Here is a 144,179-nt window from a genome sequence, read left to right on the forward strand (position 1 = left end):
ATTAATCAATAAATATTAGTAATTATTTAAATTTAATTATTATAAAAATTATAGTGAATACGATAAGTTTAAATTGAAGAAACCCATAAGAAAATACCATTTTTTTAAGTAAAATTGTAGTAAGTAAAGGACAATTATAAGACATTTTGGCTATTTATTATATTTTAATCTTTTTTTTATTCACCTAAGATGTTCGAGATTCATCTAATTAATTTTTAGAGACGTATAACATTTCCCTTGATGTATTTTTTGGATAAATTCAAATGCAGACACAATCTAAATACACTCAGAGTTAGATATTCGAAATAATTCATATAAGACTTCACTTCCAATCTTATTGCTATTTTCTAACTAAATAATGTCTTATCACAATAATTTTATCTTTTAAATTGTCATTATGATACTCTCGATATTTTATATAAAACTTCAAATAATGTCAGAGCCTCTCCTGTGATGTTACCAGTGCAACTCTTTACATTATTTTGTCAGTCCCCAATTGCAACATATACATATCCATAGAGATAGAGATGGAGAAAGGGCCCAATAAGCCGGCCCCATTGGAAAATATTTGTTTTTTTTTTTTCATTTTATCTCTATTTTTATTTTCTTACAAAAAAATTTATAATAAAAATGCATTCAATTGTTAAATATAAACAATTATTTTATTTTTTTCATCTTAAAAACTAAAAAATGTCATATTACTTTTAATAATGATAATAATTTATGGGTTAACTATAAAAAATTGAAAGACTTTATCCGTATTTTTAATTTATGATTTCCATTTGTTAGTAAAATAATTTTTTGAAAAAATTAAACTCTTTTTCGTAAGGCTAAAATCTACTTAATCCCGTCAACATTCATAACTTGGGGGACTTAATTTTCTTATAATTTTATTTTGGACCGAGAGTCCCTTTTTACATTATATTCCAGTCAAAAAACCTAAATTTACATATTAAGAAAATGACTATAATACCCTAATTAATTTTAAATAATTACACACAATTCTACCATTACAAATGGATTTAGCCTTGCATGAAAGAGAGGGAGTTGTCAACTATAAATTATAAGTAATTTAGTTTTTTTAGTCAAAAAATTATATAAAAAAAACATTTTCAATAAAAAATAAAACTAAAAAAAAATTAAGTGCCGTAAATTATAAGTTTTGAGAAAGATTTAATAAATTTTATCATTTTCATAACTAATCAACTCTTGTCGTCCACATATAAATATTACTTACATTTTTAATAAATCTTAAAAGTGCACATTACATTGTGCCCTTCATGATATTAGACAATAATTTTAGTCATAGCAACGAAAACAATGAAAAAGAATGAGAATGAAATATTAAAATATTAACGATAATTAATTGCATAATTGAATTAGTTTATCCCCGCAATCATAATAAAAGACATATGCAAGATATGCCAATTAATTACCATTTATTAATTTTTATTAAAGAATCTATGTATTAGGTTATAGATTTGAGATTATTATACTTATACAGTTAATTAAGCAATTAAAGATCAGATTATATGTAATCATTTAATTTAAGAACTAAAAAAATAAAAAAAAATCTGATTTCTGTCCCTGTGTACTGGAGCACCGGCGGGTGAAGATACTGCATCCACATTACACATTGACAAAAATATCCTCCCAACACTCTAGAGACAAGAGAGTAGAATTTAATTGTTTAATCATAAGGCCGAGGAATAAAAAAAAAAGAGATTTTTTTGCTATTTTTGTATCCTCAATAATAAAATTCCTCTTCTCAACGGTATTTTTCCTCTCCAATAATGCTCCACAACATCACGAGAAAAAAAAAAAAAGAAAGAAAAAAGATTTCAAGGGCAAAAGAGTAAAATACAAAAGAAAGGGGAAAAAAAATAAAAAGGAGGCTATTGTTGTTGGGAGCATGTCTGCTTTACATGTTTAGAATTTGGACTCCTCACAAAGCGACCCTGCAACGTCACAAGCATTGGCTGATAAGGAGAAGGCTGAAAGGCTAAATAGATGTGTGTAAGTATGTATGTATGAGTGAGAAGAAGAAGAGAAGTTGAGGAGGCTAAGTGAGCGAGTGAGTGAGTGACTTACTTTCATTCTGGGGCGTCGATCAGCATTGACTTTGCGAACCTGGTACCTGATCTTCTTAGAGAAGAGACGGGTACGCCGCTTCTCCTTGTAGCGCAACACGCTCGCCTCTCTCACCCCGCCGTTGTCCGGAAACAACTCTACTTGAGCCAGCCTCGCCTGCCCAAAACCAAAACCCACGCTCACTCACTCAGTCAGTCATTCCAAAAACAAAAAACAAAAAACAAAAGAAGAGAAAAAAAATACTGCGAGGGGCCCACTAAAGAAGCAGCGAAAGCTGGGTCCTGACACGTGGGATGATAAAAATTAAAAATTCACAATTGACTTTTATAAATGCTAGATTTGGTAAATTCCAACAGGCAGGGGAGGGGGTTTAAGTTTAATTTTCCTAGTTAATTTTCATTAGATTCGCCGTGGAGTTGAGCAACGTACGTGGAGATCGTTCCCGGAAGCCGTCTCCTGGCCGGGGAACTCCTCGGAAAACGGCGACCCTCGGTCGGACCAAGCATTCACAACTTCCTCCACGTTCAGCTTCAGGAGCAACCCAGGATTCGATTTCGGAACCGAATTCTCCGGGACGGCCGGAGTGAATTCTTTTGCCGATTCCACGCTCTTGATTTCCTCAATCTTCTTCTTCTTCTTCTCAGCAGGCGGCGGCGGTTTCCTCAGCCTGGGCGAGATGTCGCCGACATTCACGGTCGAAAACCGCCACCAATCTCCGTCCTCAACCTGCCGCAATGCCCTAACGCCGTTTCTCATCCCGAACCGCCCCACTTCGAACTTCCCGGGGAATACCGACCCGTACCAATAAGTCCGCTCGTCGACTGAGTCATTGTTCACGCTCAGGTTCCCCATTATACTGTCGATACAATTGCCGCCCTCCTCCATTTCCTCATCGAGTATGGATCCTGCGTCGAAGTCGTCTTGGTAGCCATTGCACAAGCTCAGCGGGTTCACCGCCATCTGGCCGTGGCAGAATTTCTCACATGAATTGACAATTCTTGGCTCCATTGTCGAATTGGGTTTTTCTGGGATTGGATGATGGAGCAAGAAACCAGAATTCTCGAACACTCGAAATGGAAGAAGCAAGTCCGACGGCTCATCCAAGAAAGATTCGTGCGGCTTGGCGAGCTTGAAAGGCTTTGTGAGATGCTTGGCGGAGAAGAGCTTGGGGTAGGCCGTGGACAGAATTGCGGCGGCCTCATTGTAGGTCTGGTTCGGCCGTTTTCGAGGAGTCCGAGGTTTTCGCGTCGAGATTGCAAGCGGGGAGTTGCTGGACTCGGAGAGAGTCGAAGATGGAGAAGACGAATGCGAAGTTATGGTAGAAGTAGACGGAGACTTCACTATTTCAAGGTCGAATCCGTACGCACGGCCGCCTCCGCTCAAGCACGAAGACATTTGGATTCCTTAGGTAATCAGCAATCAGCTCTGATACCACTAGGTACGCTGAAAGGTTCAATCCAAGAACAGAAACTGAGAGCTTAATTCAAGACAGGGCACGAAGAAGCTCATCATAAATTCAGGCGAAATTGATAGGAAATTGGAAATTGTTACGCCCAATTCCGAGGTAGCGAATTGGTGATGAAGATTACGAGAAAAAAAAAAAACGCAGACCCAGTTCAGGATTTTACCAAAAAACAAAAAAGTGCTGGAAGCTGTTGCTGGGATTGGAGTTGAACGGGTAAAAGGTTTTGTTTCAAAAAGGAAAAATACAAAACCCTAAACCCTATAACCAACCAATACTGCTGCGGAAAGAGAGGAAAAAGGCCAGAGACTTTATTATCGGCGAACCCTTTGAAAAGCCCTGAAATAAACTACAAGAAACGGAAGGAGTTATGAGCAAAAAAAAGCCTGAAACTCAGAACCCAAAACAGAGTTGGGTAAGGGAGGAGGTACAGGCGTACATGTAATTGCAGCCTGTGATGAAGTGCGAGCAACACAGAGGAGTTAGAAAAAGACCCCCCGAAGATTAAATTCAAATGCACAGAACTCAAAATTCAGAGCCAAAATTGGAGGTTTTGCCCCAATGGGAACAAGAAGTATCTCAGCAAGAGAATTCAAGAGAGAGAGAGATAGAAGATGGGTTGGCGTAGAAATAGGAGAGAGAGAGAGCTCTTGTTGGTTGAATTAGAATGGAGATGGAGAGGGAGGGAGGAATAGGGTTTTGTTTCAACGATGGAGATGACAACAGAGGAAGCGACAATCCAAGCCTTCAGCCATTTTCATTCTTCTGCCTGCACCCTGCTGGTTGGACCACCTCTCCCTCTCACTCTGTGCTCGCTAGTTTACGGAAATGACCCTGTTCTTCCCACTAGGAAGGGATTGGGGGGGGGGGCAGATTGGTAACTTAGGGTGGGATCTAATCCTAATTGTGGGCAAGCATGGAAACCCAGATTGGATTGGCTCAAAATAGGCCAGCCATGCACCTGCAAAATTTGCATGGCCAACTCCTTATCTGATGACATGGCGAAGAGTTATTGGGTGCCCTGGATTTTTAGGGCTGACGTGGAGGGCTCTTTATTGGTTGGCGGAAAAATGTGGAGGGGGGATCTGTGTGATAAGTGCAATGATTTGAGGCTTTTTGGTGCCTTGTGGGGCTTTGTATGGCAGATAATAATCATACGTTACCTCTTTTAGTTCAATGGCTTCCGATTACACTAACCACTTTGTCTTTCCTTTTTCTTTTATTTTTTTTAATAAAAAAATGGTAAGCCTCAATTTCAACATACAGATATTTATGTATATAACATGAGCAAGTTTAATAATCTCTTTGAAGTCATCAGGTTAATAAGTTAAATAGAGTTTTGTTTACATTAAATTTCTCTTCTTGCATGATTATTAACTTATTCATTAGTAAGATAACAACGTTTGCATGATTTATGACCTAAGTTACACGAAAACGAAAACAAAAAATATTTTTGATAAGAAACAGAAACGCAAAAATGAATATATTTTTTTTAAAAAAAAAGACATAAACAGAGTCCAAAACAAGAATGAAAAATATTTCGAAAATAAGAAAATGGTATCTCTTAACTGTTTCGTGCACATAACTTATGACACGATACCCAATTGAGGGGGATAAATGTATTTTTGCCTAATTAGGGGCCAATTTCAGAAATACCCAAAAAATGTGAATACTAAATTTAATAAAAGTTTCTCCCATGTTGATTCTCTAGGACCTTCGATTCTTTTCTAGGGTTTTAATGTTCTTTTCCTGAGATATTTTCACTCAAAGTATCCCAATATTATGCACTACATTATATCTATTTCATAGTTCTATAAATATCTAACTTGATTTTTTAGATGCTCTTCTCCCCCTTTTCTCTTTTCACAAAATTAAATAGTAATACCCAATTCCATTTTAATTTACGTCTCGCTCGTAAATTTCATTCATTTTTTTTTCTTTTTTACTTAAAAGGGTTGAAGTCAGTCAGAAATTCATTATTTTTCTCCTGGAAAACATTTTTGTCAAAAAAAAAAAGAGGGATTCTGGGCATTTTAATGTCACTGATTAAAATTAAATATGTTATGATCTGTTATTTTTTTAATTTTTATATTAATCTCTGATCATATTCTGAATTTTGACAAGAGGAAATAGAAGAAAAGACAGAAAGAGATTATGAGGGTGGCAGGGCTGGGGCATCAGGTCAGTGGCAACACCTTATCTTTGAAGGATGAGTTGGGCATTTGATGGCCTTTCAACATGGATAGATCTCCCCACCATCATTTTTCAAGTTTCATCACCATCCCACTCCTCTCCCCATTTTCAATGACAATCATTTGTTTTTTTTTTTTTAAGTTAGGTTGAATCCGGTCGGGTCGAGTTAGAATCGATAAAAATTTAAATATATTTATTTGAAATTTTATTAAGTTTCGATTTAGTTTTAGTTTAAAAATAAGGTTTGAATTTTCATTCAACTTATTTATATATTTAAACAAGTTCTAAATGAGTTGCATATAAAACTTTTCATAAGTTTTAGTTATGAGGTTAATATAAATTTGGACTTAGATTTGTTTTAATATAATATATAAAATTAGTGTATCTTAGTATACGTTTAAATCTTGAATAATATAAATAATATAACAAACAAATCACTTATAAGAAACGTATATTATTTAAGCAAAATAAACTATAAATAAGTCGTAAATAAGCCTAGAAAATAGATTTATAAACAAGTTTACAGACGACTTACAAATGCATTTGTTCATGACCCCAAATAAATAAGTCCGGCGCTTCAAAATTAAAACTTAACTTGTTTACTAAATAAGTTTAAAAATCAAACTTAAACTTATTTATTTGAGCTAATAGATGATTTGTTTGGTTTCCATCAAATTTAAGTGTCCATTTAGATCTTTCATTCATGTTGAGTTAATTTTAGGGTTATGGTTATATTTTAGGATAGTGATAAGTTTGTCAAGCAAACAATGGATTAAAATGCTCTTTTGCCCACCTAACTAGTTTGATTCCCCAGCAATTATGATCCAAATTAAGAGGCTCATAATGTGTAATTCTATCATTTTTGTTAACTTATCAATACTATTTTGGGTTAATTAAACTAATTAAAAAATTATTTGTATACTGTACGTGTAAATAATTTTTTTTTAAAATAACATAATAATGATATAATAATAAAAATATAATAAATGAAATATTTCACTCATTGAACACTGTATTTATATAAATCCAAATAGAGTTGCCCTGTCGGTTAAAATAAAATATGCTAGATGACTCCAAAGGGCCAATTATGAGCCCCACATGGACCTTGGTTCAGAGGTTGACAGGCTTTTAAGAGTTCAAGCCCTTTTTGGACCCTTTTTGTTGTTTTGCTCTTGTTTTGATTTTGATGATAAAAATTAATATAATTTTAATAACAACAAATTTTATTTTAGTAATTTTTATTTAATGCACTTAAATCATTTATAAGCACCGAAACAAAATTTAATTTCATATTATGAAAATTAATTTTGTCCAATGTCAAAATATCATTAACAAAATTATTGATGACATTCGAAAAATCAAGTTTTTATGTCAAATAAATTATTTAAATTTGAATCATCAAAATTAGTTTTGAAGTACTTGAAAAATGAAGCAAAATTTTTAAACAAAGGCCAAACTATCAACCGCTCATAAGGAATGGTCGATTGCTTGAGGCTTTGCTATTGACAAATTTCCCAAAGCCTATCAACAAGTCAAATGATAGCTTTCGACCAAATGCAATCGATAGCTACTACATGAAATCAATTGACCATTTTTATCTTTGTCAATTATTTTTGCTTCTTCTATTGATTGTTTCCTTAGGGTTTGCCCTAACCGATCAATCGACCCTTAACCTTGTAGACCATTTTCGTTGCAGATGTCTTTAATAACTAGTTTTACAAATTATTTATGGCAATCAATAGTTCAAGCAACAACTATTAAATTCAAAGGGTCAATGAAGCCTATAAATACCAATCTGATGATGTATTTAATGGGTTAGAGAATTTATTACAACGTTCAAGTGTTGAAATCATTTTCAAGTGCTCAAGTGTTTTCAAATTTTTATCTCAAAAGACTTTGTTCTTCATTTGTATTATTTATTCCAAAACTTGTATTCAATTTTTGAAAGACTTTATAACTGAAAGATTCATCTCTAAAATCCTCTCTATTATAATCTCATTGTACATTGCCTAACAAAGTTCCTAGAGAGCTTACTTTGCAAAGTAATAAGTTGTAAATCCTAGACTTAGGAACTAGAAGGCCTATTTGGAATAAGTAAGAAATATCATGATTATTTTAAAATTCTTAATGAGGATTTAATATAGTGGATTAAGCTATTTAAACTGAACCACTCTAAATTACTTGTATCTCTTTTGCATTTTTTATTCATTTATTTGATCATTTTAAGTTTATAAGTCACCATTAATTTGCACTAAAATCTCATCATTTGGCAACAAATTTTTAAAATCAATCAAAATTTTAAAATACCCAATTCACCTCCCTTGAGTGTGTGGTGTCATGGCTTACACAATTCTAATACTTTTTTTTTTTTATCTCAAGATCGAACTCTTTGGGTTTGGGCCATTCTAGGATTTGTTAGCAATATTCATCAATCATCACTACTATTAATGCGAGGGATGATGTAAAATATTATTAATAATACATAGATATGTTGCTCTTAAACCATTAATGTCGATGGCCTTTTGCACTTGCAATTGGTATTTTGATGCTGTGATCACAATAGAGTGTAGTTATTAAAATTGGACTAATCTAAATAGTTGAGATATTGGTTCACTAATTCGATTGGTGGTTTAACAGTCCAAATGCCACAATATAAGTTGTATGCCTTATTGCTATGTGTTATGCAATCCAATGCAAAAGAAGATTTTAGTCCCATAAATATAATCGAGTCAAAGCCAACTATTTACTTTTAAGTTATAATACCTGGCATCTTATTGGGTTGGAAATCCATATCTTAATTTAACGTAAATTTGTCTCAAAACAATTTCCTAGTTTATGCCCACTTATAAATAATCTTAGGTTAATTTTGATATCACTTCTAATATCACAAATTCTCATCCAAAGTGTTGGTTGAAAGAGAATATTAAGTTATTAAGCAAAATGATATCCAAGACTTTTTCAATAAACTATTGATATGAGATTAAATCTAACAACCCAACTCTTAACTTTGTTCATCATTTTATAATGAAAGGTGAGTTGAAATAATTCAAAAGGGGTGAGTTAGGTTTTTGAAAACTTTAAGTTTATTTAAAAGTTTTTCGTGATCTAAGATTTAGTGTGGTTGCAAGGTAGATAAAATAATGAAATTTGAGCTAAAAACAAGTACAAGTAACGCTTAGTACTTATAAAGATTCGATTTTATATAGATGTTTTAATCATAAGGATTAGTGTCTAAGAAAAATCTCGCTTTTCTCTTATTAACCAATTGAGGAAGTCTTAATTTAAATTTAACAATTTTATAGAAGCACAAAGAGATATATAATTGACACTTTTTCGATGATAAAAACAGATGACATGTTATATGAGTCTTAAAATTGATTATTCAACAGAAGATAAAATTTGAAGAAGAATAAAACATTTGAAGTGTCCCAACAAACTTAGGTCAACTTCAACCTTAAATCAATTGAAAATAATGATTATATTAATTAGATATTATTAAAGAGATTCAATGATCAATTGAAAACTCATATGTCGATAGACCGAAGCAATCCAATAAGTTTGTAAAATTTGTTATCTCACTTGGGTCAATTGAAGTGACGTTTTGGATCAACTTAACTTGATCATAGAGGAAATTTGAATTATGTTTAACCTAGGTTGACTCAAGAGTTGCCAAACTTCCTTAGAATCACAAAATATATATATATTTATATTGAAGTTTTTATTATTATCAAAATAAATATTTATATAGATTGTAGCCTTAAGTTTTAACATATCAATTCTACTGTAAACTTTAGTACTTAACAATTTTCCATCTGGACTTGTAAAAATTATAAGTTCCTTTACTTTAAAAATGAAGAATTTAATCGTCACTATCCTACTAATTAATATGTCACCTGTTACCCAAGAATAAGAAACAAGAAATAGATCTTATTCTGTTACTTTGATGCCATGACAAGAAGAAAGACCCACAAAAGTGTGACTCTTGACTTCAATTAATATCACCATCATCGTTAGGCTGTCTAATGATTGGAGCTAACATCGGACAACTGCTAAACGGCCAAATCCCCTCAAATAATAATGATATCCCCCTTCTCTTCTCATTGCCATTTTTTTTCCTTCTTTTTACTCTTTTTGTGGAGAGACCACCGCCAGCCCCAGCCACCACCACCACCCTTTTCTTTCTCCTTTTTCTCTGTATAACCAAAGGAAGAAGAAAGTACCCATTTTCTGAGGCCAAATGGGTACCTTCACAAGCTTCAGAAAAGCCTATGGCGCCCTCAAGGACTCCACCAAGGTTGGCCTTGCCAAGGTCAATAGCGAATACAAGGTTTTCTTCCTATTTCTTTCCACACACACACAATTATATGTAAATTTTATCATTTTAATTATCATCCCTGAAAAAAAATTTCATTCTTGTGCTGATCTTGAATTGAATTCTCACAATGTTGGGTTTTTGATTTGGGATTGATCGTAAGGATTTGGACATTGCGATCGTCAAAGCCACCAACCATGTTGACATTCCTCCTAAGGAACGCCATATCAGAAGTAAGGATTTGGGTGTTCCATTTTGTTCTTAATTTTGTTTTCTTGGTTCGAGTTTGAGTACCCCAACATTCGGAACAACAAAATGGTTAAGATTGCTGATCGGTCTTTGATTTGTTCTTGTCACACAAATGTAATTGTGTTTCGATTGGGGAGTGCATTTTCCATTGGCTTTCTATCCATTTCTTCTTCTTTTTCTCCTTCTGGATTGGCAACACATTTTCTTTAATCGCAACATCTTCTTTTTCTTAGGCCGTGAGATGAATATGCAATTTTCTTCTCATATCCTTGTTGTTTTCTTCCTCTGTTAGAAATATATTCTGCCACATCGGCAGCAAGCCCACGAGCAGATGTTGCCTACTGCATTCATGCACTTTCTAGGAGGCTGGCAAAGACGCGTAGCTGGATTGTAAAGCGTTTCCCCTCATTTCCTCAATCTTCTGCATATCTGTTTGCGTATATCGGTCGTCAATTATGATTTCTTTGCCATCGTCTTAGTAGTGTGTACTGTATTTTTCAATGTAGTCAAGTTGAGGACTAGTTCTCTGGGTTATCTCCTCTTGACGTAATGATTGCTCACAGGTCGCGATAAAGACATTGATAGTTCTCCATAGGACATTGAGAGAAGGTGATCCTACCTTCAGAGAGGAACTACTGAACTACTCATGGAGAGCTCACGTTCTCCAAATTTCCAATTTCAAGGATGACTCGAGCCCTCTTGGTAAATTGTTCCTGCCAAATGCTGAATGATTAGAGTTTCTCCTTTCTTTTTAGTTTTCTGATAAAAATTTAATGGTCCACACAATACTTGAATTCTGAAGTAGAGTAATATTTCCAAGTCAGACTGACATTTGGTCATACAGCTTGGGATTGTTCTGCGTGGGTCCGAACATATGCACTCTTTCTAGAAGAAAGGCTTGAATGCTTTAGGATTCTTAAATATGACATTGAGGCAGAACGTTTGTCTAAAACCTCACCAGGAGTGAGCAAGGTGCGCACCTCTAGTATCCTTTAGGATGTTCTTTAGAATTACATGCTTCTTTTACAATTTTTAGGGTATGCTGAACTATATCATGTTTTATACAGGCACATAGTAGGACACGGCTATTGAATAGTGAAGAGCTGTTGGAGCAGCTACCTGCATTGCAGCAGCTTTTGTACCGGCTAGTAGCTTGTAAGGTAACTTTAAATATAGATTCCATGTGATTTACAGAAAAAAAAATATACATTCCATATTAAATCAGTTCCTTAGGGAGGAACTTTGTAACTTGTCTTGAAAATATGCGCTTTACTAAATTAGTTACATCTTGTCCAATAGCCTATCTAATTTACTCCCCTTTTGCAGCCGGAAGGAGCAGCTTACCATACTTTTCTTGTACAGTATGCCCTGGCTCTGGTATGCACAATATACATCAGTTTTCTTGTGGTAGAAATGGATTTGCTTAGCCTTAACTCTATAGCGGAAATTCCTCAAATTTTTTGAACCAGCATAAGAAAACATGAATCATTTTATTTACATCTACATCAAGGAAATTCAATTAGCTTCAATATTTGGATTCTAAATTTTTTTGTATCCACGGGGTCTCAATGATAGGTATGCCAGCAATGGATTTACAAAAAAATTTCTACCATATTGGCAATAGACTCATGGTAATAGAATGTGTAAGCACGTGCATTTTTCTGTAAAATATGCTTGCAAAATGGGATGGCAGATTCGTCACATTGACATCTTTTTGCATGCATATTATGCTACAATGAAATCGAAGGCTATAATTTTTGCATATTATGTATGGTGTGTGATTCATCGTTTGAAGGCAGTATGCTGACGCTTTTGATTGTCTGAAGTCTGTAACAATTTCTTTTTTGCTTATGAATACAAACCAAATTGTTTCCTGGAGTTTTGACACCATAAGAATGTATTTCACCATTTATCTGTAGAATCTCAGAAGCTTTTTAAGACAAACTGTTTTTAATTACTCTGAATATATATATAAGTGCAGGTGCTGAAAGAAAGCTTCAAAATATATTGTGCTATCAATGATGGGATCATCAATCTTGTGGATATGGTATAATAGTATTTTCAGTCTCTCTGGCTTATCTTCTCTGCATTAAATATCTTCCTCGTGACAAATTTAACTTCTTTTACCATCTTGCAGTTTTTCGATATGACTAGGCATGATGCAGTTAAAGCTCTTAATATCTATAAAAGAGCAGGCCAGCAGGTTTGCAACTATTCATTCTTTGTCAGTTAAAAATGCTGCATCCTATTATTTCATCCTATTACCTCTCTTCCCCTTTTTTGTTCTCCCCCTTCTGTAGGCTGAAAATCTTGCTGAGTTTTATGAATATTGCAAAGGTCTGGAGCTAGCTAGGAACTTTCAGTTTCCAACACTAAGACAGGTTTCCTTATCATACTTCAAACTTAAAAAGGTTTTTCTGATGCTGGTACATGGCAGTTCATAGCTAACAGTCTATTGCACTTAACAGCCACCTCCGTCATTTCTTGCAACAATGGAAGAATACATAAAAGAGGCACCTCAATTTGGTTCTGTCTCTAATAGGAGAATGGTAAGAACATAATCCACTTCATCTTCTGTTTTCTTCTCATCATTCGATGGATAAATACATGCAAAAACTTGAATGTGTATCACTTCTCAAGAAAATGATAAATGCCTGCCTATTGATGTGCATCACAATCTATCTGCATTATATATGTAAACTTATTGAAGTGTCTACTGCTCTGAGATGTTTCTTTTAAATTTTCTAAAATGGAGATTCATATGCCCTACCCATATAAAGGGACAAAGGCTTGGTATGTTGTTGGATATTTAGTTTCATAGCCGAAACCACCTAGTGGGATTTAAGGCTTGATATGTTGTTGGATATCTCGTTTCACAAAATCAAGTTTGACATTGTTCTGGAAACTTTGATTCATTTCAAGAGGACAATCGTTTGAATTTTCTATGTAGCTTTCAGTCAACATTTTGAGAATTTTATGCTTTTTTATTTCATATCTGAACTTATTTAATATAATTCTTTTCCCTATACCACATATCAATCACTATTTCAATTTGACAAATTGGTGCATTTGGTGTCACTGGAATGCAGAAGAATATAAGTAGACACTTTTAACTTTAAAATGCACGTGTTGACCATCTTTTCTCTCTAAGCTTTTCCATTATCCTGCACATGGTGGAATTTACGTGTTGACCATCTTTTCTCTCTAAGTTGTTCCATTATCCTGCACATGGTGGAATTAACTAGGTCTCCAGTCTCTAAAAATTTGTTGCTGAGGTCAGGAACATGAGAAATCCAACTTTTTGGTTTCCAAGTTCAATAACTTTCCCTGCTTTTAGTATTCTACTTGTCTCTTAGAACTTTGACACATATTTCCACCGTTGCTCCAAACTTGGCCCATGGCAACTATGAAATCTATTAGTGCACCCCCAGTGCACGAGGCTCTCTACTTTGTGAGGGTGGCAGGGTCATTTTTGTACACAATCTTACTCTTGCTTTTATGAAGAGTTGGTTTCCATAACTCGAATCCATGATATTCCAGTCACAAAATATCAACCTTCCTACCAAGGCTCACTCCTCAAACTATAGAACCTGTGTAAGGCCCAAGAGGGGGGGGGGAGCCAAGCCCATAAGGTCATATAAAAGCCCTAGGGTTCTAGCTCATTTTCCCCCTCTCTTCTTCTCATTCTGCCATCTCTCTCTCTCCCTCCCTCCCTCCTAAGAGCACCAATTTTTGCAAAATCCAGCCGTTGGATCTTGAATCCGACCACATTATCACAGTGAAATCAACCCCGATCTACAACAAGATAAGCTTTTTATTTTAATTTGCTTTTCTTTTAGCACAGATTCGTGAGAGGGGTATGTATACGCGCGTGGGTGTGTTAGCCAAAAGTTTAGCTCAGATCTAGAAAGATCTAGCCGTTAGATCTTGATGGTTTTAGGGTATGTTGGTCTATGAGGATAAGAGAGTTGAGTGGTGGTATTGGATAGTCGGAAAATGCTGGTCGGTGGCGACAAATAGTTTACTTTTCAAATATGGCTGAAAATTAAAAACTAGATCTACAGAAAGCTAGCCGTTAGATCCAGGCTCATTTTTGTATATATTGACCTCCATTGCTAGGCATTTCTAATGGTAGGTTATGATCGTCGGAATATTAGGTCAGCAGTGGTCAGAGGTGGGCATCGACAATGGCCGGCGATGGACGCCGACGCCGGCAGTAGTGTGGCTGGTTAGGCTATTTTATTTTTGGGGTTTTGGGCCGTTGTGGCAACATTTGGGTCGGTCCAAATCCTAAGAGATTTAAATTTTGTATTTATTTAATTCTTATGAAGTTTGCTAATTTTGTTATGTTATTTTGACACGCCCTAGCCGAGAGGCGTTTGAGGGAATCCCACATCTTCTATAATACTATGAGTAGGTAAATTGTATTATGGTGGTATTTGTTGCATTCATACCTTTCGTTATTCTAGTATTCTATATATACTATTCTATTCATGATTTCGTTTGTGAATTGCATATGGGAAAATTAGAATTCATATTATTTGTTTTGCACATATTGACACCTGTGATTTATTGCATTTTTGTTAATGTGGATGGTGATACCTACATGTGATATATTACATGTGGAATTGATAATACTAAATATTGATATGAAATTTAGTATTATATCACATTTAATATTATACCATATGTAATATATCACATGCAAATATCACCCACCCACAATCCACATTTACAAAAATACAATCAATCACAAGTGTCAATATGAGCAAAACAAATAATATGAATTCTAATTTTCTCGTATGCAATTCACAAACGAAATCATAAATAGTATATAGAATACTAGAATAACAAAAGATATGAATGCAACAAATACCACCATAATACGATTTACCCACTCACAGTGTTATAGAAGATGCGGGATTCCCTCAAACACCTCTCGATTGGGGCGCATCAAAATTACCTAGCAAAATTCATAAGAATTAAATAAATACAAAATTTAAATCTCCTAGAATTTAGATCGACCCAAATGTTTCCACAACGACCCAAAACCCCAAAAATAAAATAGCCTAACCAGCCACATTGCCACCGTAGTCGGCGTCCACCACCAGCCATTGCCGACGCCCACCTCTGGCCGCTACCGGCCAACCATTAGAAACGCCTAGCAATGGAGGTTAATATATACAAAAAGGAGCCAGATCTAACAGTTAGATTTTCATAGATCTGATTTTTAATTTTCAGCCATATTTGAAAAGTAAACTGTTTGTCTTCGCCGGCCAGCATTTTTTAGCGATCCGAGACCACCACTCAACTCCCTTATTCTCATAGACCAACATACCCAAAAACCATCAAGATTTAATGGCTAGATCTTTCTAGATCTGAGCTCAAATTTTCAGCTAACACACCCACACGCATATACATACACCTCTCATGAATCTGTGCTAAAAGTAAAGCTAATTAAAATAAAAAGCTTATCTTGTTGTAGATCAGGGTTGATTTCACGATGATAATGTGGTCGGATTCAAGATCCAACGGCTAAATTTTGTAAAAATTGGTGCTCTCAAGGGAGAGAGAGCGAGCATAATGAGAAGAAGAGAGGGGAAAATGAGCTGGAACCCTAGGGCTTTTATATGGCCTGCCTCTCCCCCTTTGGGCCTTCTCAATATAAGGTTGGGGCTAACAACCTGTTACTTCATGGTAAATTTGTTCAGAGATTTTGCAATCAGATCCATTTTTGTAAATAATTCTCGTACTTGTGGAGGCCTTAGTGATTGGTTACCCACTGTTCACCAAAAATTGAGATTTCCCCAACCAAGAACAGTTAAGAACCTGGTTTATTTATCATAATAAGATGCTTTTAGTAAATCTTTTTCTGTTAGATTTTTGGGGCATATGGTTGGTGCAGATAAACTACAAAGAAGCGTCCTTGTAGAGTACAATATTAGTGAGAGAGCATTTCCCTTTTTCTTTCTTCTTTAAATCTTATTTCCAAGCGGCAGAGTAATGAGTGTCCTCCGCTAAGATAAATATTAAAATTTATGGCACTATAGAATGTTATTTCTATGATTTACAACCTCTCTTCTGCAGAGAAAGTCTGCCACATCATTTATGATTTTCTAGTATTTGGTCTTTTCTTAGCCCACCGTGCACCTTTCTAAATTGTAAAACTAATGCACCTTTTTTCTTTTTCTTTTAACAATTTATTTAATAAGTTAGAAACAGACCCGATGCTTGCTTTTATTGCTTAATGAATTTCATTCAAGTATTCAAATTCTGTGTCAAAATGAAACAGAAGTTCCATACTTTGCAAATTACTACCCATTCTTCTTTTTTTTTTTTTCTGGAAATTTGTTATGTATTTTTCATCTAATATGTCCTGAAGAAAAGTCGGGTAATTTCAAATCTGAATCAAGTGGACTACTGCAGAGTTTACTGCTAAAGAAGAAAAAAGAAAGGGAAAATGTGATGCTGAAATTGTGTAGTTCTGGAATTTGTGCTGATTGTTTATATTAGCAACAGGAATATGATGAGGAAAGCTCAGAATCTGAGCAGCCTGAGGAACCTGCCTCTCAAGAAAATGAAGAACAAATAGAAGAAGTTGAAGAAAAAGAAACACCGGAGGAAACACAGGAGGAGCCTGAACCTGAGAAGGAGGAGGAAGTTCCACCACTAATATCACCTGAAGAAACTGGGGATCTGCTGGTAAGTTTGAAGTTTTCATTTAACTTCTTCTTTAAGAATGAATAAGTCGTTCAGATTTATGATCTCTACTGCACGCATGGGGTGCAGGGCTTGAATGAAATAAATCCACAGGCTGCGGAACTAGAAGAAAATAATGCAATGGCCCTAGCCATAATTCCACCTGGTAAGTTCATGAACATTTCATTATTGGGAAAAGTCATGTCTAGGTGATTCGGCTGAGTTATGAGTGGAATTCTTATACTAGGGGCCATGGTCCTCTGCTCAAAGTGTTTTTTTTAAGGGGTTGGACCAGGCACCATCTTCCATTTTGATTGAATATGGCCGTCTGGATCTTCCTTCAGACATATGGGAGACTTTTACACAGTCTTCTTATGAAACATTTCACTTCCTGCTGTCCATAAACTTATATCTTCTCATTCTCGTGCGTCATTAAATGAAATCAACTCTTTAAAGGGTAACCCGTGTTCCTTTTTCTTTTTTGGGGGGGCAAAGAGATTGTTTTTATAACTCGAATTTTTGTCCTTTTCCAGTCACAATGTTGCAACCTTACGCTACCAAGGCTCGCCCTTAAATGAAATCAACTCTTTTATGAATACAACTGCCCAAATTGCAATCTACCTTCTTACTGTCTGATTAACTTCGTCTCTTTTATGGTATAATTTGAAATGATTTGGGTAAGTACAATCTTTTCAGGTAATGATCCTCTATCAAGCAGTCATGATTTGAGTGAAATTGTAAAGACTTCAGGATGGGAGCTAGCACTGGTTACCACACCGAGCAACAATAATGCCCCTACAACAGAAAGCAAAATGGTTCGTTCTATGTGCTCCATTTATATATTACTACATGTTTATTACATTTTCTCAAACAGGGACCATAAAGATCAAGTTCGTTCTAATACCAGTGGTAATGTTGGGTTTTCTCTTCTCCCCCCTTTTTTCAGGCTGGTGGATTTGACAAGCTGTTACTCGATAGTTTGTATGAAGATGATTCTGCGAGGAAACAGCTACAGCTCCAGAATGCCGGCTACAATGCAGGCTATGGATATGAAATGACCGCACCAAATCCATTTGATCAAAGGGATCCATTTATGATGTCCAACAGTGTAGCACCCCCAGCCAACGTGCAGATGGCCGTGATGAATCAGCAGCAAATGCTGTTGCAGCAGCAACAACAGTATCCGCAAAATATGATAACAGCAGCACCTCATCAATATTTACCTCAATATCCTCAGCAGCAGCTGCCATATACAGGTTCTAATCCATTTGGAGATCCGTTTAGCTACCCACAAACTGCCACACCACCACAGGGAAACCATGCTTTACTTTAGAGTCTTTTCTTTTTCTCCTAAAGAGAGAGAGAGAGAGAGAAAAAAAAAAAAAAGTGAATTCTTTAATTCTTTCAAGTGGGGGGAATTGTCTTTCCTTGGAGTTTCGAATGCTCATTCTTTGTTCACCGAGTAAATAATCAACATATGCATTCTCTTGTACTCGAAGAATTCTGACAGTGAATGTAGACTAATGATCATGTATTATTACTGAATACTTGAAAATCTATTGATATTCATTTATTTAGTTTTCCTCTTTATTTCTTCTTTATTGAGTGGTTGAAAATTTAAATTTTGATGATTATACATGTGTTTTATAAGTTTATATAATATCGAGAGTGCTACCTCTTTTTTCGTAATTGAATATTCATATATGAATGAACAATATAAAAAAAATGATACTTATTCCAACTTTTATATGAAATTTCAAAAAAAATTAATTTATAGTGACATCTTTACAATTATTAGTCACTTGAATAGATCTTTTCTTTACAATCACACCAATTCATTTAAAAATTCTATTTGTGTAATATTATCCAAAGCTGAAAACTGAGACGCCGAAATCAAAACCAATGCTACGTCCAAAGCGTTTTAGTTATTTTAACTGAAGCTATTGGTAATTTGTTTGATTATTTTTCCTTTTCACAAGCAGCAACTTCACTTAGCTAAAAATGTCCCACTTCTCTATAATGGGTTTCATTTGGAAGCCGCTGGTCTCGTGAAATCTTTGTTTTACGAATCATTTATGTAAAAACACGCTTTTCCAGGAAGGTTTCAATCTGAGACAACGGAGCAAATTCATCTTAATAGAAGCATTACGCTTCTCAAATCGGGTCCCCTATCTTGGCTCCAGAAGCAGCTCAAAAATGTCCATTTTGCTTTATAGAATAGAAGCATTACTTTTCTCAAAGTTGTGCTTCTGCTCCTCCCAAAGCATCATCTGGTTCACCACTATGGAACTCAAGGACTATTGGAGGGATGCCTATCCCAGTCCACTGCTCCAATTTGCATGTAATAAACACAAAACTTGACAAAATATTACAGCCAGATAACACAAATTTACACATTTGGAAGAGAAATTTCTTTTTCACAGATATGCTATTACGAGAGGCGAAGAACTTCATTTATTTGGCACTTACAGAGAAGATGGTAATTACAACATGAATATACAGGTTGCAACAGTTACTGTTATCCTCACATCTCTCGCAGAAGGTTGCCAATTTTCCGCAGCTCCCTGATGGCTGCCACTGGTGTAACTTGTCCTTCACCCCCAAGAAAATGTTTTGATGAGTTTTCTGGAAACCCCACTTGACTTTGCTCTTGATGGAAAACTGACTCTATGACCTGCAAAGTAGAAAGCACGCGACTCACACAAACAGATTTTGAACTCGTTTCAGACACTGGCAATCTATTTCAATGCCACAGACTCTAACTTGGCTAAGATGTGCAGTTGATTATGGCAATCTATTTCAATAAGCAAGAGGCCATAAAAATTAAACATAGAACTTCAGCAAGGACTAGGGAGTGCAAATGCACGAGCTCAAAATAACAATATATCATCTCAGATTGTATACAAAACCATGCTTCCTCCTAACCTTTGTATCAAACCAGCAATGAAGCACTGATGGAAAAGTTAAAAAGGTCCTGTTGTCAATAATTTCTCAGTAAATTGCTGCTGTGTAACATGGACATGGGTTTTGGGAAGAAAGTAAACAGTTAAAAGTTGTAGGATGATATTCAAAAGATGGATTTTAACTGGCACAAAAAGAACCAACAAATAAATGAAATGGACCTATCCCACCAGCCATTAATCCCCTTGTCTCACTCTGCTCCCACTGACCATCTAAACAATAAAATAGTTAGTCACATAACTACCTGAATATTCTCGAGCATAGAATGACCAAGATTTCTCAATGTAGTTGCCATATTCCGGTCCACAGCATCACCTTTGCCATTCATGGAAGAGTTATTAGATCCATTCACCATGGAACAGGTTGTTGTATTATTCTGGTCGGTTCCAACATTAGAAGATTTTGTGGCTTCAGGTAGGAGCCTTCCAGATGTGCCCTCACCATTATTCCGTCCCAACCTCCATAACCACTGAAATTTACCAGAAAAGAGCTTCCTCTCCTTCATAGGTGTCACTGATTTTCCAATAACATCATTATCCTGTCCAGGTCTTAAAGAGATCTCCTCAGCAGAACTGGATCTAGCTATTGTCATTTTCCCTCTGGAATCTTCCTCCAATCCATCCTTCAAAGAGACAGTCCCTGGAGAATCTGAGACAGGAAGAGGTGAGTCTTTTGGCTCTATCCTACATGACTTACCACTATTTGGTTCATCATCATTTTCATCAATGGGTAAGTTGGATGCCACACTACTCCTTCTAGATTGATTTTCAGGATCATTAAGACTTGGTGCATTTGAGCATGAGTTCTCCGCACTGGCAGCAATCCCACTCAAACATTGGTCCTCTGGTGTGCAACAGAAGTTGTTGTTGATGCCACCTTGCCTATTCACCTCACTGTCCAGAATAGCATCTGTCTGGCCAAAATTTCCACTGCTTCTCATTTTGTCCACAAGTTCCCCTGGACCAAGCTGCTGGGACAAATCCTCCAGCAAACTTCTCCTCACAGACAACTTGGAGTCTATTTTGCCACTTCCCTCCTTTGATGAGGATGGGGCAGATCCAGTTCCAGATAGAGTCAATCTCACTTTTTCTGACCAACCTTTTTTGCAGTCAGATTTTTCTGAACTACTTTGCTGAAGTTGTTCTGCCTTGTGCAGATCTCTCCATTTCTCTTCCCAATAGCTCTCGGGAACAAAGCTCAGGGGAGTTCTTGGTGAAATAGAATCTGATGAAAGACTGTGACCTCTCACTACTGCTGATTTACTTCGGCTAAGGCTTCCAGTATGCATTGGTAATCGGATTGAGCTATTAGCATCTAGTGCTAGAGGCTGCAAAGATCTTGCCTTTGCTATTAGTTTTTTCAGATTTATGTTGGCTGGAAAGTTCAGCAATCTCTGAAGACACGAAGTAGCATTCTCAGCAGCAAGCAGAGAAGGCCTCAAGTATAGTATCATCGAAACAGCAAAAGCTGAGATGAATGCTCCTCTGTGTGAACTGAGGACCCTGGAGCTGGACCCAACATCTTCTTTGAATTTATTGGATTTACTATTATCAAATGCAAATATTTCATCCCAGATTATTAAAAGGTATTCAAGCGAGAATTCACGCCCAAATAGAACACGTAGCCAGCGGAGGGCAAAGAATTGTGGTTCCACACCAAGCTCAACAAGGTGACTGTGGAGAGATGCATCAACAACAGAGAGCAAATGGTATAATGCAGAAGAAGCTTCAATAACAGGAGGCAACCCTGCCTGAGAGCCACCTAAAGGAGAAGGTGAAAAAAAATCAACCATGCGAACTGCACCACTTGTCCCACTCATCACAGCATCAAACATACAATAAGCATCATGCTCCATAAATTTCTCAGACAAGACAACACCCAATTCACCTTCCGCCCCATAAGCATCACTTAGCAATACAATATCTTGTATCTTGGGATCCAGTTCATCAAGACTGTTAATCTTCAATCCACATTTTTGTGAGCCAGTCTCATCTTCTGTAGATTCAGAAAATTTCCTAAAATCAAAGTTAAAAGTTAAATCACTTTCATTAAATGCAAAGCCGTCAATGTCAATGAAGTGGTCTCCATAAAGCTTCCGCACTTCAGAGAGGTGTGCTATATCAGCATGCAGAACGTATAACAGAGGAGCCAAGAGTTCATGCATTCCTGTTGATGAAAGCAGAAAGAAAGGTACAATGGAACTTCCATAAGAACAAATCCCATAGCATATATGAGCAGAATGATGCATGTAGTGGTTTAACAAATATTATGCCTCTTGAAAGAGCAAAAGTGTAGGAATAATCAGTATAGCCAACCCCCGAGTACTTGGGAAAATGGCTTAGCAGAGTTGTCAAGTATATGAGCAGATCTATATCAAAGTGGACCTCATAACTGCTTTTTTTCTTTTTCATAAAAAGCACCCAGAAAGAAACTGTAACAGCCCAAGCGGCAAACCTTGCACAAGAATAGGCAAGAAAACAGAGATACCAGTTCTCTAGAACCAAGAAAAAGAATGTCCCCCGAAAAACTGTAAGATGGAACAAACAAAAGAGAGTGCATGTCCTCAACCAAAAAAGGTAAAGAGGGGATAATATGGCATTTGAAACAAACATCAAACTCAACAAAAACAAAAACATGATGTTCAAACTTACCTAGGCAGAGCTCTGACAACACAACTCCACCTCAACAAGTGCTTCCCTACTGAAGTAAGCATAACCCATTGAATGCCCATAATCAAATAAACAAGGGCCCAAACTTTATAAGCCACCATACAGTGCAAAAGAAATTATCTATAAATTTTCCATTGCTCCCACACATATAACAGAAATCAAAGGCTGCCTACCACCAAAGCTTTGTCACATTATCAAAAGACTAACACCTACTATAGTTGACCAACACAGAAGGCAAATCTGATATTTCCAAACTGCCTTCCAAGGAAGGCCAAATTCCTTTATCACAAAAAGCAACATAAAATATTCAACAATCCATTCCCTTTTGACTTTTGTGATGGGCATCATACCCATCTGTCTCCCCCATTCTCAATCATCGTGGAATCATGAAGTTTTGTACATTGCTGACAAAGAGTTCAATCCTCAAAATTGGAAATTGGGTACAGAGCAAAGGAATTACAATTTATACAACTCCAAAAGAGGAGAGTGAGAAGCACTTACCTACATTGCTATTAGTTCCATTCCATACTGGCCAGTACTTCCCATTTTGGATTGTTTCCAGTAAACAAAAATCTACTTTCCATTTCGTTTTTTCTTCTAGAAAATACCAGTACGTATTGGTGCGTACCAGCCAGAATTCACTAATTTGGAAGTTCCAGTCATTGCCAAAAAGAGAAAACTTTGCAATGGGAAGGAAGGAATCCTTCCCAACCTCTACCCAGGCAAGGCCTAGCTTGGGCTTTGCATCCAAAACTTTATTATAATCATACATATTTTATAAATTATAACTTATTAATCTATTATAGTGATATATATGAAACAATACCTTGTACCGTCCAGTACCAGTACCATAACAGTGACAAATTCAGTACTTGTCTGGTACGGTCAACCACGCTCAGACACACCTCCTTCACAACCAACCTAAACAGATTAGGAAGGAACTCAAACAGAGGTCTATGCATACTAGCTGTCTAACCAAAATATACCCCTAAAAGTCATTCCCTCTTTGACCCAAACTAAGTTTAAAAAGTCCTCCAACCCCTCATGATGTCCTTCCAGAATCAAAATAAATAAGGAGATGAAGTCCAACATTTAGACTGATCTCCAATTACCATATTTACAAACAATAACCTTCCTCCACAAACTATATGGCTCACAAGTGAACCTCCAAAGCCACTTACCAAGTAAAGCTTTCTTAAAAAGAACCAATCTTCTAATACCTAATCCATCCCCACTCTATGCAAACATGCTCCCAGTTGACCATTTGATACTTAATTCACTACTCTCTGAGATTATTTTCCAAATAAAGAAGAGCTTTGCCTGGATGTTTTTAATTAATTAAAGCACAACAGTAAATAATCCATGCAATGTTTACAGTAGCAAAACATGAATTTCAAATTCTAAAATAACTCTCTTATATCTAACTCAAACTGGCTAGAACCAGACATGCTGCAAGTCATGTTTCTTGGTAGAGGTAATGAAACATGAATTCAATTTCCAGTACTGTCTCTATTATGACATTCATGCTAGAAAGCAACAAAAATTTTGAATTCATTGGAGGATATTAGACGAACTAATCATAAGTCAAGGAGACTAAGAGCTTAAAATTCTCCCTTTTGGCTATAACTTTTTGAGAAAGAGATTAAAATCCCTGCAAGTTCAATGGACATAATTGTTTTCTATGGTTCTTCATAAACATATTATTCTCATGATCTAATATTACTTTCTCGTCCAGGTGACCACCCTTGTGTATCTCATTATCACTAGACCATAGAATATATACAAGCACATATTAACTCTCATTTTACTTCCTTCTTTTCCTTTTAGCACTTGAAAATAACTCCAGTATAGAGAATCAGAAAATCATAATACATCTAGTGCATATGGGTTTTTACTAGAAAATATGAAGACTTCATTTTGGTATTGTATTTGTGTCTAACATCTATCAGAAACAAATATTAATCAGATAAGCTAGTATAGGTGTTTGATGTACTAAATGGCATGTCTTGATTTTCTACTATTATTTTCATTTTCAGGCACATCTAGGAAATGCAATGGGAATGAGTTGGACAGGGCAGAATTCTTAATAGAATTTTTAGAACTTCAGTTGAGAAAAAAGTCTATAAATCTAGTAAGTTTTTGTACAACAGAAACAATAATCACAAGCCTTGATCCCACAAGGCAGGGCTGGCAAGTTTTCCTTCAATCACAAATTTCCTTATTCTGGTTTGCATTGAATTCGTGGAGTCTAAGCAAGGCAGCTACAGCTAGAGATTTATTGTTAACATCTTCTCTGCTGAGGAACTCACTAGTGGGTTCAAGCTTGAAGCCCAAAGATAACAGCTATGATTTATCTGACCATGGGACAGTGCAAAAGCTTCAAACATATACAGAAAACCTTTGCACCTTTTTTTATTCATTTTGGCTGCAACACTCTGTGATTTCTCATTTAGCCACCCAAAAAAAAAAAAAAAAGTTTCCAGAAGAGAGAATACAAAAGCCATTCTGACATGTATAAGCCATGTAGAGATGGAAACAAGTGCCACAGGTGTCACTTGTCAAATAAGGAAAAGTTTAGGCCCACTTCATGGCATATCATATAATTTGAGGAGTGTGTGTCTCTGATATGTGTTGAACACAGACAATTTTCACCAGGAATAATCTGTTCATACTAGTTGACAAATGATCCACCAATTCAGGGGGGAGGTAGGGGAGAGGGTGGTTATATACTTGTGCAATTTACATTATTTCAGTTTCCTATTGAGAAAAGCAAAACTAAAAGTTAAAAAATAGACAATTTACATTATTTCAGTTTCCTATTCAGAAAATCAAAAGTAAAAGTTAAAAAATAGACAACAAAACTGGCCAGAAATAACAGTAAAATGATCGTGTCTGTTTTATATAGAGACTTGTTAGGCATTGAACATATTTCCATTCTCCTATGAGTACCAGAAACAAATTGATGTGCTGCTAAGAAAGAATGTGTTATGGGTTCCACGATTTTCGAGGAAAAACTAAAACCCACCTTGTTTGTAACCATACTCTGGATGCATAAGGCACCATAACAACAAAATTCGCCTGAACATGCTTTGCAGCTCAGGTGACTGGAAGTAGCTTCCATGCTCAGGATATAAACGAGACAAATCTTGGTCAACCATTCTTTCCAATTCAGCATTCCGGAAGAAACGACCCCACATGCTATCTGCACAATTTTAATCAACAATGTTGCTACAACGATTGTTACTCTTCATAAACTTGCTTTCATCTTCCATTATTTGCAAGGTGAACTTTTCCATTCATTTTCTTTGCTTCAGATGGGGGAGTAAATATAGGTTTTAGGATGCAATGCAATTTAAATAGTTAGCAAATGCACGGAAAGCATATTTGAATCGGAAAGTCTTAAAAATTAGCCACTGGCAAGGCAAAAGTTATACCTAAAACTATTTTGAAATAATTTTACCCAGGCCAAAGCTCAATGGACACAAAGTTGGTAGACACTTGAAAGGTAAAAGTATTCCACCTGGGTTTTGTGATAGTGGGTTGTCCATAACAAGATTTGGAGAAGTGACTCCATCTCTGGTAACGTGTGGATCAACAAGGAGGTGTCTCCTTGAACCAGCATACCTGGGATGCAAAGCCATATAACATATCAGATAAGGTGCATATCTAGAATGTATTAAATTAGTATTTAGTTTAATCTTTCACATTACAACTCTAAAATTCACAAGTAAATCTCAATTGCAGACAGACACGGCAGGTTCCCTGTATGGACTATTGTTTTTCAGTCTTGAGACTACTTACCAGCAAACCTCCCAGATTTGGGATTGGAATCAGCAAAAGAAGTCATTTAAGTCAAAGCTAAATTAACACATGATCCTTAAAATATCACAGCAAGGTGGCCAAAGGCAATTATTTCGTTTAAGGTGCTAGGTTCCCCCAAAAGCGCTCACCTAAGAGAAGCAAGGCACTAAATTAATAAAAAATAATAAGCTAGTGTATATATTCTGAACTAATCTCTCCTTCTCTCTCTCTTGAAACCATGTTCAAACAAATAACTTTGGAATATATGTCATAGTGATCTTTTTAGCTACAAAAGAAGAGAGAAGAAATTGCAAAAGCAATTTATGATGATAGCTTGAACAAAGAACAATAGCAATAACTCGACGGCCATGTTTCTCCTTCTTTCCCATTTTTGCCTCTATTTGACTCTTTCTTTTATGCTTGTAAGTGTCTTTCATGTGCCTATTTTGATTTTTAGTGTTGATTCTTTTGTTATGCCTAGGTGAGCGCCTTTGGACCTATCACCTCATCCAAGGCACTTGCCCAAGCGCCACTTAATTGAAGTCACCTTGCCTAGAGGTTGATGAGGTATTCACATGGGGCTTTGAGGGCGCCTCAAGCACCTAGAAGAGTGAGGCGCTCGCCTTTGACTACATTGTGTCATACATATTTAGAAAGTCAGGGCAGAAAATACATTCAAATTCACAATTTAATTTCCAAATGGCTATAAATGTGAATAAGTTGACAACTCCTTTGGAGTTTGAGAATTATTCAAATGCCATATTGCAGATATAAAGCGTAAGTAAAAGAAAATATCTCAAATGCTAAAAGGATATATGGATCCACAAAAATTATGTAATAAGACAAGAGAAGATGATAATGTTCTTATATCTAATTAACCAGAAAGACTGTTAGGTTAGCTCTTGAAGGAAGGTAAAAATTGAAGCACAAAAAAGCAACTAATCGCATAGCATACTTCTAACGGTTATGAGCTTAGAAGATTCTGAAACCCAAATAAATAGTCATTAATACACAACCTAAGGAACTGTCCGAAGAAAAATGGAAACCAGAATTTCCTGACAATGAAGAACTCTCCAAGATTAACAAACTCAATCCATTTACCAACAAGTAAAAAAATAAAGAACATCAATGAGCCTAAGTTCAATAATCTACATCAACTAATTTGTTTGAACTCTCTGGCTAGGTGAGGAAAGGAGAAGAAATTAATAGGAATTCGTCAAAAATTATAAAGCATATGTAGTTTTATATCATTCGTCTATTTTTCCCTTCCAAAACTTGAAAATAGCTTTGTTGCTTTAGATTTGAAAAGAAGAAACCGAACGGTAAGCTATTGTATAAAAACAAAAATTTCGCCATTCATTTGCGAATGGCAGACATCAAATGATATATCAGGAAATTTACTTTTTGACAACAAGATTATGAACAAACTTCTCGTCTTTTACCCAAAAAAAAAAAAAATTAAGACTTGAGGTAGCTGGTTCAGGTGGACGTTTGAACTGGGTAACAAAACGGACATTTCCGAAAAAGTAATCCCGAGCAAAACTTAATTCGACGCCTCCAATTTGCAAACCCACAAATCGGAACGCAAAAATATGTAGCACCTCCGACGAGAATTTGCAGTGACGCGGCGAAGATCATCGATGGAAGAGGAGGAAGAAGGCGGCAATATTCCGAATTGTATACGCCATTGCACCCCTCTGAGATCGCTGAAACGACCATTAAAGATGAGGGATCCCTCGACAGCCGGCGATGGCCCCGCCGTTGAAGTTTCCGGCAATCTCGGTTCGATCGGTGCTGCGGGAGACATAGCTTTCTGTATTATGCCTCCCTAGGCTTCTCTCCGGAGGTTCGACCCACCCGCTTTCATTTTCTTTCTGATCTTCCTTTCCTTCTACGTTGAAACAGAACGTTGAGGGAAAAACATTCAAGGGCCCGTCTTGATCCGGATCAGAACCGGGTTCTGGTTCCGGGTCCATCAAACCATGTTTATCGAGCTGGGTCGGAAGAATTGGACCGAAAGAAGCCCAACAAACTTTTTTCTTTTTTAAAACCATTTGGCACAAGGTTTTCTTTATTTTTTTATAATATATTTTGTTTAAAAAATTAAATACATTTTGATGGAAAACATTTTTTTAACAAAATGTTTTTTTCCAAAATGTTTTACATCAAAATATTTTCTAAATATCACTTGACAAACTAGATATATAAATTTATAAGTCTGTAAGTCTAAATTTAATATTCATCTATATCACCTAAAAATAATTTTATATTTAATTTTTTTATTAAAAAGAATTAAGATTCAAATAAAAAACTAAGAAAACTTTATATACAGAATACTTGCAAGATACAAATCTTTACTTGCTTTCATTTTATCGATCTTTTGTTACAATTATCATTAAAAATTTCTATTTTTCACAAATTAAATGTCTTAACCCTTAAGAGAAAATTAAAAGTGGAAAAATAACCCAACTTATTTTTCTTATATTATTATATGGGATCCTATCGTCTTTTTTATAAGGAATAGTCTAGTAGTCACTTATGATTCTATGTCAAAATAAAAGTTTGTTTTGATTTTTAAATTAAAATTCATCTAGTTAAACAATAATAATTTACGTGTATAGTAATCTTAATTCAATTAAAATTATAACTAAAATTCTTAATTTAATTGGATTTTAGGATAACACATCATTTCATGTGGATTAGTGCCACATGGGTAGAACCCATAGACCTAAGTTGGGTGACCTCGCATGGGTGTTCCATGAGTGTAATCCAATCAACTTTATTTAATGAGTTGCTTAAATAAATTTAAAAAAAATATTTAAGTATGCAAAAAATATGACACTCAGTTATTAAAATTTAATTATGATAATTCAATATGTCTTGATTTAATCTTTAGGACCAAAAAGTGAAATCCCTCATCTCAAGAGGCCTTTGCAACTCAACTCTAAGATTTCTACAAGAGAGATAAATCACGGAACCCAGCAGTAAAATTCGAACATGGGACTTGTGACTGACTATATAACAGTTAGAATCTAAAAATTTTTAGAACCAATACATATATGATCTTAATCACTGGACTATATCCGTGGGGGCCTCTTGATTTAATCTTAGAGTATATCAAGTCACCCATACATAACTACTCCCTAATTTTGGTGTAAAGTCATTTTCGAATTGAAAGTAATGCAGTAGTATTGGTAGCTTGCAATGCTTTTGATGAGAATATATTTTGACTTCTAAACAAATGACTTAAATACTCTTTTTCTCACAAGATACGCGCGTGCGTGTGTAAGTTCAAGTTTAAGTATAAATCTGACCTTAAGTAAGCCAATTTTATTGGATCCTTCTTGGTTTAAGGCCATTTTAAGAATATTTATAATCTTATACATGACTTAATTTATTGATTATTTAATAATATAAATAACTATTAAAAAATATTTAATTATTACTTTGTTTGCTGATTGATATGCAAAATGGACCCTTCAGGCTCAATTTTAACCTTATTCTTGGGCTCAATCTCGACTCAATCTTGGTCTTCCATCTTGACCCAATATTGGCCCAGCACTAGTCTACCACGACATCATTGCAATTCTCACTGGATATATGTACGACTGCCTCAGATATTGCCCTCATTTATGGTGAATTTCATCCACATTAACGAGGGTCTCGTTGCCACTATGCTACCACCTGAGAATCTCTACCGGCACCGAATAGTCAATCTCATCACCTGCAAACGCGACGACGCATACATGCAAAATGACACATCATCCTCTTATATCAACCAGCTCTCTTTAGAGGTAAAATATGTCCTGACATCTGACTTATTGATATACTGTCTCTCCTTACTCTCTTACTTACTTGAGTGTCGGATTGCTTGTAGGTGCCAGCCATCCCCTAGACGGACCCGTCACTAGAGCCCATGCCTTGCCATTGCGACTCGCCTCCGATCATCCTTCTTTGGTTAGGAAGAAACACAAAGTTACTATTTAAATTTTTGTATTCAAGTATAGAAAATAAATATTTTTCAATTGACAATATAGACATGAGAAAAATATCTAAAAATATAAAAATTAAATAAATAAAAAATATGAAAAATTTATAGCTAGATTTTTGCAAATTAGAAATTAACTGATTTATTTTTTTTAATACCCAAGTCAGTGCAGATTTCTCAGATGAAAATTTTATCGCCCAACAAATTATTTTATCAAATTATTCTCCTAAAATAATCACTTTTTGTCCTTTTTTTATTACATAAGTAGTTTACATCTCATTATTTGTTACTAATATTAAATTTTTTTTTGTAAACTTAAGAAGTTGAGATTTTTTTTGTTTAAATGACATTTTACTATACATTATCTAATATTGAAAAATGATATGTGGACTTGGAGGGCCTTTTCGTTCAAATGAAATAACAAAATAAATAGAGTATAAATTAAAAAAATGTAAAATATAATTAGTAATTTTGTATCTAAAAACATTTAAAAAAATTAATTACTTATTAATTTTGGGGTCCCTCCTAACTAGGCATAGGCTTGTCTTGATTGAGTTCATCTTTGAGTATCATGATTAACTTGAGCATTGGAGATTATACCAAGAGACCTTTCATCCTTACCAATTGAGCATAATTTAGAAGCACCATGTCAAGAAAGATGGAGTGGTAGTTGACTCCAACTACCTTTGGCTTTGTAAATATATATATATATATATCTTCAAAGTTTTATAGGTATGCATCGATAGACCGTGCTACATGTACATATATGTTTATATAAATGTGTAAAATAATAAAAATACTCCATCCATTTGTTGTCTCTTCTATGGTCCCTCTCCTCTATTCGCGGCGGATAAAGCTCAATTGGGCTTCATCGACGATGAAGCCATCATTAGGCTTCATTCACATCCAGGATGAAGTAATCGGGCTTCATTTGGGATGAAGTCTGATCGACGTAAGGCGACAACAACAAGAAAATAATGGTAATAAGGATATATCGGTGATGCGATAGTAGGGACAAAGATGCATCAACAAAGCGTGCAAGACAACAACGAGACAAGGTAAGGGGCTAGATGGTGTGGGGCGACGACGAGATAAGGTGAGACAACGGTTGTTAGAGGCAACTATAGGAAAGGGGAGAGAGATGATGAGAGAGGCAACTAAGGGCATGAATAATGAATTTACAATTGGACTAGATATGTGTTTTCTAATGTGTTATTGTCAATCATTTTGTACTAGTAACATTTTTCATGGTATAATTGTCCTTGAAAAAGTTAGGGTACAATATTATGATAGTTCTTATTAAGATCACATCACATCAAGATTATGATAGTTCTTATTAACTCTAGACACTTGGATTATAAAAAAAAAAGAAAAGGGAACGAGTTCGAATTCACTTAAGCTCATTTAAATTTTCAGAAATCGACGATTACAACCCTTTTCATTACAATTCCAGAAATCAAGGATTGCAATCAGCAGGTAACATTCGGAAAACCCAACTTCAACCATCTCTCCCCTCCCCGGCGCGAGCCTACTCAAAATCCAAATCCGATAACCCTGCTCTGCAAGAGTTCTGTGCAACCGCCGAGTTCAAATTATCCATCAAAGCCCTCCCTTCTCGGCTCGGTAAATCTGAACTCTCAGACCCTTCTTTCTGATATCTGCAGTGTATGCTTTGTTCTTCCTTTCAATTATGTCGTTGCATGTATGTCGGATTCATTTCCCCTTAGGGCCGGCACGTCTTCTTTCGTCGATAACCTGCGTCTTTTTTGGTCTTGGTAACGCTTGCTGCTGCTGCTTCACAGGCAGCTTTGCGAAGTTTGCATAAATAAATTCCTCCGAACACACTCTAGTCTGTTCTTGGACAAGTGGGATTTTCTTTTATTACACCAAATTGAGTTTGTTCTCCATGAGTGACCTCAGCTACGTCTGTAGTTGACATGAACTGTAAGTATACAGTGTCTGGAGCCCTTTGCGTTGATAATAGAAAGCAGGAAAAAGAAGAAAGATCATGTCAGACGGGGCGGAGCCAGCATAGGCCCAGTGCAGGCCATGGCCCTCACTGGGCCTTGGCCCGCCATTAATTTTGGCCCGCACTGAGGCCTGCCCAAAATCTGCAAACCCTCCCAAGTCCCACCTTCATTTCCTCTTTCGCTCAAGCGCCCGCCCTCAGCCGCCGCCCACCCTCCTGCCCTTAGCTCTTGCCTCTGTCTGTCTCGGTGGCTCCGTCGCTCACCGGCGCCGCCTCGGCCTCGCTCTCACCGCCTCGATCGTCTCGTCGCTCGCCCTCGCCGGTCTCCGGCTCTCCCTCGAACCTCGGTCTCTCGCAGTCTCGCTCTCGCTTGCTGCTGCCTCTCTGAGCTCTCTCGTAGCCTCGCTCCGTCGCTCTCCGGCGTCGCGGGCTCGCCCCTCCTCCGGGTTCCGACCCTCCATCGCTCGCTGCCGCCTGCCTGACTGCCTCTCCGCCTCCGGCTCTCCGTCTCGGCCCTGCTTCACGTAAATCAATGAGCAGCACAGCAGTAAGCTTCTGCTTCACTAATTTTTGTTGTAAAATATTTTTTTTTTTAATTTTAAAATTAATTAAGTGAACTTGAATTTTGTTAACTGATGTTGGGTTAATTGATGTTAGATTTCTCAAAAATAAGTTTGTTAATGTGATGTTAAAATTGATAAATAAGTTTATTAATTGCACAGGCGCCATATTTTGATTATTGGAGCAATTGCACAGGTACACATAATTTGATATTTGATTGTTGGATCAATTACACATAATTTGATATTTTGATTGTTGGATCAATCACATAATTTGTGATGAATTTGTGCATTCTCTAATTATCATTTGTTATATTAAATTTGAAATAGTCATGGAGAGATTTTTAAATCGAAAATCTCTCTCGATTATAAAAGATGTTAATAGGGAGAAATTAAATAAATTATATTAATTTTTAATATATTTATATTATTTATTATTTTTTTCTTTAATAAATTTTGCCCTCACTGAAAAAATTTTCTGGCTCCGCCCCTAAATTATAAATACATGGAAAAAGTTTATGTGGTTTCTTAGGGCTTCTTTGGATGCGCAAAGACTTATTGTTCGTGGGTATTCTTTTTATAACTCATTTTTTAGTTTCTAACTCATTTTTTTTTTTTAATTTGTTTGGAATTTAGCGACTGTGTTAGAGTTGGATTTCCTCACTTGGTTGCAAGTTTACGATTGGACTTTAGCGCTAAAGGTAATTTCTTGCTCTTAATATTTTTTTTTGTTATTCCTCAGATTTCAGCATAAAGTTGTGAGGTACTGTTAGCCATTAATTGGAGACATTTTGTAGATCCTATATTATTTTTGGTGGCAGTGAATGATAGTGAATTTGTTCCACGTTTTTCCTTTTATTGGAGGGTTTGCTACATAAATTTAATATTCTGTGTTTGTTATTCTCATTTTTTTTATTTGGTTGGTTGATTAGGTTAAATGGGTATCTCTGATATCATTATCTTCATCCTGCTTGTGCCTGACTTAAAAAGATTTGAATATTTTGTCCACAATTATTTACTTGTGATATCCCAACGACAGCGGTGCCATAAATTTTAACTTGAAAAACAATTGTCATGTAACTCTGTGGTTTTGAATTTAATATGGTTCTTTATATAGATACATATTTTTGACAAAGTAAAGGGAACTTTTAGATTGAAGTTCAATAAAATAACGTGTGCTGATTTTCAAAGAAAGAACAGAATTCAACTCTTACACTCTGGATTTAGCACATTCAAATTTCAAATTCATTATAAGGAAAAATGACGAAAAGACTTTGGTAAAAAGCCTTTGTAGGATGGTAATTATAAATGCTCATTTTGATGATGAACTGTTTATTTTATGAAGCTCTCTGCTGTGGGAATTGGGATTTCTTTTGGCATGTGGGATGAATTTCTGGTCCTGCAATTTTTAGCAATTTGAATGTATTTGAGGATGTTTACTAGCATTAGTTATCAGCAATCCTTAGAGGTTGGAGAATAACATCACTTTTTTTTTTTTTCATCTATTATATGCTGAAGGGCTGCAGAGAAACAGTTGCCGCATCTTTTTTGACTGCATCTAATGACGGATTCAACATTTTTTGACAGAATGATGGCTCATCTTCGAGCAACATGCAAGTATGTTCATGGTATCTCTTATGCCTTCACACACACATATACTGTTTTGGTCATGTCCGTGAGCAAGTCTTAGAGACACTTGTACCTTTCTTCAGATAGGTTTCTTGTAATCAATTCCCTTTTATTTTTGTTTCTGTTATCTATTTTTTTCTATATCACCTCTGTTTTCTGTTTGTGCTTTTGCCTTTTGAATTCATAATTTGTAAAATACATGTATCGATCCTAAGTGTGTGACATTAGTATAACTGTCCAAGAAAGGTGCACCATGGGCGGGATCCTTTGAATGATTGTTTGTTACTTGTCTGATAAAAGATCATTAAAAAAAGTCAGAAAATTACTTGCATGATGAAGTCAATTGTTATGACCTTGCAAACTTGCTGAATCCAGAGAGAGTGCCAAATGTTTGAGGAGAGTCTCTTAATAAGTGTCAATGGAACACATCAACTCTTATTTGTTGAATTACTTAAGAAATAATGTGCCTCTTTTATCAAATTTCCTCCTCTTCATTGATGAAAAACATCCATCCTGACTTGCTTTAATGTGATTCTGTCAAAATTTTGGAGGTATTATACTGGCCATCCAAAGGATCTAGGGCCATCACAGGTTATTCATTTTACATCTGAGCGTGAGTTTGTCCAGCTTCTACATGAAGGATATCCTGTGGTTGTTGCCTTTACAATCAGGTGATTAGAGATCAATGTCTTCGCCCCACCCCCCAACACACACACACACACACACACACACACACACCAACCAAATAAATTGATTATTTCTCTAATAATGAACTTATTTGGGGTGATGCAGGGGTAATTACACAAAGCATCTTGACAAAGTACTGGAGGAAGCAGCTGTTGAATTTTATCCACATGTTAAATTTATGCGGGTAGGATAAAGGAAATAATTCAGTTCAAAAGTGATTTTTTTTTCAAAATTACATGGATCCATCTTTGCCACTTAGCACTTTGAATATCCATACTTCTTGTTGTTAGAATGATTATCTCAATTAAATCCAGCATTTTTAGCAGTTAAAATGTATCAGTTTAGTGGGTATAGATAGGCGGTCTTACAGCTTGTAATTAGAATTAAGTTTGGGGGTAAAACCAGCAATGTCTATACCGGTTATAAGTTCCTAGTAGTTGAATGCCTATTATTCTATAAATAGGATAGGGGTCTAGGCTTATGATACATTGTTCATTCTCAAGAGGAAGGAGAAAAGGCTGTGTGCAAGGAATAGTCTTTGTAATCTTGGAAAGACTTGTAATTGTGAGGGTGAGGTTGTATTGCTATCATTCTGAATTAAAGAAGGCTGCTATCGGGAGGCTTTAGAGGCTGAATGTAGGGTTGTCCTAAGGGGCAATCCGACCAAGATAACTGCTTGTGTTTCTTCTGTGGTTTGATTTCATTTTCTGTCATTTACATTCTGTTTTCATTATCATTCTATTTGTTTTTGTTATCGTTGGAATCTGAGAGTGTTTGCAAGGGTGAGGTAGTGAAATCTGATCAAGAAATCTAATTCTAAGTGCTCCTAAGTTAACAATTGTCTAAACCAAGGTAGTTATTCTTTTCTCCCACTCTCAACCCATGTTCTTGCTGCGCTTCTTATTCTAGTACCTTCATGTAGATCAAAATGCTCTCCCTTACTGTGCAGTATATGGTCTAAGGTGAAAATGGAGAAATCATTTCAGATGACGTTCCTGCATCTTCTATTCCTCAAAACATGACTTTTAAGTTTGTTTATCTCTTTCTTTTTTCTTTCTCTTCTCTTCTCACGAAAGGAAACAGTTCATCTCAAATTCACAGATTTTGATGTGATTTGCTTAGTCACACATTTCAGAAGATCTTGTATTTAAAGTGAAACTCATTTTAAAAGCATTCTTACCTATTTATATAATTTGAATGAAGTATACTAAAATGGGATAAGAATGAGTTGCATAATATGACACTGGTCTTTTTTTATTGGATAGTGTGTTAAAAGTGCATCCTTGTTCCCGCCGCCGGGGGGGGGGGGGGGGGGTTGTTGGTTCCGTTTCCTATACTCTTTACTCTTTTAAGATCTTCATTCACTGAAGGCATAGAATTCCATTACTTAGTCATCATGCAATTTCTTGCTTCCTTCAACCCTTCTCTCTCCCTTTTAAAAATTCTTTTCACCATATGCATGTAGGTGAAGCCTTTTACATTGTTACATTTTTTCTTTTAAATTTTAGGAATGTTCTCATTACTCTTGTTTGGATGGTGCTTTTTAGGTTGAGTGTCCAAAGTATCCTGGGTTCTGTATAACACGGCAGAAGAAGGAATATCCATTTGTGGAAATATTTCATGGCCCAGAACAAGTAGGTGCCACTTCCTGTTAAGTTTATGCTTGCCCCTTGCTACTATACCATATGAGATTCCCATGATTTCTGACTTTGCTTCAAACAATTGATTAGTGGAAAAAAATATTCTTCTCTATGATATGGAGTTCTAAATCCTGGCTGCATTATGAAATATTATGATCCTCAACTTAAACAGTAATTTTATTTAGGCTATTTAAAGATTCACTTGTTGTTGGTCAACAATTATTGGAAGTCAATACCTACATAATTTGGAGACAAACTTTGTGCAAGGATCAAATTTCATTTTCAGTCCGTTTCAGTAACCTTTGAATATTACAAACATCAACAAGCATAGAAGAATAAAAAACTGAAAACATAATGTGAAGTTGGATAAAAAATCTAAAACCTAGACTTGTGCATACAAGCTTATTGAATAAATCATCTGAACATATTTGAGATCTATCTGACTCTCCACATAAAGAGTACTAGGGCATAATTTAGAGCATAACGGAGGTAAACCAATAATTATAAACACATATTAGAAATTATGTTATTCGTCCAAAACAATCCTAAAAATGGGTAAGATTCTAAAGAATTACAAACAAAAATTGACTTGTCCACAATTTTTTTAGGCAATTAATTTTTTACATCTTAATGTAAAATGTATTTTCTTAAAAATATTTTTCTTACTTTTTTGCTATCCAAACACTAAAAAATAGGTAATATTTACACCAAAACAAACGGAACCTTAGTATAAAACATTTGTTTAAGATGCTTATTTCATATATGATTCCCTTTTTAGTCATTCTGTACATTTGCAACACAGTAGTAAAATATTAAAAATACACTTATCTCTTGCTTTAACATCAATAAATGTAGTACCACACTCAATTGCTAGACATCACTTTTATAAACACTGCTTTCACAGCACAACAAAGCAACCACAACACAACAATGCTAAACAGGCCAATAATGTCTTCAATTCCACTTGGAGATGAAGCTTAGGAATATTCTATTTCTTTTTGTTTTCTGTTTTGGACTTCCACAGTAAAAAGATGATGCCAACAAACCTCCCCTCCCCCCCCCCCCCCCCCCAAAAAAAAAAAAAAAAGAAAAAAAAGAAAAAGAAAAAAAAAACACTTCTGTGTCAATTTCAATACTGTTTTCTTCTGCACTTTTTAGCAGCCAATCAGTGACTTCTATTCTTTGGTGCAGGCACTTAATCAAGGAAGGGTTGCTGATCCAAATATTACAAAATACTCTGTGAAAGTTCTACCCGTGAGTTGTTTTTATCATTTTGAAGCTTGGATTACCGTATCACTGTTACTTATTGTGCTTTCTATCCTCTATAATTTACTAAAAATTGTTTTCAGCATCACTTTTTTACTTAAAAAATGCTGTCCATTGATTCATCAAGGCCTTTGTTTCTTCTGTTGGTTGGGTCTTGGGGCTGTTGGAATTTAGTAAACAGAGCCATGGTATCTAGTCTTGGTCATAGTTAGCCTTTATTCATTACCACCATTACATCTTATCTAAAGACCTATCTTCACCAAATTTTTCTGTTCTATTGAATATGTTAGAGGTGCAAACCTTCATGTTTGAAATTGGCAACAGCCCTGATCCCTAGGTTAAATTGAAAAAGATCTTAACCACATGATATAATTAAAGTTCTATTATATATTTTAGAAATTTCAACTTTTATGCATGTGCAGGTCTGAAGATAAAAGAGTTGCTTTTTATCCCTTTCTTTTATTTTAGTGTCATTGCTTTATATGTCTTATCTTCTTTTCTTTTCAACGCCTTGACAAGAAAGTAGAACATATGGGCAATGGGATAATAGCAGGATGGCTAGAAATACATCTAATAGCAAACACACAATCAAGTTATCAGATCTTCCAATCTGTGTATTCCCCCCTCTCCCCCCTAACTAGCATGGCTCTATTCCTGTATTTATGACAGCCAGTAACTAAGGGCTTAGAAAAATGAGGCCAAAAATGACTTTGACTTCTAAGTTTTTTTTTTCATTATAATCCTAGATTCCTTACCCTACACTTTGATTATACACTCAAAGAAAAGCTCTTTCTTTTTCTTCTAGGAAACAAATTATGTTCTTCATTTTTTTTTTTTTCCTCTTTGCTCTAGATACGCTAAAAGTGAGGTGAGCTTTGGTAGTAACAATAAGGTTGCTCCTTAAGGCTGGAAAGCAAGGGTAAGGCTACCTAACAAAACAACCTGATCGTAACCCTTGCAAAGCAGGGATCTCATGCATTGGGGACAATCCTTTTAGATAAGCTAAAATTATAGCCTTAATACAGGCATCCAAAGCTACTTTATTCTACTGCAAATGTTCCCTAACATGACAGCTTTTCAAGTTGAAGATTGTAGTGACCTTGGGATTTAATTGTTTGTGTACATAGGCCTAAGCCAAAAGCACTGCTCTTGATGTGGAGCTGGTAGGGTGCAAGAAGATAGAGTAGAAGACAGATAGGAGAAGATTCATAAATAGAGAAGGGAAGTACAGAAGGAGAAGAACCTAACAGGAAGAGAGAGAAGGGTTATAGAAGGTAGAAAAAGAGAATAGAATAACAAGAAATAGGGTAGAGAGAAACCGGGAGGGAATAACCATTGTTCTTAATCCAGAATTTAATATGCTAAATATGAATCATCCTGTGGAAAAATATGGTAATAATTTTCATTGAACTGGTAGACACATATATACACATAGGATGCATACCTAACTATAGAAACAAATCTCCTAATTGAGTAATCTTCTATTTACAGTAACATAGATATAATCACATCCTAATTACAGCATTTAATTTATAGAATATTGACCAATTAATCAAAGTCTTGATTCACGACACTCCCTCTCAAGTTGATGAATAGACATTGTCCATTCCCTACTTGACTGTAAGCTTGTGAAAGACCTGACTATTGAGTCATTTGGTTAGAATATCAGCTAGTTGTGATTCACTTAGTATATAAGGTGTGTAGATAAGACCACTGTCCAATTTCTCTTTAATAAAATGTTGATCCGCTTCAATGTGTTTTGTTCGGTCATGCTGCACAAGATTGTGTGCAATGTTGATAGCCGACTTATTGTTACAATAGAGTTTCATAGGGCCATCCCACTTGAGTCTTAGATCTTCTAGGATAATCTTTAACCATAACAATTCACATATCCCTTGTGCCATTGCCTGGAATTTTGATTCTGCACTTGACCTTGCCACGACGGGTTGCTTCTTACTCCTCTAAGTAACCAGGTTTCCACCTAAGAAAGTACAATTTCTTGTGGTAGACCTTCTATAAACCACTAAGTTTGCACCCCTTTTTGAATAAAATTCCCTATCCTAAAGTACCCTTGAGGTAATACAAAATTCTATAGACTGTTTGCAAGTGAAGTTCCTTGGGTTTGTGCATGAATTGATTTACTATACTAACGGCATAGGCTATATCGGGCCGTGTGTGAGATAGGTAAATTAGTCTTCCGACTAACCTTTGATATGCCTCTTTGTCTATGTCTCTATCTCCCTTAGCTTCACCAAGTTTGTGATTAGGGTCAATTGGAATGCTGGATGGTTTGCAAGCCATTTTCCTTGTGTCTCGCAAAAGATCAATGACATACTAGTGTTGGGATATAAATGTCCCTTGTCTGGACCGTGCCACTTCAATACCTAGGAAGTATTTCAAATTCCCTAATTCCTTGATCTCAAACTACTTAGCCAAACATCTACCCAAGTTCTGCCTCTCTTTTTCATCATTTCCTATCATTCTAATGTCATCAGCAACATAAACAATAAGTGTTGTGATAGAACCTTTGAGTGTTTTATGAATAGGGTGTGGTGCCCTTGGCTCAGTTTGTAACCCATGGCTTGTATTACTTTGGAAAATCTCTCGAACCAATCTCTAAGTGACTGTTTTAGGGCATATAGTACCTTCTTGAGTCTACAAACCTTAGTCTCAGTCTGTTTCTGTTGAATCTTAGGGTTATGTCCATGTAAATTTCCTCCTCAAGGTCTTTGTGAAAGAAATCATTCTTTACATCAAACTATAGTAAAGGCCAGTCAAACTTAGTTGCTAGGGATAAGAGAATTCTCACTGTGTTCATCTTGATTACTGGGGCAAAGGTTTCTTGATAGTTTATTCCATATGTTTGGGTGTAACCTTTAGCTACCAACCTAGCGTTGTATCTTTTAAGTGTCTCATCTGCTTTATACTTGATTGTGAAGCCCCATTTGCACCCAATAATTTTCTTCCCTTTTGGTAAATCCACAATATCCCATGTATTATTTTTCTCCAGGGCCTGCATTTAAACATTCATGGCATTCCTCAAATTTTCACAGTTTAAAGCCTCTGATAATGTGGTAGGAATGGATGCTGTATGTATGTTGGTAAGAAAGCTTTTATGAGATGGAGAGCATCTTTTAAAGGATTCAAAGTGAGAGAGTGGATATAAGGGATATTTCGTGCACTCTCTAATTCTTTTCCTTCGTGCTATAGGTAGGTCAATATCAGTCATGGAATCATTAGAAGATGAGCCGAGAGATGTTACCTCATTTCTAGATGTTGGATCTAATGATAACCTTGGTTCGGGTTCTAAATTAATCCTTCTTGAGTAAATCTAGAAAAATCGTTTGTCGGTGGTGGCTTCTCCACCTGCAATTGGGAAACTAGGTTGTAGGGAGGATTCAGGTTCATGAGTTTGTGGAGTAGAGTCAAGTGCAGGGTCGGGCAGTAGGTTAGGAGGAGGTTCAAATGCAGGTTTGAGTAGAGGTTTAGGAGCTGACAAAGGTTTAGGGGCTATTGATAAGTTAGGAAGGAACAACTCATCCCTATCTTCCATACTCGAGGTCTCCCTCTGAAGAGAAGGGCAAGTAAAATGTGGTTCAGTCTCAACAAAGGTAATATTCACAAAAATAAAAAAAAAATTAGTTGAAGGATGATAACATTTGTACCCTTTTTGTGTAGAAGGATAGAAGTGGGATAAAATTGTCATTGGAGTCTGAAAATGTAACATTCTGGAGGGTAATCGGTTAATGACATGAGTGGTTGTGACGATATCTTCCCCCCAAAATTGTTTAGGCACATTTTTGTGAAACAACAATGCCCTAGTAGTGTCTAGGAGATGGCTGTTCTTTCGTTTTGCAATCTTATTCTGTTGAGGGGTAGAAACACATGAGGATTCATGAATAACTCCTTGTTGAAGGAAATAGGTGGAAAGGGTTTGGTTGAAATAATCCCTTGCATTGTCTGACCTAAAGCGTTTGATTTGTACCCCAAATTGATTGTGGATCATAGAAAAGAAATTGGGGAGAATATCACTCACATCAGATTTAGATTTAAGAAGAAAGATCCATTTAACCCTTGTGTAATTATCAATAAATGAAACAAACCAACGTGCCCATAAAACATTTGGAATGGTTGATCGACCTTAGATATCACTATGAATTAATTCAAATGAAAGATGACATCTGTTATTACTAGCAGGAAAAACATGTCTATGTTTGGCAAACTCATAGATATCACAATGAAACTATTTAATATCTAGGTCTTTAAACAAAAAAGGAAATAGGATTTTAAGAGTGAAAAAAGTAGGATGTCCCAGCCTGTAATGATGCAGTCAAATAGTGTCATTATATGTGGTTTCAAAAGGCTTTTTTAAGGTCTGGTTCCACCTACTAATTGGGAATTTTTCAAATTTCTCAAGATAGTACAAGCCACCCCATTCCTGAGCATGTCCAATCATTAGTTTCGAGTCCTTGTCCTGAAACAAATAGCAAGAAGGGAGAAAAATCACTTTGCAATTGACATCATAGGATAGTTTGGATATGAAGAGAAGGTTGGTGGACAGTTTAAGCATATGAAGGACATTTTTGAGGGTCAGGGTAGGATTAATTTTAATCTCTCCTGTTCTACCTATTGTGATCAAAGAACTATCAGCTGTAGCAATTTTTCGATTGCTAGAACAGGGTGAGTATGAATGAAAAAACTAGAAGGAAGGAATCATATGGTCAGTGGTTTCGGAGTCAATAATGCGTAAGTCTTTAAAGGATGTATCAAAGGCATTTAAAGCATGAGAAATTAAAGGTTTACCTGAGTGTAGCAATGAGCAGGTACCTAAAGAGGATTGTTTGTCAAGAGTACTTAGGAAGTACCGTAACCTTTCAATCTCCTCATCGTTGAATTCCTTTGGTTCGTGAGACTATTCTTCCCCTAGTGCGGTTGCCATATTGGCTTGCCCCTAGAGCTGATGTTGTTGTCCATCTCTATTTCCCCATTCCTTGCTTGGTGGTTTTCGATTCAGCTTCCAGCACATCTCCCTAGTATGCCTTGGTTTATTGCAGAAAGTGTACCACATTCTCACGGTTGTCACTGCCCATGGATTTGTGACCTGTTTTGCCATTCTCTCCAATCAGTTGGTCCTTCTTAAACCCATGACTTCCTCCATTTGCCACCATTGCTAAGGCGTCAACTCGTTTTGGGTCCAACATGACACCCCACTTGCTTTCCTCGGCTAGAATAATCGAAATCACTTCATTTAGTGAAAGTAAGTCATCTTTGTCTAGGATTTGAACCCTCACCTGATCATACTCCACGTTGAGACTTGCAAGGAAATCGTAGGTGTGATCTTTGTCTATGAAAGCTTTCAAGGTGGCTACATCATCATTGTTGTTCTTTTTTTTTTTTTTTTTCATTAAATGAAATTAACATTAAACAAGAAAAAGCACAAAAGAGTCTACAAAAAACAACCTGAGGAAAAACCTGCGAAAAGACATAAGGAATTCATCTCAATGACCCAGTAGTGATCCATCTCTTGCCAGAGTCTCTTTGAGAAATTGGCATACTCGATGACAGTTTTGTTCCTTTGCTTCGCTGAAGCTATTTTGGTCTTCAATTTGTAGATTTAGGCTACATCTTTAACCTTCAAGTAGGTTTGTTGGATGGACTCCCAAACCTCCTTTGTTGTTGATAAAAACATGTAGGTGTCATTGTTTTCGGGTGCCATGGAACTCCACAGCCATTCAATTATCATGAAATCTTCTTCATCCCATGCTACATAGGTTGGATTTCCTTCTTTGGTCCGGTCTGTATAATATGACTAATTTCCCTTTCCATTTCAAAATGGTTTGAATCAATTGGGACCATTTAAGATAATTCTTCCCATCCAACTGATAGGCAGTATTGATTTGTTGCAATTCTCCCGACGGCTGAAGCAACAAGGGTGCTGGTGTTTCTCTTGTGTCATGGGAACTAACTTCACCAGTGGTGGCCGACATCTCTAGTTAATGGGAAGGGTTGAGAGAAGAATGTAAATAAGGTACTATTGCAACAATGAAGACTGCTAGTGATGGCTGTAGTAGCAGGTAAGGCTAGGCAGCATTGAAGGCTGGTGTTGGTAGGCTGTCGGTAGTAACAGAAGGGCAGTTGGTGATGAAGGCTCAAAAAAAGTCCTAGGATTTTTTAGGCTCTAATACCATGTTGAAAAATATGACAATAATTTTCACTGAACTGGCAGAATACATATTCACACATAGGATGCTTACCTAACTATGAAAACAAATCTCCTAATTGAGTAATCTTCTATTTACAGTAACATAGATATAATCACATCTTAATTATAGCTTTTAAATCTACAGAATATTGACCAATCACATGTATAATCAAAGCCTTAATTCACGACACGTCCTCTTATAATATGCCCACATAAAGTTTTCCACTAGGAAAATAAATTTGAAATAGAGTTAAGTTCTAATCTTACATATAGGAATGGCATATCCTGCGTATCCTTTGGGGCTTGACCTGATCCCACCCCATGGCAAAAACCTCCCTTACCCCCCATCTGCATATCCCCTTTCTGACATGCATATCACCCATAAATATGATAAATTTGTGTATTAAGGACTTATATGTGTGTATTGCGTACATAAAATAGAGTATATCTGTATAAAAGGTTTTGTGTATATATATAAAACAGGGGATCGGAATCTAATAGAGGATAAAAGTCATAGATGCAATACACCTTGAACCTAATATTGTGTTTTGGGGGTCAGTTGACTGTGATATGAATGTATGGACTGCTGCAGTGTGAAGCCACTGCCATAGAAAACAATTGCAGCCAGATGTTGTAGCACAAACCAGCTCATGATTTATCTGGTTGAAATTTGAGATGATATCATGATAATAACTACATTGGGACCTTCATGTGTCAACTTGGTTTGCTTCTGTGATGTTATCATGGATAGAGAGGTAGGAGGCTGGGTGCCACGTCTCATGATGGCCTTGGAGTTAGAGGTGTAGAGTATGAGGCATTTCTGCTGAAGTGTAGAAAGAAAAGGAAGATGTTATAGGGAGTGAGGCTGAGAACTGCTTTTGACAAAGTGCAGAGAATAAATGGAATGGGCATATAAAAAAATTTGCAAGTATAAAGAGATGAGGTGTTTATTCTTTTAAGGTTTTAACATGTTGCGGCAGACTGAGGGCAGAATGCTTCTCATGAACCCTGCATACAAATTTCATGCCAAAATTAGACTGCAAAATTGATGTTTCAATTGGATTTTGCTTACTTCAAATACTAAGGGTGCGATCTTGACAGTAATTTTTAAATAATGAAATCATCATTTGATTATGGTAGTCAATAGCATTGACTAGAGAGCTTTGCAGCTCGTCTATGATTTGCATGATGAGTTCTCTTTTGATTTTTGACAAAAGACACTTGGATGAGAAAAATCCTGATTCAATGGGTAGAATCTCTTGGTTGATCTATGAACTTGCAAGATAGTTCTTCATCCAAAAAAATTCTGTGAGGGATCATCCCCCTTTATAGAGGTGGATGGAGAACATCACGATTGTTTAAGCCTTCATAATAATCATTTGATTATGCTATGCAATAGCAGTGACTTGAGAGCTTTGCTGCTTGTCTATGAATTGCATGCTGAGAAAAATCCTTTATATTTGAAAAAGCTTCAATTTCTGGAATCTCTTAAATGTATGAACCTGTGAGATAGTTCTTCAGAGGTTTCCAGGGAGCAGGTTTCTAAAACTTTCTTGCTTGTTGAAAAAAAGAAACTCTTGTTTCTCATGAGGGATCACCCCCAACTTATAGAGGTGGATGGCAAATGTCTTGATTGTTTAAGCCTTCTTCATAATAATTGATAGAGTATTTGTTTCAAGAGGTAATAATTAATATTGGTGTTAACTGATAATCTCTGTTTATTCCCGAGGTAAGAATTATCTCAAATCTTTTTAGAACAATGAATAAAAACACATAGAAATATCTTCTGGGCCATGCTAATAGCTGGCTCGACTTAATTAGCTAACCAATCCCTAGTGCACAAGACTCCGTGCAGGGGAGTTGTTTTTGTACATAACCTTACTCTTACTTTTAAGAATTTGTTTCTATAACTTAAACCCACGACCTTTCAGCCACATTGAAATGTGGCACCATTTTGATTTATCCACTCGTGTAGCTTTGGCAATATCTTGCAAGACATGATGATTTCATTTCGTGCAAATATTATTGGCTATTTCTGTATGAGACATACAATAATTTATGCATGGTGAAAACTTTTCATGTCATACATTCTTAATGTAGACTAGGTCAAGTTTCTGTATTCCTTCCTCAAACTTGTCCAACTCTACTGAACTGCACCCCTAATTCATCCCAATTTGAGGGGAGGAGGCATGGTTGGGAGCTCAGAAATCATTTTCTTTATTATTATTTGTTGGATGATTCTTCTACTGTCTTAAGGTCTTCAAAAGTCTTTTTTAAAAGAAGGATAATCTAGAATCACACGAACAACTTAAGATGATCCTCACATCATAGATGATTTGATAGGGAAAAGACTGTGTGGTTGAACACCATTAATGGATACACTTGTATATAAATTCTCAAACAAAAATAAGAGGCTCAACATTGCCTTTGTAATGAAACAGTTTCTAGATAACAGAAATAAGATTAATGATCATATCCAGAAGCAACTAATATGTGTTCAGAATGAATATGAAATAGTTCAGCAGGTCAAGCTAGAAGCACCCTGGAATACTTTATATGATCTCTGCACTTTTATTTTTATGTTGTGAAGCATCTTTGAAATTTAACTATTTGACTCATAATATATTGTCCAAATAAGATATCCTGGCATGTTCTATTTCTAAAGCTGCTCAAATGACAAATCTATGGAAATATTTAGTCACTGTTGAGAAAGATTGTTCTTAAATCCTTCTGTTCAGTCCATCACAATATTGGTTTTTTCTCATGGTTATGGAGAATGTTGACAGGTGGATATTAGAATGGACAAAATTTGTAGCAGAAGAGGTAAAGGAAGACCAAAAAGAACTTGGTGGGAAACTCTTGCAAAAGATATAGCCATGGATAGAAATAATTGGAAGTCTAGAATTCATATAGCCAACCCCATTTACTGGAACTAAGGCTTGTGATTGTTGTTGTTACTTATTAGGGAAAAAATAGACAAGAACATTTCCAAATATTTTTTTCCTTCTTGGCCCCAATTAATACATTTGCGGCTGAGTTGTGTTTGATATGCTTGTTAATTTGAGAGGAGATTAAACAAGATTAATGGAAATCAACTTGCTCAAACGGCTACGAACTCTTGCTTTATTGATTTTTGGAGATTGGAAATATTTAGTGAACAATTAGTAACATATCATTGTCTGGTTCCTCTTAACCATTGGAGAAAACAATCTGCACAGTTTAATGTCAAGATTTCCTGGCCTTGCAAAAAAATATTTTAGAGTTAATTTGGGATAAATGAATCTTTAGATGGAATTAAAAGTGAATCTTCCAGCTGTTTCACTATAGCAATTTTTCTTCCTTCTCCCTGTTTCTGCCATTACTTTTTATGAGAGCCCAGATGATTGGAGCTGCAATGTCAGTACTCTAGTAGTCACAAACTAAAATTCTAATTAGAGAAACTTGTTGATCTGTAATAAAGGAAACCTTATTCTTTCTGCAATGGAGAAACCTGTGTAAAATTTAAACTAGATTGTTCAGATTCTTTCTCACTGATGATTACCAGAAAGAGTATTAATTCTGCACCTCCACCTCTAATAGTTGTGTTGTCTGTTGAGATATATATATATATATTATATATATATATTACATATACAATTTGTGTATGTATTCATATTAATGAATGGACGAAGTGACCTAAGAATCTTTTGACAAGTCTTGAAATGGTGAAACAGAATAACTGTCTTACAGATTTGTAGCCTTCTCTATTTCTGAAAAGTAGGAGATGTTACCTTAGAAAATGTAAATGTTCCATTGCTTTTTTATGATGGTGTCTGATATGTACTTCCTCTACAAATTTGTAGTTCAACTATGATCTCAGTGCATACGGATTTCGAGAATTCTTCAAGCGTCATGGTATACGTCCATTTGATGCGGAGTGAGCGTCTTTTGAGAATTCTTCAAGTGTCGAGGCATAAGTCCATTTGATGCAAGGTGAAAGTTGGTGAGTAGTCTGGGATTGATTGTGTTCTCCCGTTGACTCCCCACAAGAGAGAGAAAAAGAACAAGCATTACAAAAACTTGTTTCAGGTATCTGGATGTAAGAAATAACACTATTACTTAGATTTGGTGCCTTTAGAATGGTGCCGTATACATATGGGCTTCCCTCATGGTTGTAGCATGAGTTGATGTTTAAAATGTTGATCTTGTTAGTTCTTTCTGCATTAGGACATTGTGCACCTTGCTCTTTCTGCGTTAATGCACACCAATTATATTATTGTCGCCTTCGGTTCTTTGCGTTGCCGTTTATGCGACAATGTTATAGTAGTGGATTTCTTCATTTGTTTCAATTGGCAATTGTTTAGGAATAACCAGCAATGCTTTGAGCCCAATTCATTGCTTTCCTTGAAGTGCCGTGCGCGCGAATACATATTTATATGCTTTGAATAAGCTCTTAAAAAACTCCTCTGCGCTGCGTCGTTGCTTTGTTTAGTAACACTCCAGTCCAGAGATAAAAAGAGGCCAAATCCACAACACTCACCCAACGATGGACAACAGTTTGTTCCCACTGTAATGTATGCGTTACGTATTATTCCAAGAGAAGGGATGGGCCAATGCAGAAACAAATGACAATCGCTGCAGCATAACAAACACAAATATATCCGTTCGTGTTAGAAGAAGACATCTTATCAAGAGAAGAGACAAAGTCTTGCTCTTGCTTTTGCCCCCTAAAACAAAAGAGCCTTTTAAAGAATCATTCGTTCAAATACAACAATCTTTTAAAATAGAAATAGAGATTTCAAAAACATGGTTGTCTTAAATTTAATTGAACTTAAAAAATTATTAAAATGAGCTTTTCTCAATAAATTCTTCACAATTTTTTCTCTTTTGAGAAAAGAAAAATCTCTCTCTCTTTCTTTAAAGATAATATTTAATAACTAACATATAGACCGAAAAAAATGAATATGAAAAGTATTTTAGATAAAAGTATTTTTCATTACACTTGTTAAATTTATTTGATAATTTTTTTAAAAAAAGTTTCATGCATTCTAAAAAATTTAACAAATATATTAATAAAAATCTTAGAATATTTTTAATTATTTTATATTTTAATTTAAAAAATATTTTAATTTTATTTTAATATAATTTTTATTTATTTATTTTAACAAACATTATCTAAGCGTATAATATATGCCTCAATTTTTTAGATTGATTTTTTTTCTCTTTTATTTTCTTTATGGGATACTTAGAACATTTGAATGCAAACTGGAAATTGGAACCTAATAAAGAAGGGCGGATGCTTGGGCTAAGGGGCAGAAATTGACGAAGAACTGCCGACAGAAATGAACCACTCGGAGCCATCGATGAGCACCAAACGGTTTTCTTCTCTCTCTTCTTCTTCTTCTTCTTCTTCTCATGAGCAGAAATTGACGAAGAACTGCTGACAGAAATGAACCACTCGGAGCCATCGATGAACACCAAACGATTTTCTTCTCTCTCTTCTTCTTCTCATCAGCCTCAGCCCAAAGCTCCAACCTTGCAATCTCTCCTAAAAAGTGGTTTCAGTCCAACCCTCAAGCACTTCAATCACTTCCTCCACTTTCTTTCCCGAACGCGCAAATTCGAAGCGATCATCTGCTTCTTCTCTCAAATGAACTCAAACCACATCAAAGGTAACGCTTCCACTCACACATTCTTTTTTTGGGCTCTCCTCCATGAGCACAGATATGAAGAAGCCCATCAGTTCATCAAGACCCAGATGGAGAATCCTTCTTCGCTACCGCGGCGTAATCGCATTTGGGACGCCCTAATTCGGGGGCTTTGCGTCAACCGCAACGAACCAGAAAAGGCGCTTTCCATCATGCGGGATTGCTTTAGAATTGAGGGTGTTTTGCCTTCTTCTTTTACTTTTTGTTCCCTGATTCATAGTTTTTGCTCCCAAGGCATGATGGACAAAGCAATTGAAGTGTTGGAGATGATGACCGACGAGAAAATCAATTATCCGTTTGATAATTTCGTCTGCAGTGCAGTAATTTCTGGGTTTTGTAGGATTGGGAAGCCTGAGCTTGCGGTTGGGTTTTATGAGAGCGCTGAAAGTTCAGGTGGTTTACGGCCTAATGTTGTGACGTATACGGCTCTTGTGGCTGCTTATTGTAGATTGGGTAGATTCGAAGAGGTCTGCAATTTGATTGCTAGGATAGAAAAGGAAGGATTAGCTGTTGATGTGGTATTTTATAGTAGTTGGATGCATGAATATTTTAGGGAAGGGGTTAGTTGGGAGGCATTAAGAAAGCATAGAGAGATGTTGGAGAAGAAAATAAACCCGGATACAATTAGCTATTGTATACTTGTAGATGGGTTCTCGAAGGATGGAAATGTGGAAAAGGCAGTAGGCTTTTTAAACAGCATGAGGAAGGATGGAGTGGAGCCCAATTTAGTTACGTACACTGCTATTATGTTGGGGTTTTGCAAGAAAGGAAAACTGGAGGAGGCCTTTGCTGTACTCAAGATGGTTGAGGACCTAGAGATTGAAGTTGACGAATTTACATATGCCATTTTAATTGATGGGATCTGCAGGAGAGGTGATCTTGATCGTGCTTTTGATCTGCTTAATGACATGGAGAAGAAGGGAACTTATCCTAGTGTTCTTACATACAACACTGTGATAAATGGGCTGTGCAAAGCTGGGAGAACATCTGAAGCAGATGAAATCTCCAAAGGCATAGTTGGAGATGTTGTCACTTATAGTACATTGATACAGGGATACGTTGAAGAAGAGAATGTCATGGGAGTGTTGGAAATGAAAAGGAGATTGGATGAAGCTGGAGTTCGTATGGATCTTGTTATGTGTAATATTCTTATTAAAGCACTATTCTTGGTGGGATCATTTCAGGATGCTCTTGCAATTTACAAGGGGATGCCAGAAATGGACTTGGCTGCAGATTCCATTACTTATTGTACATTAATTGATGGATACTGCAAGGTTGGTATGATAGATGAGGCTCTTGAGATATTTGATGAATTTAGGGCAACATCAATTTCTTCAGTTTCATGTTACAACTGTATTATTCATGGGCTCTGCAGAAAGGGCATGGCAAGTGTGGCTACAGAAGTATTTGTAGAACTCCATGACAGAGGTTTTGTTTCAGATGTAGGTACTAGAATGATGTTAATCAAGGCAGTTTTTGCTGAGAGAAGTGAAGGGGTACTAAATTTAGTATACAAAATTGAGGATATGAAGAGTGAAATATTTGGTACTTTATGTAATGATGCAATTTGTTTCCTATGCAAGAAAGGGTCTTTTAGGTCTGCCTGCATTGTGTTTTTGTTAATGGAGAGTAAAGGATCAGTTGTTAAAAATAAGTCTTATTATGCAATCATGAAGGCGCTTACTGGTGAACACAACAAGTGTTTCACTCAGCCTCTTTTGAATTCCTTGTTGAAAAGGTATGGAATTCTTGAACCAAGAGTAAGCAAGATACTAGTGCATTACTTAAGTGCGACGAATGTGAACAATGCCCTTAGGTTTCTCAATGCGATGAAAGAGATCAAGTTCACTGTTTTCATCCCTGTTACCGTTCTTAGAACACTTACAAGTGATGGTAGAGCTTTGGATGCTTATAAACTTATCACTGGAGCAGAATACTCTCTTCCTGTTATGGATGTGGTTGATTATTCAATGGTGGTTGACGGCCTTTGCAAGGCAGGACATATGGGTAAGGCGTTAGATCTCTGTATTTTTGCTAAAAGGAAGGGAATTATGCTTAGCATCATTACTTATAATTCAGTTATTAATGGTTTGTGCCAGCAAGGATGTTTTATTGACGCATTTAGGCTATTTGATTCATTAGAGAAAATTGATATGGTTCCTTCAGAGATTACATATGCTACATTAATTGACACTCTATGCAAGGAAGGGTATCTGCTAGATGCCCGGAAATTATTTGAGAGAATGGTAGTTAAGGGTTTTGAGCCAAATACACATGTTTACAACTCATTGATTGACGGATATTGCAAGGTAGGTCAAATGCAGGAAGCCTTGAAGCTTCTGCTTGACCTCAAGACAAGGTGCCTTGAGCCTGATGAATTTACAGTTAGCTCTGTCATCAATGGCTATTGCCAGAAGGGTGACATGGAAGGAGCTCTTGAATTCTTCTTTGAGTTCAAAAGGAAAGGTTGTTTTCCTGATTTCTTGGGTTTCTTGTTTTTGATAAGAGGCTTATTTGCTAAGGGAAGGATGGAAGAGTGCCGTGATATCCTAAGACAAATGGTTCAGACACAATCTATTGTGGATCTGCTTAAACGAGCTGAAACTGATGTTGGAGCAGAGTCTATAGGAAGTTTTCTTGTCTCTCTGTGTGATCAAGGAAATATCCAAGAAGCCATCATGATCCTTAATGAAGTTGGATCGATGTTCTTCTCTGTTGCAAGGAGGCATGATGTTTATGTTGGGCCTGAAAAACTAAAGGAGCTTTTTGATGGGGGAGCTCCTGGTACAGTTGAATGTAAGTCTTTAATGTCCACCAACGGAAATGATGAGGAATTTGAACTAAGCAATGTGCAGCCACTAGGGAAAATAGTGAAAGCTGATGGTAGCACTGATAGAAGTTATTTTTTGCCTGATTTTGATTTTTACTATGCCCTACTTGCTTCACTCTGTTCAAGAGGGGAGTTGGGGAAGGCTAATAAATTGGCAAGAAAGCTCTGCAATTCAGAGAGAGCTTGTTGATGAGCCTACAATACGATGGCCTCAATAGATACATTTGCTGCTCCTTTTCATGGACCATCCAAGTACCACCTTCAGGTATGTGCTATCTTTTATTTCATTTTCTCATTGATTAGTTCTTTTTATAACTTTTAAGTAGGTGCTAGATAGACTGTTGTAAAGATATTATACCCAGAATAGGTGCTCGTTAGACTTTTGTACCCAGATTTCTTGTGTGTGCCTGCTTTTTTATATTGATTTACAATTATCTTATTTTATTGCCCTGGGGAAAGTACCTCTCTCTCTCTCTCTCTCTCTCTCTCATACTTTGAACTTTAAAAATGAAGAACTCCTAATAGCAATTAAATTAGCTTAGGATGTCCGCTGTGATGTGCCTCTTTAACTACTGATTAACAAAAAAAAAAAAAAAAATTGTGGTATTTTGCGATATTAGTAGGAACTAGGAAGACGTGTGTTTTATAGAATTCCAGTTGCATACTAATAAGAGGACATAGCCCTAGAAAGAACACTTAGGCCTAGGCTGGAATGTCAAAAAAAGAGGATTGTCATTCTGTTGTTGCTAGCGCTAGATGCAATGAAAATTAGCTATGCAGATGCATCACCGTCAACCACACTTCTGCTCTTCTCTCATCTTCAGTGAACTGCCTCTGGCCTATTTGTGGAGGGGCTTGATTGTATTTGCATCAGATAAGTGTCCACAATGCCAATCATTGTGGTTTGGCTTGTCAGAGCAACCTCACCTGGTTCTCTCGTTGGTTTTGAGCCTTCCAATATCTTTATATATATATGTGTGCGTTCTGTTCTCTAACTATATATGCATACTTGTGTCTTTATTTTGAACCAGGGGCATGCTCTACAAGTAGTCAAGAAAATAAATTCTAATTGGTCATCAAGTAGTTCGTGGTCAATCCTCTGGAAATACGGGCTGCTTCGCATCAAGGTCATAGCCTAGTTATTAAATCCATAACAAACTAGACACTTCCTAGTACACCAAACCGAGCCTTTTGTTTTGCCTAGGATTCTGCCCGGTATAGGCTGTAAGTATAGCCAAATACTGTCGTGCCAGCAATGTGCCCTCGCTCATTCTCTTAACTCCTATTCCCCGTCAGTCTCTTGCACCCACTCCCCAACTCTCTCGCAGTCTCACTCACCTCTGCCTATCCCCTCCTAGTAAGTTTATATATACATACATATACATATATATATCATCACCAAATATCTGTGCAAAGAACCGGGCCACATCCTCTATCTGTTCAGAGATCAGGCCTATCTTTTTCTTCTTTTTACTCCTAGCGTGATTTGCTTCTGTACAGAGAGGCCTCCTCAGCGCTATATATACGGTACGTTTTTTCATTGAGAATCATTTGTTAATTTGGAGATATTGTTATATTTTTATGTTATGTTCATTTTTTTGTTTGTTTACACGACATGCCCTTGACAATAATGGTGGTTTTTACGCTGTCATTTCTTATGGAAAAAAAAAAATATCATGTTTCTACTTATATTGTATTTATTTGTATTACCAATATATCCAAAATGGCGGTTTCACTAGTACCATAAGGTAGCAATGAAAATTTTGGTTTATTGTCTGTCTTGGTATGCCACTCGCAGCTGCTGAAATGTTGCAGCGTGGACCAATCAAAGCTTTCCACTTCTGCACCAAGCAGCTCATACACCTCTTTCAACAATAACCAACCAATCTTTAAATCCCGGATAGCTAGATGTCGCTCCAGCGTCAGTCGATACGCCCACACCCCTATCAGACGGATCTTCGTAATGCCACCGGGTTGATGTCAACAAGTTTATCCCACACTTATGCCTACTGGGTTTAGATCAAATAGGTTACTAAGCACTTGTAATGGCGTCAATAACCAACTGGTTATGCATTTACAGAGCGTTCACAAGCCAAACGAGATACCAAATTAGTGGGTAACATTTGACTCAATGGAGGCACCAAATCCACAGTGACCTGCTTCCACTTCCAGCGTCCATTTCCAAAAGCGACTGAGAACAGTTCCGATCTCCCATCGGTTTCAGTAAATAAATTCGCAAACTGCTCCCGACCACTTCGACAAAACACCTCGGTAAATGGGTGGTTCTGACGAGTAACTACAGGAACTCAGCACCATGAAACCACAAAAAAATTCAGAACCTTACCAGCAGCCAACCTATATATATGATTTGGCAAAATTTGTACCAAAACTCGCATTTTTCAACTTTTACAGAAGGAAAAGGTCACAATTAATCGCACTATAATAAAGTACCCAAAATTTTGGTCAAAAACGGCTACAATTGCAACACAAGGAGCAGAAAAATGGAACGCTGAATCACCCATCCCCAAGGCTAGCAAGAACCTGTCAACCAATTTTCGGCTAACCCTTGAGCTAAAAAAAGAGCCAGGTGGTGTGGGAGGACGCGCATTCGTTCCTTCTACAGCAAGAGCAAGGTGCTTTACAACATTGTAAGCTACACAGAGAAATGAAGATGAAGAAGGGGGTCGCGGACAACCAGTGGTCCGACCAAAGAATTATAGTTCAGATATCATCAGCCATTCAAGCTTTTGTGTAATTGGAGAAAAGTAGCAACAAGTTATCCAGAGTTTCTGGCAAGAACTTTCTCGCAAATAAATAACACGGCCGTTGCATTCCATTCCACAAGCATGGTCTAACTTGGACTTCCTTCTGCAGGAGCATAGGATAATAAGGTATTTAGATAAGAACTTATAACGGCCTGGAAAACCAAACTTGAAACTGAAGGCTGTAACTTCAGAAAGCACAACATACCCTTTCATCGCTTGTAACATGCACACTTTCATCAATAGACTGCAATATAACAAAATGCATGTAGTTAACTCTTTTTGAGTCCTAAAATTATTACAGAATGTCATAGATACTGTAGACTACATAACTAGAAACACTCAGCATATTGCAAGTATCCACCATCCCGGCCCTAATTCTCACGTCCTGATACCAACGTTCCCCTCCATACTAGTGTTACTCTCTTCAAATTTAAAATTAGATACGCAAAATCAGTTCGCTAAGTAGTCTTGCTTTTCAATGAAACAACAATTACTCCTAGAATAGAAAAATACAACAGGCAATCAATCCATCACCATCTCTAAAATACCATCAGCAGGAATCATGGATGGGGGTGGGGATAATCTAGGGGTGGTAATGTAATGTAATGGAAAAAAAAAATGTAAAATATGTAAAATACTTTTTCCTTATTAGTGAAATGAATGGAATTGGAAAATGTTAAACAAGAAATAATAATTAGTACCCTTATAACAAAAATATAAAGTTTTAATATGTCAAAGGTACATTTAAACTTTTACAAAATTATTAAGGTTATTGTTTTCAAGACAAACAAATAAATAAATAGAGCTTCTAGTCCATCCATTCTTCCCCACTTCAGAGGAAACAAAAATTAAGGATTTAGAGGAAAATAAAACATAACGGTGTTTTCATTATTCCCATTCTATTCCACTATTATTATTTTTCCCAAACAGGAAAACCCTCTTTCAAGTTCCAACCAATTTCCATTCCATTCCCCTCTCCCAAACACACTGTTAAATATCATAAAATCCTAGTAGTTAGAATTTCTAATTGCGTGATTCGCGATTCAAATTGTGCGATACAATACAAATCTGAACTATTAGGGAATTGAAATTTGGGAAGAATCAGAAGTAAATCAGTGAATCGAAAGCGAATCATGAATTGGTCGATTTTTATCCAATCCATATTTAGAAATAAAACCAGAAAAAATGGAGCACCCATCCATCTTCTAACAATATTTATATTCTCTGTAGGTCCAAGGCACTTAAGATTGATAGAACAAGAAACGGTAAAATTGTTGAAGGTGAAGTTAAATTAATTGATGCTGAGAAGAAAGAAGATAAAAGAGGATAAAAAATATGAACAAGAGCATATGCTTGTACTCAATAATAATGGTGAAGAAGAAGATATTGATGATGGCTTTGGCCTTGAGGATGATTAGTTAGAACTCACAAGATGGTGATCTTAACAATTGATACGCTTTTATTTATTTATTTAGTACTTTCAAGATGTTAGATATTTTATATGAATATTTAATAATTTTTCTTTTAGCAATATGAGATTTGTGCTTGAATTTTAAATATTTGTGAGTTTAAAAAATATATGTTGAATCTTACAATTTGATTCGATTCCCGACTCTCGATTAGCAGAACGAATACATCTATTTATAATTTGAATCTCAATTTAACAACTATGCATGCGATAGCAAACGAAAATCTAGGCGCAAGATGGAGGGAAGAACCATACAGTGATATTTCTGAAGAGCTCAGAAGTAATATCACGAGCCCTGTATGATTTTGGATGCCACTTCCCTTCAGACCAGTCAACATGTGTCACTGACCAGTTTGCAATGCCGGCTGGATCAATCATCTGAAAACACGAAGGAAGTCACTTTTCCACTTTCCAATGGTATTAAGAAAACGAAAGCTGAAGACCAAAAATTAACCATAAAGAGAATTAGTGATATCCTCACGTGGAAAAAGGTGGGCAGGTAGTGTTCATCTGAGTAACAATTGCGCGAGCCCTCCATACCTGGCTGTAAATACCAAAAACATTATCAGTAAATTGTTGCTAAAAAAACAATGTCCACAAATTCCATATTTCCCAAAAATTCAGCTTATATAAATACAGAATTCACTTTTTAGGTAAAATATTGTAAACTACAAACAATCATGGGGTAACTGCAGGCCAATATCCGCTGGTTTAAAAATTATGAACAAGGGCCCAAATTGAAGAAAGATTTATTCATCTAAAAACTAACATTTGAGTAAATATGGTACATGCAGACAACCAAAAAAGAGATAAAAGCAACACCTCACACTGTAATAGAACTACAATTATTTTCTACTAGTATTCTGCATCTTAACTGCGAAGAATCTCTTTTTGTCTCCTAATATTTGCAGACGTTGCCAATTAGGCTTTGTGAATAATTAACAAATTAACTTTGGCAACATTAAGACACTACCTAGCTAATACAGTTCAATACTAGCTCAATGTTTTACCAATGCCAACTATGCCACTTGAAAATTTCTACTTCCAACTCAACCAGATAAAAGTGACTACGAGGTTGGTCAAGCACTAAATTTCAAGGGATACCAAAGTAAGCCTTGATAACCAAATAACAAGAAGGCAAATAGAATGAAGCAAAAACAAATACATAAATACACCTGGAGAAAGGATCAAATAAGCAAAATGGAAGGGCCGATACAGAACCCCTTTACACAGGCATAAAAAAGAACCATTCCGCTCTAGTACTAAAATTCTTCCCTTTGGTAGAATAGACCAATTTCAATACCTAGACTCAGATCATACATGAGTGAGTTTAGCAAATATTTTCGCCATATTCCAACCGGAGGAACTAGTCGAGGAATAGTTCGTCTTTTGTCTGGAACTATAAGCTAAAAAGCTACATGATGTTTGGATTGGATGAGATGACGATGCAAAGATGGATCCATAGCAAAACTCGGACATAATAAGGGTAGAAATGGATGGATTTTGGAGAAAATAAAGGTAAGCAGTGACAATGAGGGAAACTGATTAAGACCATATGGGCGCTTACATGAAGAGCGATAAGCCCTTATTAAGAAGAGTGACACAAGTAAAGACATCAAGTGGCGGAGTCAGGACCATGGGTCGGGGGGCATTACTTAATTGCCCCCCATCTTTTTTATTTCAGGGAGACTAAGTATTAGAAGGCATAATAATTTATATGCACAACATAAAAGGGTCAAAGGGCAATTTTAGAAGTTGAGAGGGGGCAATTGCACACCCTCAATTGTATGTAGTTCCACCCCTGACGTCAACTATTTAAATAGTTAATTCATCTACCCACAGAGAACAATATAGTGTCCAAGGCCACCCCAAAACCCATTAGTCCCACTATAGCATCTTCATTTACTCCAGCCGGTATTTAATATAGGCATCTACTTCAACTGATATATAAAGATAAATTAGATGACCACTGCAGTATCAAGATAAAACCACCACTACAGTTTTGAAGCTCCATGTATTTGCTTCCCACACTCGTTTGACTCTTAACAAATGAAAGCATCATACTGCCCTTAAATTAAGGACTTCAGATGTCAATTGTATCACGCTAGTAGTAAGATTCGATCCATTTGTAATACGTCTGTTTGTGGAAGGTATCATAAGGGTGGCACAACCATACACCAAATGAATCAAGGAAAAACAAAATCTTTCACCAAAACTGCACTCCTATAAAATCAATAAAAAAGACCCCGATCCACAAATTTTACAAAAGCCAAAAAAGAAACAAACAGACATATACGAAATGCCATGTTTGAGTCAAAAGAGTACTAGTCGCACAAATTTGGGTCAGGTACTTGCCCCAAGTAAAAACGAACAAGATTGTAGTATATTTTACTTTCATATGGGAGGGATATTTGGCAAATAAAAAGTTGGGATTATGTTATACACAAACATTAAACTGGGTCAGGTTCAGAGAAAAACGGCATATGCATTACCCGGCTCCATGTTGGGTTTATTAAAGCCCCTATAACCGCCATATACCCATTCCATCACGATCAGGTTGGGATATATGTCCAGATCAAAATAATCATGCCTATCCAGTAAAAGAGGAAGGCAAAAGACCAGTAAGCATGGTGCATCCAACCAAACAGGTAAAAGAAGAAAATACTGCCTCTATTGTTCTTCATCAGCAGACAAGAACAAGAGCCATGCCTTTTATTGTCTTTGTGCCTCAGTACAAACTTGTATAGCCTTTTGCTTGTGCAATCCTAATTTCTTCTTGCCTTCAGTTGAAGAACAGTTTAGAGGAGGCTGCTTTCCCAATTTATTGTCTTGTGCTTTTTGCTAGCTTCCTCTAATTCACAATTAATTCGATCATTTGAATAATTTAGTTTCATATGCCACCCGTGTATAAATGTAATAGTAAGTTTCATGGTAATTTCAAAATCAACTTTAGGGCTTTTATTGCCATTTATTTTCCAATATAGGGACTTTATTTTACTAGTATTTATCTGGCATTTTTTTAATCTTTGAATGAAATGACATATATATATGTATGACCAATAAAATACATACTGACGCAGCGTGTAACGCGTGTATAAAGAAAACACACAAAGAAATCCTTGAAACAATAAGTTTCAAGTACCCTTGAGAGAACAAACTTCAACGACCAAAGTTGGACTTTCAACTAGGCACAAGAATCGAATCTGCTTGCAAGAAAAAAATGGAACTGGTTTGCTAGAATTTATTGAATAATAAAACTTATTACAACCCCTATCTTCTAGGTATATTTATAGAGTTTAGTTAATCTATCTAATATTTGTAAACAAAATCCAACTAGAATAAAACCATCCAACTAGAATCCTAATAAAAATAAAACCCTAATCAAACATAAAGTAGAATTAACATCTTAAAATATATGAAGTATTACAATACTGTTCCGACGTTATTGTTTGGGGCTGCCTGATTTGGGTCGGGTCTTGATCGGTGACCGCATCATTTACCTCCACTTGAGAAGAATTCGTTCTCAAATTATAATCTGGGTATGACAACTCAACATCGAACAAATACAAAGAAAGATCAGTAATATTGAATGTTTTGGAAATACCCATATGATTAGGCAAATCCACAACATAAGCATTATCATTGACCTTCTTTGTAATCTTGTAAAGATCATACTTCTTTGGCTTAAGTTTGTTTTATTTTACTGCTGGAATCCGTTCTTTCTTCAAGAATATCATGACTTCATCTCCAACCTCAAATACCTTGTGTTTCCTATGCTTGTCAGCTGCCGCCTTGTACTTCTCATTCGCCTTGTGCAACTTTTGCTTGACATCCTCTTGAACTGCTTGAACTTGCTCGGCTAAGTCACTAGCTACAACATTGAAACCTAGTACCTTTGGCAACTTTACCAAATCCAATGCATAATTAGGAACTTTCATATATACGATGGGAAATGGTGATCTTCTTGTTGAGTTATGGCTAGGTCCCATTGTCTTGGCTTGTCTTTACAAACACTGTGAATCAGATTTTCCAATGTACGATTCACCACCATTGTCTGTCCATCAGTCTAGGGATGCGCTGTGCTGCTGAAATTCAAAGATGAATCGAACATCCTCCACAAGATAATCCAGAAGTGACTCAAAAACCTTGTATCACGATCCAAAATAATAGTTTTAGGGATGCCATGTAGTCTAACAACCTCCCTTAAAAATAGTTTGCCTGTAACTTCTACATCTATTGTCTTCTTGCATGGAAGAAAGTGCGTCATCTTGGAGAACTTGTCAACCACTACAAAAACAGAATCCATACCTCGTTGGGTTCATGGTAGACCCAACATGAAATCCATAGACAAATCTTCCCAAATAGCATTGGGAACAGACAATGGCACGTAAAGACTGGCATTAGAAGATTACCCCTTACCTGTTTGACATACAACTTCTCACTGAAAAATGCAATTGGTCTCTTCTCTTGGGACAACTCAGCACCTATACCCACTCCACTCGCATCACACTCAACCTCAAACAATTTGTCAAAGCTTGGCAAAGCTAAGACAAGAGGGTATGTAACTTTTCTTTTATCAAGGCAAAACTCTGGTCTTGTTCTTCACTCCAATGGAACTTCACTTTATTTAAACACTCAGTAATTGGAAGCACAATACTACTAAAGTGTTTGATTAACCACCTGTAGAAAGTTGTTAACCCATGGAAACTCCTCACATCATTGACATTTTTAGGGGTTAGCCACTCTTTAATAACTCGCACTTTTTCCTTATCTACCTTTATGCACTCTTTGCTTACAACAAAGCCCAAGAACAACAAGCTCTCACTCATAAAAGTACACTTCTTCAAATTAACATAAAGTTTGTTTTCCTTCAACACCTCTCGAATATGCCCCCACATACTCATCAATAGATTTACTGTATATTAAAATATCATCAAGATACACCACAACAAATTTACCAATGAAATGACGTAGTACCTGATTCATTAGTCTCATAAAAGTGCTCGGTGCATTGGTTAGTTCAAAGGGCATGACTAACCACTCAAACAAGCCATCTCTCGTCTTGAAAGTTGTCTTCCACTCATCTCTAAGTCGAATTCTGATTTGATGATAACTACTTTTGAGGTCAATTTTGGTAAAAACCACAACCCCATCAAGTTGATCAAGCATGTCATTGAGCCTAGGAATTGGAAACTTGTACCCAATAGTAATCTTGATGATGGCTCTGCTGTCAATACACATCCTCCAACTCCCATCTTTCTTTGGTGTCAATAATGCTGGCACTGCACATGGACTCATGCTAGTCTAAATGTGTCTTTTTCTCAACAATTTCTCTACTTGCTCACGCAAAATATCATTCTATCTAGGACTTATCCTATAGTGTGATAGGTTAGGCAAGCTAGCACTAGGAATCAAATCAATGTGGTGTTGAATATCCCTCATAGGAGAGAGTTCATTAGGCAACTCCTCAGGAACCACATCATGAAATTCCTCCAACAATCCCTACACCTCCACTGGAATTTGATTCACTTTCAGTGGCTCACTCACGCTCTCCGCCTTGACAACTAACAAGTGAACCTCTCAAGTATCCCTACACTCCCTCACAAACTCAATGTGTTGATGTGTAATAGTAAGAAAATTTCGCCCCTCCACTTTAGAAGCTTTGGTTTGGTTCTTTTCCACTATGGGTAACAAAGTATAACACACACCCTTTTTCTCAAGCTGATATGTGTTCTTCTTACCCAAGTGCTTAGCATCCAGATCAAATTGTTAAGGCCTCTCGAATAAAATATGGCAAGCATCCATATGAACAATATCACAATAGACTTTGTCAAAGCACTTACCAATAGAGAAAGACACCCTACAGCGTTCATCTACAAGTATGTCACCAACTTCTTTAATCCATCCAATCATGTAAGGGCTTGGATGTTTTTCAGGAGTTAGCTGCATCTTCGCCACCACGTCTCTTCCTATGATGTTCTCCTAACTTCCACTATCAATAATCAACTCAAAGATTTTTCCTTTCACTGTACACCTCGTGCAGAAAAGCTTATGCCGCTGAGTAATATCTTCATTCTTTTGAGATAGCATTAACTTCCTCACTACATAGGTATACTCTCCATGTTCATACTCTTCTTCGTCATCCTCCCCATCAAGCCTGCAATATACTTCCTCTTCAGTAACATCTTCCTCCTCCCTTTCTATAATATTAATTGATTTTCTCCTTGGGCAATCACTAAACCGGTGTCCGACCTCATTACACTTGAAACACTTTAAAAGAATAGGTTTTGCATAAGGCTTCTTGGATTTTGGAAGATTAGAAATAGTATCTCGAGTGTTTCCCCCCGTTGTAGCCTTATTAGGGTTGATTGTATTAGGTGGATTGAAAGGTTGCATTCCCTAAATCGACTTGCCTCTATCAAAAGCTATTTGTTTATTGTCGCTTTTTAACAATTGGTTTCTCTCCGCCAATCTCAGAAACTCAGAGGTATATTCATTTACACTCTTCATTCCCTATGCACATCTTTGATAGGCTTCAAACATGTATTGTTCATAATCATGGGGTAAAAACATACCTCTTAACAGCTGCTTCATTCGTCTCCATATCTGAACTGGGTGTCGGCCTTCCCTTAATCTCGTCTCTCTCAATCGCTCCCACTAAACAGATGCACCACCCTTCAATCTGTAAGGCACTAACTTGACTTATCGTTCATCTGGGATCTTCATGTATTCGAAAAATCGATCAATCTCAATGATCCAATCCAGGAACCCCTCAATATCAAGATCTCCACTAAAGGTAAGAATATGAACCTTTAGTTTATACTCATCATTATCCCAATGGTTGTGTTGATGCGCATTCCTCCTAACCCCTCTACCACCAAAGTTAGCTATTGCTCGACCAAGATTATCCTCATCATCACTATCTTCAATCATTGGTCTTCTAGGATTAACAAGGACATGATTAATGGGTGGTCTTCCCACTCTGGCTTGATTCACCCCATTATTCAGATTTCTGTCATCATCAACTCGTAGTAAGGCGCCCAATTGGTTGTTGATTTGCTCCAATTGTTGCTGAATGGTACGAGTTACTTCCCGTTGTTCTTTAATTGCTCTCCAAATTGCGAACAACCCCTGATCATCGTCACGAGACTGGTTGCTACCGTTACCTTCAAGATTGGCCATTTGATTGGTTGATTAACCGCTCTGATACCACTTAACGCAGCATGTAAAGAAAACACATAAAGAAACCATTGAAACAATAAGTTTTACCCTTGAGAGAACAAACTTCAACGACCAAAGATAGACTCTCAACTAGGCGTAAGAACCAAAGCTGCTTACTGGAAAAAAAAACAAACTAATTTGTTGGAATTTATTGAATAATAAAACTGATTACAACCCCTAGCTTATAAGTATAATATAGAGTTTGGCTAATCCATCTAATACTTGTAAACAAAATCCAACAACTAGAATCCTAATAGAAATAAAACCCTAATCAAACATGAAGTAGAATTAACATCCTAAAACATATGAATACTATTCCGCTACTGTTTCGGCCTGCCCAGTTTGGGTTGGGTCGGCCCTGAGTCGGGTCTTGATCGGTGACAGCATCACATACTCTTTATTGAGCCAGTTCATCATTGAAAAATTGTCCATGCTACCGACATAGTCATGCTTGTAGTTAACACAACCTTAGTTGGTGATGCTTTGATGGGAGGCTTCTGGTTATTTCCAAAGAGAAACACCCAATAAGGCATTCGGTTAAGGATGCTTCCACTTGAATTTAAGCATAAACTTAAATTTCCCATTTTTCTTGTTCTTCCCCAATGATCATTTCATGGACAACTCAAGATGCTTCTCAACTTATCAATAATGAAACCCACTCAAACTTTCATGATTTCAAACTTCATCTCAAGCAAAAGTTATAATCCACATGTTAACAATTTCTAGAAACATCCACCAACATTTCCGCCCACACCCAGAGTTGCTTGAGCACATTCAGATAAGTTCAGCAACCTCAAGTAAGGCTTGGTTACACTTGAAAGAAATGATTGTTTGATAAAACCAGATGAAATACTAATGGCATATAATCTTTTAAAGAGTTAGAAAAGGAAACGAGGCATAACAATAATCCAATTATAGTATTAATTCAAAGGAAAAGATAAAAGTACCCCATAGTACAACACTATCTAGCAAAGCGTCTAACTACTGGACAATCAAGTAACATATGTCTAAAACACAGTAACAATCAAGGAATTAGAAGGCAAAAACAAAATGATACAACCATTAAAATGCACACCATAATGATATGACAATGGCCAACAGTAAAGAGATAGTGGGAAGCTTCAAACATTTTCACATTAGCTGAATTCAGATCCCTTGTGCATTGTCATCAAAATCCTATAAATGAATTAATTACTACCAGAAGTCATCATCTACCATAACTCCAGATGATCAATCACACGAAAGAGAAGATCCAGTTTTACATTAACACCCTATATCAGGAGTACCAATATCAATAGGTAGGTAAAGATAAATTATGGATAATCAGATCAACCAATTCAAAAGTACAGAAAATAAACTGGTTTTTTTCAGTTGGAATGCAAATGATAAAGAGAGATGTACAACACAAACAAGTTGGAAAAAACCTCATGCAAAATGAAAGCAGTCTAAAAAAGGTGGAAAACTATACACACATAGATAAGCACAACAAAGGCAAAACTAAAAGCAAAAAGTTTTTGTTGCGTGTCAAAATTCATATCACAGCCAAGGCAAACATGTCATAAAGAATTAAAAAAAAAGAAAAAAAAAGAAGAGAATAAACCCTTTTTCTCATCTGGAATGATAATACAAACAAGTTAAAACAAGACCACATGCAAAATGAAGCAGTCCAATAAAGGGTGGAACACTATGCACGCATAGATAAGCACAATTACAATAAAACTCAAAGCAAAAGTTTTTGTTACATGTCAAAATGCATATTTTACAGCCAAGGCAAACATGTCAAAAAGCAATCATGTTTGAGAACCAAACCACCTTGCAGTAATCATGGAATTTCGTATAGTAGAGACTGTCGGCCATCACTATCAATGCATGTTGGCGCTTCATTGTGAACCACTGCATAAATCAAAATGAAATCAATCTATTTAAGGCTTAACACAGAAAAAGAACTTCAAATTAAGTGTGCTGCAACATTAAACATAAAAATGAAATCAATCTATTTAAGGATTAACCTAATGACAACAGCATCACTGATTTAAAAGTTAAAACCTAACTTCCACAATTCAATATCATTAAAATATGGAATTTGAAATTAATTTAAATTATGTGCATGTGGTCATACTACCAGAGTTTGTTTATGTAACCACGCTATGAAGAAAGAGAATAAATTCACAAATCCCAGCACAGAACAGAAAGGTCTGTAGCTACTACCAAAGTGACAACTCATTCAGTTCAACTAATTCCTGTTAGTGATTCATTTGAATTACAGTTTTTTCTAAAGACCATGGCTGGCATCCACATCAATGTGTAGAACTAATACCTGTGCACCCTTCCGAAAGTCACTCTTCTCCACTTCAGGTAACATATGATCTGAATACCTGCCAGTTCCATGTGGACCAGGATCGATGAAGCTGGAATAAATAACAAACAAGCATAAGTACTGACAAAAAATCAAACTGACAAGACAAGAGCCAGTTTACATATATAAGGCATTATTTGAGTATGATTTTGTTAACAAGTGTTGTAAAAAAGAAATAACAGAAATTTTTAAAAGCAATGTCCGCACCAGTCAATGAAGCTGATATTGGTATACATTAGATAGTTGTACACGAAGTTAAAATTACGCAAAGGTATACAACTGCAATGCAAGAGAGAATTATTAAGAAAAATGTTAGCATCAAAATTCAGCAAGAAAATTTATTTTTTACAGGGATTATAATCCATTCACCTGTCAGAAAGTAATACAAACTGTTGATTGTCAGGGTCTTTCAGTGCATTAGCCAAGAGGCGTTTTTCAGCATCAACCATCGAGATCTTTCCCCACACTACCTGCAAAGGAAAGCAAGACATCCACTCAGAATTTTGAACACACAATGATGACAATAATGATGACAACTGCCAGAACAACAATACTATTAACAAATGTTTTATTAAGTTTATACTAATTCAAACTCCACCTGTGGATTCCTATATACAGCAGGTCCCAAGCCTGGAGAAAGGTTGCACTAGGTAGCCAACAGCTAGTGTAAAACTCGTCTAATCAAATAACATGAATCCTAGACAAATGATAAATCACTGAGGCATAACCCTTCAAAGTGGCACATTAACTGCTTACGTGTAATGAAAAATGGGAGGCACATTGTATCAGCACCCAAAAGTAGTGTTAAATCCACACAAGGGTTCTCACATCTTTATGAACCAATGCAAGTAAAGAGGTTCGTCCATAATCATAGGCTAAGCATTGGATCATGGACTATTGGGGCTGTGAAAAGAAAATCTATGGAAGTGGTGGACATAATGATTAGGAGAAAATTTTATATTATGAAGTATGAACCTCCAAGCAATGATATGGGTTGGAAAGAAGGCTGCAATGTTGACAGCATCTGGAAATGAACTTTGTTACTCAGAGAAGGATTGGGCAGAGACCGGAGTGGAGATTATTTTGGATAAGACTTTAAAGGATGGGGCAGTGAATGCGAACAGAATAAGAGATTAATATTATTGCAACTAAAGTTGTTCTAGGTAAGAGAGAATGAATATTGTTAGTACATATGCACCATACGTAGGGCAGGTAAAGGACAAAAAAACAAATTTTTTTGGAAGGTTTAGAGAGGTTTGTACAAGAAATACCTAAAGGAGAGAAGATCATTATAGGCAATCATTCAAATTGCCATATGGGTAGAGAATGGATGATTATAGATGTACAAGGAAGTTATGGACTTGGAGAAATACACGAGTAAAACTGTTTTGGATTTTGTCACCGACATATGTGCTCATAACAAGACAAACTCTACTTATGAAAAACATAAACATGAAATTAACAAATATCTACCTCCATTAACTCTTAAAAATAAGAATCTCACTAACCAAAATCTATCAGAGCACCAGGGAATGGGGACAAAGAAATATTAAATTTGTTTACGCCATTAAGTTCACAAACCTTGTCACTGCGAATTTCCCGATTGATAAAGTAACGGCTAAAGTGTACAGGTTTATCCTTTGATGCATGCACATAGACAGAGAATTTGCCTTCATGGCCCTGACAGAATAAAACCCTTTTGTTAGTGCAAGTGACACTCAGAAGGAAAAGAATTAATTTCCATCAAATCGGCATAAATGTGTACGTGACAAGAGGGCTACATTTTAACCAACAATCATGCGCTTGAAAAATTAAATTAATCTAAAGAAACAACAATTTTGCCCTCTCCAAACCAACTTCCAACAAGAAAATACATTGGAATATCAGCTTGTGTGGATTTTTAAAAAAAAAGGGCAAAGTGCAGGGTGGCCTGTTACTTGGCTTGGGGAACAGATTGGCCCTCCTACTTCCAAAGTGGCCAATGAAGCCCTCCTACTTTCAAACTAAGAGCCACGCTATCTCTTCTGTCTGCTTGCCAACAGACGGCGTTTAAACACCTTCCAATGCCATTTGGGTCTGTTAACAGAGCTTCTTCTTTTTTTTTTCTGTAAGTCTGTTAACAGAGCTTCATTCATTCACTTCATTAACAGAAAGCACATCTTTTTTTAACTCCTTCAAGGATCAAAATCTCTTCTTATGAACACAATAGAAACTAAGATTTGAGAGTAAAGCACAGTGACAGCAAAAGACACATGGCAAACAAAGGCCAGGCACAGCAAATTCAGACTGAACCAAGCCTTTTTATGGTTCAGAATTATTTTTTACCATTTCCCTTCTCCATGTTGGTCTGTTTAACCAGTAAGAAAGAGGTAGATTGTAGATATTTGAACTGTTTGTGAAATAAGAGAATTATATGCATAATTGGGAGTGGAGCATGGGAATAGTTGAGTTGCAATTGTGAAATAGTGATGGTTGTGTTGTAGTTTAATTGTTGGTAGGTAATTGTAAAGAGAGGTGAATTTTGAAATCTGTGTAGTGTAATTGTTTGCTGAGTAATTCTAAAGAGATTATTGTAAAATTAGTTTGAAATCCAGTGTAGTGTAATTCTTGTGTTAATTTTCTTCTTGGAACAAATTGTGTGCTTGTCTTACTTTGTGAATTGGGTGCCTACTGGTTGTACAAATAAGCTACATTGATTGCTCTTTATTGTAACAGAAGTTAGGGTCACTAGATTCTGAAATTATGGCATCACAATCCAGCACTACACAAAGTCAACCAGTATTTCCTTGTCGCATCCCATCGCATATGCTGTGTGACTGTGGATTAAGGGTCACAAGGTTAACCTCATGGAGTGACAACAACTGTAACACCCAAATTTTTAGAAGGAGATAAATCCAAGAGAAAATAAGATTTCTAAAACCATTGTAAATTGGGATAACTAAATCATAGTTTCAAAGAAAAGAGGATTGAGTTCAGATTCTAAATGCAGATTGAGATAAGAGGTATTATCAAAGTTCTGGAGAAATTTAGATTAGGCTGGAAGTTTGAATTGACAATAAATTTGATTTCAGAAATTAAGTCTTATATAAATTAGGAAGAATCATAAGGAGATATATATATATATATATTATTGGAAGAAAATTTGAGAAGGATAAGGATTAGGTTTAATTTAAGAATTGGAAACAAATCAATTCCTTGTAGAAGAAAAAATTATTCATCTAAAAGTTTGGAGGCAAAGCAAACCAGTTCCTTGTTGAAGAGGGATTAGAATTAAAGATGCAAATTTTAAGGATAAATTAGAAGAAAGACCAATGTATTATCTTATTAAGATTTGATAAAGATTATCATTAATTGGGGAATTAGAAATAAAAGGGGAAATTGAATAAAAAACCAAAGAGGAATTGGATGAACCCTAAGAATCGTATAATACAAGCTTAGTGGAGGATTAAATCACCAACCTTTGAGCTATGAGAATCAATGAGAAGAAAAGTGGCTGGATATTTGTGGATTTCTCTACAAAGAGGTTAGGTGAGTGGCTATTCCTGTACTTGTATGCTTTGATAATTATTCCCATGCGTGATTGACAAAAATTATTTTGACATGATATAAATTCTCAATTCTATTGCTCTATGTATATATAGACATGAATTGTTGATTTGAAAAGAAATAGAGAATGTGGAATTGTGAAATTATTTTGAAAAGTATGAAAAGAATTTTGTGAAGGTGCCAGCATATGGTTATACAATGCTGTAGACTTGCACATTGGTAGACTCTAAAAACTAGGTGTACTAGCTAGATCCAGGAAGAGTACTATATTACCCTATGTGTGGGTGAATCCTTGAAGTAGGGATACTTGGTAGATTAGGGAAGAGTATTGGGTCACCTTGTACAAATGTTGAACTTCAAGAACTAGGTGTATGACTAGTTATTGGCTAAAACTAGGGAAAGTACTCGGTCCCTTCTTGCAATGATAAATATAGACTATATCGCTACTGAAATATTTGTTGAGATGATAATTTATCTATATGGTGGAAAAATTGATAGCTACATCATGTGTTGTGGTATATTTATTATTGGTGATACTTGCTATTGCATGGGGAATATGGGTGAAACTTTGAAATCAAATTTTGTTTTATTATATGTATGAAATCTCTATTTCAGATATTGATTTTTTATAAGGGATAACCTTCACTGGGCTTTAAGCTCACCGTTCTCCCTAGCATACTTTCTAGACAAGCAAGATTAACAAGGCTAAGCATGGATTTGGATTCAAGAATTATCAATGGACTCAATTTGGGATAGTTTAATTTTTAGTTATTTTTGGGATAATATAAAAGGATCTTTCGGTTCCGAAACTTTAACTCTCGACTTAGGGTTCACGGCAGGTCACAAAACCCATAGGGGGGTGTGATAACAACCCAGGAAGGAGGTTAAGTGTTTGAAGTGTAGTTAATTTTATCTCTGTTAACAAACCTAAATGGGCATTGGAAGGCATTCAAGCGTCATCTGTGCCAAACAAACAAAAAGGCTAAGATGGCCCTTTGACTGAAAGTAGAAAGGCTTCATTAGCCCTTTTGAAAGTAGCAAGTCTAATCTATGCCAAACACAATTCATCTTTCTCCATTCTGCTCAACCAAGGGCCACAATTTTAGGATCATAAACCACAATATGTTATGAGTTCTTTTATCATCAAGACTCAACTTAATTGCGGCCTCCCGCATTCCTAATCATTACCCATAATAGGGATATGTCTCTTCTCCAAACCAGTGCATCTCATCATGGTCTATGTTGTACATGCATAAACCATATCAACTATTTTTTTTTTTCAATTTGTCTTCAATAGGTGCTACACCCATTATCTCATAGAATAGTCCCCCCCCCCCCCCCCCCCCAAAAAAAAAAAAAAAAAAAAAAAAAAATTCTCTTTCTAGTTTTTCGCATGTCAAACTTGCATTCTCTCCTTGTCAAAATCACTTTGCAAACATTTTGTCTCTTAGGTTCCCAACCAGTACTGGAACTGCCCCCTCTCAGGTACTTCTTAACCTCCAATACTAACTAATCCATTGTTCCAAGTTTGATTTGTACTAAAATTGAATTCTCTATATTCAATTTTACTTCTATTTATCCTAAAAAATCTTGATTGTAAAACTACCATCAGTGACCTAATTTAGCATCCACTCTAATCTTTTGTTTCAGACACTAAAACAATATTGTGCAAATAAATAAGCATGTTTATCAAGTTTCATTTAATAGCTAGAAATACATTTAGTGGATGTGCATACTAAGTGTAGAAAATATTTGAGAGAAAAGAATAACTTGATTTCATTCACTCGGCAAAGGGTGTATAAATACATGAATACAAGATACCTACTCTCTATAGAAGTCTACTCTATTTACAAGATACTTAAACTATTTAAAATACAAACTAACTATCTCTTATTTTTAGGAATACAATTTAAACTTAATCATATTCAAATTGACTTATCTTCTCCTTTTTATCTCTTTATCCTTTCTATAATTTCGCCTGCCTTATCTTCAGCAAATCGACAGCTCCTATATTTCCATACTCCCCCTCAAGCTGGGCTGAATATGTTATTCAGGCCAAGCTTGCAGCTTAATTTATCAAATAATCTTCTTGGTAGGGCTTTAGTGAGAATGTCAGCTACTTGATTTTTTGTAGGAGTGTAGAATAGCTTGAATACTCCTTCTATCTTCTCTTTGATAAAGTGCCTATCGATCTCCACATGTTTTGTCTAATGATGATGGACCAGGGTTTTTGCAATACTAATGGTTGATTGGTTATCACATAATACTTGAACTAGCTCTACCACATTTACTTGTAATTCCTGGAGTGGCCTTCTTAGCCATATTTCTTCACAAAATCCTTGAGCCATGGCTCTGAACTCAGCCTCTGCATTGCTTCTAGAGACAACTGATTGTTTATTGCTGCGCCCAGTGACTAGATTTCCCCACACAAACGAGCAATATCCAAAGGTTGATCTTCTATCTAGGATTGATCCAGTCCAATCAGCATCACTATAGACTTTGATCCCTTGGTTTGTTGTTTTCCTGAACATTAATCCCTTGCCTGAAGTTAATTTTAAGTACCTGAGGATGTAATAAACTGTTTCTAAGTGCTCTTCTTTAGGATCATTCATGAATTGACTTACAATACTCACATAAAAGCCTATATCTGGCCTAGTATGTGATATGTATATAAGTTTTCCCACCAACCTTTGATATCTCCCTTTGTTAACTAGTGTGCTTTCTTTGCCAATATCTAATTTTGTTGTAGATTCCATAGGAGTATCTGTTGGTTTGCAACCAAGTATCCTTGTTTAATTTAGGAGATCAAGAACATATTTTCTTTGGGAGACTAAAATCCCTTCTTTTGACCTTGCAACTTCCATACCTAAGAAATATCGTAGACTGCCTAGATCCTTAATTTCAAATTCCCTTGCAAGGACTTCCTTAAGGCTTTTGATTTCAATAATGTCATTTCCTGTAACAATGATATCGTCCACATAAACAATACGAATGGAAATTTTACCTTCCTTGGAGTGCTTGATAAATAAGGTGTGGTCTGTTTGGCATTGATTATATCCATATTTCTTGACTGTCTAGTAAATCTCTCAAACCAGGCTCTCAGGGACTGTTTAAGTCCATAAAGTGATCTCCTTAGCTTGCATACTTTATTTCTTGTAAGCTTCATTTCAAATCCATGTGGAATTTCCATGTAGACTTCCTCTTCTAGATCACCATTTAGAAACGCATTTTTTACATCTAATTGATGTAAGGGTCAATCCAAGTTTGCTGCTAGGGACAATAAAACTCTAATGGTATTTAGTTTTGCCACAAGGGCAAATGTTTCTTGATAGTCAATACCATAAGATTGGGTGAATCCCTTTGCTACTAGTCAGGTCTTGTACCTGTCAATCCTTCCATCCTCCTTGTATTTTACTGTAAAAACTCATTTGCAGCCACAGGGTTCTTTCCGAGAGGTAAATCAGTGATATCCCATGTCTTATTCGTCTCCAATGCCTTGATTTCCTCAACATTCCTCCACTTAGGGTGTTGAAAAGCCTCTTGAACAATGTGTGGAACCTGCACTTTACCCATATTTGAAACAAATGCACTGAATTTGGGTGAGAGACCCTTGTATGAAATATAATTTTGTATAGGATGTTGTGTGCATGATCTTACTCCATTTCTCAAAGCAATAGGCTAATGTAAATCCTCATCATCAAGAGAAGTAGTGTTCGAATTCTCACCAGTTGCAGGATCTAAATTTAGGTCAGCCTTGATAAAGTCTAGGGCATGTTTGGTCCTTACTCTCCTTCCAGTTAGACTGTCTCCGAGAATAAACTTGAATTTCCTTGGTGGGAGAGGAATTAAGGGCTTATTGGACTGGTTCTTGGGCTGCTAGTTACTGGTAGGTTGCTGATTTTTAGTAGGTGAGGATGGGATATCCCAAAACTGATATTCCAAGGAGTTATTTTGGGTGTTCTCCCCCTGAATATCAGGTTAGGGATAATAGGACTGATTTTCAGCAAATGTTACATCCATAGAAGTGAAGAATTTCTAAAGTTCAGGAGAGTAGCATTTGTAACCTTTTTTATGAGGAGAGTAGCCTAGGAAGATGCATTTGATAGACCTAGGATCAAGCTTGCTCCGAAGGTGGTTGTGAACATGGACAAATGCACAACAACCAAAGATTTTTAATGGGAGTTGGGAAAGAACATGAGTGTAAGGAAAGGTAGTTAGGAGAAGTTGGCTAGGAGTTTGATGCTTGAGGATGCGTAAGGGCATTCTATTAATAAGGTAGGTGGCTATAAGAATGGATTCACCCAAAAAATGTTTAGGAACAATGGTAGAGAACAATAGGGATCTTGCCACTTCTAAAAGGTGTCGGTTCTTCCGTTTAGCGACCCCATTTTGTTGGGGGATATCAACACATGAGCTTTGATATATAATGCCTTGTTGGGAGAGATAATGACCAAGAATCGAGTTAAAATATTCTTTGCCATTATCAGTTCTTAGGATCTGAATTTTGGCATTAACTTGTCTTTGCACCATTGAATGAAACATTTGGAAGATAGAACCAGCTTCAGATTTATCTTTCATGAGAAATACCCAAGTAAGACAAGTATGATCATCAACAAAGGGGATGAACCATCGAGCTCTAGTAATGTTTTTAATCCTAGAAGGCCCCCACACATCACTATGAATAAAGGAAAAAGGGTAAGATGGAGTATAAGATTGTCTAGGATAAGTATTTCAAATATGTTTAGAGAATTGACAAACTTCACATTACAACATAGTGGATCTTGATTCTCAAATAATGAGGGAAATAACATTCGAAGATAAACAAAATTTGGATTTCCAAGTCTATAGTGGCATAACATAGTTGCACTATTATTGCTAGAATGAAAATTAGAGAGATAACCAGAGGGTCTAGAGGAGGAACACTTGCTGATCGGAGCAAGTTTATTGCTAGAAATAGTCTCTTGATGGATATATAGTCACGAACATGCCTTAGCACTACCAATCGTCCTCCCCGAAATCCGAACCTGAAATACACTGATTTTGTGAGAATTTAACCACACAATTATGATCAGCTGACAGTTTACTAACTGATAATAGGTTGCAATCTAAATTTGGCACCAAAAGTACTGAATGTAAGGTTAGATATGTAGAAACAGTCACTGAACCTACTCCAGCAACCTGTGATAATGATCCATCAGCAATTTTCACCACCCAATCTTGTTGGCATGGTTGAAATCCAATTAGGAGATTGTTATTTCCAATCATATGATTCAAAGCCCCTGAAACAATAAAAAAATTACCCTTAGCAGTCAAGGCATCGAGGGAGTTACCTTTATGAGCTATAGAACCGAATGCCAAAGTAGGAGACTGAGTAATCTGAGATCTGCCAAAACATATTTTGAAGCCACTCCATTTGTTCTTTGCTGAAAACATTGGTTGATGAAGTTGTTGTGGTTTCTTCGGTGGAAGCTAAGGATCCTTTACTCCTTTCATGTGTCGGCTTCCAATCAGGTGGCTTCCCATGAATTTTCCAGCAAGTTTCTTTGGTGTGTCCTGTCTTGTGACAATGATCACACCAAGACGCCCTATTTGTTTTTGTTTAGATGAAGTTTGATGGCTCCCCCAGGTGATTAAGGCCGATTGCCCAAGGCTAGGTTGGTAGGTTTCAACATGACCTTCATCTGGCTTTCCTCCGTTCGTACTTCTGCAAACGCCTCTCTAAGACTAGGCAAGGGCTTTGTACTAAGGATTCTTCCTCTCACTCCATCTAGGTTTTTATTCAAACCTATAAGAAACTTGTATAGTCTCTTCTCTTCCACAATTTGCTTGTATCTTATTGAATCATCTGTACACTTCCATTGGATAGTATCACACTTATCCAATTGAAGCCAAAACTTGTTTAAGGAGTTAAAGTACTGTGTAACATGAGAATCTCCTTGTTTTAGATAATCAAGCATGCTCTCTATCTCAAATAATTCAAAAGTATTCTCAATATGAGAGTATGCTTCCTTAGCAGCCTCCCAAATTTCTTGTGCAGAGTTATAAAGGAGGAAATTCTCACCTATTTCGGTTGTCATAGAGTTGATGAGCCAAGACATCATCATGTTATTTTCGAACTTCCAAGCCTTGAACCTTGGTTCTATTTCTCCTGGTTTTGTTATACTTCCAGCCAAGTAGTCATCCTTTCCCTTGCCGCATATAAACATCAACACTGATTGTGACCATTGGAGATAGTTCTAACCATTAAGTTTTAGTCCTGTAATGGCGAACATGTTGTTGTTGTCCATGGTTATAGGATTGTTGTTCGGTAGGGGTATAATCTCGAAGGTTTGGCTGCTGCTGCTGCTGGCCATTGTGAGTACTAGCGAGTTTGCAGTTCCAAGTAAAGGGTGGTTGGGTCATGGCTGATCGGCTGTTACTTCTTTAGGGTTTGGTAATCAGAAGGAAAATAATCCTGCTCTAATACCATGTAGAAAATATTTGAGAGAAAATAAGAACTTGACTTCATTCACTCGGCAAAGGGTGTATAAATACATGAATACAAGATACCTACTCTCTATAGAAGTCTACTCTATTTACAAGATACTTAAACTATTTAAAATACAAACTAACTATCTCTTATTTTTAGGAATACAATTTAAACTTAATCATATTCAAATTGACTTATCTTCTTCTCCTTTTTATCTCTTTATCCTTCCTATAATTTCGCCTTCCTTATCTTCAGCAAATTGGCAGCTCTTATATTTTCACAAGGAATTTAAAAGGCTAGAAATTACTTATGGAGCAAAAGGGAAACAAATGCCTGCTGATTTGATAAAACTGTACAGAAAGAGACTCCTAGCTGCATTACAATTCACATGAAAATGCAGAAATTTTAGCCAGTGTCTGAATGGTTTCCCATCCCTGCTTTTATTAACTTTGTGTTAAACAAATTCATGGTCAACTTCTTGATAAATTGATTTAGGTGCCAGATAACAAACGAATGAGTCTTAATGAGATTGGTTAACATAAGGACTTGGGCATGGACTAGGGCAACATGCCAAAAATGTGCGGTCTTGGCTCAGGCAGCATGTTGAAATGTGAGGCTTGGCCTTTAATTAGGAATAGCAAGATGTGGGCTTGTTTTGATACATTAAGCTTATAGCAACTTCAAATGCATGAGAAAATTAGACACATCTAAAAATGCTATTATACAGTTTTCAGAAGTCTGGACTCTCAAGATTCAAGCTAGTTTTCACCTTGGATAGGCTTTTCAACACAGTTCAATTTTCCTACAATTTTAAAACGTTTTTGGCATATATGACTGAAAAGGATTTAAAGCACAAAACAAATGTGACAAGTCAATATATAAGAGTAGATAAGTGATCCCTATATAATCTATAACTTTTCACCCACAACTCGGTTGACTGATTACTTATGCTTCATATCTCAAAATGAAACCAAATGTAGTTGGTACTTCACCATTTTCAGCTTGGCATAATCGCATACATGGTTGAATCAAAGATTTATGTTCCAATCATTCTGTCCATGTAAATGCAAGAAATGACCCATGGAGGATTTTTTTTTTTTTTTTTGGTTGCCTAATGAACCATGCTTCTAATGCCAAGTTTCATTAATCCATCAAACCTTTAACTACAAACTCTGCCACCTACTGGCACACCTAGTTCCTGCAACACTCGTAAAGGTTAAATTAAAGCAATGCTCAAATGAATTACTGATCATTTTCAAATAGGCTCAGCATCATAAGCTATATTGTAAGGGCAGTTCAAGCATATTTTTCAGATAGATATTGCCAACATCAACCAAATTATTCTAAACAAGAAAGCTACATTCATCAAAAGAAGTTACCCCTCTTTAACAGAAATGGCTTTCAGAAAATTGTGAATGCAATTTTTTAGAAGAAAAAATAATATCTAATGAGGATGCAAGATTAGCATATAAATATGGAAGTCATGTTAGGACAGAAATATCTTACATGAAAAAACATATCCCATAGCCTCTCGAAAGGTAATGGACCTGGGGTCAAGAAAAGGAAAGCAATTTTAGGGTTCTTTGTTTGAAGAGCCGGTGCGCTAAGAATATCCCTAATCACAACTCGGGAAGCAATCTCTTCATCGCTAAACTCCCTTGCAGGAGGAGGTGGGCGCCAATGGGAATGGCCATTGCAACCATTAGAAGAGAACATGTAACATGCAACAGAGTTGTTGGGTGGATAAATATAAGCGCAGATCAAGAACACGCTGACCAAGGTAACCAAGACAATTATCCATTTTGGCTTCCTTAAGTGGGGACGACTGCGAGGACCAGGCAAGATCTGCATGTCCTTCATGCTTAGACGCCAGGCTTGAGCTGCCTTCATCTAAAATTAATTCATAGCAGCTTGATCTTGAAGTGACCTGCACAATTTCCAGTCTCTATCCAGGATCTCTTTAATAAGTGACAACACCTAAGAGCCTACCCATGACCAGCCTTCAGTAAACTGATTTACGCAGAATGCAGGATCTGCAGGTAGAGAAATTTATTAGCAGGTCTCAACAATGTTCCAACAGTTTCATGCACAATATCACTAGGAACAGTGGTAGAATTTAGCTACTTGGCAATTCAGATGGTGAGGGAGATTATATAGTCTGCATTAACATTCCTCAATATGCTACATTACTGAAAAATTAGTCGAATGTTTTTTACAAAGTCAATGACAAAACTGATCCAAGAAGTCAGTTTAAAAGGAGTTCAAAATCTGCAAGAGGTTACGGACAGCTGAATCACCAATAATTGCCTAATTAATGAGTATGATCAACAAATGCCAAGTCTTCATACTCATAATATAACTCTTTAACCAAAAACGCCAACTAAATGATAAGTACTTTGATTAGAATTTGCTTTTAAATTAGCTAATGAACCTATGACATAAACAACTTGTCGAAAGCTTATGGTAATTGAAGCCCAAACAATGACTTGGAAAAATTAAGGTTGGGGATGAAAATTATCGAATAGTAGGTAAAAAAGCACTGGTAGGATTTTAGATTGCCCAGTTGGCCACCCAACAAAACCAACAGATATCCCCTGTAATTAGGGGTTATCATAATAGTCAAACCCACCAAACCCATTTCCGTCAGGATCAAGCAACCCTAATTCAAACCAACTCCGATTCACAACATTCCCGCGGACAGGTATACATATACGTACATGGATGTGGATGGTCAAACCCTGAGATTATTATAGTTTGATGAATGTTCGACCTGGCAGGTACAGCATTTACCATCAATTCACGTCTATAGACATTTAATTTTGACTTAAGAAACCAAAAACATTAACAATGACTAGTATATTTCAAATTCCGACGATTAAGGAACCAACTCTCCACACGCATATGCATAAGACATATCATCTACAGCCCTTTCTCTCCCTCAAGCGAAACGCGGGCAAGAGATGGGAATGAGACGCAATACCTGATTGACCGAAACGTGAAATCAACGGAGAGATCTCTACATACGATGAAATCCGCAAGAGAAAGATTAAGGAGGACGACGTTTTGGATCAAAGAAGATCTAGAGCCAGACCTCGCTGTTATAGTTGATTGAGATGAGATCTAGGGCTCCCAGAGAGAGAGAGAGAGAGAGAGAAGGGGTCGGGGGGGGGAGGGAGAGAGCCACACACACATAGAAACAAACACAAAGACCAGATCGTATATGTACGCTTTTGCATCGAAATACAAAGACTGATATATATAGACGGATGGATATATGTATCCATATATATACCTGATGTGCATACAATAAACAATTGGGTAAATGGCTTGCTTTAGAGACGTTTCGTCCGCCCGTCTGTCTGGCTGCCTGTCTGTTGTTTCCTCGTTCTTCTCTCTCTCTCTCTCAGAATTTTCTCTCAAATTTTCTCGCTCGCCGTTCGCCTGGAATTGGACAGAAAATTAAAGCAGCGGCTGGCTGGCTATTTATATTTTCTGCTTTAAAATATTAAGAACAAAATAAAAAAAATCATTTTTCGTCTTTTCTTTGTTTTTTTGATTGTATATTATTAATTGATTGAAGGTGACTGAAGGCGATGGGGCTGGCTGGTGGTGGCTATTGGGCGAAGAGTCTTCCAATTCTGTTTGGGCAAAGTGTCTTGATGGCTTTGGCTGGCCCCACGTGGACTTCCTTTCCTTTTCTCCTCCAATTTTTGAGTTTTAAATTTTTTTTATTTAATTTAGAATACTTTATTAATTAATAAATTATTATTATTAATCTGAGATGCTAATGTCATGCATGCAATCTTAACGGATGAAGCAATTAAATTGACGTAAAACAAGACTTTGGATCTATTCAAATTGGATATATTATTATTAATATTATTATAAATGAGGCCATGCGTAAGAAGAGCAGAACTAATTCCCATCCCATGTAACGTCAGGAATTGGAATGCTATTGCTGCCGCTGCCAGTGTGAACTTACACTTATTAGGCACTTTTAACTTAATAATAATTTGGACGGAAGGACTAGTAAAAATGTCTGTAATCTTTCGTATTGAATGCATTTGCAACAATTCGTGCACATAATCTTGATTATGTCGAGACTAATAACATCAAGAAGGATCATCCAATATATAATTTAAACTTTTAGTTCTTTAATTCACTTTCTCCGTTGCATATTTTTCCGTTCTCTATTTCATTACGATTTAGATTTCATAAGATTACCTCTCAATAGGACCGGCTCAAGGGCTTAGGGGCCCTAAGCCATCACTAATTTAGGAGCCCCAACCCCTTAATAAAAAATTAAAAATTTATTAATTTTATTTTAATAATAAAATTAAAATAATTATTTATTAAACTAAAAGAATTGAGTTTAAGCAATTACCTCACCGATCTATCCCTTTCAGGCGGCAGTGCCTCCCAACAACCACTAGTAGCACATTATCAGCATCCATCCCTATTTCAGCTAGTCTTCCACCTTCAACCAGAGTATACAATTCACTTGAAAATAGACCGTTCATATCCTTATCCATTAAAGGGCAAAAACGGTTCGTCATCATCGAACCCATCTCCGCAGCCTCAATTTGAGTGGGGCTTAGATGCCCTAAACGTCAAAATCTGTGTATATATAAAGTTACTGCTGTTAAATTGTATATATATTGAGTATATTTATTATATACACCCAAATTATTTATATTATTATATAAGAATAATACTAACCACAAGCATCTAAAAGATATATTTAATTTGTTTTCACACATGTTGTATTTATACATATTATTTTTAATATTTAAATAATTTTATTAGCCGATGATAAATACATCATATTTTAAACTATTTAATTAATTAATAAAATTATTTGAATGTTAAAAATATTATAATATAATAAATACACATAAATAAGATGTATTTATTGATACTTGGGATTACTGCCTTAAGCATTACCTATTATATAAATACAAGTTATGTTAATTATTACCTTTAGAATCTATATATCTATATATATATTATAACAAAACAGCCGTCAAATTTTTTCCCGCCCATTTTCAGTTACTATTTTGATATTTTATTATATTTTTTTAATTTTTTTTACTTACCTAAAATAGAATTTTTATAGGTCATTAATTAAATCTTGGAAATGTAGTTCTTGGAACATGTAAATGGTTTTTTTATAATTAAATAGTGTTTGGAGAATGTGTAATCATGCTGTATATGAAGAGCCAAAATAAATATTATTAATTTATCCATATTATTAATTTTTAAATATTAGCATCAAATTTTAATTGAAATAAATTACAGAAAAATGAGACTTTTTTAAATCGGGAGAAATCTTGAAATATTAGGTAATACTGTTGAATACCGACTGTCAAGTAAATTTTTTACTTTATTTTTATTTATATATAGTTTAATTAATTTAGATTTATTTTTTTATAATTTTAAATGTTATAATTTTATATATAAATTAAATGTTATAATTTTATTTTTTAACTTTATTTTTTTTGTTGCTTTTTAAAAAATGTGACATGTCTTAAATGTAATAATTGATTGTTAGGATCTAGGTAGCACGGAAACGCGTTCGGAGCGCCGTTTCGGCGTTTCCGAACCGTTTCTCGTTTCGAAAACGGCCAAAACGCCCAGAAACGAATTTTGGGCGTTTCTGTAAATTGCGAAACGTATGGGGGCCGTTTCGCAATTTATTTAAACATATTGGAAACGCGTTTCACACAGAAACGCGTTTCCATTTCCAGCAACTAGCAGCCTTGCATTTTGGAGGCAAAAAATCAGCTGTTCAGCGCCCGCCCACGTTGCACACATCTCCAAAGGAACACTGCCCAATGCCATTTAATGCTCATTCTTCTTCTTCTTCTTCTTCTTCTTCTTCTTCTTCATTTTTCTGGTTTTCTTCTTCTGGTTTTCTGGTTAAGTTGTTGCTCCTAGTGTTAGCTTTGCCGCCGTCCGTCGTTCCTTCAGTTGCCATCGCTTCTTCTTTCGGTGTCGACCTCGAAGTCTCGCCATCACTTGCTCCTTCTCAGGTCGCTGCTGCCTACTGGTATCTCTCTCTCTCTCTATATATATATATATATTCATTTCTATTTGTGTTTGGATTTATATTTGTATGTATTCTATGTATTCATTATTATTTGAATTTGTATGTGTTCTGTGTGCAGGTATCTCTCTCTCTCTCTATATATATATTCATTTTTGTTTGTGTTTGGATTTATATTTGTATGTATTCTGTGTATTCATTATTATTTGAATTTGTATGTGTTCTGTGTGTGTTTGGATTTGGATTTGTATGTGTTCATTATTATTTGAATTTGTATGTGTTCTGTGTGTTTGGATTTGGATTTTAATGGCTGATTTATGTTATGGAATTAAGAACTTGGACGGATGTATCTGTGTTTGGCGTTTTTATGTATTAGAGGATTGACTTTTGTTATTATATGAACTAATAGGAAACAGAATTTAGAAACTAGTATTGAATTCTTTTTACAATTTTTCTACTTGTTATTAATTTGCTATATATGTTGATCTTGCCCTCATGAATAGTAAAACTCAAACGAGAGCTTTTCTGGAGGCTTGAATTCAATGCATTTCAAATGGTAATCAAAATAAAAATTCTGTTTTATAATGACATAAATGGTATTTGGCATAAATGATATTTGGCAATTTTAACTAATCTTTAATGTAAGGCATGGAGGCTTTAAATAATCTTTAAAATTTAAGTGTTATTAATTAAATCCTCATTCAATCCTCTTTTAAGTCTTATTAACTTCAATCCTCTTTCAATTCTCTTTTAGTATTTTAGTCAATTGTTTTCAAAAATTTTAAATAAATCTTTAAAATTTTCTTTTATTTAGTCTACCAATATCAAAACTAGTGGTTGAAAATGATAAATTATGAACACTAGTTATTGACAATTCACTATTCTTTCATTTACTTACAGATTTATTAATTTAATTCATAGATTTGTTCTTTCATTTATTTATTGATTTATTAATTTAATTTCTAGGTCATATGGCGCAAGCTCATTCAACTTCAAGTTCAGGATCTAACAGTTGTGTTGCATCAAAAAATAAGGATGAGGAAAATAGTCCGTTATGGAAATATGTGACTAGAATTGAGAAAATAGGAGAAGGAGGGGGTAGTTGGAAATGGACTTGTAACTTTTGCGGTTTACAAAAATTTGGGACATACACAAGAGTTAGGGCTCATCTATTAAATATCAGTGGGAAAGGAATTGCTTGTTGTAAACTAAGTAGCACAGAAACGGAAAACGATACGTTTCCGAAACGAAACAGAAACGCTGAAACGGTATTTTTTTAAAAAAGTAAGAAACGGAAACGCGGGGTAAACTGTAAATTTAAAAAATATAGGAGATTTTTTGTAAATATAATTTTTAATATAAAAATTATACAAAATAATTATAATATAATACAAATAAACGTAAATAATAAACATAAATTCAATAATACATTCAAACAAATATAAACATAAATTTCACAATGCATTCAAACATTCATCAACAATATTTTTAAAGTTCTATAATTCTTACACAACTTAATAATTAAAAACAAATAGTAAATTTAAATAACAAAATCAAACCTAATACAATTTATAAAAGTTCATTCAGTTCATCATTCCTTGTCTCCATTAACATCTTCATCAAAAAATATAGACTCCAACTCTGGTTCATCTAGGGAGAGATTAGCAAACTCGAGAACACCCACATCTTCCATACTCCCAAATTCATCTCCACCAACATCCCACATCTTTGTTTTTTCGTCGTAATATTGGGAGGTGTTCCTTGATAAAAGACGAAGATTGTTATGAATAAAGACTAAATCCTCTGCACGTTTTGGAGAAAGTTTATTTCTTCTAAATGAATGAAGAAATGAATAAGTACTCCAATTCCTTTCACAACAAGAGGAAGAAGTAGGTTGGCCAAGCACTTTAAAAGCTAACTTTTGAAGCAAAGGAGCATGTGAACCATAACATGCCCACCATTTTCTAGGTTCCCTGTCATACTTGTTCTGGATAGAATCTAGATCTCCAAATGGCCCACTTTCAAGAGAAAAATTAGCAAACTCATCATCAATAATAGCATGCTCATCTGGATTAGGAAAAAGTCTCCTAAAACACTTCATTCTTTGTGTGGAGACTTCAGCATTCATATGTGGAGCCATTCTACCTTCTTTTTCTTCAAGCCATTTATAACTATAATACCTTCAAAAGACAAAATCAACAAAAATAAATTAAAAAAATAAGTAATACATAAAGTATTGAATTAATAAGAAATGGAGATTAAATTTGAAAATTACCTCGGGTTCAATGAATGAGCTAGGCAATGTAATGGAGTGCTATGTTTTGTCCAACGAGCAAGAAGAATACAATGAATGACATGATAAAATGATGAAAATTCACTTGTGTTTTCATGATTGTAACACGGTTATTTTATTTATTTTTTACTTTTTTATTGTGATTTTCATTTATTGTAATTATTAAATTATATAATTTTTACTTTAACAATTTTTTTTTTTTTTACGATATCCATTCATCCATGCATCGCATGGGTGATCTGCTAGTAATAGTTAAGAAATATTAAATACGTTTATTTTTCAATACATATTTATTATATCCCATTTTATTTTATTTTTCTTGATTTACCTGAGGATGAGATTCCCAAACCATAAATATGAGACAACATATTTATCCTAGTTTAAGTTAATTGAATTGGCTCAATATTCAGCCTCTGAAACCTTCCGAGAGCAGTTTTCTTTAATTCAAAATGATTATAGTATAATCTCTTACCCTCGCAATTACAAGATTTCAAGATTACAAAGACTATTTTGTTCACACAGTCTTTCCTCTATCGACTTTCTCGTGATAATGAAATACTATATCTCTATGCCTAGATTGTTGTCCTATTTGTTTTAGACCTAAGAGAGAATAGAGGAAAATAGTATTGTCGGTGCTATATCTTTCTTTTGTATCCATTCCAATATCTCAGCTTTACTTCCAATGGAACATTTGGACATTTTCTTGAATTTTTTCCTAAATCTGTATGTGACAAATGAAATCAATATATACATATATAGACAAATCAAATATTAATAACAAAATACCAAAAATTTCAAGACCTCACATGAAATCAATAAACAAAAATTCTCTGAATGAAATACATTTGTAAGGCCTCACATGAATACATTTGTAAATCATACATCTAAATGAAATACATAAAATTTTGTTTTCTTTTATTCTTTAAATAGTACATAATTAACATTAGTTGACATGAAAATTTCATATACATACAACTTATCTTTAAATTATGGGTATAGATATTGTCACCCATCAAAGTGATTTATACACCCAAATTTTATTTTAATTTTATATTACTTAAATATCCCTACATATTATTACTAATAAGACCATTTATTCTTAAATATATCTTTCTTTCTCTTAGAGAAAAAAAAAAGAAAAAAGAAAAAAGAAAAAGATTGAGCAGTATTTAGCATCCTTCATTACAAATTTTAAAGCTAAGGAAATCTGAACTCAATGATCTAAGAAAGTGCCTAAAGTTAATTTCAGAATACAAAATCGAAATATCCCACCTAATAACACTAAATGATAATTCAATTAGTTCATCTACTGATCCCAACATCATTGCAAATCTGTCGCATAAAATAATAGGTTTACTTGTTTATATAAGTAGACAAAGATAATGAAGTAGAAGATGAAATCAAACATAAAATTTTGTATTTTGCTTGTAACTTGTAAATAAGTTTTTCAAATTAGCTTATAATTTGAATGAGGAAATGACAAGAATAACACTTCAAAATGAAAAACAAAAACATAGCAAGGATTTTTTGTTTTTAAATAGAGGTTCAAGACTTAAAGTGACATGAAAATATTCAATCATGAGATGCTTGACTATTAAAATAGAATATGAATAATGAGATGCTCGATTATTAAAATAGAATACGAATAATGAGATTCTTAACGAGAATGAGATTCATCGTGTGTTGAAAATTTATTTTATTTATTTGATAAAAGTTTAACAAATTCTTAAATAAAAACCTTAAATTTCACTTTTCATTTATAAAAATTTAACCGATATTTCTCGAATATTTCACGAATAATTTCGAATATTTCCTTGATATTTTGTAAAATTTATACTACAAGTTCACGGAAATAATATTTTACGAAAATATTGCGGATATTTTGATGAATAGAAAATTACACCCCTTATCTATATCGGTACTTTTGATTTACGAAAATTTCGATGAAAATATCGTAAAAATTATGAATATTTTAAATTATGGCTCTGCTTAATAAAAAAGAAAAGTTAACTTTTGAACTAGAAAATGAAAAATAGAGAGAAGGGGAGACAGAGGGAGAAGTTTATCTTGGAATTAATCATCATCTCATCATAATCAAATTGGGGCCAATGGCACGGTATTTATAATGTAAATTGACTCTTAAAAATCACATTAATAATACAAATTTATACAAAAAAAAAATTAATGTAACAAATTGTTATGTGGTATACTGTCCTGCAATTGTGGCAACTTATTTTCCACGCCCAATGAATGCAACCTGTTGGTATTATCTCCTAAGGCCATGGTGATTCTAAAAACATAAATGAGGCATTGCAGGCTTCAATTTGACTTTCGTACCATTATTTGTGTGGAAAATGTTCAAACACTAGAGCAAGTATCAGAGAAATAAAGAAATCTTTGCCCCGAAGGCATGATATAATCAATAAAGTTCTCAAGTTTTTTTTAAGAATAATAGGGAATCGATTCTTAGTGGAGACAAAAATATCTTATTTGGTAGATATTGATCGTGTATCCACTAAAGAATATATAAGTTTACGATTGTATTCGGTTTACTTGAAAGACAAATCAAGAGAAAATTTCGGTCTCTTTTAAGCTTAGGCGGACGAAATCTAAACACTTGATCATAAAAAAAAATAAAAAATTATCAATGCACGTATTTACCTTTTCATAAAAAAAAAAAATCTTTTTAACAATGATGGATGGACAAGAAGCCAGAGGTTTAACAAATGTACTACGGATGTATTTAATAACACATATTTTTCATAAAAAATATCTAATCATATATAATTATTAGATATATTTTTTATGAAAATAATCAAATATCCTTAATTTTTTTATAAAAAAGTTATGTATGATACAAATATTTAAAGTTTATTTTCATGAAATTTATTTTTTAAAGGAGTGAGATGGTTTTTATTTTTTAAGTAATTATTATTTAAAATCAATCAAATTATAATATAAATTTCAACAACAGTCCCAAGCTTTGAGGAAGGCATGCAAATGGCCAATCAATAATGCACCCTAAGTGCCCGCATAGGCAGCTCAATTGGTCAAGAAGAGGGCACAAAGTATATTTTGTGATGAATTTTGGACCAAGACCGAGGATCGAATCTCGTAAATGACAGTACGGAGGTACCTCTCTCCAAAGTGAGGGGGGATTTCTTGTGTGTGATGAGCTCGGGTCTAGCCATTGCGTTCGGTTGGATCACTATAATTAATCTTCTCTCACGTCCTGTTGGGCCAAGTGTGAGGGGGCATCCAAGACAAGCGATTTCACCTTTTTGGACCAATAATGCACCCTAAGCATGTGCTTGATAGCCTATCTTGCTGCTACCTAATAGCTGCTCGCCGAAAAATCCACCAAAGCTATGTTGGGGCAGGAAGGGGTTACGATTCCAAAAAGAACTCATGATGAGTGAAATAGGCCCCAATCACTTTGAGGCCTCCCCGCCGTTTTGTTTGCGTTTTTAATTTTAAATTTATTTTAATAATTTATTTTTTAAAATAAAAAAATAAAAAATATGTTTACTTTAAAATTTAAAAAAATTATTTTATAATATTTTATTTAATAAATTTGATTATTAAATAATAAAATCAACTCTTTTTAATAAAATTCTACAATTAAAATAAAATAATAAATTTGATTAATGAATTGTTACATAAGTGATAATTTATATTAAATATTATTGTAATATACTTAATAATATATTATATGTCATTATAAATTTTTAATTATAATATAAATATTTATATTTTTAAATTTTTAAATAAATATATAATTTTATTTTCATCTGTGATCAGAGATAACCACCCGACACTCTTACCCCATCGACCAACATAAACAGTGCATACATACGTATTTATCATAGATTGAGGGGAGAAGGAAGAGAAAGATGGTTGCAATGGTGATGGCGATGGTGGTGATAACAGTCGACGATAGTCGCGACGGTGATAGTCTTGAAAAAAAGAAGAAAAATGGGGTAATGAATCTAAGAGATTGTTTGCTGGTTGTTGGTTGGAGGCGATAGATCTAGGAGATGGTGGTCGAGAATGGTTGTGGGGGTGGTGGCAATGATGACCTTGAAAAGAGAGGAGAAGGGAGAAGAAAGAGGGAGAGCCATAGCATAGAAAATAGATTATGTTTTTTGTGTTTTGGATTTAGAGATTGATTTGATTGAAAATAACTAGTTTTGAGTTTCTTTTATAATTTTTTTTATTTTTGAAAATGTGTTTTTAAAAATAACAAATATATATTTATTATTTTAAAAAACTAAAAATTAAAAATAAACTGAAAATAATAAAAAAAGACAGTCTTAGTATTTGTTGCCGGTGTTTTAAGTGAATATTGGAATCTGGGATTTGCTTTGCTGTTTATTACTTATTCTGAATGCACGTTGTGCTGTAATAAAACTGCAAACTTATGTACTGATCATTCTTATTTATCCTGTCAGAAGACCACCTAGCTAGGATAAAGGCTTGTTTCTCGATTCTGTTCTGTATACCCGTACAAGCTGCCACAAAGTAGGTTTATTTTTGGTTCAAAAGATGAAATCGTTCATCTCGGATGCCTCACATCCAGTTTGATAGGATGTGGAGAGATTAATTATGGTGATCCAACCGGACGTAGTGGCTAAATTCAAGCTCACCGCGCACAAGGAACCCCTCACTTTGGAGAGAGGAACCCACACAAAGTAGGTCTGTTTTTAATTGTGGCTGAATGAATATTGGAGTTTGCTCAGTTTTGCTTCAATAATGTTATATATGGCATCCTTCTAATACTCTTTCTCTCTCTGCTCTGCTTCTTCCTCTCGATTGTTCCACATCACTTCTGTCTTTATCTTCTTGAAGAGTGAATTTCTTTGAAAATAATCTTCTTTGCTATGGCATTTATGTAACAGAGTGAAAATACTTTTTGAGATTTGGATTTGATAAACAGTAGATTTGCAACGCTGACAAGTCCTCGCATGAGCCTCGATCGGTTGAGATTGAAGCGTGCGTTGTTAGAATGTGTCTTCTTTCCCCAGTTCTATAAATTTAGTGCATTTAAGTTGTAATATATATAGAAATTGACGCTTCTATCTATTCGCATATATAAACCATGCTAGCTGCTATATGTCCCTTTTTCTTCCATTTTTATTTTTATTCTTGGGGCCGGGCCGTTGTTGTGCTTGCTTGCAGTTGCAGGGCTTTCTTCGATCGGGTGGCTATTAATTATAGATGTTTAGTGTTGCAGAAAAATTACAAAATAAAGGGTTGGTGCAAAATCAATACCGAACCATATTTAACAAAAATAAGAAAACAAAGAGCAATAAAGGAAAAACTCCTTGTTTTGATAACAATGACAGTCACAAAAACTACTCCAAGACTCAGATCTGGACTCGTCCAATCACCACTTAAGTAACAACCAAGAATAAGGACACCACGCTAAACATGGCCACGGTTCATGAACCGCCGGTTCCGGTTCAAGAAATCTTTGAACCTGAACCGAACCGCCCAAGAGCGGTTTGGGACGGTTCGGTTCCGGTTCCGGTTCGTGCCGGTTCGGTCAACGGTTTGGACCGGTTCGGTCAACGGTTTGAGCCGGTTCGGTCAACGGTTCCGGTTCCGATTCAAACCGAATTTTTTTAATTTTTTTTAAATATTGTTGTATTCAATTTTGGTCCTTGTTCCGTTGTTCGGTTCGGTTTGGTTTCGATTTTTAATTGTTAAATGTAATTGTAAATATAAATATTCTCAATCATATTTTTAATAAAAAAACACTACTAAAAATTGAAGAAATATAAGTAATAATTTCATTAAAAATAATTAAAACAACTAAACAAGTATGTAATACAAGTAATTAATTTTTACAAATGTGAAAAATAAAAAATAAAAAATAGAATTAGACTTAATTTCATTAAAAAATAATTACAACAAAAATGTAATACAAGTAATTAATTTTTACAAATGTGAAAAAAAATAAAATATGGACTTGGATCCTACGCATCTTCATTGGAGTCGGAAGTCGCCGTTGTTGAACCATCATTAACCCATTCGTCAGATGATGATGAATGGATAAGTTCTTCTTGACGTCGCATGTTAGCTCTTTCCCAATCATCGAGGCAAACTTGAGCTTCCAATGATTCTGGAGCTAATCTTGATCTTCTTTCGTCCAAAATGTTGCCTCCACTACTGAATGTTTGTTCAACGGCTACAGTTGAAGCTCGAACTGCAAAAAGTTGACTTGCAATAATTGCAAGAGTTGGAAATGTCTTCTTGTGCCTTTTCCACCACTCCAAAATTTCAAAATTTAAACCTGTATCATCACCAAACTCAAAAACTGTGGTTAGATAAGTTTCGAGCTCCGAATGTGAGCTCGATCTAGGTTTTTTCCTCATTTGATCTAAAAATTTATGACCCCATTTCATTGGTTGGGAGGAAGAGGAATGCGAAGCCATGGATGGAAATGATTCTTCACTACTAAGAGCAATAACATATGCTTCATATAATTGATTGCATAAAGTTCTAACCTTAGAAATTATAATATTCACATCAATTTCTTCATTATTTTCTAATCCTAACAACGAATAATAGTTAGACAAACACTCAATTAAACCATCAAATTTACACCTAGGATCAAATACCATAGTAACAAGAAAAATTTCAGGAATAAATTGATAATAACGTAACCATTTTTCTCTTATTTCTAAAACAGCATGACAAATTTCTTCAACATTAATTCCTTCCATTAATACACCGGCCACATTCATTGCTTCTATTAAAAATTGATGTGAAGTTGGTTTATAAACACTACTAAGTGTATGAGTAGCATCATTAAAAATTCGTAAAATATTCAAATTTGAACTACAAACATTCCACATAGTTGGAAAAATAGGATATTGTGGAATATAATTTGCTGCAAAAGAACACAATAAATCTTTATATTCAAAAGATTGATTAAGTAATTTAAAAGTTGAGTTCCAACGAGTAGGGACATCTTTTGAAAAACGTTTTGGGGTTTGACCATTGGAGGTGCAAAAATGTGCCCATGCTTTTGCAGTTCGAGGGTGTACCCAAATATAAGAAATAACATTTCTAATTGGATCTAAATAAGAATTAAGTGACTTAATACCATCTTGAACACATAAATTTAAAACATGGCATGCACATCTAACATGAAAAAATCTTCCACCAAAATTTGGTTGACAAATTCTTTTCAATTCATTAATAGAAGCAGTATTAGCCGATGCATTATCAAAAGAAATTGAAAAAATTCTATTAACTAATCTATATTCTTGTAAAATTTGTTGAATTAATCTACAAATATTTTCAGCATTATGACTTTCATCAAAACATCGATACGCAAGAATTCTTTTTTGTAAAACATAATTTTCATCAACCCAATGACAAGTAATACCCATATATGAATGAGTTTGCCAATGATCACTCCAAATATCACTACAAATAGAAACATTAATATTATTGTTTTGAAAATATGTTATCAATTCAATTTTTGAGTTTTTAAACAATTTTAACAAATTTCTTTTCAAAGTATTTCTAGGAATTGATTTAAAACTAGGATTAACAAAGTTTTGACGAAATCGAGTAAAACCTAATTTTTCACCAAAACTAAAAGATAAATGATCAATTGCTACCATTTTAGCTAAACCAGACCTACAATTAGCTTCATTATAATGAAATAATTGAGGAGAGTTTGAAGAGGTAGCAAACCCGGATATTTGTGTTTGATCGCGGCTCAATCCAACCTTGAGCGGGTGCTTTGTTTGCAAATGTCGGGCGAAAGTACCATATCCACCTCCTTGCTTGAATTTGTATACCTGATTACAATAATTACAAGATACATCAAATTTACCGTCTCCTTTTGGTGTTTTCTTGAAATGAATATTAAAAATATCATAAGTACAAATTTTTCCACCTCCCTTTTGTTGAGTTTCACTCTCTTGTGTTTGAAAATTTTGAGTTTCAAACTCAACATTTTCAACATTTTCAAAATTTCTACCTTCACTTGCCATTTTTTTGAAAAAAGTATGATAATAAAAAAATATAATAATGATAAAATAATATAGTAACAAGTAATAAATAATTAACAATATAATTGAATAAATTGATAAATAACAAAATGAGAAGATTGATGAAATTGAAATTGAAATATTAAATGAGAGACAAAATTGAGAGAATAATAGCTTGAGACTTGAGAGAGAGAGAGAGAAAGTGCGAAAAATGAGTGGGGGAGGGAGGGGTATATATAGATAGGAATTATAAAATTAAAAAAAAAATTAATAAAATTGGAATTGGATTGGACCGTTGGCTGCCAACGGTCCAATTTTGGACCGTTGGCTGCCAACGGTCCAATTTTGGACCGTTGGGGGGAGGAGGGGTGGTGGGGGGGGAGGGGTGCTGCACGGGGGGGGGGGGGGGGGGGGTTGTTCCGGTTCCGCGGAACCGGCGGTTCCGGTTCCCCGGAACCTTGAACCGGAACCGGACCGAATTTCGCCGGTTCAGTCCGGTTCCGGTTCCTGTTCCGGTTCGGCCGGTTCCGGGTCCGGTTCCGGCCGGTCCGGTTCCGGTTCGAACCGCCGGTCCGGTTCAATTTTGGCCATGTCTACACCACGCCACAAAATAGTCCAAACCCCCCCAAGAACCGAAACCCTCAAACCCCTAAGTCTCTCGGCCGATCAACACCTCTCACCGAAGTCACACAAGCTTCCACACACAGTAGGATCCACTAAGAAACGTAGAGCAATCACAAAGATATGGGTTCAACAAAGGGCCAAAAAACTTAACAAAGAGAAGACATCAACTCAGAATAAATAGGCGTCCCAAACGTCATTGACGGACAATCACGACACACAAGGAAGATGCGGCACTCAACAAGGAAATGAGCATCAATTCAAGAAGGAAAGGCACCCATGGAGAATCAGCCAAGCATGGAAAAAGAAGCAAACAATGGTCGGTTAGAGATAGGGGTAGGAGAGAACACAATCGGCCGCCATACACACATGACACAAAATAAGGGAACAAATCTCTTATATATGATAACTCTAGGGCAAAGGATAATGGGCTTCAGGAACTTGGGCTTCTTGGGCTTTCTTCCTCTTTTGAGCAAATGAGACGAGGCTCATTTTTCCTCTACATAGAGGGTTAAGGACTTATGGCCCAATTTCAATTTGTGTTGTCAATAAGGATGTTAAACTATCACTTCAATCTCGGACCAAAACCTATGAAGTTAATTCGAATCATCACCATTGCATTAGGCCTATTACTTTAGGAAACACAAAACCAATATTTAGCTAGGGAAGCAAGAGCTGTATGTATTTCAAGTATATCCAGAAAACGTTGGCCACCGCGAGTTGATACGTACTAACATCTGCTACGCGATCGAGCTGGATTTGCTAGTGGCGTTGGCCAAAACCTATGAGAATGTCCAGTCCATGTAACATTGATTGTAGGAAATATATATCATGAAGGGGTAGCGGAATCAATTTTTCAAGTGTAGAATTTTGTTCTTTCATATAGAGGGCCAAATAAATCAAAAAATATGTGCTCTTGACCCAATTTCAAAATTAATCTGTGGAGACTTGACTAAGTAGTCGTACAAATATAGATGGCAGAGGTTATGGCTCTCTTATATATACCATGCATCGGGGTAGCTTTCCTTCACTCCTTGCTGCATATCATTTCCATTTGATTTTTTTTTTCTTATATGTAGTGATTAGGTACTTCCCTCTCTTTATGGTAGCCTTTTTGCATTTGTTTAGAAGGTGTTTCGCTAAGCATTTTGATCGTTTATAAGCTATGTAGTGTTTTTGCCTTAAGTATTTGCAACACCAATTAGCTTAAAAGCTATATAGCTTAAATACTACTATAATAGCGTTTTCCAAAAGGCTATCCAGTTTATTGCGTTGACCAACTAGTTTACTATTTTGCCCTCAAACATTTTTAATATTTACGCCCCTTGTCTGTGCTACCTTTTTTCCCCCATTGCTCTATTCGCCCATCTTCCCTTTGCTTTTGCCATTGTCGTCGTCGCCTCTCCTGCAAATCCGTTGTCATTGTCGTCCAACTACATCACCGCTAGTCACCGTTGGGTTGGTCGCGCCATCTCTGCAAGTCGTCGTTAGGTTCCATTTCAACCTACCTCCCGCAGTCTGTCGCCCCAACTTTTTCCGATCGCCATTGTTGGCCATCATCGTTGCCCCTACTAGTCGCTTCTTGTCAACCATCGCTCTCATCAGTTGTTGCTACCTTTGTGTTTCTCCTCGTTGCATATATATATATATATATATAACAACAATAAACATAATATATATACATATAACAACACATAATATATACATTATTGTTATATATAACTTATATAATATATATAGTAATAATGTATTAATATATTTTTAATAATTATGTATAATTTATCAACATATAAAATTTTACATCATTCAACACTATGTTTATTTTGGTTTTTTTTGCCAAGTTTTGATAACTTATTAGATTTTTCAAATCAAACACATAACTATTAATTAATAGTTTAAAATCACATTTATCCAAATACATTATTAGCTTAAACGCTACTTAACTTTTAGCTTAAAATTATAAAAAAAATTATAAGCCAAACACCCCCCTTACTCTTATTATGTGTAGCAATATAATTTTGTTGAAAATATATTATTGAGACGATTGAACACTTAATTAATTACTAGTAAATCCATTGGGAATATAAATCAAAACATCACTGCAGCTCAATCGCGGTTGATGCCATTTTTGGCGATCAGCAATTTTCCTTTGCAAGTGTGGCTACCACTTTGACAACAGAATAAAACCCCTGAAATCCCTCCAGGGGCCATGTTGGATTTTGCATTAAGACTAACTTTGATATTATTCCTCTTGTAAGTTGTTCCAGTACTAATTAAAAGAAGAGAAAGGAGTACCCGCCCTGTGCTCACTTGAGGGCCGCCACCCCCCAAGCACAGCCACTCCAAAATCAATAGGAGAAGATGAATAGAGCTGCTGCTCGGATGATGATGAGAGTAATGGGGATGAAGAAAATCACACGGAGTTTATGCCATTAAACCAGTACTAATTAATGCTTTCTCTCTTACGAAGGATGATTTTAGTTGAATGAAAGAGTTCGCATGGTTGTCCCGCCGGGTGCCCTTGCACATGCATGCAGGTTGGCATCTCAGACCGACATATATATATATAGACCAAGGGAAAAGATAAAAAAGGAAAAAAAAAAAAAAAAAGCATGAAAGGAAAGGGAAGAGAAATATTGGGTTTTGAAGAAGAAGGAACAGATATAGAGAAAAGCTAGATTTTGATCACAAAGCCCAGCCAAAGTCCAAAAGCTTATTCTGCTGTCCTGCATTGAGTTTGTACGTAGCTTAATAAAGCAAAGCATCTTCTTCTGGAATGGAAACCTAAATTGTATGTATATATGCCGGGCCAAGAAGCTAATGCTAGTTATTTGGTTTGCAGTGTTAAAACAAATCTTAATTAAATTCAGTAGCAATTGTGTTTGATAAATTGCTACCGTGCATTTAATTAATTAATTAATAGTTGATCACTTCATCCAATTCGTGCACATTTGCTAACTCTGTCGTTTAACTAATTATTAGCAGTAGAGTATAGATGATGAGGGAAACAGCGTGAAAATGGAAGGAAACACAAGGATTATTAACATATATATATATATATTAGTGGTGTGTGAGTGAGTACTGTAGTGGGAAAACCATATATTTTCGATTCCAAAATTAAGGGCAGAATGGGATTCTCTTCTCATTCAACTCAAATTTCAAATTTTTGACATAATAAATGCCACCTTTATCCAAAAAAAGAAAAAAACAAGTAAATTGTGGATGGGACTTTTTTGGGTGGATTCGCTTCGGCATAAAATTGGCTTTGTTGGTGTCACATCACTGATCACTTGTTTAAATATGCCATTGTCCATATATAGAGGCAGAGAAATTATTACAAAATTTTTAATACAACATTAATAACACATATATAATGTTATAATAATGAATAGAATTTATAATTATAATAATAACATTATGATGATAACATTTGGGATTAAATAAGAAAAAAAAAAAGTATGATAATTAGGTGGATGCATGAATCATGGTCAGAGATATATATATATATATATGGATGCTATATTGCAATATTATTAGACGAATCTTATTCCTTCATATATAATTCCCCCTCAACACTATCAGGTTCCTTCTTGCAACTTCTACAACTCGGACATTCGTCGACTCCAACATATGTGTGTGTCTGTGTGTATGTATATATATGTATATATATGCATGCTCCTCTATTTAACGCAGTGGAAATTGCAAATTAATTAATAATATATACTTGTAGTAGTTCTCCTCATTGAATTCTGAAAGAAATTAATTCCTTTTTCTCCCAAATGATATATCCTTGCAAAAGCTGCAAAAATATATATTAATATATATGCTCAATTCGTGATATTAACATACCACACGTAAAAGTTCTCTCTCTCCCACACCCACACCCACACCCACACCCACACCCACACATACATATATATACTTTCTCTCTCTCTCTCTCTATATAATTTTATTCTTATATGTACTAGGCTCGATTGTGACGGGGTCAAAAGGAAGAAAAGAGAAATGTCCTTTCAACGACTAATTTTTTTTTTTTTTTGAGCTGAAATGTCATTTATATATAGGAGTAAGATGGACAATATCTCTTTGTGAGACTTTATGATGATAATTGACATTATAGACAGTATACCCTTAATTAAATTGAAGGATAATAATTTTATATATACAAGAAAACTTAATTAATTTATAACTGTGGTGGAGTAATGCATATCTATTGTTGGAACCAAAAACAAAAGGTTGCACACCGTCCAAAACAGGAAAGATTTGGATGACATACAGCCATAGAAAGCGGACCCTCCTTTTACTTTTGAAATTTAATTATATATAAAGAAAAAAGATTGAAAAGGGCAGCTATATATATATATATATATTATTCCATCCTGGAGTACTATAAATATGGGATGAACCAACACCATGAGATGAGAACCGGAGATTGCATTGCATTGATCAGCTCCCGGCCGGATCATGATGATATATAGAGAGAGCATGAAGCCTTGCATGAGGCGGAAGAGAGTGGATTGCAGCCAAGGATGACTTGCCGGCCCTCCGGCATCTATTCTATATATACACACAATATATATAAATATCGCCTGCCGGCGGGTTGTCCTTGGCTACATTCGGCTCTCCTCTTCTCATGCGAGGCTCAACAGCTACCCCTGTACGTACCCACCCCTCCTCCAATATGCATTCTCATCTCCCTCTCTCTCTCTCTCTCTCTCTCTCTATATATATATATATATCAGTATATATGATAATTATTAAGAAGAAAAAAAAATCAATCACAAGTTCAAATACAGACAAAACCAAATATGGGAAGCTATATATATATATATATATGAAATGAGGAAATGCATGTGGAGAGATGAACTGTGGGGCTGGATGGATGAGCATATATACGTTGTTTCGCATGAATTATACAATTCAGAGAGATATCAGATATGTGACACACACACACACACACACACACATCTATTAAAATCTTGTAAAGACCAATCGGACTAGGCACAATTAATTAATTAATGTGCCTTCAGTCAATTAGAACATCTTACATGCATTATTTATGTTATTTAATTTATATATGTATATATAACACTAAGAATAAGAATGTTTACCCTATATGTATGTATGTATGTATGTATGTATGAGAATATAGCTAAAATCAGTTAAAAAAGATTGCAGTTCAAACTTATCAAAACGACGTGGTTTTGATCCTTCTCCTCCTCTTCTCTTCTGTCCTGTGCTCTTTTACTGCTTTTCGCTTTCTGAGAACTGCAAGATAAAAGCATAGGGGGCACGGGTGAGCAGCGGCAAAGAAGACGAAGACGATGGGACGCGGTGAATGGACCAAGAAAGATGAAGCATCCGCGACGAAGGAACAGGAAGAAGCGACGCAAGCAACGGATAAACAGGGGACAAGAAGAAGCAATGCAGGCCACGGCGCAGGCGCAGTCTGCAGATCTGGGTTCTGCGAACAGACCGAGAAAAATGAAGCATCAACGACGGACGATCGAGGAGCATCGCAGAACCCAGATCTGCAAATTGCGCCTACGTCGTCGCCTGCCTCGCTTCTTGTCGTCACCTAATCTGCAGTTGCCTACGTCGCTTCTTCCCATCCATCATTAGTGCTTCATCTTCCTCGCTCCGCTTGCCTTGTCATCTCCGACATTAAAGTGTCCCATCATCTCCGTCTTCTCTGCTGCTGCTCGCCGTCGCCGGTGCTTTATCGTTCCCAGACAGCAAGAAAGAGAAGAATAGAGAGTAGAGGAGGAGGAGACGCGAAGGATCCAAAACTATTGTTTTGATAAGTTTGAGCTGATTTTAACTATTTTCTATATATATATATATATATTGTTCGAAGTTGGGGAAGACTAATTAATTTGATGCATATATATATATATGGTAAAATAATTAATCAAAGACTAATAAATAGGGATGCAATGATTTTCAAAATTAAAATTAAAATAGAAATACATACATAAGATTTATATAAAAATTTATTAAAAAAAATATGTGAATTGGAAATACACATCTATTGTTATCTTTATACATAAACAATGAAACTAATGAATAAAAAAATAATGGATAATTAATAAAGATACTGTATATATATTGAGCAGCATACATATATATATATATATATATATATGAATGCTTAATTATGCAATAGGTCTTGAGGAGGGAAATCAATTAAATTGATTTTTTTTTTTTTTTTGGGGGGGGGGGGGGGGGTTAGATAATTGCTGAGAATGGATGGAGTAAGCGATTTTGTTCATCCCTTTAACGACAGTGAACATAATGTTCATTGTTTTTTGGATTAAAATTAACAATGGGGTTGCTCCTCTGTTTATTTTTAAAATCATGCTAGATGTATAATCATTTTGTATATCTTAGACTACATAAGAGGGTATTATTACCAAAATATTATTATGCGTCTCTATGCGTCTTATGAGAGATTTTTTTTATTATTAGTACACTTTTATGTAATTTAAATTATACACAAAGATATATTAATAGTATTTTTTTTATTTTTAACACCATAATTAATTTTAACCCAAAAATAGTGGGAGTCATGTTAACCCTTAAAGGGGTTGAACAGAATCGCACTCTGTAGGGAGATGAGAAGAGAAGATAAGATAAGAGGAGGAGGCAACGTTAATTAATTAATATTCACAAAGAAAGGCCGGACACGAAGTGGAGGGGTGGGGTGGGGGTGGCGCATGTTTAAGAATATGCAATGCATGTGAGTGTGATGCAGCGATACGTGTAAAAAGCTACGCTGCTACTATTAATATTCTTCAATTAAATTCTTTTAAATTAAATATATATAATGTATATATATATTATTATTCAATCAATTCAATTCTATGACGATCCCATCCAAAAAACAGGAACGAGAATCCTCAATTAAAAGTAAAGTCTACCCGTATCAAATTCCCGTTGGCACAAATCACTATCCTTGACCCACCCCCACCCCCAGTCCCAGTCCCCCTTCCCTCTTTTTCTTTTATAATAATACATACATCTCTCAGCATACTTTATATAATAATAATGTCATCCCAATACTTGGATTCAGTTTCCTATTTTACAATCGACCATACCATACTTTCAAATAAATGCCAATTTTTACCTTAAAACTAAACTCCTCGTCCCAAATGCATCTCTCTTATTCCCCACACCACAATCCCATCATCATTGCATTTACTTACTTTTTATACTTCCTTTGTTTTCACCAACTTTATTACTTTTTCATATTTTAACTCCCTAAAAAATTTTCAATTTAGAACACTTTTTATATAATTTTATTTCTTCTGAAAATTCCCTTTCACAACTTTTTTAAATACTAAATTTACATATCAAAAAACTAAAATAGAATGATCACGATACCCTAACTAACTTTAAATAATAATTACACACAACTCTATTATTATAAAACTAAGCTTATCCTAAACTACAAATCACCAAATTTCATCCATTACAGACCAACATTTAAGTAAAAAAAAATTCCTGTACTAGTTGGGTTCACTAAAAAGAAGTTAACAAAGATCTGCCGGAAAATTTGCAAAATTATTACTTTATTGTATGTACGCTAGTTTCGTTCTAACCCCATTCTGATTCCCTTTTCATTTAAAGCCATTTCACCCAACCTTACAGTTCACCAGCACAGAAGATTTGGGTTTCATAAACCTGACAGGCAATCCTCAATTCCAGTTTAAGCATACTAATTATCCAGCCAGAAAATGTTAAAACGGGAAAAAAACCCATTACAACAGAACTCAATAAAATCCACACGCTGTCCAACAAAGATTCAATGCATGAAACTACCTGACAGATCATCTAAACTAAAATCCAAAAGTTTAATTATATAAAACGTTCAGAAATCAAGGCTCGGTTCAAAACTTGGTAGAGCATAGTGTTTAGATATGTGAACTAATCAAAGAGTGAAAAACCCATATCCTCATCACTCTCCTCTTTCTCTTCTTTTTTCTCCTCTGCCGGAGGTGCTTCAGCAGCTGGGGCGCCACCTCCCGGAGCTGGAGCAGCACCACCTCCGCCTCCAATGAAAGCACCGCCACCACCTCCACCAACAATCACCTGTAAATATACCAATTTAGTCTACTATATTAAGTGACAGATGGGTTTGGAAACAGCCAAGCAGATATGCTGTACAACTTAGCTCCTTTGTTCAAATGGTCTTTCAACTAATCCAGTTATTCCATCTCGCTTGCACAAACAAAATGGAAAACTACAACTGGAACTAAATTTGACATAGCAGAGCAGGAACAAAAAACTCACAAGTAATATAATGAATTCTGCAGATTTAACCACATACAACATAGGGCTCATGCCAAAAACACATAATTCACCCAAGCCACCCGAAGCCCTATTTTCTTGTAAAAAAATATGTAATTTATTTAGTCCAGCAAAGAGCATTCAGTGCAAAATATTAATCAGATTAGGTGGTGCAATCATGTTATAGCATTCAGCATTGGACTATCTCAAAGTGGACCAACCACCTTCTAAGTTACCTGGTCTGGGGTGTTTGATATAGGCATGTACTCGGGTGTACATGAATATGTGTCTGAACATAGGACACAGGTACAAGGATACGGCATGGAGAAAAATAAATCTTAATACCCCACCCCTGCACAAACAAATCTTTTTTTTTTCTTTCAGTTCTGTAACTAAAAATTAAGGATATCTTATGATCCATGGAAGATAAAATGGCCACTGGTAGGTACAATTTGGTTGATCTCATACAAACATATATTTTAGAAGGCTAACAGCAGATTAACAGAAACAATAAATCAAACTAAATTGTTGATTTTTACTATTTTAAATTAAAAGAAAATTAAATTAATAAAAAACAATAGTTAACACATAGACCTCAAAACGAAGAGCACAACACATATCCCATATCAATACTAGTGTCATGTCAGGTCAACACCAATACAAAGCCTGAAAGTGCAGAGTCCGGGTAACATAGCCTTCTATTTACTTATATTCTAACTTTTTGAAATTGCTATAGAGGCACTTTAAAAACATTTGCCACTCCTATCCAACCTAAAAATAGAAAACAGAATTTTTCCACTCCCATATGGTCCTTTTAATGGTTCAACACATTACAAATCAATTAAAACTGCTTGTGTAACATTCTTAGGGACCACCAGTATTCCTAAAACAAGCATAAAAAGGGATCCCAATTCCCAACTGAAGTGGAAAGCGAGTTCAGATAGAACTAATAGCCAGAAGGGAAACCTTTTGATTTAAGTAGACAAGAAAAGGAAAATGTGTAGTTATCAGTCCTGGAACTTCCGAAAAATGAAAAGTTTATTTCTCAAAAATGTGATACCAATAAAGTACCGATTCTCTAAGAATTTAGATAGGGAAAAGACAGTTAACCAGATACTGCTATAAATTAATATTATTTAACGAAAACTGGCAGGCATCCAGGTAATAACATGAGGCTGCGTGCTGTGAATTGTCTAATGTCAGGCATATACATTTATATATCAACAACAACAAACCAAGATGCAGACAGGAAATTACATATTCACATATTATTTAATGATATCCGAAAGGAGTGACCGAAGAACCTAATGAATTATATTTACAGGCAATAAATCATTAGGATCAATTCATCTTCTTGAGAGAAAAAAAAATAAGAAGAAGAAGAAGAAGCTGTTATCTTATAGCAACGTACTCTTTCAGACCTCCCCTGGGGAAGTGATAGATAAGCCATAATTAAAAACTGTCCAGCAGATTTAGATCGAGGAAATTAAAATAAGTGCGTTGGAAGAATCCAAACAGGGCATGTTCTTATAATACTGAATTCCAGTGAAAACACCTAGCACAAAAAATTCCAGCGACAATTGCAACCGGATACTCCCAACTCAAGTATAAATCCACAAGAAGGAAATGGCATAAACCTGCATACATACTACTAATGGATAAATATAACCGGAATACTCAAAACATAACATCGCCATAGCGTAGATCTCAGAATATAAAGCAGATCAAACAAATAAAGCATCACAAAACTAAGAGACCATGGCGATCGCGATTCATTTAATTTTCTAGGAAAATGTGCAGGAAGAAGACCTGGAAAACAGCGGAAGAAGGGGAGACGATAGAGAACGAGGACTGAACTCCGCCGGCGCAGTCGACAGTGAGAACCGTCTGGACGAGCTTCCTCTGCAACTCGTATGTGGAAGCAGCACATGCCTCCAGGTCGCCGGACAGCTGCTTGGCGCTCCACTCGTCGCCGGAGCTCCTGCAGACGAACGTGAAAACTCCCATTTCTATCTCTCTATCTGCCTGCCTCTGGCGCTTCCGCAAAATCCCTAATCGACGGTTTTGGAGGCCCGCCCCAGAGCGAACTCGCGCTTTTGTAGGCGCTTGGAAGACAGAAACCCTAATGGCGCAAACTGCAGCTGCGCAAGGTTTATGATAACCCCATTGGGCCTGCTAACTGTTCGATTTTGTCCTCCGTCGTATTGGACCAGGGCCGGGAAAAAATTGTCCTAATGGCCCAAACTAAAGCTGCGCAAGGTTTATGAAAAGCCCATTGGGCCTGTTAACTGTTCTATTTTGTCCTCCGTCGTATTGGACCCGGGCCTGAAAAAATTGCCCTAATGGCGCAAACTGCAGCTTTGAAAGGTTTATGAAAAGCCCATTGGGCCTGTTAACTGTTCGATTTTGTCCTCCTTCTTATTGGACCCGGGCCTGAAAAAATTGCCCTAATGGCGCAAACTGCAGCTTTGAAAGGTTTATGAAAAGCCCATTGGGCCTGTTAACTGTTCGATTTTGTCCTCCGTCTTATTGGACCTAGGCCGAGAAAAAATAGTCCTAAGTCCAAAAGGCTAACCCAAAAGGAGCAAAAAGAAAAAGGGGGAATTCTATTCATGTCACGTCGGGTCCATGGTTGGTTGGACCTGAAGAAGACTTCTTCCCATAAATACGGGCTTCTCACAAATTATTTAAATATACATATACCATAACATTATTATTGGTTGGGATGACATCTCCAACAGTTCCGCTTGGGGTAGTTAGGTAGGTAATCTGGTGAACAAGTTTGTTGTGAACCACAAGTTAGGTTGATTTGTTTTTTTTTTTCTTTTTCTTTTTTTTTTCCGATTCTCACTCTCATTTTCGTGATTAATAATACATTGTGCAAGTTCCCCTCCCTAACCATTTAGCAGTCTTGATTGCCCAAAGTCACATCGTAAATAATTGGGGAAAATCTTATTTTTACTTAAGCAAAAAGAAAAGGAAAATCTTTTTATTATTAGGCAAAGCTGAGCCGTGGGGGAAGGGCCCAAATGGGTGGTGTAGTGTTTCGTTGGGCATGTGACATGTGGTCCTATTAGTTGGTACTAATTTTACGTGCTCCAAACGGAAAGGCCCATTGGCCAACAGTACTGTACTAAATTGTGGAATTATTTTGTACGAGTTATCCATTATGTACATCCCACGTAAGTAGCGATCAATAAGGTAGTTAAAGTGGCTGGCAAATATATATATATATATATATATATATTTAACAAGAAAAGTAAAAATATTAAAATCTGTAATCTCATACTTAGCGTGATACCTAACCCATTTAATTAAGAAGACTAAAACATGATTTAGTCTTTATATATGATCATCCTTTAACGATTCCTAACTTCACCAATTGGTAACCTTTAAAAATAATTCATCCCCTGTTATAAGGCATCACTGAAGAAGTTCTTTTTCCAAGTGGTGGGATTAAAGTGCAAGCAGGAGTATCTCAAATTGATATGGACACAGGAGTAGGTTGGGCAGGGGTTGGCCGCTTGTTATTTCCTCGAAGCTTCCCAAACTTTAAATTATAGCAACTGGACATCCTTCTTCTCCATCAATATTTAGTGTTTGTCTCACGCATTCTTTTATGCTTTCAAAAAAAGTAAACTTGTACGATTAAATTATGTAAATTAAAAACGAGAAATGTTGTTGTCTGAAAATGAACTCACGCCGTTCTTTGAGGGAGAAGTTGTCAGACTTATTTCCTCGAAACTTCCCAACTTTAAATTATATGAACTTAACACCCGTCCTCTCTATTAATATTTAGTGTCTTCTCATGCATTCTTTTATGCTTTTAAAAAAGTATACTCGTATGATTAAATTGCGTAAATTAAAAATGAGAAGTGTTGCTGTCTGGAAATGAACTCGCACCGTTGTTCGGGTGAGAACTTGCCAGACTTATTTCCTCGAAGCTTCCCAACTTCAAATTATAAGAACTTGACACCCGTCTTCTCCATCAGTATTTAGTGTCTTCTCACGCATTCTTTTATGATTTTAAAAAAGTATACTCATATGATTGAATTGTGTAAATTAAAAAGGGAAAATGTTGTGATCTGGAAATGAACTCGCACCGTTATTCGGGAGAGAATTCGCCCGACTTATTTTCTCGAAGCTTCCCAACTTCAAATTATAGGAACTTGACACCCGTCCTTTCCATCAATATTTAGTGCCTTCACGTGCATTCTTTTATGCTTTTAAAAAAGTATACTTATATGATTGAATTGCGTGAATTAAAAACGGAAAGTGTTGTTGTCTGAAAATGAACTCGCGCTGTTATTCGAGAGAGAACTAGCCAGATTTATTTCCTTGAAACTTCCTAACTTCAAATTATAGGAACTTGACACCCGTCATCTCCTTCAATATTTAGTGCCTTCTCATGCATTCTTTTATGCTTTTAAAAAAGTATACTTATATGATTGAATTGCATGAATTAAAAACGATAAATATAAATTAAATAAAAAATAATAATGATATGCAAAAAAAAAATATTGTGATTTGATTTAATAATTAACTTTTATAAGATTTCTTATTACAAAAAATATTACAATTAAATTTATAATGTGAAAAAATTAGACATGGTGGGTAAGGCACATAATGCAAGGTAACAACTAGTTCGGAAGAGAGAGAAGTGTTGTTGTTTGAAAATGAACTCGTATCGTTATTCGGGAGAGAACTTGCTAAACTTATATCTCGTGAAAAAAAAGTAACTATGGGCTCTAACAAATAGCAATATTGTTAAAGAAAGAAAAAGATAGATGACTACTGGAGGGAGAAGTCTGTTGTCTGATAAAAAGCAGTTGTAAGGCAAAACAGAGTCAAAAGGTACACAAAGATTCCTCATATCATGGCCTTTCTATGCTTAAGTCAATATAAGTCATAGTAATCATTCACAAATGAATCAAAAGTGGTATAGAAAAAAGAACATTAGCTCATCTCGATAGATAAGCAACTTAAGCTTTTAAGTATATAGAGTTGGAGTGTCTTAGTCATGATTGTCCATTGAAGAATAGCCTTTGTAAATGAAGCGCAGGAGGTATTTACACCCTTTAAGATGTCGATAATGGGACACATTATTCCCATTGCACACATACATGATGAGATATGCATAGAGTTGTCTCGGGCCCCTCTCCTAAATGAGTATTGAGTCATTCAGGAGAAGTAATGCCTAATTTTTTTTTTTTATCCATAGAAAGACCCTACAAATTCAAAAACACAAATCACAGCCTCTCTACCAATTAGCAACCCAGTAAACTAAACTAGACGTGTGAGGAGCAGCATAACGACGTGCCGCTCTCTCTCTCGCCGCCAAACGGCAACCTTGCATAATCTTGACACGCCTCCCTCCCTCGCTGGCTTCGATTTAAAGCCACATACATATCGAACATTATTTTCTGTGCGTTGGTCGTCGATCGCGATCGACTGATGACTATTACAGTACTGATGTCGGCTAAGCTAGCATATTTCTAATTTCTCTCCTCCGTACGTATTCTTCCGGTAAATTTCTTCCAACGCAACGCGGTCAAGTGTATATGCTTATCTAATTCACTTTTACTTGACTTTGAGCTGCACCAGCAGATTGGATCGCTATCCAATTGCAGGAACCATCGAATCCAAGGTCGACATATGTGGTAGCGTACGTTTCCTTTGCAAGTTAAGTATATCATCTCATATCCACTTACGCAGCGATAGAAATATCTATAATATAATCGATCGATCGAAGGAACGGATCGAAGGAAAGACGTAAAGTCGATTCATCTTTCGTTTGGCATCTCATTCTATCCTTTCTTTTTCCTAAAGTCGATTCCTCTTTCCTTTTGATTGATATATGATATTAATTGGAGTGGAATATTATGGTCCATCGCATTTAGAAGAATATTCGACAAAAATGAAATTATAATGCAAATGCTATCAACTCAAGGAAACTTACTTCTCCCCATGCGCTTTAGGTTGGACTTACGAATCATCACGCACAGTTTTCTAATTCTTGTTTGATAAACAATAACATTGACGAGGATTGATATGTTTTCCGTGTCGGCCATTCTTATATTTCTCGATGCGGGCCCCTCTCCACTATCACCCCACCTCCCAACCCCCAAATTGTTAATTAAATAAATTGTTGATTCTGATACTTTATGTTAAAGTGTTGATTCTGATACTTTATGTTAAAGTTATAATTACTTTAATAATTATAATTATAATTAATAATTTATTTATTTTTACATATTTTATATCATTTTTAACATTATTTGTCAGATATGCATATAATCAAATCAATTAAATTACTTAGACGAGTTTGACATCATTTAGTTTGGGAATTTAATTGAAAGAGATTTTTAAGTCTATTATTGACTGAATTACGTCAATGTTGAGCAACTTAAATAGTTCGATATTTTCAATTTTATTGATTTTTTAATTTGTTTAATTTGAACATCTATTTGATTAAGTTGATTCGATTTTAGAAAAAATTCAGTATATTTAATTTGAGTAATTTGATTAATTTAATTACATTCATATTTAACTAGGGATTAACTAAATCAATATAGATGTAACAGAATCGATCGAATTACTCAAATTGAACAGATCGATTATTTTTTTTTAATCAAACTAACTCGATCAAATAGATGCTTAAATCGAACATATTAAAAATTTTAAAAAATAAATAAAAATATTAAACATTTTATGTTGTCTGACACTGACCTAACTCAGTCAGTAATAGACTTAAAACCTCTCTTCAATTAGACCCCCAATTTAGCCCTATTTCCCCCAATTAAATCACATCAAGCTATTCTGAGTAATTTGATCGATTCGATTACGCTCCTATTTGACAGGCATGGTTAAAAAAGACATAAAATATGTATAAATTTTATTACGATTAAAAAAATAAATAAATTATTAATTATGGTTATAATTGTAATTATTAAAGTAACTATCACTTTATCTAAACAGATCATAATTAATAATTTATTTAAATAATAACTTATAATAATATTTAAAAAAATATAAAATTATATTAAATCATTTTCCCAATCAAATCAAATCACAAAATTAAAAATTTTTTGTTTTCCAAATTTACTAATTTTTACGTTTTTTTTACACAATCAAACATACACAATCACACACACATATACACAATCACACACATATAGATATACACAATCACACACACAAACACAATCATACATACACACATACACAATCACACACATAGAGACATATACACAATTACGCACATATAAACATACACAATCACACACAGAGACACAATCATACATACACACATACATATATATACACATCCTCGCACACAAACATATATGTACATAAATATGTATATACACACACACATATATATATATACGCACACATACATACATATTTCTAGAAAGCAGCGTCCCCCGCTCACACATTCGCCGCCGACCCACTTGCTCACTCGCTCGCCCTCTCTCTCTCGCTCGCCTTCTCTCTCATTTGCTCTTTGTCCCTTTCTCGCTTTCAGTTGAAGAGGATGAAGATGAGAGTACAGTGGACATTATTTTCCAATTGCCTGGAAAATCAGAGCTCATTCCCCCCAAGGAAAATGGTTTCTGTGATTTGAAGGAAAAAGTGATCACGTGACTGGAAATTGGAAAATGAGTTACTTGGAAAATTTTGGCTGTCAAACACTGTTCAAGTGGAAATTTAGGTGGAAAAAATGTCTTTTCCCAGGAAATAAATGGCTATCAAACGGGGCCTTAAAGTGTGTTTGATTGCACACATTTTTTATGGAAAACAATCAAACACTATTAACTTTTTTATGGAAAAATATGTATGGTACAAGTATTTAAAACTTCTTTCCATGGAATTGATCATTTTCCAAGGGGGTGGGGTGGTTTTAGTTTTCTAGACAATATTACCTAAAATTAAATTCTAGATAATGTAATCAAACACACATTTATATTTATAGACTTAAGAAAGAAAATCTTTCATATAAATCTTAACTCATATAAATTTTACTTTACTTAATTAATGATTAAGTAAAAATAAATTAGTCGTCTCCATAAAGGAGGAAACCCAACCCAACAGGATAGCGAAAGGGGATGGAAGATATATATATATATATATATAAATGAAGGAAGAAGACATTAGGTGATACTCTTATATTTCGTTTTATATTCTTATTTTGTTTACACCTTAACTTAAAGCAAAAAAAACCTTCCTCTCTAAAAAGATTTCATAAAAAAGTAGAGAGAATAAGAGAGTATATGCTACACTTATGACCTATTTGATTACTTGTATTTTTCACTCAAATTTTAACTTTTGTAGTGTTTGATTAGAAATTTTTTTCAAGCAATTTGATATCTAACTTTCAGTCACGTGAGGCCAAATTCTCGCTTTTGCTGGAAATAGTTTTCCTAGGAGGGTAGTTTTAATTTTCCAGGGAACTCACTCGCGTATATGTATCTGTTCACCCAAATTTCATTGCTTCTGTCCACGTCGATTTCTCTGGGTTTTCCTCTCCCATTGGCGTCAGCTTTGTACCTTTCTTTTTTGTCGCCATCCATCCCCGAAGTCGAACCCAACTTGAGCTTTGTCGCTATCTTCAACTTGTTGTGAGTTGCCATCCACCGCTAAAGACAAGCTCTGTCTTGGGCTTCGTCGCCATCTCCTCAGAAGACCAGCTACGACTTCGTGTCCGTTGCCATTTCTGTAGAAGACCTTCTCCGATTTTGAGTTTCAAACCACCAGCACATCTTCATCTTCTTCCACGATAAGATTTTCGACCACGTTTTGTTTTTATTTTTGTAGATTCACTAGCAGCTTCACGATTTTTTGGTACTGGATGTTGCCCAACGTTCGGATCTCCGCTCGGAATTCATGGTCGTGGTTGTTGTTCCCTGCTAATAGAAAATGAAGGGATGAGGATACATACCGAAACCCATAAGTTTTTTTACTGCAATTTCAGTTCCATTAGGCATTTTATGTGACTATGGTGGATTTGTATGTATATTTGATTTATTTTTTAAATATTTTGTGTATGTATATTTGATTTATTTTTTGAATATATATATTTGACTATTTTATATAGTTAATTATTGATTTGTATATTTGATTATTGATTATATGTATGTGTATGCAATTATTTTCATGAAAAATAATAGCAATCAAACACCAAAAGTTAGAAAAGTGTAACAATTTTTAGGTAGAAAATTAAGCCAATAAAACACATTCAATTGACATTTTCTCTAAAATTTAATTCTAAACAATTCAATTGCTTAAAAAATATTTTTTTCTATGCAAATTCCATACTTGTAATCAAACGTACCCTTACATATCTTATTTTGCTTATACCCCATTGTGGGTGTAAGGATAAGAAAGTAAATATTTTATATATTATTGTTTTATTATCATACCCTTATTATTATTTTAAAAGAGAATGAGTATAAATGTAATTTTATGTTATAATTATTTTTGTATTCTCTATTTAAATAAAATAAAATTATATTACCTTAATTTACATTTTATTCTTCTCAAACAATAAAAAAGTAACAGACCTAAAGTTAACAAAAGTCAAGCCACCGCTTCTTTCTTTTCTTTTTCAAATTAAAGCAAATGTCTAATTAACATAGTCAATGCCCCAAACTCCACAAGGAGGCCCACCTGGAGACAAAAAGGAAGAAAAATAAATAACATTGTCCCAAGTACGTTGACTAAGCAACAGATGTCAATACAGATTTGAGGTTCATAAGGCGCTTCCTTCTTTAACGGCATAACTAGTGGTTCATAGTTTTGGTGTATTAATTAGTGAAAAATAATTACCATATTTTGGTTCTTAGTTTTCTTTGGATGCATCTTTTCCACATTTGGTAGGTTAGTGATGAATGTGATATGCTTTTTAAAATAAATTTATTTAAATTATCATGTTAACCACCAAATAATTCTAAAAATTAATACTTAATAACTATTTTTTATGCACACAATTTGTATCAAACGTGGAAAGGGTGTTTTTGAAATTTTCATATTTTTTAATTTTTTAAAATTTATAATATGGATTGTAAAAATATCAAAAAAAATATTTTTAAAATTCTAAGAATAAACGTTATCAAACAAAAAACCATTAAATACATATAATTATAAAATTAAAATTAAAAATCCACAACTTCACAAACCCTTTTATTTTTCATATCTTTTTTAGTTGACTTGGCCACCTTAATTCGTGCTAGCACATTTATAAATTGCCAGCATGTGTAATTATCGTTTCTAGCCATATCTATGTGACCATGCCATATCCTATGAGAAAAAAAGGATATCTGTCGTATGTAAAATATTAGATAATTCTAATTTTATTTAGCACTATCATAAACAAATTGTGATATGATATGATGAAATAATGTATTTGATATGATTTTGAATTGAAAACAAATCATAATCAAACCAACATAAAAATTGAAACTTGAAAAATTTAAATCGAGAAAAACTACAAGTATAAAAAATAAAATATCACTAAGTTGATATTGATACAATAATAATAATATAGTTGTATTAATTTCAGGGTATTGTGCACTTATTTATAAATATATCACTCATTTATTGACATATACAAAAAATAATTTAAACAAATCCATATTTTAATTAGAATATGACTCAAGAAGAAAATAAATCTTAATGGGGTTCGAATAAGAGAAATCTTTAATTATAGATGTAGTCTCAATTATAGTTAAATTTGACATCCCAATCATAGTCAAATTTGAAATCCCAATCATAGTCAAATTTGAATTCTAGATTACAATTATAACAAACTCCACCTTGACACAAAATTCAAATATAAAATTATTTATAATTTTTTCTTTCAACAAAATCATGGCGAATTAAATATTCCCAAATAATACTAACCAAATCCACATAATATTTATTATAGTGGATATCTTCAACGACACTCAAAGTATAAGCAATAAAATTAGCCTCAATATATCTTTACTGACCTTGTTGACTTCACATTCACCAATCTGTGCAAAAATTACATGCATCTTAACTTATCATAATTGAAATCAAATATTCTAATTCAATAATAGAATATCACATTTTAAGGTGGTCATTACGAAGATCAAATAACCCTAAATAATGTCAAATGATCTATAAATAAAACCTTAATAGAAAACAAACCAGAATACTGTATATGGCTGTCAAATTTGGGTGAAAAACAGAAATAAATATGTTGAATATGGGCTAGCAAATCTCGCAAGTCAGATTTGGTATGATGGGTCAAATCTAGGCTAACTAGATCTAAAGCAGGTTGAACTTGGCGGGTTGGGTCACACAAAATGTGGCCAAGATCTGAGTTGGCTAAAACATCCAACAATGGCGAAAAGTACAAAGGGTTGACAATGATGACGAATGGCGAAAGAGATGGACCAATGGCCACCAATGATGGTGGGAGTAAGATGAGTTCTTGATCGACGGCAATGGTTGCGGTCGACTAAGTAACAGAGGCAACTAATAAAGAAAATGATGACGAATATTGATGATGGTGAGGGGTCGTCGATCACACGAATGGCGACAAGCCAAGGCGATTGATGACGATGTGACCGACAGAAGGAAGACTATAACAAAAGGAAAAAGGTCGATACTTGCACGAACGATGACAAAGGTTACATTGTCGACGGTGGCAAAGACGATGGAGGAGGGGGTGGTCAAATGACAGTAGTGACAATAATTGGGCAACTTGAAACCTTGGCCAAGATGATGAAAAATAGTTGCAACTCCAACTGTTAGGATATGCCAACAACTGATTGTTTGATCCAACGGCTTTGTTACCAAATTGTTATGATTTTAGATTAAAAACAAATCACAGTGAAACGAACACAAAAATTTAAGTTGAAAAACCCAAATTGAAAATAACCACAAGCAAAAATAATAAAATATCATTAAGTTAAAATTAATAGAATAATAGTGATATAGTTTCACTAATTTCAGGGCAGTAGACATCTATTAATAGATCTATCACTCATCGATTGATGTATAGAAAAAAATAATTTAAATAAATTAATATTCTAATTAGAAGATGAGTGAGTAAAAAGATAAATCTTGATGAGTATCGAAAAAAATAAATTTTCAATTGTAAATATAGTCTCAATTATAGTCAAATTTGACATTTTAATCCCAATCAAATTTAAATTTTAGATTATAATTATAATAATACTATTCAACACCTCCAAAATTAGGGTAAATTGTCCAATTATTTCCATGGAGATTTACATTTTTTGTTCCCTTGCTCACTTCATTATTAACACTATTAACTAAATTGAAAGGCTTGCATGCTTGTATGTTGATTGCATTATATAAAAAAAAATACACTTTATATATAGAGTTTTTTCATTTAATTTTATTGAATTATATATTTCATTTAACTGAAATACAAGTGTATTTACAATAATAAAATGCACAAAAATTAAAGCTAAATGTAGAGTGAAATGTGCAAATAACATTTCCATTGAATAAATATATAACCATTCATATGTTCTATATATATATTGTATTTGATTAAGATTTAATCAAAAACCTTGAATCTCTATGTGTATACTCGATTCAGATTTTATATGAATTAGATTCAACATATTAAGTAGAAAATAAATTAATTCAATTGAATCTTATACTGAATTAGATATTAGCTCTTGAAAAATATAACGGGACAGAGTTTTATGTTCATCTAATGTTAGTATTTAGGTTTAATACATAATTTAGTCCCTGTACTAATAAAAAAAATGGCTTTAAGAATATCAACTAAATTGTAATAACTGTTCATCTTTAGATAAAATAATTTATACACTTTTAGTCCCTAATTTAACCGACGTTAACTGAGACGTTAACTCTGTCTCGTCACTCTGCCACGTCATTGACACATCATTCCTCAGTACTGTCATGTCACCACTGCTTAATGTATTTTTTAGTTCTTGGACTAATAAAGAAAATGGCTTTAAGGATTTCAACTAAATTGTGCTTACTATTCATCCCTGAACAAAATAATTTTATATACTAAATTGTGTGTTCAGAGCGAGTCTTTCATCCAACGACACAAGTAACCCCCAAATATTTTAAAAATCTTTAACATCTGCGTGTGTTTGGGGCGAGTTCATCGTTAGATGATGCAAGTGGCCCCCAAACATCATAATGACCTTTCATGAGTAGTTTTTCCATGTGTGTCCCATATGAGCATTTCATTTCGTTGACATTATTGATATCTAGATGTCTTACCAGTATTTTCACCATTCACGTGTGTTCAAGGCGAGTCATTCATCTGTTAACACAAATGACCGCCAAACATCTTAATAGTTTTTTCATTATCCATGTGTGTTCAGGGTGAGTCCTTTGTTTGTCAACACAAGTGACCCTCGAACATTTTAACGGTCTTCAACATCCGTGTGGGTTCAGGGTAAGTCTTTTGTCAGTGATGTAAGTGACCCCCAAACATCTTAATGGTCTTCAACATCTGCGTGTGTTCAAGGCAAGTTCTTCGTTCGTCGACACAAATGACCCCCAAACAATTTAACGAGTCTTCAACATCTGTGAGTGTTCAAGGCGAGTCCTTTGTTCATCGACACAAGTGACCCCTGAACATCTTAACGATTTTTCATGATTAGTTTTGCCGCGTGTGTCTAAGACCAGTCTTTTGTTCGTCAATGTCATTGACCCCTAGATATTTTAATGGTCTTTTCATTATCTACGTGTATTTGGGGCGAGTCCTTCGTCCGTCAATGCAAATGACCCCAAACATATTAACAGTCTTTAATATCTATGTGTGTTCGACGCAAGTCCTTCGTCCATTAACTCAAGTGTCCCCTGAACATCTTAATGGTCTTTATCATTCTGTGTGTGTTCGAGGCGAGTCTTTCGTCTGTCGACGTAAGTAACCCCGAACATCTGAATAGTCTTCAATATTTGTGTGTGTTCAAGGTGTCTTTCATTCGTTGACACAAGTGACCTTCGAACATCTTAACGAACTTCAATATCCGTGTGTATTCAGGGTAAGTCTTTTGTCCATCAATACAGTGACCCCCTAACATTTTAACAATATTTAACATCCGCGTGTATTCGGGACGAGTCCTTCATCCACCGGCGTAAGTGACCCCTAAATATCTAAATAGTTTTTCATGAGTAGTTTCACCGTGTGTGTCCGAGGCGAGTCTTTCGTCCATCGATGTCATTGACCCTCGAACATCTTAATGATCTTTTCATGAGTCATGGCTCCCTCATTTCATGTGTACATCTTTGCTGGCACTGTGGGAGGTAGCTCTTGACTTTTTCTGTGCACTTATCATCTTGTAGTGTATTCAAAATTTTTGATTTCTTTTGAGAGCTTGAGGCATTTAATGGAAAAACGTGCTTCTTGGATCCTCATTTCATTAGATTAGTATGAACTCACGTTCTCTTCTTGTGTTATTCGCCTCGAGTTATGCCTCTTGTCTCCAAGGTAATTAGTCTGTGCTTCTCTTCGAGCTTCAAAATTTCTTACTAGGTGTTTAAACTTTTGTATGTGGTTCATTCCAAGCATGTTTTTTCATTTTCCATGAAGTTTTTTCGTTCTTTAGCAAGTTATTGTGCTTTTTGAGGAGTAATTTTGAATTTTCACAAATTAATTTCATTTATTTTTACTATTTGTTTTTTTTTCTTTTTCTTTGTGGGGGATTTTTTGTTGGAATTTTCTTTCATCTTTTGAGAGTGTGCTTTCTCGATTTCCTAGGGAATTATTTTGGTCTCATTGACATTTTCCTAGAATTTAAGTTTCAGATATGTTTTCTTCAGCAACCCATATCTCGATTTCGCTTACTTCAATCACTAGTTTCGTTTGGTGAAGGGAATCATTAGTATGACGATATAGACAAAAATATAATTTTTATTTTGTATCAAATACACGTAACAAAATATAATATACACGTTATACATAGTTTGGATATTTAAGTAACATACATATATCAACAATTGAATATAAAAAAATGCATATATGCTGTTCATTGAAGGGATGAAATATATAATCGATTTCTGTGTTAAGAAAGAGTCCATCTCAAGATGTGCTGGTTCTAGTCGATCCACACTTAGCATGATGAATAATATCATTCCAGTCACCTCTTTTCGTGCTATACACAAAAATTCCACATATCACAAGTGCCTGCGTCTTAAAATTATACGTGTAATAATTACATGTTTAATATTTCTTAGGTAGCAAAATATTTTTTAGAGGAAGAAAAAAGAAGAAGAGGAAGAGAGAAAAGTAGTGTATGGAAAGAGAGAGAAAGCAAAGGCTTTGTCTCTGTCTTTTCTTATTTTAATCCTCATCCCCTTTTCTTCTTCTTCCAATTCAATTGCCTTCTCAAATCCGCCACCTCATTTAATAATTGAGCAATCATGTAATTTACTATGCACTATATATTGTATACTATTTGTTGTTTTAGTTTTTTATATATTAGTTTTGATGATGAAAAACATATTTTATTAAATCCCTAAGTCATGAATCAAGGTGGTGGTTTTCAACATAAATCAATTTCAATATCAAGTATTACTTTGTGGGAATGAAAACCAAATGAATTTCAAGTATCGAGATTTCAAAGTCATATTTTTCTAAGATTGGAAGGTTAACACCTTATAAGGAGACATATATGAAAATATTTTCTTTTTAGAAAATTAACTCCGGTAATTCAATAGCTAACATTCATTAGTGATAAAATAATTTTTAACAAATTTTTCAAGAAATAGAAAGTGTATATCTTGGAGGTGGTAAAATTGAAAAATCCTAAGTTTGTACTAAAACTCAAATTCTACTTTCTTATTCTTATGGATTTTGATTTTTTAGATATTTTTATTGAATCCAAATGGGGGATACTTTCTTATTTACATTTATGTATTAAAGTAAATGGAAGGTAATTATAAATTAAACAAAATGAGGACATTTACTTAAACTAAAGAAATGTAAATATCTTGTGGTGTTTTGTATCAATCAAGTGTGCTTCTACATGTTATCTGTTAAGTTTTCAGATTTTCCAAATGGATAGTCGATTATGTTGTTTAGTGCTGTCCACTATGCTTGTATAATCTGTCGACTATGTGTGGCTTCTGTCGACTATTTTTCATTATGTTGACTATTATGTAAGGATAATCGACTATGATTTTTCTTCTGTCGACTATATTTGTTCATGATTTTCAAAATCTTCTTCACATTTTTGTATCTGTCGACTATGTGATTGTGTTTGTCGACTATGGGTAACATGTGTGAGAAGATAGTCGACTATGGTTTCTTGTCTGTCGACTATGTCTTTGTTTTACTTGGAAATATAGTCGACTATGCTTTCTTATCTGTTGACTATGCTTTGTTTTATTGATGGATCTGTCGACTATGTATTGTCTTCTGTCCACTATCTATTTTCACAAAAAGCTATAACGGCTAGTTTTTCAAATTCCAACGGTCACGAACGACTACATTTCTCTTCAATATTTTGGGAAGCTCATAAATACAAGTCATGGATGATCAAGATAAGGCTAATGGATGGAAACAAGTTGATATAGAGATTACAAATCAGTTTATTTGAGCTTTACAAGAGTTTGTGCTTTTATTGTTATATTTTTCTATGCAAGGTTTTGTTCTATCATTGTAAATCTATTTTTAAGCCTAGTTTTCATTGTGAGAGAACTTGTAACTAAGAGTGTTAACTCTTAGCTTTTCTCTTTCATTTGTATCGTTGTTATTTTCCTAACTTGTGTAGTTAGAGGGCCCATTTAAGTGGAAGGTTGTAATTCCTAGTCTCGGACTAGAGGACCTACTTGGTTTAAGTAGAGGGTTTTAGTGGATGGTTTGAAAAATCCTTAGTGAGGAGCTAAGATAGTGTATTAGACTTGGATTAAGCCGAACCACTATAAATCATTTTTGTTATTTAGTTTGTTTATCGTTGTTGACATTTCTATCAAAAGGCTTTCAATATATTCTTATTAGTTTTGAAAAAGATTTCAAGATTTTCTATCAAGATTTTAAAATATCCAATTCACCCCCCTCTTGGTGTGTGCCATAGCACCTCCCGGTCTAACACTATTTACAATCCACTACATACAATCAATAATTGATTTCACACTATGCATTATTATTATACATTATGCATTATTACTATTGGCAATGGGGGCCAATGGTCAACTTTTGATCAACCATTTCCAAAGATATTTCGAGTACACAATGTCAATATCAAATACAACATTATATAATGTGTAACTTTCTAGGTCCACTACTTACTAGCAATCAGATAACATCGAAATCCTTTTCGGTATCAATTAACCCCTTGACCTATCACCAGAACTTTTTCAAATCTCGATGACGTTTCAAGAGTTTCTGAATAGCAATTCAAGATAGTATATGTGACAGTGAAGTTTCACTTTGAGTGAACCTATTATATTTGACAATTATCATATGTTATAATCATTCTATCACCTAACATCATAACTGAGCGAGAGTTATGGAGTGACAAATTAAGGGAATCGATTGGGCTGGTTTTTAACATTTTCAATATCCCAAATTGCATATGTTGTGTTCTTATAAAATCAAGCCACACTATCTAGCTTGGTGAGCAAAAATCGCACAGAACCGCACCACATTAATTTTCGCGATTTGCTGAATGCTTGGTTATTGTGTTCGATTCGATTTGGTTTTCATAGTTCGGTGCATTTGAAAAATACAGCAGTAAGTACCAACCCTAAAAGAAGCTCGATTTACAGACTTACAGAATCTCCAAGATCTGCAAAACCCAGATGAAAGAAACAGATTGCTTTTTAGTGTCGAAACAATCCCAATGAATATATATAAGCATACATGTATACGTCTATTATCCAAAACATGTCATCATGACTCACCTCATAACATTTTCGATCATTGAAACAAACGCACAAATTTGAAATGAAACGGGGGTGTTTCAAACTCACTGTGGATAGAAAGGCCATTGAAGAATTGGATAAATTGATGCGTATATAGTCTAGAATTTAACTTGCAGTGATAAGTGGAAAAACGCAAGATAGTAAGCCTTAGAAGTAAGGACCACGCTATGAGAACTTGAAACTGAGCATCACACGAGAGAGTGATTTTTTGTAATACCTCAAGATATCAGAGAATGGTAGTATATATCGAGAATAAATAAGGAATTAAACAACACCAGTTGGATATCTTTTGAGCTGAATGTAAGCAAAAAACTTTCGGGTTAAACATGCTTGAGGTGGAGAAACTCAAGAATGGGTGACTTCCTAGGAAGTTCGGGAAGGCCCATCAGGGTAAGTTGTTCCGATCCTTCCTATCGCTTAATGTGGGATGTTATATTTTTTTACTAGGATTTAAGGGGAAATGAGAGCCTAAAATGCAGTCAAAATCAACATTAGATGTATTTAAATTATACATTGAAAATGATGAACACTGTATTGAAACTAGCATTAGATGCATTTTTATTTTAAAATGAGTATCTGATTATTTACAGAGGAATATAGAGTAATCCTAAATAATTTAAGATTATGATTCTTACAAATAATGTCTATTTTGACATTCTGAAAGCCAATAGAATTAACATTCTTATAAATAATGTTTATTCTAATATTATGAAATTATTTTAGAATTAGAATTCTTTATACATAATTGCTTATCATTTTCTTGGACCATTCAATGGGATTTTCAAATTTCACAGTTATCTAGTTTGCGTATTGTGCGGGACTCCCATTCGTGTACGAGGAAATTTACACAGTTAAAAAAAATATTTTGAATTATTTTAGGTCTTTTAATGGATTTTTGCATATGACGTGACACATGTGTCACACATGTGTATAGGGAAAAAAGTTAAATTAAAGTTTATTGAATGAGATTTAATAATTACATTTTGTTATTTAATTTATTTAAGAAAAATTTAAATAAAATTATTTTTGGTATAATCATAAAAGGCGTAGAAAAATTAACTACTATTTAGATACTATGAGTTCAAATAATGATAATATAATTTTTATTTTTATTTTTTTAAATAAGATAAGTAAATAAATAATATTTTATTAACATAATTTTATAACAAAAAAAAAAAAATTGGTGTAGACAGGTACACGTTTTTGCGTCGGTTGGGCTACGTGTGTTATGCATGGTACTACTCGAAGTCGGTTGTCGGTGGTCTCTGACAATAAAAGGGTTGACAAAGAAATAAAGGACCAATGTGGAAGAAGCAAGGCAAGAGCAATCAAGGAAAGACGTTGAAGCAAGGCATCGTAGTGAGGAATTTGGCAATTACAGGTGAGACTTGGCCAAATGGAATTGCCGTTCCAAGACAAGGGCTAAAAGGCAAAGGTAGATAGACTAATGAGAAAGGTATGGTATGGCACACCATACATACCATTGGAGAGCATGTTCGGAGGGAACTCTTTTTTTTAACATATATTCCTTGCTTTCGACAGAATTAAGACCTTTCGAGAGAAAAAGTTTTTGTTAATTAGCTACGTTACCTGTATTGTATTGTTGCTCCTCTCATTTCAAATGATTTTGATTTGCAGGCTGGCTCACTAGGATTTGCTGATCATCGGTCTGCCGACATAATCATCCATCATCTATCTCATCTCATCTGTGCAGCACTACTACTTACTCCAGGTATTTATTTACTTGTCGTCTTTAAACTGTAAATGTGCATGTTTTCGGTGAATGAAAATCATTTTTTAAGTTCAGTCACGAGACAATAATGATATTCAGTTTGAATATCATGCATCATCAAATGAGATCCATTTTTCATTCCCATTCATTTCCACCCTGCACAACACGCCCTCACTTGTGTGTTTTGTATGGGAGCTACAGCATTTCCTCATGAGTAATGTTCTTCCATCTCCATTAGATATAAACAAATGTAAAAATATTTGGTTAGCATTACACATTTATTTAAATAATATAAAAAATAAATTTTGTTAGGCGTTCTTTTATCTCCCTTACTGAATACTTTTACATGAACTGATACATCACCACTAGGGGTGTTCAAAAAAATCAGTGGGTCGCGAAAATTGCCTACGCTGAACCACACAGTTTTTCCAAAAAAGCGATCTGATGCGGTTTGAAAAATACCCGAACTGCGATTTATGCGGTTTGGTTCCAAATCGAACCGCCCAACTATATTAGTAATTAAAATAAATAAAAAATAAAAAATAATTAGATCATTTTTTGTAGCAGATTTGTAGTAGTTCCATTTTAGATAACTTTTTGTTATTATTTTGGAACCAAAAATCACACCAAATCAAACCAAACCGCACCTAAACCGCACCAAACACTAGGTTTTAGCAAACCATAAAAATCGCATCGCATTATGCGGTGATGTTCGGTGTGGTTTGTCCGTACCAAATCAGACCGTTCGGTCTAATTATAGGTGCAAATCGTATATGCGATTTGGTGCATTTTTTTGGTAAAAAATCGGGCAGATTGCACTGTGCCCCACCCCTAATCACTACGGTTCATTTTTACTAAAAATGAATAATATTATTCTTTTCTAATTAATTTAGAATTAAAATTTATTTTCATCATTAAAAAATAAGAAACGTATGGATTCCTTCCAATGAAGTTTAGTGTTTTCTTTTACAGTAAATTCTTTTAAATAAAAATTGGTGAAAAATAACCTAAAAAGTGGCACAATTCAAATTCAAATTCAAATTCAAAAACAAATCGTAAAAATCAAACAAACAAACCCTAAAAGATACATACAGTGATGACTGGCTTGCGGAAATTTACACATTTAAAAAAATTATTTTAAATATTTTACTTCTTTTAATGGATTTTTGCATATGACGTGATACGTCACGTGTTTATAAGGAAAAAATTAAATTAAAGTTTATTGTGTGGCTTTTAATAATTATATTTTATTATTTAATGTATTTTTAAAAAAATAAAGTAATTGTTGGTATACTCGTGTAAAGTGATGGAAAAATTAACTACTATTTAGAAAGTATGAGTTCAAATAATGATAATAAAATTTTATTTTTATTCTTTAAATAAGATACCAAATAAATAATATTTATTAACATAATTTTATGATACCCAAAAAAAAATTCTATAGACAGGTACAAACGTGTTTTTTGCGTTTAGGCTAGATCGCATTACGTGTTATGCGTGGTAGTGCTGGCAGTCTATATCGTCGGTGCTCTGTATGACAATAAGAGAAATGAAGGAAAAACGTTCAGCAAGGCATTGCAGTCAGGAATTTGGCAGTTGTAAAGCATGTACAGGGGGGAACTCTGTTTTTAACATATATTCCTTGCTTTCAACTGAATTAAGGCTTTTCCAGAGAAAAAGTTTCGTTATTTAGCCACCTTACGTGTACGTATTGTTGCTCCTTTCGTTTCAAATGATTTTGATTTGCAGGCTGGCTCACCGGGATTTGCTGATGATCAGTCTACCGACATAATCATCCATCATCTATCTCATATATGCAACACTACTACTCACTCCAGGTATTTACTTACTTGTCGTCTTTAAACTGTAAATGTTCATGTTTTTGATGAATGAAAATCATTTTTTAAGTTCAATCACGAGACAATAATGATATTCAGTTTGAATATCATGCATCATCAAATGAGATCCATTTTTCATTCTCATTCATTTCCACACAGCACAACACATCCCCTCATGGGAGCTAGAGCTTCTTTTTGTCAGTAATGTTCATCATCTCCATTAGATATAAACAATGATGTCGTGACAATCAATATAAAAGTATTTGATTGATATTACATATTTATTTAAATAATATAAAAAATAAAATTTATTAAGCATTCTTTCATTTGCTTTACTAAATATTTTTACATGAACTTATACATCACCACGGTCTATTTTTACCAAAAATGAATAATATTATTCTTTCCTAATTAAAATTTATTTTCATCATTAAAAAATAAAAACGTATGGACTCCTTCAATATATAGATTTGAATTTGAATTGCATTGTGTATCTTTATTACTCTTTCCCCATAAATACTCGCCTTCCAACGAAGTTTGGGGTTTTCTTTTACAGTCAATTCTTTTAAATAAAAATTGGTGAAAAATAACCTAAAAAGCGGCACAATTCAAATTCAAATTCAAATTCAAAAACAAATCGTAAAAATCAACCAAACAAACCCTAAAAGATACATACAGTGATGACTGGCTTGCAGAAGACCCTCCTTTACTTTGAGTTCATATTTACATTGGGTTTAGTCGAACAATTTTAATTTTGTATAAAGAATTAAAGATTTAAATAATTTCATATATTTAAATATCAACCAAGACTAGAGAACCTAAAAAGTCCAACGAATTAAATGATTTTTAGCTGTCAATTGGAATGGAGTGCGTGATTTTTGCCGAGGACTCCTCCGCTTCAAATTTTAACAAGGGTTGCGACATTTTTAATATTTTTTTGGTAAGTTATATAAAAAGGGAAGTATTTTTTGGATGCATAAGAGTGATATTTTTATTAATTAAACACATGATATGATACAGTGTCACTTATATTGTTTCTAAATAATATGTATTTATTACAATTTATTTTTAATTTTTTAAAAAAATTATTCATTAATTAAATAGTTTAAAACATTATATATTTATTATCAATTAATAAAATCATTTTTATACCATTTTGGGATATGATTGTTTAGATTATACCGTTTATTATACTGGGTGGATTAGTGAGGAGATTAATTGAGGAATTATATTTCGAAATCTCTCGAATATTGGGGAAGATGGGTGCTGCATGCATGTGGGACATCTGTTCCCAGGGAGGCGCACACCTGCCCTCACAAGTCACAACACATTTCTTTATCTTCACACTCCTCAAAAACGAAAATATGAGTCCAACCATGGCACAAGTTATTAATTCTGAAAATAAAATATTTTATTTAATAAAAATTAATTACGTATCTATAAACTTATTATCGTATCTGATTTATCTTAAAATCGAATTAGGAAAAGACTAATCTTCTTCGAGATTAGAGGGACGATATCAAGACACCTGACTCATAATAAAAAATATATATATAAAAATTACTTTAATTGTGATGTATTTGTAATTAATTAACCTAATTTGCGCCGTAACTTATATTTGAAACAGACTCTGCTTATATTTTGAAACAAGACTCCCACGAAACTTCCTAGCATCTTCCTAGACACCGACGAAGTAACAGAAGGCGAACGCTTGCCGACCGTGTTTCTCAGGTAACCCCCGAAACCGCGTTTCCTTCTCTCTCTCTCTCTCTCTCTCTCACTTTATCTTTCCGTGTGTGCGTCTACTCTGTTTCTGTTTTTGTGGCCGTATATATGAGTTTTTGTGTATCCTGGGTCGGGTTTTGGTGGGTTTGTGTTTTGTAATCCCTAGGTTACGCTCTGTGATGCGTTGCATTGTTTGGTAGAGGAGAAAGATGGGTGTTGACGCAAAAAAAAAAAATTGTGTCTGTGGGTTGTGATTTTTATTCAAGTGTTGGGGATTTTGTCGAGTAAATATATATGCGACGTATGAACAGAGATTGATCGGTGTACGGTGTCATCTCTCCTGCGACAGCTTCCGAGACCGGAAATGGACGACGTCAATAACGATAGATTCAAGGGTTCGCCGTACCGCCGGCACCGGAACGATGTGGAATTCGGCAATAACATGCCCGGCGTGTCAGAGGGGGAGGCATCTTCCAACCCTTTCGATATCTCCAGGACCAAAGATGCTTCAATCGATCGCCTCCGCAGATGGCGGGTAATGCCCCTCTTCTTCACCCGTCTGTGTATTTACATTTATGATTTGTTTACTTCCTGTGGCTTCCCGCAGAATCATGGTTATCAATTTGAATCTGATGATTTGGTGTAGGACTGTTTCATTGTTGGGTTATTAATCCAACCAAAAAATGTTTCAGCATTCAGACTGTTGGGTCGAGACAACTCTCGGCCACTTTTCAAAACAGAAACCAAAATAGAGCCAAGAACATTCACAGTGCCTTCAATAACTTAAGCATGCAAATGAACAAGAAAGCAGAAATAAAACACAAACAGAATGCAAACAATTTTTACCGTGATTCACCCGTTAATGAGTGTTACGTCTACGTTGAGCTCTGGTAAAGAGAGTTCACTGCACTATTGGAAATATTGATTATAGCCTCAATATACAAAACCTCACTCTCTAAATCTCACTGTACAAAACAACTCTATAATCAAATCGATCCCGTAACCACAAATCTACATATTAGAGGCACAAACCCTAGAGAGAAACATTCGTATCACAACTATATAGAGAGAAAAGAAAAAACACAGAGAATGAAACGAACCCTAACAGAGGCAATAAGATCAAAGGCTGTACGTTGCTTATCTCGAGGCTACTGTAGAAGATATAAAGAGGAAATGAGCGGTGAGGATTGTATCGTATAAAGGTAGCATCGACGATCGGGGAAGAAGCAGACAAAACGACAAGAGAAGGCACGCCTTCATGAAACGGAAGGGTGATTACCGTTTTGGCCGTCCAACTCATGGGCCCAAAACGTTGCTGTTTTGGGCAGGCAATGATGGTTGCCAAAAGACCCTCATGCCCTCTATTAAAGTGGTGCCGTTGAAGCTTCATTTAAATACAACAATCTCCACCTTGAAGCTTCAACCATCCAAGGACAAATCTCCAACAACAATGTAGCATGCTACAATCTTTGCCATCATTACTCATGTTGGTTGTTCCTTCAACCAACTTTGACATGCAGCAAGCCCAAACGATGTTTGAACTTGGCTACAGTCACAATTTTTGTTCCCATATCTGATGGGTTGTTTTCTATAGGGACCTTTTGAATATTTACACTTCCTTTGGCCACTTGGTCCCTTACATAGTGGTATTTAACATCTACATGTTTTGTTCTTTCATGATATATAGGATTTTTACACAAGTGAATAGCACTTTGACTATTAGAAAAAAAACCACAACCTTACCTTGTAGCATTTGAACTTCTTTCAAGAGACCTTGAAGCCAGATGGCTTCCTTGAATGCATCTATCACAGTTACATACTCAGCCTCAGTGGAAGACAGTGCAACCAAAGGCTGCAATTGTGACTTCTAGTTGATACAATTATCACTTAGGGTATGGAAATAGGCAATAATGGATTTTCTTGAGTCTCTGTCTCCTGCAAAATCATAATCTACATATCCCACCAGATCAAGTGCATCAGATCTTTTCATGTAATTTAAACCAACATTTAAATAGCCATTGATATATCTTAACAAAAATTTTAAGGCTTCCCAATGATGTTTCCCAGGGTTAGACATAAATCTGCTAAGCAAAGAGATTGAAAAAGCAAGGTCTGGCTTGGTATTAATCATAGAATACATGATGGTCCCAATTACATTAGCATAAGAAATTGTTTCCATTTTTAGTTTTTCAGAATCTGATGATGGGCATTGAGATTTGTCATGACCCAAGGGTAGTTAGAAGGGCCCTAATGTAATTAGTTTCCTTTGTTTGTTAGGAGCTATTTCTGTTATTTTGTTACAGCACATGGGGTTGTTATTCTAGATGTTTCTTTCAATTGTATAGCCTATAAATAGGCTCAAGTATGTAGAGAAAGGCATGCTAAAACAATATAGTGAATTTATATTTTCCCTCCATAATTTCTCCCTCTCATTCTTTCTAGTTCTCTCTCATTTCTCTTGATTTCTGCTCTATATCTCCCTCCAATTCTCCTTCGTTTCCCTCCCAAATCCTTCCTAATTCCTTCCTAGACCCTAACTAAATCCTAGGGTCGTGACATTTGGTATCAAAGCTGATGATTCTCGGCTGAGATTTCGACAAAACCAGTAGTTCGATCATTGTAAGTTGGTCATTGGAAGCACATTTTGACAAACCAGGCGATTTCCAGTGCTTAGGAAGCCACAACGGAGGTGATCAAGGTCGACACATGACCGATTGAATCATAGCAAGAGGAGGTCGTTCCTCTGCTGTTAGTTGAAATAACGCATGCAACATTTGATCATAGTCCGAGCGGAACCAAGATGATTCCAAATTTCAAGTGAATTTTGATCGATTCATTGGCTGTAATTTGAGTTCGAAAATTTGAAGGCGATAGATTACGGCATTGACCGAGTGAAGTACGCGTTTCCGGAAGTGGTGGTAGAAATGATCGAACAATTGAGTTGATCAATTTTAGAAGGTGGAGGTTCAGGTAGAGCGGACAAAATTCAGGCGCATTCAATCCAATGATTTCGACGAAGGATTGGCTTTTGATTTGAGAAATCCAGGAAGTATTGTTTGATCAAGGAAGGCATAGCAGTTAGCCAAGGTGATTCAGTGCCAACGATTTTTGGCAAATTGTAGGAGATGCCAATTTTGTAATTTGACTCGACTTGAGTTTTGAAGGTGAAGTTGGTGGTGATTGGGTGAGAAGGAAGACGCGATTCAGGAAGTGGAGTAGAGGCGAATTCAAATCCGATGGTCCTTGGCAGATCAATGAGGGTCGAAATTACAGGCAACGTGAGGCGAGCGACTCTCGGAACCGGTTTGGGTCACTGCATGTGGCCGAGGTGGGAAGGAAGGCACGATCGGAAACGGTTCAGAAGTTAATTCCGCAAGCGGCGATTCAGTAGGTCTTGGCGATTTATCAAAGCTATTTCAATGATTGAATTCCGGTGAATTTGGAGGCCCAACAGATTCAATCAAGCTTCGGAAGTAATTGCACAACAGAAGTTGTGGTTTTAGAGTTGCGCAACAGAAGTGTGGGTTTCAGAAGTTGCAGATAGATTTCCAAAGATGATTAGAACAGGTTATCTTCTGAAATTATCTAGAGCCAGCAGATTGTTTGAAGGGTAATTGATTTGGAGGCCATCAGCAGCAACTAAAGACTGATTTGGACCTAGCCTTGTGTGAATCTAAGGTTGCAGAATTTGAGTATCAGAATAAGTTTCCGAGGTGGTCATTGGAAGCTGATCAATAGGCTGTTGTAGTGGTGAATTTTTAAGGAATTCAACTGAGGAGATGGTCGAAGGACTATGTGCTACAACTGTTGCAACAAGAAAAGGAATCAAGGACCTTAGTAGACAGCTGGATGATTTTTTGATCCTATTTTCATACAAATTCCAGGTTAGTATTCCAGCTGAATGTTTTTCAAAAGAATATTCTGCCTACCTAAGTTAGATTGGAGATGAGAGTTGCAACGAAAAGCATGCGCTACAGCCTAAATGTTATATTAAAAGCAGCCGACAGATTGGAGGAATTCCTAAGGCTGATGTGTCCCTAAGATTAGGAATGGATGATGCAAAGGAGGAAAACTTGGGACGAAGAGTTGGGGAAACTCACTCCACACCCCCAGGCTTGCGGATGGACATTCCCGCATTTGAAAGAGGTAGGCCTAATTGGTGGATCAGGCAGTGTGAACGAGCGTTCTACCAATTCTGAGTAGCTGAAGGGGAGAAAGTGAAAATTGCTACAGTTTATTTGGATGGTGTTGCAGACGTTTGGTTCCAGAATCAGAGTTGGGGAAAGGTAGAATGGAGCTGGCCATAGTTTGTAAATGCCTTGTGTACTCGGTTTGGAGAAAGGCCCAAAACTAATGCTGTCATAGGAGTTCCTAAGGTTGCTCATCAAGTAGTGCAGGGTGTAGATGGAGTAGCTATGGAAGGGGAAGGTGTTGTTCATGCAGCTCAGGAGGAGTATGAGGCTGATGACATACTAAGAATGAGAATGATAGTTGCAAGGAAGGAGGATAGCCCTGCTGAAAGTGAGTCCTTGGTGTGCTCCAGCCACCAACAAATAAAAGTCTCTCCACTTGAGGAGGCTCCTACTGAAAATATGGACGGATCTAAATATACTGTTCTCTTGGTCTTGGCTGTGGAGAGAGTGGAGGAGTACATGGAAGAAGAAATTGGGGAGGAGGAAGTGGAGGATGGCACTCAATCAGTTGGCAGCCTCTCAAGCACTCTTACTAGTGCTGAGACACTTGATGATATTGATCTCTGGAAGCAGCAGAAGAAGGAGCCAAAAAAGCCTTTTCACCAAGTACTTGAGGAGAAGGAACAAGGGATGGCACTGGGCACACAAGATAAGACAACGGTAACATTGCAACCAGAAGAGTTGGAGGTAATGCATAGATTTTTGCCTGTAGAGAGGGTTGAAATTCTTCCCATGATTGAAAAGAATAGAATGGTAGGACTGACAGTTCCTACGGAACCATTTTAATGGCAATAAGGAAGAGGGGGATTGTTGAAGATGGTGTTGCAACAAGTCATAATGCTATTACTTTTGAGAGAAAAGAGAAGAGGAAAAAGCCTAGAAGGATAAAGAAGGAAAGAAGCATTAAACTAATAGAGAAAGCTGGGATTGGATGAATAAGAATGACTCAACGGTATTAAGTTTCTTGGGGACAAGAAACCCTTCAAGGAGAGGAGATTGTCATGACCCAAGGGTAGTTAGAAGGGCCCTAATGTGATTAGTTTCCTTTGTTGTTAGGAGCTATTTCTGTTATTCTGTTACAGCACATGGGGCTGTTATTCTAGATGTTTCTTTAAGTTATATAGCCTTATAAATAAGCTCAAGTATGTAGAGAAAGGCATGCTGAAACAATATAGTGAATTCATATTTTCCCTCCATATTTTCTCCCTGTCATTATTCCTAGTTCTCTCTCATTTCTCTTGATTTCTGCTCTATATCTCCCCTCCAATTCTCCTCCGTTTCCCTCCCAAATCTTTCCTAATTCCTTCCTAGACCCTAGTTAAATCATAGGGTCGTGACAAGATTTAGACAAGGTAAAGTGACCAGCCAAGGGTGTATTTACTAGTTTACAACTTGACATACCAAATTTTTGTACATCCTTTAGCAAATAGTCACGCTGTTGAATTTTTAAACAGTTTTTACTTCTATTTCTTTTAATTACCAGCCCTAAAACTTTCCTAGCAGAACTTAAGTCTTTCATATTAAAGTTTGTGTTCAACATTGATTTTAATTCACTTATTTTTGACTTAGATTTGCTAATCAACAAAATGTCATCAACATACAACAACAAATAAATAGGAATTTCTGAGAGAATAAAGTAAAGGCAGTTGTCATATTCACTCCTAACAAAGCCTATCCCAATTATAAAATTATCAAATTTCTTGTACCATTGTCTTGGGGATTGCTTTAGACCATACAAAGACTTTTTTAATAAACAAACGTAATCAGGATGGAGTTTGTTAACATAACCAACAGACTGTTTCATATAAATGAGTTCATATAAGTCACCGTGCAAGAAGATAGTCTTAACATCAAGTTGTTCTAATTCTTGGTCATATTGAACAACTATGGCAAGTATCATACGGATGGTTTTAAATTTAACAAGAAGAGAAAAAATCTCAGTATAATCTATGCCCTCCCTCTGAGTAAACCCTTTAGCTACTAATCTAGCTTTAAATCTTAAGGGATCAGTGGGTAACGTATTTTCTTTAAGTTTGAACAACCATTTGCATCTCACCAGCTTTTGTTTATGAGGTCTTTGGACCAATTCCCATGTGTTGTTGGTCATTAAAGGGGCCATTTCTTCCTCCATTGCACACTGCTATTTTGAGCAGTCTTGAGAGTTGACAGCCTCCTCATAACAGGAAGGCTCTCTACCTCTCAATTCCATTCTTGCCACTAAGGCACAATAAACAAGGTCCGAATATGCATACCTAGTAGGAGGTCTTATTGTCTTCCTACTCTTATCACGAGCTAACTAATAATCCCTTAAGTTTTGCTGAGGAGAGTCATGATGCTTCACCTCAGCTTAAGGGATATCAGTTGACTCCTCATGATCACTTTCATGATTAGAGGATGTATCACTATCTGGGCTGGGGATTATGAAGGATTGGGGCAGTTGGCAGGTCAGGCATACCTGCTGGATGCTCCACCTGAAACTGGGTATTACCGATTATCACAAAGTCTTTTGGGACACTTGGTTTAGGGTTTGTTTCTAAGTTTTCTAATCTGCAACGGAAAACATCTTCATTAAATATAACATCCCTGCTTATGATTATTTTAACTCTTCCAAAACTCCTATCTCATGACCTGTAGCCTTTTGTTCCATCTTGGTATCCTACAAATACACACTTCGAGAACCTAGGGTCTAACTTTCCCATAGATTGGTGAACATAGGCTTGACACCCAAAGACCTTTAAATGATCTAAGTTTATTTTCCTGCCTAACCATTTTTCTTCAGGGCACATCAAATTTAACACAGTGGAAGGGCTTAGGCATACCGGCTGTGAACAATAAACATCTAATCTTTTTTAGGAGAGTCTTGTTCATTCTTTTAGCAACCCTGTTTTATTGGGGTGTGTTCCTAATAGTTTTGTGCCTAGTCATTCCTTGTGAGTTGCAAAATTTTTCAAAATTTCTATTGTTGAATTCTAATCCATTGTTTGTTCTCAAAGTTTTAACCTTTTTATCAGTCTGATTTTCGACTAAGGCCTTCCATATTTTAAAATTTTCTAATGTTTGGTCTTTAGTCCTAAGAGGGAACACCCACACTTTCCTAGTAAAGTCATCAACAATGGATAAGAAATACTTGTTGCCACCAAGAGTTGGTGTTTGAGAGGGACCCCATAAGTCTGCATGCAAGTACTCTAGGCGTGCTTTCACCAGGTGAGTTCCTTTATGGAAACTCAGCTTGTGTTACTTGCCTAGAGTGCAAGGCTCACAAAAGTTTAGGGAATCTGCAGTCACTGAATCAAGATGACCTTGAGTTGACAGTGCCTGCAGACCTTTCTGGCTCATGCGACCAAGTCTCAAATGCCAGAGATCTGTCTTATCAGTTTTAACAATGCATGTAGAAGAAACAAGGGACAAAGAACAACCATTTAACACCCATAAACCATGCCTTTTAGTACCGGTCAAAATTAGGTCATTGTTTTTAAAAACATGCATGGAGCCATTTTCAGCAATATATGAATAGCCTAACTCATCAAGAGTACCAAGAGGTTAAATTTCGTTTCAGTCCAGGCACATATCTAACATTAGTGAGCTTTTTGATTTTGTTATCATGCATTTTAAAGGTTATATCACCTATTCCTTGGACACTACACGATTGGTTGTTCCCCATATACATTGTGCCAGATACTTTGTTACTAAAGTTTTGAAACCAAGAGATATTAGGACACATGTGGAATGAACATTCATAGTCCATTATCCATTCATTAATAACAGATTCATTAGAAACAGTAAGAACTTAAGCTAAAGTGTTGAGAGTTACTGGCAGCTATGGTTACATTACCCCCTTGTTTCTTTTTCTTTAAAATATCATAGCAATATTTTTTAATGTGTCTCTCTTTTCCACAATGATAGCACTTCCACTTAGGTTTTTGTTTGCCCTTTTTTTCCTTGTTTTTACCCTTATTCCGAAACACCCCAGATTGATCTCCATTACCTGTATAGTTTTTCTTTTCAAACTTACCTTTCACAAATAAGTTATTAGCAAGTTTTTTAGATGTGTTTTAACTCTAGCTCCGTAGCTTTAATTCCATATATAACCAAGTCTAAGCTAGGTACAATTCCCGTATATTGCAGAGCATGCTTCACTACATTATATTTATCAGGTAATGAGTTTAAAAGGATCATAGCCTCATTGGTATCACCCAGGGCTTGATCTGTTCCTCTTAACAATAAAGCAAGTCTAGTAAACTCATCTATGTTTTCATCCATAGATTTAGAAATATTCATTTTAAAGTTGAATAACATACCCTTTAAATAAACTAAATTAGGAGCAAACAAAACAGAATATAATGATTCAAGTTTGTTCCACAATTCAATAGTGGTATTCATGCCATCAACTTTACGGATAACACTATCACCAAGATGTAAGAAAATAAGGTTATAAGCTTTTTCCCTTACCTCATTAGTTCTAGCCAATTGATCTACCGACCATTTCCTGTCATCGGGCTCAAGTGCAATAAGTACTTTGTGATGAGAGAGCAGAACTCTCATTTCTTTTTCCAACTACCGAAATCACTTTTTTTTGTCAAATGTACCGCTTTCAAATCGAGTTGATGTCATCTTTGTTTTGCACGAAGGTACCCTAAAACCCTAGACGCTAACAGAGACTCACACAGTAAACCCTTGATTGACAGAGACTCACAGCAAACCCTAGTGAATTAGACCAACACAAGCAAAGCAAAAATATGACTCAGAGGTAGGAGATAGCACATGCTCCGAAAACCCTAGATCGTGAATACCAGAGAAATGGCTCTGATACCACTGTTGGGTCGAGACAACTCTCGGCCACTTCTCAAAACAGAAACCAAAATAGAGCCAAGAACATTCACAGTGCCTTCAATAACTCAAGCATGCAAATGAACAAGAAAGTAGAAATAAAACACAAACAGAACGCAAATAATTTTTACCGTGGTTCACCCATTATTGAGGGCTAGGTCCACGTTGAGCTCCGGCAAAGAGAGCTCACTGCCCTATCGGAGACCAGGGGAAGTAGTGCGCACACGATACGATTGGAACCTCAACTGCAGGATAAGAATGCTGCATTTTCATTCAACAGAAATCATGAGGAGTTTGGGCTGAATCAAGAGGCACCAGAACAATCATTAGGTCCTTGGGTTAGCAAAATGTGCTAGGAATTTGGTTGTATGATACGAGAGTAGTTGCAGGAGTTTGCAAGGATACTGATCAAGAAGTATCATTACAGTTTTCCCACTGAATTCTTTGAGAAACCAAGAAGAAACGTTTTTGATGACCAGCCAAGAAGTTCCCACTAGAAGATGATTGATTCAAACAAGCAATCATTAGGATTGAATTTTTGTAATAGAGGATTCTTGGAGAAGGAAGCTGTGGAGAGCGAGCTTCTGAAATATTCCAGTGAGCAAAAACAAGGTGGTGTTGTTGAAGTGGAGGAGAAAATTGTTGAGAGTGAGCTTCAGGAATATTTCGAGGAATAGAAAGAAGATGTGGCTGAATTATTGGTAGGGGTAGATGGTTTGTTTGTTGGGGAACCTCCATATGAGGACATTAAGGGTCTAGATTTCTGGGTATTTGAGCAGCCGAAATTGACAACTTTGAGTGGTCACGTTGAAAGGAAGAAGATTAACGAGCTACATTCACACCTTCGAGTAGAAATTAGGTTAACTAATGATCCATCCAAGATTGAATCCATCTTTCCTTCGCTCTTTCAAATTTCTTTCAGGTGAAGGACTTGCTTAGGGACAAGCACGTTCTACAGCTTCGGTTTGCTATTCCATCAAGCACTCACAAATTTGAACCTGAAGTGATTGAGGTCAATCAGGTTGCTTCTATTGAAGTTATGGATTTTGGAAACCCAAGGACAAAGAAGAAGAGGCCTAGGAGGAGAAAGAAGGAAAGAGGAATGAAACAGATAGAGAAGACTGGAATTGGTTGAAGAGCCATGGCTGCTTGTTGCAAGTTCTTGAGGACAAGAACTCTTTCAAGGAGAGAGGAATTGTCATGACTGACCCTAGGAGCAATAAATGGGTAATATGATAATAGGTTTATAATAGTTGTTAGAAGATATTTTATAAGTTGTTAGAAGCACATGGGTGCTGTTAGGAATCGGTTAACAGCTAGCTAAGGCTTATATAAAGGTTACTTGTAAGAGATTGGGAATACGTTTTAAATGATAAATGAAATTCTAATTTCTCTCTACAATTCTCTCCATTCTCCCTCTTGTCTACCTTCTCCCTAATTTTGCTCTATCTTCCCCTTCAATTCTTCTTTGTTTCCTTCCCCAAATTCCTTCCTAGACCGTAGCTAAACTCTAGGGTCGTGACAGGCATGTCAACCTATAACTACCTCTCTTATTCACGTGCATAGTGGATTAAGCAGGCACATTACAGTTAACTGTGTTTTTTGGAGCTTGAGATTCATTGCTACCCTTGCCCTACATCATTTGGTACTAGAGTAACTGTCCGTCCATATTTAGCCACTGAATCTATACCTATTCAAATCCTATTCATAGCCAACAACCTTTGTTTTAAAAACTGAAGCCATATCCTCCCTATCCTAACTGCAACTCTATTCGCCTGTTCTTAATCTCTCTTCATTGTTAACATCCCTCTTTGAAAAAATGAGATAACAAACTCTGACACCCCTCTATATTCACTGTTTCACAGCTACGATAACAATAGGAACAACAACATAAAGAATAAAAAAAAAGAAAAAGGAAGATGAAAATATCAAAAACCTACTCCTGAAACCATGCCATCTTGGTCTCACCAACAGATATCTGTTTTCTAGATCCAAAATGCGGGGATAGTCCATGAATATTCATGTATAGACACTCCACAACAAAATGGAGTGGCTGAAAGGAAGATGAGACATCTCCTTAATGTCACTCGATCCCTTCTTCATTATCACAATGTTCCTAAATATCTATGGGTGGAGGCTATTTTGACAGCCACTTATGTAATTAATAGGGTCCCATCCAAGGTTCTTAATAATCGAAGTCCATTCCAATGTCTAACCGATTTTTACTCGAACCTAAAGTTGCATTCTCTTTTGCCTCTCAAAGTGTTTGGATGTGTATGTTTTGTTCACATACCTAAGATTCATCAGAACAAACTAGACCCTAGAGCAAAATGGCGTGTGTTCATCGGATATTCTCCAACCCAAAAGAGTTATAAGTGTTACAACCCTGCTTCACGAAAAATCTATGTTTCTAAAGATGTAACCTTCATTGAGTCTCAACCCTTCTTTGACCCTTAGCCTAAGGGGGAGGATAATCAATCTGAAACCAATATGGACAGCCTGTTCTTCTTCCTAGAAACAACTACTAATGCTGTCCATCAACTCCCGAAGCCATCCTAGCCTTCCTCTCCTCAGTTCACTCCATCCACAGTCTCTTCTCTTCATCCAACGGAGCCTGAACTAGTAAACCAACAGCTGTATTCTTTTGATACGTACAAAGGATCCCCCTATGTGTACAAGAGAAGACAACCTAGTGATGGTCCACAACGCACACCAATTGCAGCTCCTGATTCAAGCATTGAAGAACACATACTTGGAGAAACAAATACAAACCAGCCAGAATTAGAATTTACTAATTTGGACCTTTTAATTGCAATGCGAAAAGGAGTCAGAAATTGCACTAAACATCCCTTAGCCAATTTCCTATTTTATCATTGTCTTTCTCCTACCCATAAAAGCTTCTAAACATCTCTAGATTCTATTGTTATTCCAAAATCAGTGGAGGCGGCTCTAAAGGATCCAAATTGGAAGGAGGCAATGTTAGAAGAGATGATGGTTTTGCACAAGAACTAAACATGGGAATTAGTGTCTCAACCCAAGGGAGTTAGACCCCTGGGTGTTGCAAGTGGATCTTCAATCTAAAGTATAAATTTGATGGTACCTTTGAAAGATACAAGGCAATGTTAGTTGCCAAGGGCTACACTCAATCCTATGGGATTGATTACCTTGAGTCCTTTGCCCCAGTAGCCAAAATGACAACTGTTCTAGTACTCATATCATTAGCAGCTAATCTGGGGTGGAAGTTGCAACAATTGGATGTTAAAAATGCATTTTTACCTGGAGATTTAAAGGAAGAGGTGTTCATGGAATTACCTCCAGGTTTTTCACAGAACAATGGAGGACAGGCGTGCAGGTTGAAGAAGGTATTATATGGACTCAAGCAGTCCCCACGAGCTTGGTTTGGGAGATTTTCTACAGCTATGAATACTAAGGGGTACCATCAAAGCTGAGGGGACCACACTTTCTTCATCAAACATACAGGAAATAAGGTAACTGCTTTATTGGTTTATGTTGATGATATTGTTGTGACAGGTAATGATGAAGTTGAAGAAGAAAGCATAAAACAAAAGCTTGCTAAAGAATTTGAAATTAAGGAACACATGTAGGCAGTAAGAAGAATTCTTCATTATCTAAAGGCTACACCAGGAAAAGGTATACTGTTTGCACCAGAAGCTAATATAAAGGTTCAAGGTTGCACAAATGCAGATTATGGAGGCTCTCTAGTGGATAAACAGTCCACAACTGGATATTGTGTGTTCTTAGAGGGTAATTTGGTTTCTTGGAGGAGTAAAAAACAAGGGGTGGTAGCAAGATCAAGTGTTGAGGCTGAATTCAGGGCTATGGCCCTTGGTGTGTGTGAACTTTTGTGCCTAAAGATAATTCTTGAAGACTTGAAGGTTCAAATACAACATCCCATTGAGCTATTATGTGATAACCAATCAGTAATAAATATTGCCCATAACTCGGTATAAGATGATTGAACCAAACACATTGACATTGACAAGTATTTTATTAAAGAAAAATTAGAATCTGGGTTGCTACACATCTCTTATGTTTCATCTAATCAACAGGTGGCAGACATCCTTACTAAAGGGTTGCCCATTAAGCGCTTTGAAAAGCTAGTAACCAAGCTAGGAATAGTAGATATTTATTCACCAGTTCGAGGGAGAGTGTTGAAAAATAAAAAAGTCTTTCAAGCCAAGGAGTCTGTCAAGACAAGAAGATTTGGAGATAATTAAATAATTAGAGTTTAATGTTTATTTATCTGTTTTATCTTTATCTGTTTTATCTTTTTGTTTTGAGTTTAAATAGTGTTGTAATTTAGTCCTAGATATGAGAAAGTCTAGATAATAGGGATGTAATCTAGGAGAATTTCTAGGAAAATTCTTAGAGTATCTCTTGTATAAATATTTTTGCTCATATCAATAAAATCATACGGGAGTACCGCTTCCCTTTCTCCTTTTTCCTACAGTTTTAGGAAATACCCAAATAAGGAGAACTAACTAATTGGAAATTAACTTATTTAGTTTTAGAAAATAACCAAATATCAGCAAATCAACTAGATAAGGAAACTAGTCCTACAAGGAAACGAGTCCTTCAAGGAAACTAGTCCTTCTTAGTTTTAGGATGTCTCTGGTACATATGGATTCTTGGCTGCTGTAAGGCTCATAACATATACTAATTTTTGTCCTAATTAATAATTCGAATTTAATATATTGAAATTGATTTAATCCATGTTACAATTAGGCAATAAGTCTAATTGGAACAAAATTAAAATGGGTAAACTAACTTAGGTCAAAATCCATTAGGGCCTTGTGTTAATTTCCTTTAAATTTGGACTGTTACATTTTAATAGGTCCTGGGGTCGGGTCTTTCATTGAGTTTTAGGTTAGTTTTGACCAATCTGGTTAAACTTGATTCATTTTTGGTCAACTTCAGCCATTTGAGTGAATCTATTATTATTATTATTTTCTCAGGTCCATTTATGCTCCTATTCAGGTCAGGTTCAGGCCTTAAGGGTCTTGGGTCTCACATGGTATGGATGGCAATTAGGTCTTGATACAACTGTTAGATATGGGAATGGGGGCATGACATGAACTGTTAAATATCATGTAAATTGCATAATATTTTAAAAATGTTTTTTTTTGGAGATTTATGTGAAAATTAATGATGGTTAGTGGAAAAATGAGATTTCCTTCCCTTATCCATATTACAGACAATTTTTTTTTTTCTATATTATCAAATATGAGCTTCTTGATAGATAGGGTGTTGTTTTGTAATCACAACATTAGCGTAACATTGTTTTGGTATGTAGCTTAGAAATGTATTTTATGCTTCAGTTGATGATTTGTTTCAGTCCACCTTCACCCTCCCACCTGCGAGTGTGATAAGCAAAATTGGCTAGTTTGTATTTTTTTCCAGTAATATGAGATGATTGTTTCTCATGCACCCTGTATATTTTCCTTGTAACTTAATGAGGTCTATTGCATGCCAATCAGTTTGACAAGACTTGTGTACAAACCTAACCTTTGTACTTGCTGGATTCTGTCATGTTAGCAAGCTGCCCTAGTCCTAAATGCTTCTCGGAGATTTCGGTACACCTTGGACTTGAAAAAGGAGGAGGAGAAAAAGCAAACGATACGAAAGATCAGAGCACATGCTCAAGTCATACGAGTAATGTTATCTGTGGAGTTAAAATTTTCGTCTAAGTCAACATGCTTTACTCTCTAATCTATGCTTGTGTTCTATTAGGCAGCTCTCCGTTTCAAAGAAGCTGGGCAAAAGGAAAAAGGTAAGTTGGGCCCTATATTTTCTTGTGTTAACTTGGGTGAATGGGCATTTTATTTTGTACAAGTTGAAAGGAAAAGTATATCAGTATGCTTAAATTTGTTTTTGTCTTTTTGCTTGCTCTTTAGGTAATGTTCTTTTCTGACTTTTGGGAGCACTTTGCTTATGAACTATTATTGCTTATGACTATTTTAACTTTACAATTTTTTTTATGCCCCTACTGTTGTTTTGCCTATTATGACACTGGTACTGTTTGAGATTTATGAATCTGAAGTTCTCCAATTCTGTGCATGTGCAAATTTGCATTGTGTTCTTGATGTTTTTTGATTAATGATCTTAATTTTGTTAAGAGGATAAGACCGTAGATATAAATTAATGGAAAGGTAGAAATTCATGTAGTTGACCCCAAATCGTGTGATAAAAGGCTTGGTATGTTGTTGGTATGGAAAGCTAGAAATTCATGTAGTTGACCCCAAATCGTGTGATAAAGGCTTGGTATGTTGTTGGTCTTAATGTTTTTTTCATTCACTGATTCTTTTCTGACATTTGCAAGTAATGCTTTTTGTTGGTTGGTTAGTGTAGGCAGTCATAAACATGGTAAGGGTGTACATTTGTAAATTGCAAACTTCTATCTGTAATTTCATGATCTTATTTTTTCAGAGTATTTCCTGACTCTTACAAATGCATTAATGTTTTTGCTGATCCTCTAGCTAGTTGAGTAAACATGCTGATATTATGGATGCTTCTACTTAGAGCATGTTTATCTTAACTTATTTATTGGTCAAGAGAGCTTATAAGCTCTTCAACAGCGTACTATTTTTTCTTTTCTGTTACCAAAGTTGTAAGAACTAATAAGCTGCCCATCTTATAAGCTCTTCTAATAGCTTTTTTTGGAACTTGGTAACCCAATCTCTTTAATGGGGAGCGTATAAGCTGTCTCAAAGGAGCTCTTTTGACTAAGTAAAAGACGGAAATGACCTATCAAATAAGCTCTTACAATTTATAAGCTCCATGTAGAACTTATAAGCCCTAAAGCTTAAAGCTCCTATAATTTAAGCTAAGCCAAAGACCATCTTATCAAAATGTAAAATTGGAAAATTATGTTGCTGACATATACATGTGTGCACACACGCATAACCTTCGGTTGGTAAGCATCTTTTTTAAGTTTTAACATTCCTTTCTAACACAGTCTATTGCTATGTTTGTCAGGCTTGTAATTGATTGGCAAACTGGGATGATTGAATATTAAATAATACCATGCATTGCAATATTTATAATCGAATTACATGTTTTGGTTCATAGTTCAATTTCATTGTTGGGAATGTGATATTAATCTAGTGGTTTTTGTCATTAGTATGAATGCACAAAGTAGTATACACTTGGTGCAAAATTTTTTTGTTGATGCGCTATATTTCTCTATTTTTATTATGTGGCTTACTAGATATTGTGGAAATATTTGAATAAAAATAATTGTAGTATTTCTAGTCCACCTGTATGGCTCTTGACGCCGACCTTTTCTAGATTTAGTGGGCTGCAATGTTATGGCAATTTTTTCTCTCTGGTTTGTTATAAATTTTTGACAACTGCTCTACTTTTTCTTAAGTACCCAATTGGATTGTATTGTATATCATATAGAACATTGCTAAATGAATGTGCACTCAATCGATATGTCAAACTAGAAGGGTTCCTTTATGAAACTGTATGCAACTCTAGCATTCTATGAAGAAAGCCCTTTGCAAGTACAAAACCACATTTTACAGTATGTTAATAAATATATTTTAGAGGTATAAAATTTTGCAATATCTGTACCGTGGATTGGTATGGTGGAGTTTTGCATCTTAAGGTATATTCATTCTCAACGGCTTTAAGGATATATATAACATGATTTATGGCTATTAAAGTGGTTATAATGCGATGACATTTTTTTACAAGCAACATAGAGTAATTAAACCAACAGTGGTCGTATAATAATACTGGTTTGTTGGTTTGCCTTAGTGCCAGGAATGCCCCCGTTACCTCCGCCTTCGGCTGGTGGTGATTATAGTATCTCCCAAGATCAACTCGCTTTAATTACTAGGGATCATGATTTTCTGGCTCTGGAGCAATTTGGAGGGGCAAGTTTTTTTTTTTTTCACTTGCGTTCTATATTGTTGATGTTTGGCTATTCACTGATGGTTCTTTAATAACTAAATGTCTGCACATCAGGTTAAAGGCTTGGCCAATACATTAAAAACGAATGTGGACAAGGGCATACTTGGAGATGACAGTGATTTATTAAAGCGGAAGAATGCATTTGGGTCCAACACATACCCTCGAAAAAAAGGACGTAGTTTTTGGGTATATTTTGCAAAGATTTAACTTATGGGTCTTGTTTTATTCTTCTGATCTTTCTGTTGAAGTCAATGGTACCCATGTTTATATTTATTTGCCTAAACAAAAAACCATGGCTATATTATATCTGTGCATATGTTCTGCAGAACTTTGTTTGGGATGCTTGCCAAGATACAACCTTGATCATCTTGATTGTAGCTGCAGCAGCTTCTCTGGGGCTGGGTATAAAGACCGAGGTGAGCAATAAGTGGATTGTGGTTACTGAATAGACCATTCGGAGACTGCATATGTTAGTAGTACTTTTTGTCCATGGCTCCATGCTAGAGTTCTACGCAAAACAAGGATAAGGTTGTGTACAAAGGCAACTCTTGCCCAACCCTCAAAATGTTGGGAATCTTGTTTATTGAGGATGACCTTTTAGAGTCCTGTGCTTCATTTCCCATTGGAAATTCAATGCCCTTTGGTTGAAGATGCTTTCTTGCATAACATCTACTAATTATTTTATGTAATTGTTTCAATAGTTTGGCTTAATTGAATTAATTTCCTTGCTATATATATTCCCTGCTAAAAATTCGTTAGTGCTATACCAAAGTTATTATGATGGTTTCTGTAACAGTATGGGCTTGATAATGCATGCTCTTTGATCCAATGTGCATTGTAGATGCTATTTAAATGATTAAAATTGTCTTGGCCTGGAATTAAAAAAGCTTATGACTCAGAGACCAGACAAATGCAATTTCAATTAAGAAGTCCCAAAGAATTTTATTGTTTTCATTGTCGTCAGTGGTTACAGTTGGTTGGTGTTGTGATTCAATTGTTCGAATATTTATGTTTTTGTATTAAAAAAATGAAATGTACAACTTATATTGTTTTTCAAAAGATTGTAATTCTAGATTCTAGAATTCCTGTGTTGAGGTTGAAGTTGAAAGAAAGAAAGATTAAAACAACCACTCTAGTCTACTAATCAGTGACATTCATATGAAACTATTTTAATGTCCTTGTACTTAATTTGAAGTTAAGAAAAATCGGTGTAGTTAAGCATTGAAGGATGAGCTTCAGATTATGTGAAGCTGCCTTTGCCATTATTTGCTGTTACTTTTTATGGTGCGCGTGCTTTCCTTTCCTTGATGTTTGGAAGATCTTGTAAAATTACTTTTTATTTTTGCAATAATACCTATTTATATGCATATTATTTTCCCATTAAATGCATATCAGTTTCTGTCTGAAAAACATTTTTTATAGGGCATTAAAGAAGGATGGTATGATGGAGGAAGCATTGCTCTGGCTGTTCTTATAGTGATAGTTGTTACAGGTATTGGATTTCTTACATACTGAACTCATAAGATGAAAACGTGAAAAGTTTTTCAGTTTCTTATATGTTAACAATGCCTTAAAATTACAAACATAATTTGCTTCATAATTATGTTTATATGAATTCTGTAAAGTTCTAGTTTGTTTTGAGTACTCATTCACCTATAAAGTCGAGATGGTTCGACCATTGGTGGGTTGAATGCTGGCATATTTTAATACTAGTTCTCCTTGCCATGAGATGCATGGGTTTTTTGCTTGTATTTGACAAGTGAATGAATATAACGTCATCATAAACCTTAATCCCACTAGGTGGGGTTGACTGCATGAGTTTTCTCTGTGAAATTCATAAACATAAACTTGCAGATAAATGTAACTTCAAACATTTATATGTAGTCCCTTCAAACATGACTTCGGTCTGTGAAAATAGTCTCTTTGCAAAGCAAAAGTAAGGCTGTGAATGGAGACAACTCTCCCCCACTCACAAAGTGAGGAGCTCTGTGCACTGGGGATGCCCTTTTAGTAAAGATTGTTGCTTCCAAATCTG

At 35.4% G+C, this 144,179-nt stretch overlaps 8 protein-coding genes across 20 annotated transcripts in view; 4 read left to right on the forward strand and 4 right to left on the reverse strand.

Moving 5' to 3' along the window:
* Positions 1–1,646: 1,646 nt before the first annotated feature.
* Positions 1,647–4,291, reverse strand: LOC127795973 (protein CHLOROPLAST IMPORT APPARATUS 2-like). Of its 5 annotated transcripts, none has more exons than XM_052327976.1 (4): positions 3,993–4,291; positions 2,521–3,902; positions 2,092–2,247; positions 1,647–1,994 (listed from the first exon to the last, which is right to left on the reverse strand). In XM_052327976.1, exons 2-4 carry the CDS (start codon positions 3,484–3,486, stop codon positions 1,896–1,898), a joined length of 1,221 nt encoding a protein of 406 aa, XP_052183936.1. In that variant the 5' UTR covers positions 3,487–3,902; positions 3,993–4,291; the 3' UTR covers positions 1,647–1,895. The 5 variants fall into 5 exon arrangements, with proteins under 5 accessions (XP_052183936.1, XP_052183935.1, XP_052183934.1 ...); XM_052327975.1 differs by having other exon boundaries at positions 2,521–3,534; positions 3,720–4,291; XM_052327974.1 differs by having other exon boundaries at positions 2,521–4,291.
* A 5,599-nt stretch (positions 4,292–9,890) lies between these two features.
* On the forward strand, positions 9,891–18,538 carry LOC127795310 (putative clathrin assembly protein At5g57200). 2 transcript variants are annotated; one of them, XM_052326912.1, is made up of 15 exons: positions 9,891–10,073; positions 10,222–10,291; positions 10,600–10,697; positions 10,871–11,009; positions 11,152–11,279; positions 11,375–11,467; positions 11,634–11,684; positions 12,289–12,354; positions 12,445–12,510; positions 12,608–12,688; positions 12,776–12,856; positions 16,821–17,009; positions 17,097–17,172; positions 17,703–17,821; positions 17,953–18,538. In XM_052326912.1, the coding sequence occupies exons 1-15, from the start codon at positions 9,984–9,986 to the stop codon at positions 18,337–18,339; spliced, it is 1,734 nt and encodes a 577-aa protein (XP_052182872.1). In that variant the 5' UTR covers positions 9,891–9,983; the 3' UTR covers positions 18,340–18,538. The 2 variants fall into 2 exon arrangements, with proteins under 2 accessions (XP_052182872.1, XP_052182873.1); XM_052326913.1 differs by having other exon boundaries at positions 16,827–17,009.
* Positions 18,539–19,351: 813 nt separating this feature from the next.
* On the reverse strand, positions 19,352–28,336 carry LOC127794485 (uncharacterized). The gene is made up of 5 exons (XM_052325615.1): positions 28,039–28,336; positions 26,157–26,260; positions 25,662–25,838; positions 20,212–22,133; positions 19,352–19,680 (listed from the first exon to the last, which is right to left on the reverse strand). Exons 1-5 carry the CDS (start codon positions 28,242–28,244, stop codon positions 19,531–19,533), a joined length of 2,559 nt encoding a protein of 852 aa, XP_052181575.1. The 5' UTR covers positions 28,245–28,336; the 3' UTR covers positions 19,352–19,530.
* A 3,534-nt stretch (positions 28,337–31,870) lies between these two features.
* On the forward strand, positions 31,871–48,643 carry LOC127794486 (uncharacterized). 5 transcript variants are annotated; one of them, XM_052325619.1, is made up of 9 exons: positions 31,873–32,941; positions 33,117–33,150; positions 33,591–33,655; positions 34,481–34,571; positions 35,135–35,254; positions 35,376–35,454; positions 36,818–36,904; positions 38,102–38,164; positions 48,221–48,643. In XM_052325619.1, exons 4-9 carry the CDS (start codon positions 34,516–34,518, stop codon positions 48,296–48,298), a joined length of 483 nt encoding a protein of 160 aa, XP_052181579.1. In that variant the 5' UTR covers positions 31,873–32,941; positions 33,117–33,150; positions 33,591–33,655; positions 34,481–34,515; the 3' UTR covers positions 48,299–48,643. The 5 variants fall into 5 exon arrangements, with proteins under 5 accessions (XP_052181580.1, XP_052181579.1, XP_052181578.1 ...); XM_052325617.1 differs by having other exon boundaries at positions 31,874–32,941; positions 34,473–34,571; XM_052325620.1 differs by lacking the exon at positions 33,117–33,150 and having other exon boundaries at positions 31,871–32,941; positions 34,473–34,582.
* A 982-nt stretch (positions 48,644–49,625) lies between these two features.
* LOC127794487 (pentatricopeptide repeat-containing protein At5g57250, mitochondrial) lies at positions 49,626–55,484 on the forward strand. Its single transcript, XM_052325621.1, has 2 exons — positions 49,626–53,160; positions 53,927–55,484. The coding sequence occupies exon 1, from the start codon at positions 49,807–49,809 to the stop codon at positions 53,083–53,085; it is 3,279 nt and encodes a 1,092-aa protein (XP_052181581.1). The 5' UTR covers positions 49,626–49,806; the 3' UTR covers positions 53,086–53,160; positions 53,927–55,484.
* Positions 55,300–80,181, reverse strand: LOC127794488 (glycosyltransferase BC10-like). 4 transcript variants are annotated; one of them, XM_052325623.1, is made up of 11 exons: positions 80,013–80,181; positions 78,227–78,753; positions 68,287–68,385; positions 67,075–67,175; positions 66,913–66,984; positions 66,667–66,757; positions 66,162–66,242; positions 57,610–57,672; positions 57,384–57,506; positions 55,866–55,904; positions 55,300–55,763 (listed from the first exon to the last, which is right to left on the reverse strand). In XM_052325623.1, the coding sequence occupies exons 2-11, from the start codon at positions 78,608–78,610 to the stop codon at positions 55,635–55,637; spliced, it is 1,182 nt and encodes a 393-aa protein (XP_052181583.1). In that variant the 5' UTR covers positions 78,611–78,753; positions 80,013–80,181; the 3' UTR covers positions 55,300–55,634. The 4 variants fall into 4 exon arrangements, with proteins under 4 accessions (XP_052181583.1, XP_052181582.1, XP_052181585.1 ...); XM_052325622.1 differs by lacking the exon at positions 80,013–80,181 and adding an exon at positions 79,701–79,965; XM_052325625.1 differs by lacking the exons at positions 78,227–78,753; positions 80,013–80,181 and adding exons at positions 75,152–75,275; positions 75,421–75,461.
* Positions 80,182–101,426: 21,245 nt separating this feature from the next.
* On the reverse strand, positions 101,427–104,104 carry LOC127795983 (60S acidic ribosomal protein P3). Its single transcript, XM_052327989.1, has 2 exons — positions 103,788–104,104; positions 101,427–101,780 (listed from the first exon to the last, which is right to left on the reverse strand). The coding sequence occupies exons 1-2, from the start codon at positions 103,983–103,985 to the stop codon at positions 101,616–101,618; spliced, it is 363 nt and encodes a 120-aa protein (XP_052183949.1). The 5' UTR covers positions 103,986–104,104; the 3' UTR covers positions 101,427–101,615.
* Positions 104,105–125,200: 21,096 nt separating this feature from the next.
* Positions 125,201–144,179, forward strand: part of LOC127794579 (calcium-transporting ATPase 10, plasma membrane-type-like) — a 64,182-nt gene continuing 45,203 nt past the window's right edge. The window contains exons 1-7 of the mRNA XM_052325801.1: positions 125,201–125,721; positions 139,763–139,879; positions 139,958–139,997; positions 141,989–142,107; positions 142,199–142,330; positions 142,471–142,560; positions 143,567–143,636. Of these exons, the coding sequence (XP_052181761.1) occupies positions 125,551–125,721; positions 139,763–139,879; positions 139,958–139,997; positions 141,989–142,107; positions 142,199–142,330; positions 142,471–142,560; positions 143,567–143,636 (739 nt within the window). The 5' untranslated portion in view covers positions 125,201–125,550. The remainder of the gene's footprint in view (positions 125,722–139,762; positions 139,880–139,957; positions 139,998–141,988; positions 142,108–142,198; positions 142,331–142,470; positions 142,561–143,566; positions 143,637–144,179) is intronic.

The sequence above is a fragment of the Diospyros lotus genome, chromosome 2 (assembly GCF_014633365.1).
Source record: "Diospyros lotus cultivar Yz01 chromosome 2, ASM1463336v1, whole genome shotgun sequence".
NCBI lineage: Eukaryota > Viridiplantae > Streptophyta > Magnoliopsida > Ericales > Ebenaceae > Diospyros > Diospyros lotus.

Excerpts from the sequence above, each read along its gene's own strand:
- LOC127795973 (XM_052327976.1), bottom strand. The coding sequence starts at position 3,486 with ATGTCTTCGTGCTTGAGCGGAGGCGGCCGTGCGTACGGATTCGACCTT. Across the intron at positions 2,248-2,520 it reads CTTCCGGGAACGATCTCCAC|GCGAGGCTGGCTCAAGTAGA; the intron begins GTACGTTGCTCA and ends GGTTTTGGGCAG. Across the intron at positions 1,995-2,091 it reads ATCGACGCCCCAGAATGAAA|CCTTCTCCTTATCAGCCAAT; the intron begins GTAAGTCACTCA and ends TTAGCCTTTCAG.
- LOC127795310 (XM_052326912.1), top strand. The coding sequence starts at position 9,984 with ATGGGTACCTTCACAAGCTTCAGAAAAGCCTATGGCGCCCTCAAGGAC. Across the intron at positions 11,280-11,374 it reads CCTCACCAGGAGTGAGCAAG|GCACATAGTAGGACACGGCT; the intron begins GTGCGCACCTCT and ends TGTTTTATACAG. Across the intron at positions 12,689-12,775 it reads AGTTTCCAACACTAAGACAG|CCACCTCCGTCATTTCTTGC; the intron begins GTTTCCTTATCA and ends TGCACTTAACAG.
- LOC127794485 (XM_052325615.1), bottom strand. The coding sequence starts at position 28,244 with ATGTCTCCCGCAGCACCGATCGAACCGAGATTGCCGGAAACTTCAACG. Across the intron at positions 25,839-26,156 it reads CCCACTATCACAAAACCCAG|ATAGCATGTGGGGTCGTTTC; the intron begins GTGGAATACTTT and ends AAAATTGTGCAG. Across the intron at positions 22,134-25,661 it reads AGAGTATGGTTACAAACAAG|GAATGCATGAACTCTTGGCT; the intron begins GTGGGTTTTAGT and ends TTTCATCAACAG.
- LOC127794486 (XM_052325619.1), top strand. The coding sequence starts at position 34,516 with ATGACGGATTCAACATTTTTTGACAGAATGATGGCTCATCTTCGAGCA. Across the intron at positions 35,455-36,817 it reads CACATGTTAAATTTATGCGG|GTTGAGTGTCCAAAGTATCC; the intron begins GTAGGATAAAGG and ends GGTGCTTTTTAG. Across the intron at positions 38,165-48,220 it reads ACTCTGTGAAAGTTCTACCC|TTCAACTATGATCTCAGTGC; the intron begins GTGAGTTGTTTT and ends ACAAATTTGTAG.
- LOC127794487 (XM_052325621.1), top strand. The coding sequence starts at position 49,807 with ATGAACCACTCGGAGCCATCGATGAACACCAAACGATTTTCTTCTCTC.
- LOC127794488 (XM_052325623.1), bottom strand. The coding sequence starts at position 78,610 with ATGAAGGCAGCTCAAGCCTGGCGTCTAAGCATGAAGGACATGCAGATC. Across the intron at positions 55,905-57,383 it reads AGCTCTTCAGAAATATCACT|TCTATTGATGAAAGTGTGCA; the intron begins GTATGGTTCTTC and ends GTTATATTGCAG. Across the intron at positions 55,764-55,865 it reads ATGTTACAAGCGATGAAAGG|AAGGAAGTCCAAGTTAGACC; the intron begins GTATGTTGTGCT and ends ATGCTCCTGCAG.
- LOC127795983 (XM_052327989.1), bottom strand. The coding sequence starts at position 103,985 with ATGGGAGTTTTCACGTTCGTCTGCAGGAGCTCCGGCGACGAGTGGAGC. Across the intron at positions 101,781-103,787 it reads CTTCTTCCGCTGTTTTCCAG|GTGATTGTTGGTGGAGGTGG; the intron begins GTCTTCTTCCTG and ends GTATATTTACAG.